General features: G+C 42.3%; 2 protein-coding genes across 3 annotated transcripts; both read left to right on the plus strand.

The window, feature by feature from the left end:
- The first annotated feature begins 48660 nt into the window (after window positions 1-48660).
- WLS (Wnt ligand secretion mediator) lies at window positions 48661-107921 on the plus strand. Of its 2 annotated transcripts, none has more exons than XM_054979631.1 (12): window positions 48661-48946; window positions 64390-64659; window positions 71978-72102; window positions 73041-73202; window positions 75745-75881; window positions 76562-76730; window positions 77410-77507; window positions 78392-78455; window positions 79703-79846; window positions 91648-91731; window positions 92120-92273; window positions 100660-107921. In XM_054979631.1, the coding sequence occupies exons 1-12, from the start codon at window positions 48841-48843 to the stop codon at window positions 100767-100769; spliced, it is 1623 nt and encodes a 540-aa protein (XP_054835606.1). In that variant the 5' UTR covers window positions 48661-48840; the 3' UTR covers window positions 100770-107921. The 2 variants fall into 2 exon arrangements, with proteins under 2 accessions (XP_054835606.1, XP_054835607.1); XM_054979632.1 differs by having other exon boundaries at window positions 101594-107921.
- A 15807-nt stretch (window positions 107922-123728) lies between these two features.
- DIRAS3 (DIRAS family GTPase 3) lies at window positions 123729-125033 on the plus strand. The gene has a single exon (XM_054981355.1). It carries the CDS (start codon window positions 123729-123731, stop codon window positions 124323-124325), a length of 597 nt encoding a protein of 198 aa, XP_054837330.1. The 3' UTR covers window positions 124326-125033.
- Window positions 125034-125878: the final 845 nt, after the last annotated feature.

Consider the following 125878-nt stretch of genomic DNA (forward strand, 5'->3'; position numbering starts at 1 on the left):
CATTCACGTTTGTTCATCTTAACATTCCTGTGCTCTAAATACACTGCAACGTTTATATACAACAATTTCAATAAAATATTTACTAAGGATACTCAGCCAGGTCCATAAATCATAAAAGATGCAAAACATCCTTGCTATATATTGCTGGTCTCAAAAGACCTCTCAGTCTATATTTCTTACCCCAGGGGCATAAACTTCAGTTGGCCAGTAAGGCTCAAGCCCCCTCTGAGATTTCCTGGTGGGGCACTGCCCCTAACCAGGTTTCCAGGTGGCATCATAAAGCTGCTCACGCTGTCAAGTTCAGCCAATCCTGTTTGTCTTTGTAGCAACTTAGCAAGTTCTTTGGAGGCACAGGGCTGGTTCTGTTTGTTTTTTAAAAGATAAACGGGGGAGGGGACCATCAGTGGGTAATACTGTCTTTGTGGAGAAAGAATAGACAGAGAGAAAGAGCCTGGAGGAGAGGGAAGGGAAAGATTAACACAACTGATGATCCATCAAGCAATCAGAAGGCCTCAGGGGTTGGACTGAAGAATGCATTCCTTTAGCCTGCTACACAAGCTGAGGTTTAAGTAATGGATCAAGAAAATTTTGGATTGCCTTCGCTGATGGTGTAGTAGTTGTAGGATTACTGTGTCCAGGTGGGGGCCTGCCTTCAACAAAAAAAAATGGTCCCATCTCCTTTTTATCTTTAGCTGTGGGGGGAGGAAGAAACCTGGTTCCCAAAAGATGGCAAGGTCATACTACTACCTAGGCTATCCTTTAAATAAATATTTCTTCTCTATTTCATATTTACCCTGATATGTTTGGGGGTGCACCCAGTGCAAAAGCCCTGAGTCCTAAATTTGGAAGTTATGTGAGGGGGGCAGAGTTTTTTTGGCTCAAATGGTGGACGGTAAGTTGATTTTGGTATTGGGGAGCCTGCTTTTGAGAAAAAAGGAATGGAGGAGATAAGAATATTTCTGTCTCTAGCCTTTTCTGTTTGTTTCTGTGCATCTGTACATGAGGGGAGAGATATAAAGCTGGTTCCTCAAATATGGAAATTGAGGTGATTCTGCTGTCCTGGACCTTTCTTCAATCAAACAAATGCTCACGAAGCTGAAGTTGGTTACTTATTCCCAGTTCCTTATTCGCACTTCCTTATTCCTTATTCATTATTCGCAAAGCCAAAGGAAAATATTGTGGGAAAACTGAAAAGCTCTACACTCCAAAATGAAGTTTGCAGGAGCACATATTATACACCTTTATATTCACAAGACTCAGCACTCCAAGTGGACCAATACTGGGTCATCCTACAAAACCCAGATCTTGAGTAAACAGCTTCAAAATAGGATGCCCCCAGAACAATTCAATAAGAAGAAAGGGGCAGCAGCTGCAGCAGGAAAAAACTTTGGATCACCCCATATCACACAGATCTGAACTCCAGAGACTGTCCCCCACAAGAGGCCATGAGCTGGTGCTGATCCAGTCTCTGGTTCTGGACCTAAGGCCTCGCATGTGGCCTGCCACCAAGCACCCAGTATTAGACATTTTTGGAATAAGGAAATGGTGAAAATATAAGCCCCTGCAAACCCAAATAATCTGACTGTCCCCCACAGGAGGACATGTGCTGGTGCTGATCCAGTCTCTGGTTCTGGACCTAAGGCCTCGCATGTGGCCTGCCACCAAGCACCCAGAATTAGACCTTTTTTTGAATAAGGAAATGGTGAAAATATAAGCCTCCTGCAACCCCAAATAATCTTTGGATCACCCCAAATCACACATCCCTGAACTCCAGAGACGGTCCCCCACAAGAGGACATGTGCTGGTGCTGATCCAGTCTCTGGTTCTGGAACAAAGGCCTCGAATGTGGCCTGCTTCCAAGCACCTTGTATTAAACATGGCTTTGAATAAGGAAGTGGTGAAGATATAAGCCCCCTGCAACCCCAAATAATCTTTGGATCACCCCAAATCACACAGATCTGAACTCCAGAGACTGTCCCCCACAAGTTGACATGTGCTGGTGCTAATCCAGTCTTTGGTTCTGGACCTAAGGCCTCGCATGTGGCCTGCCACCAAGCACCCAGTATTAGACCTTTTTTTGAATAAGGAAATGGTGAAAAATAAGCCCCCTGCAACCCCAAATAATCTTTCGATCACCCCAAATCACACACCCCTGAACTCCAGAGACGGTCCCCCACAAGAGGACATGTGCTGGTGCTGATCCAGTCTCTGGTTCTGGACCTGTGGCCTGCCACCAAGCACCCAGTATTAGACATTTTTTGAATAAGGAAATGGTGAAAATATAAGCCTCCTGCAACCCCAAATAATCTTTGGATCACCCCAAATCACACAGATCTGAACTCCAGAGCCTGTCTCCCACAAGTTGACATGTGCTGGTGCTGATCCAGTCTCTGGTTCTGGTCCTAAGGCCTGCTATGTGGCCTGCCTGAAAAAAAACTTGTATTAGACATTGCTGTGAATAAGGAAGTGGGGAACGATAAGCCCTCTGAAACCCAAAACAATCTTTGGATCACCCCAAATCACACACCCCTGAACTCCAGAGACTGTCCCCTACAAGAGGACATGTGCTGGTTCTGATCCAGTCTCTAGTTCCAGAGTTGAGACCTACTATTACACCTTTCTCTCAGAACCTTGTACTTTATATTGCTGTGAATAAGGAACTCAGAAATATAACAGCCCTCGGCACCCCCAAATAATCTTTGGATCACCAGAAATCATACAGACCTGGGTTCCAGAGACTGACCCTCACAACAGGACATGTGCTGGTGCTGATCCAGTCTCTGCTTCCGGAGCTGAGGCCTCCTATTTGGCCTGCCTCCCAGAACCTTCTATCAGACATTGCGGTAAATAAGGAACTGGGGAAAATGAAAGCCCTCTATGCATCAAAACAATCTTTGGATCACCCCATCTCACACAGACCCGAACTCCAGAGACTGCCCTCTGCAAGAAAACATGTGCTGGTTCTTATCCAGTCTCTACTTCTGGAGCTGAGGCCTACTATTTCACCTTTCTCCATGAACCTTATATTAGACATTGCTGTCAATAAGGAAGTGAGAAACATAAAAGCCCTCTGCATCCCCAAATAATCTTTGGATCACCCCAAATCTCACAGACGTGAACTCCAGAGACTGTCCCCTACAAGAAGACATACTGGTTCTGATCCAGTCTCTGGTTCTGGTCCTAAGGCCTCCTATGTGGCCTGCCTGGAAAAAAACTTGTATTAGATATTGCTTGGAATAAGAAAGTGGGGGAAAGTGGGGGAAATATAAGCGCTCTGCCCCCCAAAGTGGTTCTGGTGCTGTGAGCTCCCTTTTCAGCTGCCTCCAAGAAGCTTGTATTCGGAAAAGTTTCTCTCTCAAAGCAGCCCTGGTCTCGAGTCTGCTCAGATTTGGAGCCTGGACTAGAGTGTTGATTTTTATGCCCTTTCCTATTATTCCCATTCAGATATACTGTAATACCAGCACATGTCCTTTTGTAGGAGACAGTCTCTGGATTGCAGGGGTGTGTGATTTGGGGTGATCCAAAGATTGTTTGGGGTTTCAGAGGGCTTATAGTTCCCCACTTCCTTATTCACAGCAATGTCTAATACAAGTTTTTTCCAGGCAGGCCACTTAGGAGGCCTTAGGTCCAGAACCAGAGACTGGCTCAGCACCAGCATATGTCCTCCCGTAGGGGACAGTCTCTGAAGTTCAGGGGTGTGTGATTTGGGGTGATCCAAAGATTATTTGGGGTTGCAGGGGGCTTATATCTTCACCACTTCCTTATTCAAAGCCATGTTTAATACGTGGAAGCAGGCCACATTCAAGGCCTTAGGTCCATAACCAGAGACTGGATCAGCACCAGCACATGTCCTCTTGTAGGGGACAGTCTCTGGAGTTCAGGGGTGTGTGATTTGGGGTGATCCAAAGATTGTTTTGGGTTTCAGAGGGCTTATATTTTCACCACTTCCTTATTCAAAGCCATGTCTAATACAGGGTGCTTGGAAGCAGGCCACATTCGAGGCCTTAGGTCCAGAACCAGAGGCTGGATCAGCACCAGCACATGTCCTCTTGTAGGGGACAGCCTCTGGAGTTCAGGGGTGTATGATTTGGGGTGATCCAAAGATTGTTTTGGGTTTCAGAGGTGTACTGTAACCACAGCTTAGAAAGCCTCAGTATCTGTGTAGTCAGAACTATGTACTGTCCCTTTAACAAGTGGTACTCATGGGAATTGTAGTCCCCCCTTCAATATAGAAGTTTATTGTAGGCTTCCTGTGAAGGTGTTAAAAACTTGATTGTCCTCTTCCTCCCTTTGTTTGGGACGCTGCTCCTCAAGCAAGGATGCGACAGTTATAACGAATTTACCGCTTGTCTACAACAAATCTGGACCAATAAAGATGTACCTTGCTTATGTTTGAACCATGCCTCGTTCACTGGCTAAAACTGTGAGTAAGGCAGCGCGTTAGAGCTATCCGGAAGCTAGCATCTTTCCCAGCTGCTTCCAGAATAGTAAATTCGTTAAAAGACTCATCTTGCTCCTTCACAAAGTAATTTCAGTAAGAAGCATGTTCTGCTCCTTCATAACTACAGCATATTTGCTCTTGCAAAGATAAAAAATAACATGTGTGCATGTTTGCATGAAGACGGGAAACAAAAACAAAATCAGCTCCCTCTTCTCCTGGCTGCAAAGGTCCCCTTTGTCCTGTAAATGCTGATACTGGCGCCTTTCAGTTGCTAATTGACTGATCAGCCTGGGAGCCTACCTTCACTAACCGGAGAAGGAAACAAGCAACTTAAATAAGAATGTTTCAGCCGCCTGCATGCTTTATCCTCAAGCAGAGAAAATGTTTCATGCCTTCAACGTGTTGTTTGTGATTTGAATGCTTCTTAACTCAAAGTGGAGGAGAGCTCCAGTACGGATCACCTCTCTCACACAGCTTTGAATGTACCTCATGCCTTTGAATTGCAAAACAGCAATATTGCTCAGGGCTATGCTTCAGGCCAGCCTGCTGTTGTAATCCAGAACACTTTCGCCACAACCCCTAATTGCTGAGCGCACAAAGGGATTCAATCTATGATGAGCACACGCGTTTGAAAAGCAACCCCAAAACCTAAGCTGGGAAACAGTTGCTGAGCGCAAACGACTCCTCAATTCAGAATCCTGATTTGCAATAAGCTACCAAAGGGAACTTGCAAGCATCCAGAGAAGAGTAGGCACGGCTAGGGAGCACACCCACACCCCTAGCGGTCACTTAGAGCAACTACAACTGAATTATTATAAAGCTAATTCACTGCGTCCCCGGTGGCCAACCTAGGAAGTGCAGCCAACAATTCTGTTCAAGCTATACAGAAGTCACGTGCTTGCGCTACCACAACAGTGCCACCGCAATACCGCCACCCTAGTGGTCTAAAGTAGTAGTGCAGCTTCAAAAAAAAATATTTTTTTGCCACAATGGATACTTCTGTGGGACATCCGGCAGGTGAAGAGGATATCATAGATCCTGCCAACACACCCACTACTCCCTCCAATGGCAATGATGAAGCTGAGTCCAAACGTCCACCACGGAAAAGAACGCTGACTCGCAAGATGCGAGATTTGTTATCTGCCAAGAAAGCAGAAAGGCTCAAGGAGTCTGAAAAGCATTGGCTACGGATACAAGAGTGTCTGGGAAAACTGGATAAAGCAGCTGATGTAGACGATCTGCACGATCTGAGAAGACTTCTGACTAGTGAGTTTGTGCACTGGATGGCTCATATGGAACGCGTGCGTGACATCTTGGATCAGCTGGACACAGAGGAAGCATTGGCTGAACAGCGACACCTTCAAGAGGTGCACGACGCACAGGAAAAGCTCGTTGATAACACCATGCGTAATTTGGATAGGTGCATCAAGGAGGAGACTGACAAACTTCTTGATTCTGCCAGTGGTGAACCACGTTCTAAAGCCGGTTCTTCATGCAAGTCCAGACATCCGTCCTCCACTACTTCTTCGTCCAAGCACAGTAAGTCAGCCTCAAAACACAGTAGCTGTTCTCATCGTTCTCATATCTCCTTGCTTGCCTTGGAGGTGGCCAAAGCAAAAGCAGAAGCTGCTGCGGCAACCAAGAGGGCTGAATTTGCCAAGAAGGAAGAAGAACTGATGAAGGAAGCCGCCAACAGGGAAGCTCAGCTATGGAAGGAAGAGGCTCAGCTACGGAAGGAAGCTGCCATCAGGGAAGCTCAACTACGGAAGGAAGCTACCGACAGGGATGTTCAGCTACGGACACTCCAAAAGGAAGCAGAAGCAGCGGAGTTACACGCCAAGGCGAAGGCCCTAGAGGACGGCTTCCAGGATTCGGATTCAGATCACAACCTGCCACAGCTGGAGGAGCTGAATCCAACTCTACGGGTACTGACCTATGTAGAAGAACAAAGTGCCTTCACAAAAGGCCTCGCCGCACTAGCACTTGACCCCGCTGCTCCGGAATTCAAACCAGCGGCGCCTACCCAGCCTGTACCTTCCATGCCAGTCCAGACCTCGCTCGGGCTTGTGGAGCCTCTGGACACCCTGGATCCAGGCGTGTCGCCCCGGGCTCCAACTGCTATTGCTGCACCCCCGTCGCCTCAACCATCTGCTCCTGGCAGCCCAGCCTCAAAGACCACCGCTCCTGTTCTTATGCCTGTGTATGCACATCGGTGGACAAAGCGGGACCTTGCTGAAAGAGGCATGCAGAAGTTTTCAGACCACCCAGAGGACTACTTGCTCTGGAAATCGAAGTTCCATAATGCTACTAAAGACATGGGACTACAGGCAAATGAAGAACTCACACTTCTAGCTGCATGGCTGGGACCTGAGTCTGCAGCCCAGGTGGACCGCATTCATGAAGCTAATGTCGAGGATCCCGAAACAGCCTTGCTGCTAGCGTGGGACCGGCTCGACAAACGTTATGGCGACTCGTCGGAGCTTGAGTTCTCACTCATGAGGCGCCTGAACAAGTTTCCCAGAATACCCTACAATGAACCACGTAAACTTTGGGACTTGGCTGATCTTCTTACTGAGTTGCAGGCTGCTAAGAAGAATCCAGCACTACCAGGGTTAGCTTGCCTCGATCAGTACTACACACAGAGGAGCATCATAGAGAAACTGCCACGCCCGCCTCAAGATAAGTGGGGTGACACGGTGAGCTCCTACAAAAAAGTACATTGTGGAGCATACCCTCCTTTCTCAAACCTCGTGAGTTTCATCGCCTCGCTGGCGGAGACACGTAATGATTCCCAATGTGGATATTATGTGCACCCCAATGAGCCTCGTGATGAGAAGACTCATTCTCGGGACATCAGGACTGTGCCTTCACGGGATACCAGGCACAAGCCTCTACGGGACTCCAGAGCCAAGACAACTGCTTCGGTGCTAAAAACAGGGGTCTCCACGACGCCTGGCGAAGCCACCGTAAGTAAACCTTCAACATCGAAGTCGCCAGCGCAGCCATCAGCACAGAAGTCGACGGCACGGCCTACGTATTTCTGTCCACTCCACATGGACGGACACTCTGCGAACAGGTGCCCAACTTTCAGGAAACTGCCACTGACAGTGAGGAAGCTCACGATTTCAGAGCTCAAGATGTGTTCCCGTTGTTGCCAATCTTGAGAACATGCCTCAACTGATTGCAAGACATATATAAAATGCTGCGAGTGCGACAGCGACACACATGCAACTGCCATGCACACAGATGCCACGCCAACACAGCCAGTTGTGCCGGACAACCCTGCCTCCCAAGGAGAGAAGCCTGTTTCGGCCCACTGCACTCAAGTGTGCGGCGTTGGAAGCAACAACCGGTCCTGCCATCAGATATGTCTCGCCAAAGTCTTTCCTGCTGGCCAACCTGAACAGGCCATCAAGATGTACGTCATCCTAGATAGCCACAGTACCCGGTCTCTGGTCGACCCAATATTCTTTGAGCTCTTCAACATATCGGGGATGAACTGCCATACACCCAATAGCAGATCACCTTCCTGCCCTGGATCCAGATGCACAGATCTTGCTTCTGCTAGGGATAGATGCTACCGATCTGCTAGTTTGCCACGAGGTGATTGTTGGACCTCCTGGCACCCCACATGCCCAGAGGTATGACCTAGGATGGGTCATAGTGGGGAACGTGTGTGTAGATCGCTTACAGATGCCAAACCAGATGAGCGTCTTCGCCACAACCATTATGGATAATGGACGAGCCTCACACTTGAAGCCATGTCCAGAACACTTCACACTAACGGAAGAGGACTATGGCCTTGGAACCACAGTGTTCTGAACAACCAAAGATGATAACATGCTCGCCCCATCCATGGAAGACAAGCAATTCCTACAACTAATGGAAAAGGAACTTCAGCAAGATGACTCTGGAAGTTGGATTGCTCCACTCCCTTTCCGCACACCTAGGCAGCGATTGCCCAACAACCGTGAACAAGCCCTATCTCGACTCAACACCTTGCGCAGAACCCTGGCAAGGAAGCCCGAGATGAAGGCCCACTTTGTGGAATTTATGGACAAGATGCTGCAGAATAAGCATGCAGAACTTGCACCTCCACTGCAAGAGGGAGAAGAATGCTGGTACCTGCCATTCTTCGGGGTATACCACCCCCAAAAGCCCGGCCAGATCAGAGTGGTCTTCGATTCCAGTGCCCAGTTTCAAGGATTCTCATTGAACAAGACCCTCCTAACTGGACCGGACCTAACCAACAGCCTACTTGGTGTACTCCTCTGCTTTAGAAAGGAAGCCGTAGCCGTCATGGCGGACATCCAGCAGATGTTCTATTCCTTCCTCGTCAGAGATGATCACCGCAACTATCTACGCTTCTTATGGTTCAGTGATGAACTGCATAGCCAGAAGATTACCGAGTATCGCATGCGAGTCCACGTGTTCGGCAATGGACCGTCCGCAGCAATTGCCAACTATGGGTTGCATCAAACTGCCCGCATAGGAGAAGGGAAGTATGGCCTGGACGCAAGGCAATTTGTGGAACGGGACTTCTATGTGGACGATGGACTGAAGTCCTTACCCACTCCAGAAGAAGCCGTGGACCTGCTAAAGAGAACACAACAAATGCTGGCTGCAGCTAATCTTAGGCTGCACAAAATTGCATCCAACAGCACGAAGGTGTTGGAAGCATTTGCTCCAGAAGACCATGCCAAAGGACTTCAGGACCTAGACTTGGGTGGTGACACTCCCCTCCTCCAACGCAGCCTTGGACTGAGTTGGGACCTGAAGAGGGATACCTTCATCTTCCGAGCACCAGCCCAAGAGAAACAGTTCACACAATGAGGAGTCCTGTCAGCAGTGAACAGCTTGTTTGATCCCTTGGGGTTTGCTGCACCGGTGACTATCCAAGGAAAACACCTCCTATGCACTCTCTCCTTAGGCACCAAAGACTGGGATGAGCCTCTTCCTCCCGACCAAAGAAAGGAATGGGAGGCCTGGAGAGGTTCACTCAACTGCCTGCAAGCTATCCAGATCCCACGCACCTACGTACCAGTCTCACCTGCCGCCGCCTCCCGCAGAGAGCTACACATCTTCTCAGACGCATCAACAAAAGCGATTGCAGCCGTAGCATATCTGCAGGTCGTTGGCGGGGAGAACCAAGTCCACGTGGGCTTCATCCTGGGGAAAGCTAAGTTAGCCCCGCTACAGGGACACACCATCCCGCGTCTGGAACTATGCGGTGCTGTGCTTGCTGTGGAGCTTGCAGAGATAATAGAGAGAGAGATGGACCTTACCTTTGATGCCACTACCTTTTACACAGACAGCAAAGTAGTGCTTGGATACATACACAATCAAAGTCGTCGGTTATATGTGTATGTCAGCAACCGAGTGGAGCGTATTCGACGATCCACATGCCCTAGCCAGTGGCGACATGTTCCTATGGATCAGAATCCAGCAGACCACGCAACACGGTCTATCCCTGCCTCACAGCTGGCTGAGTCCTCCTGGTTGAAAGGACCCGACTTCCTCCTGCGCTCGGTCAATCCAGTACAGCACGAGGAGGAACACTACGAGCTCCTAGACCCAGACCAGGACAACGAAGTTCGGCCTCAAGTCACCTGCATGAAAGTGGGAATTGAGCCCGACCGCCATCTAGAAGCAAAGAGATTCGAACGATTCTCCAAATGGAAGCCACTGGTTCTAGGGATGGCACGACTCATCCACTTTGCTCGCCACCGGAATACAGAGCCAACCTCGTCAGAAGTACGACGCAGGGCAGAGCTCCTGATTTTCCAGAGAGTACAACACGAGTTCTATGTAGAAGAACTCAAAAACTCCAAGAAAGGGTTGCCTATACCCAAGAACAGTCCGCTACTTAAGCTGAACCCCTACCTCGATGATGATGGCTTACTTCGGGTAGGAGGACGTCTCAAGGCAGCTGATGTAGGCTCAACAGTAGTGAACCCTATCATCCTTCCAGCTCGACATCACGTGACTGTCCTCTTGGTGCGCCACCACCATGAGCGGGTTCATCATCAAGGACGTCACTTCACAGAAGGAGCCATCAGAGCAGCGGGCCTATGGATTGTGGGAGCGAAAAGATGCATTGCTGCAGTCCTACAGACCTGCATACAATGCCAGAAGCTCAAAGGTCCCCATCAGCAGCAGAAGATGGCTGACCTGCCACCTGATCGACTCAGCACTGAGCCCCCTTTCACTAATGTTGGACTTGATGTATTTGGCCCCTGGAATGTAGTGACACGCAAGACCAGGGGAGGACAAGCCAACAGCAAGAGATGGGCAGTGCTATTCACATGCCTGAGCATCCGAGCCGTACATATCGAAGTGATTGAATCCATGGATGCTTCCAGCTTCATAAATGCCCTCAGAAGATTCCTTGCCATACGGGGACCTGTCAAGCTACTGAGGTCTGACTGTGGCACGAACTTCGTTGGCGCCTGCAAGGAGCTGGGAATCAATGGAAGCACAGATCTTGATCCAACCCTCAGCAGCTACCTGAGCGAGCAGAATTGTAAATGGATCTTCAACCCTCCCCATGCCTCTCATATGGGAGGAGTGTGGGAACGCATGATTGGCATTGCATGCAGAATATTAGACTCTATGCTAGCAGGAAAACCTTCTCTCACTCATGAGACCTTGGCTACCCTCCTGGCAGAGGTGTCTGCTATCATCAATGCCAGACCTTTAGTTCCAGTATCATCTGATCCTGAGAACCCTACCATCTTAACACCAGCCACCTTGCTGACACAGAAGACGGGCGCCTGGCCTGCACCTCAGGGAGACTTCATCTCTAAGGATATGTTCAAGCAGCAATGGAGGCAAGTTCAACTCCTCGCTAACACCTTTTGGAAGCGATGGAAACAAGAGTACCTCCCAACTCTGCAAAGCCGACGCAAGTGGGAGAAGTCTGAGCCCAACCTACGAGAAGGTGATGTCGTCCTCCTGAAAGACAAGGATGCTCCTAGGAACTCGTGGCCCATGGGACTTATAGATCGAGTTCTACCCAGTGCGGACGGGTTGGTCCGCAAGATTGACGTTCGTGTAGCCAGACACGACGGCCCGAAGATTTTCACCAGACCAGTCACCGAAGTGATCCTGCTTGTTCGGAAGACTGATCTTGAAGACTGAAGCTCAAGCTTTGCATGCCATTTGTTGCTTATATGCTATATTGAGCCTTTATTGCCTAGTTATGAGAATAGTGTAGCATGACATATATGCTTAGACTTGTTAGGTTACTCCACTAGCTTGCATGTTGGGGTGGAATCCATAAGATCCCAGGCGGGGAGTGTACTGTAACCACAGCTTAGAAAGCCTCAGTATCTGTGTAGTCAGAACTATGTACTGTCCCTTTAACAATTGGTACTCATGGGAATTGTAGTCCCCCCTTCAATATTGAAGTTTATTGTAGGCTTCCTGTGAAGGTGTTAAAAACTTGATTGTCCTCTTCCTCCCTTTGTTTGGGACGCTGCTCCTCAAGCAAGGATGCGACAGTTATAACGAATTTACCGCTTGTCTACAACAAATCTGGACCAATAAAGATGTACCTTGCTTATGTTTGAACCATGCCTCGTTCACTGGCTAAAACTGTGAGTAAGGATCCCTTTTACGATCTGGGTTGAGAAAGGCAGCGCGTTAGAGCTATCTGGAAGCTAGCATCTTTCCCAGCTGCTTCCAGAATAAGAGGGCTTATATTTTCACCCTTATTCAAAGCCATGTCTAATACAGGATGCTTGGAAGCAGGCCACATTCGAGGCCTTAGGTCCAGAACCAGAGACTGGATCAGCACCAGCGCATGTCCTCTTGTAGGGGACAGTCTCTGGAGTTCAGGGGTGTGTGATTTGGGGTGATCCAAAGATTGTTTTGGGTTTCAGAGGGCTTATATTTTCATCACTTCCTTATTCAAAGCCATGTCTAATACAGTGTGCTTGGAAGCAGGCCACTTTCGAGGCCTTAGGTCCAGAACCAGAGACTGGATCAGCACCAGCACATGTCCTCTTGTAGGGGACAGTCTCCGGAGTTCAGGGGTGTGTGATTTGGGGTGATCCAAAGATTATTTGGGGTTGCAGGGGCTTATATTTTCACCACTTCCTTATTCAAAGCCATGTCTAATACAGGGTGCTTGGAAGCAGGCCACCTTCGAGGCTTTAGGTCCAGAACCAGAGTCTGGATCAGCACCAGCACATGTCCTCTTGTAGGGGACAGTCTCTGGAGTTCAGGGGTGTGTGATTTGGGGTGATCCAAAGATTGTTTTGGGTTTCAGAGGGCTTATATTTTCACCACTTCCTTATTCAAAGCCATGTCTAATTCAGGGTGCTTGGAAGCAGGCCACCTTCGAGGCCTTAGGTCCAGAACCAGAGACTGGATCAGCACCAGCACATGTCCTCTTGTAGGGGACAGTCTCTGGAGTTCAGGGGTGTGTGATTTGGGGTGATCCAAAGTATTTTTCTGCTGCAGCTGCTGCCCCTTTCTTCTTATTGAAATGTTCTGGGGGCATCCTATTTTGAAGCTGTTTACTCAAGATCTGGGTTTTGTAGGAATGACCCAGTATAGGTCCACTTAGAGTGCTGAGTCTTCTGAATATCGAGGTGTATAATATGTGCCCCTGCAAACTTCATTTTGGAGTTATAGCTTTTCAGTTTTCCCACAATATTTTTCTTTGGCTTTGCGAATAACGAATAAGGAATAAGGAACTGCGAATAAGGAACTGGGAAGTGGGAACCAACTTCAGCTTCGTCAAATGCTCCCATATTTTCTGGCCAGGGTATCTGAGAAGCCAGTATTTACTCTGGATTCTGATATTCTTGTGGAGATTCATACTGAGTATCTAGTATGTCTGTCAGGATCTGTATCCATTGTGACTCCATGTGTAGTAACGACACGAGACAGGATCTGGATGCAAAGTCTGACCCTCCAAAAATGGAGGCAAGAGTTTTATTAACTTGTATTCAGGAAGTCCCGGATGCCCAAATATGGTTATAGCAACAGTTACAAGTTACACATTCCATTCTCAGCCAACTAAGCAAAATATTGCTGTGTTCAGACGTTTGTCTTATCTAGGAAGCATAACAGAATGAAAGGTACATCATGAGCTTCTGAGCATAAAAGAATGTTACTTAGAGCGTATGGGAATGTTGTGCTCTGTGAATGGTGAGAGACTTATTGTTACACATTTAAACTACTCCCTGAGTCTTCCCGTGTGGCATGCCAACTGACCAGGAGATCAGGAATGTAGAAATGTAAAGAGCAATTAATGGAGGCTGTGTGGCATGCCTGCTCCGGCCTACACCATGTTGTATTCAGATGCTTTCTCATGCTGTAAGTTTCCAGTGCCTTTCTGTCCGCAGGTTGCAGATGACCAGCTGCATTCCCAGGGAAACGGGAAGGCACCTTATCTCCTAGTCTAAACAGCGTCCTTGGAGGAAGTTCTCCCTCGCGCTCCCATGCTTCAACTGTAGCGGGACAGTGTGTGTGTGTGGGGGGGGATTCTGAGGGACTGTGTGATATTGGGTATCTATCAAGTCATTCTCAACAAAGCTTCCCTGTCAGCCGGAAGCTTTGATACTTTTGGATTAATTATGGACACTTGTGCTATGAATGTAATCTTTCAATAAAGAACCTTTTGACTCAAGACCTTGGATTTCTTGCAGCAAGGGGTTGGGAGATGACTTCAGAGTAACTTGAATTCCATAAACTGACAATGTCAGTGGTTATTAAGATTATTAACTTAACTTTGACTATCTATCTGTAGCAGCTCTTTACAAATAGATGTTCTTGACAATAATTTAGCAGTAATTTATTGTCAAAGGCTTTCACAGCCAGAGAACGATGGTTGTTGCGGGTTTTCCGGGCTGTATAGCCGTGGTCTTGGCATTGTAGTTCCTGACGTTTCGCCAGCAGCTGTGGCTGGCATCTTCAGAGGTGTAGCACCAAAAGACAGAGATCTCTCAGTGTCACATTGTGGAAAAGATGTTGGCAGGTCATTTATATCTACTCAGGAGGGGGGTGGGGTTGAGCTGAGTCATCCTGTAAGAGTTTCCCAGGGTGTGGAATGCTAATGGAGGGAGGCTTCACTGTATCCTGAGGAGGTTCTTTTGCATATGGATTGGTGCTTGATGTGCTAATCTTCTCTGCAGGGCTATTGTCGGGTATAGCGTGTTTTGTTAGCCTGGTGTTTTTCAGGACTGGAAACCATGCTGTATTCATTCTTAAAGTCTCTTCTTTCCGTTGAAATTGTGCTTATGCTTATGAATTTCAATGGCTTCCCTGTCAGACTGCACCAGCTTCATCAAGCTTGCATTATATTTACTCAAATGAGGCTTGGTCAAGTTGATGAGGTGTTACCAATTGGTCGGGAGAAATCTAGCAAAGGAGATTTCTGTGTCACTCTCTTTTGGGTCACCTTTTATACCCTTTTCCCTTCTATTTTTGAGGCTTTATTTGGGCTGTTACCAAGACACACATGCCTATGTGAACCTTCCCAATTAGACATTACAATTGATTAGGGTTGCCAGGCCCCCTCAGTCTCCCGGCGGGGGACAGGGGCCTGGCACTTACCTTTAGGGAGAGGGGGATACGTGCGCGCAGAGCGCGCACGCACGCCCCCACAGGCACAATGACATCACTTCAGGGGTGACATCATCACGCAGCCAGGCGCTGCAGAACGTGCCCGAAACTGGCCATTCTGCCATGGATCGGGCCCAGTTTTGAGGTGCTGCTGAGCTCAGGAGCGTTCCTGCGCTCTGCAGTGCCTCAAAACGGGCCCGATCCACAGCATAATGGGCCCGTTTTGGGCACTGCGGAACACAGGAGCGTTCCTGTGCTCCGCAGCGCCACAAAAACGAGCCAAATCTGTGCCGAAACGGGCCCATTATGGGACTCTGCGGAGCACAGGAGTGCTCCTGCACCCTGCAGCTGCTGAAAACAGGCTGGTTTGCCATGGATCGGGCCCATTTTGAGCACTGTGGAGAGCAGGAGTGCTCCTGCGCTCCACAGGGGCCCAGAAGTGTGCCGCGGGGGAGCACGCAAGGAAGGTAAGTGGGGGCGGGGTGTAGGGAGAAAGGACGGGAGATCCCCCACCCCTACCAGGGGTCTGGGATCCCTACAATTGATGCATGTTCTCAGCACATTTGAATATTTTTACCAACACAATTTTCTGACACCTGGCATTGGTTACTCTGAGTTTTAGTACCCAGAAACTGTCTAACTTGGATAACTTCCCCTTTTGGCCTTTGATATTTTTCCATCCATGAACTTTATACTCCTTGACACCTTCTAAGGGCCTCAATCCTTGGTGGACTTCCCACTATCTGATTAACTACTCTGGACCTCCTGGTATATATTCTAGTACCCATGGCCATGCTTGTTTCCAAACCCTTTTCTCTTAACACAAGCCTAATTGTTTATTGATTAGAAAAGCCCCTTGCTCCTTTTGTTAATTCCAGTGATCTAGTAAACAAGCTAAATTTGATTTCAACAAGAAGTGCAGGAAATCTGTGGAAACTAGGCTTTCCAGATCCCTATACCCTCCTGGCAGGGCGAGGTGGGTGGGTGGGTGGCAGCAGGACCTGGTACTCACTAGGAGGATGATCAAAGTGCTTGCATGTCCCTGGCACCAAGACGCCAACTTCACTTCCAGAACTGATGTCATTGCGCCAGTGGGGCACACTCCTGCACTTTGTGCAGGGCCAGTTCAGCCCATTTGGGGGCAAAATTGGCTGCTGTGAAGTGTGGAAGCATGCCTCCCACCAGCGCACTGGTATCACTTCTGGAAGTGATGTTGTTGTGCCCCACGAGGGGCGCACCTGTTGCATACTTGCCTGCTTGACTGGAGTGGCATGCAATTGGCGGGTGATTTGCCACTTCCCACTGATTGCCAGCAATTGGTGAGCAATGGAGCAAACTGCCAGGAGATTGCCCACCACTGAAGAGCAACTGGGAACCCTAGTGGAAACCCCAGGATGTTCAGCCAGCTAGCTGCTGCTTATCAAAATAAAGAGTGTAGTTATGGCTGGGATAGGAACTTATATTTAAAAAAGGATTGAAATAAAATGGGAGTTCTGGGGAGTGGCCTCTAGGCTTATCAAAGGGTGGAGAGACCCAGAGAGCCAAATCCAGGCCTGTCATCGCTCCCCACTTTTCCTTTTGTGCTCTATTCCATTTTCTCCTGGTATTGTCATTCTAGACATCAGTCTTCTGAGTAATGGTTATCTTTTAAATATACTTTTGGGACAATGCCTAGTTGGTTTAGGTGTTTTATAAATAATAAATATTTTTATTATTATTTCAAGATGCTGGTTTCAACATTTAAAGCATATGGCAAAGTCATTTATGTGACTTTGTCATATGTGCTTGCTTGCTTGTCAAGATGTATATTTAGAGGTCCTATACCAGTACAGAGATCAAACGAGCAGTACATTCAGACAATGCTGTTTCATTGCTTGAAGCCCTGGCTATAAAATTGCCCTCCCTCAAACAAATTTGCACCTTGACTTGACTTTATCTAAATCCCATCTTACTATCTTTTTTATTTTCCAAGGCTTTTTTTGGCTGATTTATCAACATTTCATTTAGTTTTTCATTTGCTTCAAGTGTTCTTTTGATTGTTTAATTCAGTTTTATGGCCTCTGACTGCTTTTATTATCCTCTTGATGTTGATTTTATTGGATGCTGCTTTGTGCTCTTTTTAGACTTACGCATTTTCTAAATAATAAATAAGAGTCCTATGATCTCATCTGAGGAGAGAGGGAAAATGAAGCAGGCCTCTTAATTGCCATCAGAGCTGAAATTGTTGAAGCAATGTTGCTAGCACCGATCTTTCTACTCTGCTTTCCATTGAGATAAAAATTAAAATCTTGCTTTTTTACTTTTTTCCTATCCCTTTCTGCATGATCATATGTGAGTTCACCTCAAACTCCTCCTGGAACTGGGATCTTGCCTGCAAATTTCATGGCAGCTGAATGCTTCAGCCTATGTGTTAGACATGCTTGTGAGTCTACACTTTTTAAGCAGAATCTCATGCTGCCATGTTTTATTAAGAAAGATATTTTATTATGGCTATTGTCTGTCTTCTTTCAACATAGGCTTTCTATGCGTCTAACTGCTTCCCACTCATAAACCTGAGTCATTCAGCTTGCTGTTCAGAAATACTCCTGCAAAGGGGTTCCCTGGCCAACTGCTCCTCATCCTCAGTGACATACAAATCATTTTCCACTGCAGCCGCTTGTCCTCCTTTCAGACTACACGTTAAAATTTAAAACATTCTTGACTAGTGCACATCATAGCTAACTTTAAAACACCTGCATCATCTGATATTTTCTTTGAGTAAGCAACTGAAGGTGTACCAACAACCACTATGATAGACCTCACTTTAGTAGTATGATTTATATATACCATTGCAGAACCATGGTGCATGTACAACTGCATTTAAATGTACTTCATTTGAAGAATGACTTAGGAATTCCTGTGTTCTGATCTAAGGGTTTTCTTCTGCCTGTGTTAGCATAGAAAAAAGCAGGACACCATGGATATTAACTACATTTTACATTATTATTATTTATTATTTTATTACACTTCTAGACCACCCTCCCCGTCAGACAGGCTCAGGGCGGTGTAACAACATATGATTTTTACATAAAGATTAAAAACAATTAAAACATTATAAAAACATTAAAACATTATTCCATATACAATTAAAATTGGTGGATATAAATATTAAAATACAGCATTTTAGACACAGGGCTTGGCTCTTGCATCATGCCCTGCGTCACACTTATGAGCTCCTGCATGGGTGGTGGATAGTTTTCAGTGGTATGGCCAGAGAGAGGATAGCCTAGCCCCCACCAAATGCCTGGCGGAACATCTCCGTCTTGCAGGCCCGGCGGAAAGATAACAAATCCTGCCGGGCCCTAGTTTCCTCAGACAGAGAGTTCCACCAGGTCGGAGCCAGGACTGAAAAGGCCCTGGCTCTGGTAGAGGCCAGGCGGACCTCCCTGGGGCCAGGGACCATCAGCAAGTGCTTATTGGCTGATTGAAGCAACCTCTGGGGAACATATGGGGAGAGACGGTCCCGAAGCTATGCTGGGCCCAGTCTGTATAGGGCTTTATAGGTCAGCACCAGAACCTTGAACCGGACCCGGTACTCAACCAGTAACCAGTGCAGCTGATGGAGGATGGGTGTTTTATGTGCCATGATTGGAGCTCTGGCAACCACCCATGCAGCTGCACTCTGAACCAGCTGCAGTTTCCGTATCAAGCCCAAGGGAAGCCCTGCGTAGAGCGAGTTGCAATAGTCTAATCTGAAAGTGACCGTTGCCTGGATCACTGTTGTAAGGTCATGGGTCGATAAGTAAGGGACAAGTTGTTGAGCCTGTCTTAGATAGAAAAATGAGGATCGAACAACCGCTGCGACCTGTGCCTGTGCCTGTGCCTGTGCCATAGACAGGGAAGCATCCAGGACCACCCCCAGGCTCCCCACTCTCGACACCGGCTTAAGTGGCGCTCCATCAAGAGCGGGGAGCTGGAGTCCCGCACCCATGGACCCTAGACCCTCATGCAGGACCTCCACCTTCGAGGGATTCAATCTCAGCCGACTCTGCTTCAACCATCCAGTCACAGCTCCGAAGGCATGTTCCAGGACATCTGGGGCACAGTCGGGCCGGCCGCCCATCATCAAATACAATCGGGTGTCATCTGCATATTGATGGCACCCAAGTCCGAAACTCCATACCAGCTGGGCAAGGGGACGCATATATACGTTAAATAGCAGGGGGGAGAGTATTGCCCCTTGAGGGACACCACATACCAATGGGTGGCGGGATGACAACATAACATACATAATTTTGCCTTGACAGCAAATAACACACATAATTTCTAAGATTACCATCAGATTACTCATTTCTAGGCCTATAGATGATACTTGACTAGATGTTCAGTGTTTGTACTTCAGATTTGTCTTTTGTGATTTATATCCCATTCCAAATACCATTGTATTGTCTAATACAGAAAATTAAAAATTATGAGTTACGTTTACATGATTTCATACTGCCACATGTGGTAGGCAGTCTTGTAGCAAGCCTCAAGGAAAATGTTTTATATTATATTGATTATTAACTAATAAGTGTTATAATATTGTTCTGATTAACATTTAGAAAGATTAAATAAAATCCTTCAGAGTAAAATATAGCTGTCAAGTCAGCTAGATACTGTTGGAACAGGAAACTTGTAGCCTGAGAAAAGAAGAAGTATACAGCATTGTGTATCTCAGAATAGACTGCCTGAAAGATAAAACTGATGATTTAAGAGAATTTGTCTAGATTTATGCTGCACTAAGAAAAGTCATGTCTGGGTCAATTGATTCTGATGATGAAGCTAAAATATTGTAAGCTTGTAATCAACTATGTACCACATGCTATGTGATGTAAGCAAGCTTGACTATTTCAGCATCTGAACTCTCTCTATTCGGGGCTCAGAGATTTTGAAGTGATACGATATCACATCTGAGCCAGCCGGCTTAATAAATTTTCCTTCTTGAGATTCTGTTTGGTTTCAAGTCCTTGGGCAAATCCCTGGTCCTGCTACAGTCTAAGCTCATTTCCAGTATATAATCAGCCGCAATCAGTGGTGTGGTTAGGCTTTTATGTAAACATAGAGGGGCTGAATCATTACATTACAAATTTCATCTGGTTGTTGCATTAAACACTAATAAACTTTTAATCAGTCGCAGAACTGGACTTAATAATGTTGAACACAGTCCTACTTGCTAGACTGTAGCCAAGAAGCCTCCATTTTGGTCTTTCTCTCATCTCCATACCCACTCTCCACCCTCTTGATACCAGGTACCAGCTCTCCTCTGTGTGTTAAATGAGACCAAAAGCTAGTTTTTTACTATGAGTACAACAACAGGCCAAACAAGCAGTACTGCTCCTAACCCAGTCATCCTATGCCAAGTGAGATTGTCTTACCAAGTAACTGGCCATCAGATAATCATCAGGGCCTCTTGGTAATTAATCAATGTGCCTTTAGTTACAAAAGAAAACTGCTGTGTTTGCGTCTGCAAAAGAAAGAATGTCCCCAACATAATCATTTCCTACCAAAAAGTTCTTGCTTGTGACTGATCTTATTTATACAATTTAGAATTGCCCACTAAAGCTAGAAAGTCAGTTTGGTGTTGGAGTAGGATCTGGGACACCCATGTTTGAAATACGACAAAATGCTTAAACATTTGTCAGGATTGTCTGGTAAATCAAGCAACATGCTAATGAAATGTTCCCTAATACTTAGAATCTGACCCTTCCTTCTCCCTGCTCAATATTTAAATCAGTTTTATAGTTTCTAAATGATACCCCCCCCCCCCACACACACACAATGAGGGCAATTTGTACACAGATCACTAATTGAGAAGTACTCACAGAATTACAAAATTTGGACAAGTTGTCTTTACCTATCTAATTTTTTTCCTGCCCTTCCACCAAGGAGCTCAAGGTAATGTACACCAAGGTGTAAATTCTCTAGAAATGTTAAAGCCCTGGGGAAAAAGCACTTTCAGGGGAAAACTCAAAAATATATGAGCAATGCTTTAACAACATAAAAATGTACCTTTTGCAACTTCACATAGAAAAATGCACTAGCTTTTTACAGCCTTAGCCTTCTACCACCAAAGTTGCAAATATACCAATATTTTGAGAGAGCAAGAGAGCAGCAAACTACTGTACTCTCTGCTACTTTAGCATAGCTATCTTAATTTGAACTGTTTGAGAGGTAGGGAAAATTAAATATTGAAATTAGAAAACACTAGAAACACTGAATCCTTTAAATATGCATTATCAAAAACATTATAGCATATTAATTCTTGCTGAAATTATTCATATTTGTACAAGAACTATAACCTTGAAAATATGTTGTATATGTCTACATAGGGATTACTATTATCTAATGATGTAGTCTTTCATTAAATCGTTTAGGTTATACATTTTAAGTAAATAAAACCTTGTCTTGAAAAGCATTTTTCTAATTTTAAAAGAGAAAATATTTCATAGGAGTTTTTTTTCACAACAACCCTGTATGGTCATTGGGGTGAGAGAAAGTTATTGGCTCAAGGTCATTCAATGAACTTAATGGCAGAATGCAGACTTTAATCTGGGTCCCCAGGCTAAATCTGACACACTAATCACCACAGCTGTTTTAAGAAGGTCTTGCAACACTGTATCTGTTTGCAATTTGATAAATAACACTTCAGATTCCTTTGATGACTACTTTTGACTAAATGACTCAAGCTACTACAAACAGTCATTGAATCTCTAGTAGAGGCTGAGGAAATGTACGTACTTTCCATAAAGAGACAAATATCTACCAAGTATTCAGTTTAATATCTCTCTGCTTTCCCCGTTCAACTGTGAAGCACACCATTACTGATCTCAAGACAAGAAGTGACTGTCCTCTAATTCCCAAAGCTATAACCTTGCTTAAGATATGAAGAAATAAAAACATGACACTAATAGACTTTTCTTGTTCTAATTTCTTGGCATCTATGGCTTAGAAGCATCTAATTTTAGTTCCATTCGCTCTGGCCAGAGAGTTCATTGGTTTCTCTTTTTCCTTTAAAATAATCTTTTTCTAGACAGACTACTTAAGTGCCGATGATGCATACCGCACCCTCCCGACAAGCCCCTTTTGAGGGTCAGAAAAGTGGTTTGGGAGGCTGCAGCTCGAAGGGAAACCTGCAAAACTCATTTGTGTGGAAAGACACACTTTGTGCTTGGGAACCTTCTTTCTACTCATTCAAGGGCTGATGGGTGAGGGCATGATTACAAGCGAAGCCAATCCAAGGAACAACTGTATCACTTTACAATAGAGAGCACAGGATCCAATCAAAAGAACGCACAGGCCAATCAGAGTGAGAGTAATACACTCCCATTGGTGATGAATTGACAAGGCAAGATTAATGGTGTAAGTTAAAGAGAGACAATTATTCTGTAGTGAGCTTGTCATTCCCAGCCACTGCTGAGTCCAAGACTGACAGTGCCAAATCTGCATATGAATTCCAACAGCAGCTTCACGCTGTAGGTTCCCTTGGAAATGTTTTGCTAAAATGTAGTGACATTCAAGTCTTATAGAATGTCCATAGACACTGAAATGTTCTCCCAGTGGTTTAGGAGTGCTTCCATTTTTAATGTGTGCTTTGTGTCCATTTATTTTCTTCCTTAGAAAATTGGTTTGGCTGGTGTGAATTGCAGAAGAGCATTGCTGGCATGTGATAACATATACTGGTCACACTAGAGGATGGACAGGTGAATGAACTTTTGATAGAATGGTTAGTGTTGAAAATGGTTGGTGTTGTCATCTGATAAGTAGATATGGAGACAGAATTGGTGCCTGGGTTGATACAAGGGGCTAGTTCCTGTTTTTTTCACCATTGGGTGATCTTTTGTTGGTGGCAAGCTATTGCTTCAGTTATGTGTGTGCAAAGGGGCTAATTGTAAGTAATGGCAGGCCTTGGAGATAACATCTTCCATAATTATTATTTATGTCATTTATAGTCCGCTTTTCTCACTGAGACTCAAGGCAGATCACATAGTGTGAGATTAGTACAATCAGTATCAAGGTCATTTCCAAACTTTGTCAAGGACATATCCATAAACCTTGTCATAGGATTTAACAAAGACACAGCATTAGCCAGGATCCAATACAGAGCTGAAGAATTGCTGAAACAGAACATAATCAATTCTAGGACTGACATTAGATAACATGAAGTACAGGTAGTATATAGGAGTATATATTCAAAGCAACAGATAATATGCAAGGCAACATAGTAGTGAAGTCTGTGGTCCCTAACTCATCGGCGAAGCATCTGACATCCCCTCCCTACAATACTTCCCTCCTATCTGAGTAAAAAGCCTTTTTGAATCATTCGGTTTTGCATCGTTTGCAGAAAGCCAGGAGAGTGGGGGCTCTCCTGACCTCCTCAGGCAGGCAGTTCCACAGGATAGGGGCCACCACAGAAAGCCCATGTGCGGGCTGCTGTTGATTTCGCCCATGTGGAGGCTGGCCCCTGCAAGAGATCCTGTTCAGATGACTGAAGCTGCCATGGATGGACATAGGGAGAGAGGTGGTCCTATAGGTATGCTGGGCCAAGGCCATGAATAGACTATATAACTATGTTAGACTATAGACTGTATAACTGTGGTGATGTGTTAGAGAAGCTTTAACTGGAAACTATATCAGCGCTAATTTATTGTCTATGCTCAGCCTGCCTTTAGTAGATTGGGTCTGGGTTCTCATCTGGCCTGTTAATCTGTTTATTCTCATGTTTTTAGAACAATTGATGTAACTCCTACAGGTCTATGTGCATTATGTGCCATCAAGTCACCTGCAACCTATGACAGCCCTATGAATGAAAGACCTTCAAAACATCTTATCATTAACAGATTTGCTCAGATCCTGCAAACTGGACGACGTGGCTTCTTTTATTGAATCAAGACATCTCGTTTTAGGTCTTCCTCTTTTCCTAGCATTATTGACTTTTCCAGAGAATCTTGTCTTCTCAGGATGAGACCAAAGTACAATAGCTTCAGTTTTGTCATTTTAGCTTCTAGGGAAAATTCAGGCTTGATTTGACATAGAACCACTTATTTGTCTTTTTGGTCATTCATGGTATCCGCAAAACTCTCCTCCAGCACCACATTTCAAATGAATGCATTTTCTTCCTGTCAGCTTTCTTCACTGTCCAGCTTTCACATCCATACAAAGCAATGTGGAATACCATAGTTTAGATTATGTTGATCTTGGTTCCCAGAGAGACATCCTTATCTTTAAGGATCTTTTCTAGTTCCCTCACAGCTGCTCTTCCAAGTCTCAATCTTCTTCTGGTTGCAGTTTCCCTTTTGTCTGACGATTGAGCCAAAGAATGGAAAATTTTGAAGAATTTCAATTTCCTCATTGTCAATTCTAAAATTGTGTAATTCCTCAGTAATCGTTACTTTTGTCTTCTTGATGTGCAGCTGTAATCCTGCTTTGGTGCTTTCTCGTTTAACCTTCATCAGTAGTCATTTCAAGTCTTCAGTGTTTTCTGCTAGTAATGTGGTGTCATCTGCATATCTCAAATTGTTAAAGTTCCTTCCATCAGTTTTCATTCCACCTTCTTCTAGATCTAATCCATCCTTCCTTACGATATACTCTGCATAGAGGTTGAACTGGTAGGGAGATAATATGCATTTTTGTCTGACACCTTTGCCAGTTGGAAACCATTCTCTTTCCCCATATTCTGTCCTCTCAGTAGCCTCTTGTCCAGAGTACAGGTTGCGCATCAAAACAATCAGATGTTGTGGCACTCACATTTCTTTTAACACTATCCATAACTTTTCATGATCTACACAGTCAAAAGTGTTGCTGTAATCTATAAAACATAGGTTGATTTTCTTCTGAAATTCCCTGGTATGTTCTGTTAGCCAAGGCATTAGCCCCAACATGATCTCTAGTGCCTCTTCCTTTTCTGTATACAGCTTGAACATATGGCATTTCTCGTTCCATATATGGTAAGAGTCTTTGCTGTAGAATTTTGAGCATCACTTTGCTTGCATGGGAAATTAACGCAATAGTCCAATAGTTGCTACACTCTTTGGCATTTCCTAATGTTGGAATTGGAATGTAGACTCAGAGTTTCTAGTCTGTGGGCCATTGTTTTGTTTTCCATATTTGTTGACAGATTCTTGTTAAGATTTTGATTGTACAAATAGTCCTACAAGTGTTTGGCCCTATTCAAAGGACCAGAACAGATGTTATGGTTTGGCTGTAGTCAATGGCTTATGTGGTGTATTTGGGATAGTACCAGAAGCAAATGTAGCAATTGGTTGGTTTCCAGTGTAGAGTAGGGTATATATGTCCATGGTGGCAGAACAGCCCCTCTGACCCATAAACACTATCCTTCTTTTTATATTTTTTTATTTTTGAGGTTTTTGATTTTAACACCCAATACATTAACAACACAGATACCAAAGTTCAAAACAGTTTGCTATACTACCTAAAAGTACACAAATGAATCAACTTGTCTTGTCTAGAGGTAGCCAGTGGCAGCCCAAGTCTCCACCTGGCACATGCCACCGATATGGTGTCCCCCTCAAACCTCAAAGGGGTTTTCACTCCTTCTCTTATGCCTATTGCCACCACTTAGCCTTAGTGTGAATTGCTCATTGGGAGGACCAAGGCTCTCTATTCCCCTGTGCAAGCTTGTTACTCTGATTCTCCCTTGTGCCTAGTCTCCTGATACCCAGCACCTAGTTACTGCAGGGACTGTTCTCTGTACTTGTGCTCCACTGGGGGAATCAGACAATTGCCAACAGACCACCCCCTTCCCATGGCATGTTTTAGATAGCATGGTTGAGCAGTGGCAGTCCATGTGGTACAGATAACAGCAAGCAGCATTTAAGAATTTTAAAAAGCATTTATAAAAGAGAAAAAATGTTTATGCTCACACTTTTAAGCTCAGCACCAAAGCAAGCAAGGGAACTAAAAAAAAATTGGTAAAAATGCAATTCCTCTATCCTTCCTTCTGTACATGCCTAACTTAGATCTTCTGTTTAGGCAGGCTCTCTATCTTAGAAAATTCCAGCGTATTGAAATGTCCTCATATCTTTCATGGAGCAGGCCTCCAGCCTCCGCATGGTTAATGTCCGCCAGCTCTCAGCTACCAGCTCAAACCAGCCAAAGAAACCCTTCTCCCTGTGCCAGGAGATTTTATTCTTTCCCATTGCCCACACCCTGGGCAGGTCAAAGGGATAGGTCAGAGAGGCTTTTTCTGAGTGCTCCAGGGAGAAGATGCAGAGGAGTTAGCTGTGTTAGTCTGTAGTAGCAAAATCAAAAAGAGTCCAGTAGCACCTTTAAGACTAACCAACTTTATTGTAGCATAAGCTTTCGAGAATCACAGTTCTCTTCGTCAGATGCATGGAGGGCAAGAAGAAACTGGTCAGATATATAGGTGGAGAGGGGAGGGCAAGTAGATGCAAACAGTAGCTTCTGATATGGAGATCAGTTTGCTTCTGTTAAGGAAGTCAGTTACTTCTGATAATGAGATAACCATTCATAGTCTCTATTCAATCCCAGCTTGACTGAGTCAAATTTACATATGAATTCCAATTCAGCAGCTTCCTGCTGGATTTTGTTTTTGAAAGGTTTCTGTTGAACTACAGTGACCTTTAAGTCCTTGATGGAATGTCCTGGTAGATTGAAGTGTTCTCCCACTGGTTTCTGGATGTTGCCATTTTTAATGTCAGATTTGTGTCCATTTATTCTTTTCTCCAGGGAGAAAACTTTCGACACCTGGAAGGGTAAGTTTTCAGCACAAAATCGTCTGGCTACATCTGCATGGCTAAAGCCCAAGGCTGGGTGCAGCTTAGAAAGCATCTGGCTTTCCCTTCCTGCTCCTACTTGTTCTCAGCTAAGAGACACTGGGGAATGAACATTTTGACATAGTCCAAACCTACAAATAAAAACATTTCTCCATATCCATCAAATAGTTGCAAAGTAGTGGTGTGCCTGTTGCATGTACTGTTTCAAGCTCAGCTTGATAGGGGTAAGGAAGATGTCAAGATGAGCTTTCTTTCTTTGGTTCAAATGATGATGACATCGTCATTGTCTCTCAAGAGGAGGAGAGGGTAGACCTCTGATGCTGGAGTACACAGTTGCCTTCTAAAGTCTGTTCCCCTTTACCTTCTGCTACATTTCATCTATGAGATCAGCTGGGCATTCAGAAGGCCTGCGTTAGATACACAGCTCAGCTCAGACCACTGTTGCAGTAACATCTGTCTTGGCTGGGAACTATTCTTTGTTCTCCAGTATTTGGCTTTTACCTGCTCTCTGAATCCTGCTTCATGGTACATTTTTGTTGTTTTGCTTTTGCCCTCAGGTCACAACTGACTTATAGCAACCCCATATGGTTTTCAAAATGAGAGACTAACAGGAGTGGTTTGCCATTGCCTGCTTCTGTGTAGCAACCCTAGACTTCCTTAGTGATCTGTCCTCCAAGTGCTAACTGGGACTTACACTGCCTAGCTTCTGAAATCTGTGCTGTCCAGGTCAGGGCAAAGTGTTCTTTCGAGGTGCAACTGTCTCACGGCGACCCTATGAATTCCCACCTCATGAGGTTTTCAAGGCAAAAGATGAGTAGAGGTAGTTTGCTATTGCCTTCCTCTGCGCACCAGCCCCAATCTTCCTTGGTGGTCTCCCATCCAAGTATGGACCCGGCTTAGCTTACAAACGTTGACAAAAGCAGGTTAGTCAGGGCTATTAGGACTGTTGACTAGAACCTGTTACTTGCCCAAAAGCTGCTGACCAGTGCCAGATAACAAGCCTTGCTGTCAGTCCAGGTAGTATAGGACCCTTGCTACTGATTTGTCTACTTGCAGGAAATCCATATGCTGGCGCACTAAGGCTGTTTTATGTGTGTAACGTTTATAGTCTTTCCAGTCCTAGGATCATATGTAGTGGGACCATCCCAAAACGACAACCTTGAAGGGGATAAGCACTAGTTTCATTAGCTGCTGCTATGTACCAGAACTGAGACTAGGTTTCTTTAGTTGCCCACATCTTTTAACAACAGTAAAATGTGCTTTATCAAGTCTTTTTCCTTAGCTGCGTGTGATGGACAAGCTTGTGCATCACATGGATCATCTTCCCTCTGGTAAGCTTGACATAATGGAAGTGTAGTGAGGGAAGCATTTGTTCATCAGCAATTGCCTGAGGTAACTCTGCAGGGATCTTGCTGGTTGAAGTGGAATGTAATGGAACAAGAGAATTGCAAGAGCTATACAAGATGACTCTTAAACCACAGCTATTCCTTTTGTGTTCTGCATAAGATACACGTTACATCAAAATGTGCTTTTGAAATATTTTTGAACAAGGATCACCTGCAGTTTCCTTTGCCTGCGCTTAGAAATCTTTGTTCAGTAAAGTAGGTCACAAGGTTTCCACCAATTTAACATTAAAGTTTCTTCCTTTTCTGCCTGCCTTTGTGTATGGTTTTGTAATCTTTTGAGACATTAGCCTGCCCACTAGAACTCCTCCAGTTCAGTACAAGAATATTCTGAAAGTGTGAACAGACTGCTGTAATGAGACTGAATGAAATCATTAGTACAATTTTAAACTTTGCTCTTAACATTTGTGATACGGAACCCAGCAGTTTTAGGAACAGTCTTGTTCAGATATATCCAAATGGCCTGGGAACCCCCAGATTTTCAAATACTCAAAAGTCTGGAATAATGGAAGTTCCATAAATAAATTTTATTTTAACTTTTTTATCTTAGCACATGGCTCACTAGAGCCCTAGGATTGGCTCAGAACATTATTTAAATGTAGCAGCCAATAACAGAGACACAGACAAAATGCAGACCATCAGCTGTGGTGGGATGTTTGTGGTAGGGAACTCAGTGCTCCTTCTCCTCTAGTGTATTTCTTTGTGAAGAAATCTGAAATAATAAAGGTGTCAGTGGTCTTGGTTTCCCATTTGTTTGTGTGGTCTATTCTGATACTTAGTAAACAGTGACTCCTTTATTGAGCAAAGTTCTAACTACATCACAATGGAACAGAAATTCTAATGTTCTGTTAATGCTGGATCTCCAGCCCTGAGAAACAGACATAGCAATAGACAGAAGGGGAAAGAGTATAGTTTCCACACCACGGCAGCTCAGTGCTGAACAGAGCTGCACCTGTTATATTTCTGTCTGTTATGCAACATTGAAAGACACAGGAGCCCTGGAGGACAAAGATGGCTACCATTCAAGGGCAAAACTAAGTTATTACTGATCGCTGCTGTTGGAGCAGCCTTGGCCTTTAGTATGCTTATCACTGGGGTTGGGGAACAGTACATGTTGGATGGCTGCCTGGTTTTATTTATCTATTTGGAAACGTTTATCCTGCTTTTCTGCACTCAGTAAGGACTCAAAGCAGCTTCAAATATGAGAAAAAAACAAGATATCATCAAATAGAAACAGTCTACTTGTCATGCGCAGGAGAGAGGAGGAACAGAGCAAATGGGAAAAGGTGCCCTCATGGAAACGCTCTCTCCCCAAGCCTGGTTGCCTGTGAGGAGACAAGAGACATGGGGATAGTGAGGACTTATAACGTCTGTGACTAATTGTTTGTTATATACATTTCAGATGCTTAAATCCAGGGGTGGGGGTGGGTATGAGAGAGGGGAAGGGAGAGGGGGGTACCAACTGGTATTGAGTACTGGCACCTTTTTTCAGGGCTCTCCCAGATCCTGATCCTCATGTGCTGTGGTCTGTCCCAGTTGGCTAGAGAAAAAGATCGTGATCTCTCAGGAGCAGCCTAGTGGGGCTCTGCAGAGAGAGGGAAGAAGTGGTGGAAATTTGTAGAACCTTCTATATAAGTACTGACACTTTCTTAAAAAGCACTGCTTAAATCTTTCAGGCTAAAGGACTTTCAGTCTGAAATTGCCATAGGATCTAATGTTTGGTCAGCATGAGGCAAGCCATGGGCTGTGTTGAATTAACTGAATGAGTAAAATGGCAATTTGGTTGATGAGTTTCATTCCCTAGAAACCTGGACCACAGCCATCTTCTTGCTTTATGCTTACTGAGTGTGCAGGACATGAAATTACCCTGAAAGCAGCTTCATTTTTATTCATTTAAAACCAGTATATCATGCCTTTCAGCTTTAGATTTCAGAACAACAACAAAGAATTGATCAGACTTTTGTGAAAGTATAGTAAGAATAGCAAACAAAAAGTCTGTAGTTTATTTACAGATGTATGTGGGAGAGGCCAATTAAATGGTTTTGGACGTATTGCTGCCCTTGGATGGGAGACTTCTGAAACCCCAAGTGTGATCCCTGCATCTAATAGCTAAGACTGGCCCCCACACAAAGATGACCAGTCACAGCTATGATATACAGCTCTGCAAACCTGGTGGAGACAAGGGCAGGCAGGAAAGGGGAAAGCTAAGTTGGTGGTGGGGAGGGAGGCAGCCTGTGGAAGGCCAAAGCAAGGAGATGGGAATAGCAAGCCAGGAGTGGCAATGAGCAGGAGTCAAGTAAGAAGTGACAGTTGGGGGGGATGGTCTTTTCCCCCTCCTTTGATTCCTTAAGGTATCCCATTTGTAAACCCATGTTTTTAAAAATAAGTAATATTGTTGTTGCCCTGTCCTGAACGGCCCAGGCTAGCCGGATCTCATCAGATCTCAGAAGCTAAGCAGGGTTGGCCCTAGTTAGTACACCAAGGAAATTCAGGGTCACTGTGCAGAAGCAGGCAATGACAAACCACCTCTGCTTGTCTGTTCTTGCCTTGAAAGTCCCTCAGGGACACCATAAGTCACCTGTGCCTTGACAGCACTTCCCACCAAACCTACTAATATTGTTGTTATGCTGTAGTGTGGCATTTTTACAAAATAAAATAAAGAATGAATTCCTGTTCCGAAAAGCATAAAAGCAAAAATTAAGCAGTGAGAGAAAGAAGGGACAAGGGATGGCAAGCATTAAAGCAAAGTTTTGTGTGATTGGAAAGACAACGGGTTGTTGTCACAGCACAAGATTTCTTTAAAGGAGTTCCTGGTATTGGTACTACATTGGGAAATAAGAGGAAATAAGTGAGGTCCTTGGCATGGAGGGTGCCAGAGTCACAAAAGAAAAAGCAAATCCTGCCATTCTGCTGTTGGTCTTTCATTGCACTTTTGTTCCCTATGAGCCAAGCTGTGGCTGGAGCCAGCAAAAACATTAGTCTTGGGCTTTTTTGAATGATTGGTTCAGATGCAAGAGAATAAGTCATGGCTTGGTGCTATATGAATGAGCCAGACAGTGTAATCCCACACAGAGTTACACCCTTCTAAGCCCATTGGCTTCATGTGCTTAGAAGGGTGCTCAGGATGACATTGTAAGACTCCACCCCATACAGTCGGAATCCTGGCTTGTAGGAAAGAGAATAAACATTTTCTGATATAATACTGCAATATAATATAAGACCAGTTATAATGGCAATTTATTATAGGCCACATAAGCAGAATTCTAAGAAACATAAAGAGGGGAAGTAGAGGAAAAAATGTGTGGGCACAAGCACCCCTTCTCCTACTCACACACACAAGGACAAAACTTGCTTTGTTGTTATGTCTGAGTAATGCCTATGTCTTACGATGAAATGGGATCCTGTCACAAAATACTAAACCCCTTACTATATAGCAGTTTCACAGAGAAAAAGGTGCCTTGAGTTGTATATAGCATAGGTAGGACGAGTCTTTGTTTCCATATCCAAGTTTCCTGGTATGTAAAAAGTGCATGGGAATAATCTAGATTCTGCTACCAAGATCCATTACATCATTTTAACGCTGCATTCTTGTTCTTTGCTCTCTGTATCACTTCCCTCCATGAGGCTCAAAGAAATCAGAAAATCTGCTCCACGATATCCATCAATACTTGGCACTATTCATTCACACACAGCAGGAAAGCTGTGTTGTGAATTCTCAAGAGTTCTTTCATTCTGCTGCACAGCTGGTGGCAGGGATGTTGCTACATGAAAGCAGCTCTGTCAGTATCAATTCTCATTACTTGTGCTATTGCATTCCAGAGAATAAATTGCCCTGCCTCATCTGGCAGCTCCACCCATTCCTGTCTCCTGGGTTATACTTGGGTAGAATTCAAAACAGCCAATTCACACGTTATTATTGGAAGATATAAGATGTGTAAGCTAGTTATGAGAGACATCCATTTGCTCATAAATCCCCATTAAAGGTGAAGTGATTTATATCAAGGCAAATTAACTCATGAAGAAAAGATCAACTTAAGTCACTGAGTTAAATAAAATTCCCCATTTTAAAACATCAGTTTCCTCACTAAGAATAGATCTGTTTGCTACTTTTTAAAGAAAGCTTTGCAACTAGGTACAACCTTCACAATGCCTGTGAAACCTACATCATTGTAACACTGCATTCATCTTTACAGGCCAGCTCCCAGGAGGTTCTAAGAAATCAGCACATTTTCTGCATTGTAGCCACCAGTTTGCAGTGCATGTGGGTTGCATGGCCAGAACGATGGCTGTCTGTCTCAGATTTCTGTTTGTCTCTTGATGTATACCTGCATGGACACTAGGGTAGGATTATGATGAGTAAAATTGCATTCTCATGCAGGGGTGTAGACTTTTTAGTTACCCAGGGATAAATTATCCTCTCTGACCAGGCAGGTAGTTTTGTGTTTTGAGAGTCATTTTTACTCTTTCCTTAGAGAGGTCAGATACACTTTTTTTAAAAAAGTTATCTTTTATAGTTATAAACTCAAAAATATGGGTGATTTTCACAGAAGGGAAAGTAAAGGAGCCTTTTGATAATCTGAATTAAGATCTGGTTAGCATTAAATATAGTATAGTATTATATTTGCATCAGCACTTAACCATGATTAGCTATAACCATGGTTTGTCAAGCAGCTGTTGGTTATCCTAAATTCAAAGCTAGTCATGGACAGTGATTGTGCAGATGTAACACTGCTCCATATTTGATGATGACTATGAAAGGGAGGGTGACTTCACAGAGATGAGATAAGGAGGGAATGGAAAGGCATGCATGCAGGGCTTTTTTTCAGCCGGAACGGGGTGGAACGGAGTTCCGGCACCTCTTGAAAATGGTCACATGGCCAGTAGCCCCGCCCCCTGATCTCCAGATAGAGGGGAGTTTAGATCGCCCTCTGCACTGCAGCAGCAACACGGAGGGCGATCTAAACTCCCCTCTGTCTGGAGATCAGGGGTAAGGCCACCAGCCATGTAACCATTTTCACCGAGGGTGATTTAAACTTTAAAAAACTCCCCCCTTGTTCCAAATGACCCAAAGTGATGTCATTGCATGGTCCCAGGAACATGCACACACTATGCACATGCACGTGTGGTACCAGGGGCACCACCTCCTGCCAGGAATTGCCCCCCGTGCTGGCAACCCACTGAGTTCCACCACCTCTTTTCCCAGAAAAAAGCTCTGCATGCATGAAATTGCAGTACATTTCCAACTTTCTAACCACGGTTAGGAGATTGCTAGTGTTCCATGTATGATGGGCCATAGTAATTATTTTGCTCCAACTAGGTAGCAGATTAATTTCATGACCACAAACTAAATGCCAGCCTCAGTTTCATGACCACAGACTAAATGCATTTGAGTTGCTGCTCAGAAATTACGCAATGTATACAACAAGATGGCTTCTCCCGTAACAGACCAACAATACTAGTAAAGAGAAAACTCACGAGAAAAATGAAACAAACCTTATAACATATCGAAATTGTATCAAAGTTAATTGAAAGGTGCAAAATGCTACAATGTATCCCAATTAAGTATACAATATTTCATATACAAGTATATACACAGAATGACCCGAAAAGGAAAGCAATAAAGTCTAGAAATTTTTTTTCGATGTGTATCTTCTTTTCTGTTGACTTAACATGCGGTAGAAAACAGAACCTATCTGGGCATGGAACTGTACTCACTCAGAGCCAAAACACACGTTAAGAAATACCTAGGTTCAGCACGTGTTCTCTTACCTCAAGGTTTGCCGGGATCTGTAGGCGTCCTGGAAGCTTAAAGTAGGCGTCCTGGAAGCTTAAAGATCTGTAGGGGTCCTGGAAGCTTAATGTCCTGGAAGCTTAAAGGATCTGTAAGCGTCCTGGAAGCTTAAAGGCATCCTGGAAGCTTAAAGCTTAAAATACAGGAGCCTGTATTTCCCTTCCCCTTTTTGCTGCTCTGTAAATGCTAAACTTTAAGCTTCGAGGACTCCTACAGATCCCGGCAAACCTTGAGGTAAGAGAACACGTGCTGAACCTAGGTATTTCTTAACGTGTGTTTTGGCTCTCAGTTCCGTTTTCTACCGCACGTTAAGTCAACAGAAAAGAAGACACACATCAAATTTTTTTTCTGGACTTTATTGCTTTCCTTTTCGGGTCATTCTGTGTATATACTTGTATATGAAATATTGTATACTTAATTGGGATACATTGTAGCATTTTGCACCTTTGAATTAACTTTGATACAATTTCGATATGTTATAAGGTTTGTTTCATTTCTCCCGTGAGTTTTCTCTTTACTAGTATTGTCAGAAATTGCATAAAGCTGTCATTGATTGAAGGAATAGTGAGAAATGCTAATATTAAGCCTTGGGGGAAAGAGCTCTACTTTTGTTCTGTGGCTAACTTGTGCTTACCAGAACATGATAAGCACAAGTGGACTGCCCGATGAGATTAGGAGAGCCTCATGCTCGTGGCTTTCTACAAACTATGCAAAACTGAATTACTCAGGAGGGCTTTTTTACACATGTAAGAGGGCTGTATAAGGAAATGGTACAGAAACATGCTTTGGTAAAGGGATAGGGATTGTAGACTAGACTATACTACTGTGTACTATCCGTTGTAAGCATTCTCCTACTATGTAACTTCTGCATTGTTTAAGGGGTCATGTTTAAATATGCTTATGCTTAGTTTTTAGCTCTGTTTTCAGATTTCTGATATCCAAACCCTGTTGCATCGTTCATTGGATATTCCATCCATTTATCATATTTGTCTTACACTGTGTAATCCACTATGAGTCTCAGTGAGAAAGGCAGACAATACAATAATAACAGCAACAAATTAGTGTTTCAGCTGTTCTCTAACTCAGAACATAGTCAATATTATGTTGATATAGAAGTGATTCACCTTGGCTCTCATCTGTGATCAGCAAAAATGACCTCCAGCAAACAAGGCAGAGAAACTTCTGTAAAACGATAGAAAATTAGCTTCTTCCTCCCCCCTTTTCAGTTTCTAGTGTACTATAAATTACTATTTTATTATGTATTTACTTGTTTACTACATTTATACTCGGCTTATATCATTTTCCTTCTTTCCATTTTATCCTCACAACAACCTTGTGAGTAGATTAAGCTGAGAATATGGGACTGGCCCAAGGTCATCTGGCAAGCTTCCATGGGTAAGTATGGACCTTTGCAGGCTAGTTACTGAATCTTCCTTGGGCTATAGGCTTGACTGCTCTTACTCTCCCTCTCTCCTTCTTCCTCCAGGTCCAGTAAATGGATTTAGCTTCACTGCTCCTTACTGCTAGTCATTAACAATGCAAAAACTATGTTATCCTTGCTAGAAAGGAAGTCGCAGGGAGGGAAATATGTCTCCGGGCTGCTAATGAGTCACAAAGCTTTTTGGGATTTGTTTTCCTCCTTTATTGCTTGAGGCTGTGCAAGCAATGTGACCCTCCTCAGTCTGGTCAAATTCCCTATAAAACAAAAGGTATGAAACTTACCCATGTCAATAGCTTTTGTTTGGATGTATGTGATATAAGGAAGAACAGAAAATGTTGATTTTACTGACTTGTGAGAGAGTCGCTGTGAGGCTAATATTTTCCTTCTGCATCACTTTTCCAAGCATTAAAAACAATTATTTGGTTAAGACACTATGACCTTTCTTTTATTGGATGTGCTCTGTAAATCAGGTTGGTCTAAAGACAATCACTGCAATTAGGAAAGTGCAGTCAAGTCACAGGTGATTTATGGTGACCCCCCCCCTAAGGTTTTCAAGACAAGAGAGGAACAGGAGTGATTTGCTGTTGCCTGTCTCTGCCTAACAACCCTGGACTTCCTTGGTGGTCTATCAAAGTACTAACCAGGCCCAGCCTTGCTTAGTTTCCAAGGTCTGATGGGATTGGGCTAGCCTGGGCCATTCAGGTCAGGGCTCAGGCACCTTATAGAGGGCCTAGTTCAACAGGGTCAAGGGCTGAGCAAGAAACTAGTTTCAGATCTTCAGATTTGCAGTTTACCACCAAAACTGGCCACACATTATATTTTTACCTACAGGACTAAGAAGAATTATACGCTTGGCTCTTATAGGAAACTACTAGTAGTTAATAAAAGGGCAAGTAAGCAGTAAAAAAGTTGAATCAAGGTAACAGTAGTTTTCATTGAGAGATACTCTACCTTTTCTGGGGTTGGCCTCACAGTCTAGGAGTCTGTCTACACAAGACTTATGACACATGTTCTTCACATTTCAGGAGCCGTAATGTTAGCAGAGAAGGGTAGTTTTAAATGACAGAACCAGCAGAGATCATTCTGGAGGGGACGGGTTCTCTCACAGCCCGCCATCACCTCTGGCATTCTGGACTGTCTCCCCTTCTGGAATGTTTGCCCTGCCAAGGCTCGGTTAATTCAAAGTTTTAAGCAGTGAGGGCAGCCCCAGCAAAGGCTCCAGAAGGGAGACAGTTTGGCATGCCAGAGGATGTGAGAGAATCCATCCCCTCCAGAGTTATCTTCACCAGCTCTGTCCTCTAAAACTATGCTTCCCAGCTAACATTGCATCTCCTGCCACTTAACTAATACGCACCCAGACATCTTGTGTAGAGACACTCTCTGTATTGTTGTTACTTTTATCTCCTCACATTTTGAAAATATGTGTAGAGGAGAGGTCAGAATATATAAATCCCAGCTTTTCATACTCCCCCATCCATCTTTTTGACCCAACCAAAGGTTCAAACTTATGCTCTGTCTAGCTCCTGGTAATAATCAAGCTGCGTCATTCTGCACCAACTGGAGACTCCAAGGTGACTTTGAGGGGAGACTAATGTAGAGTGCATTACAGTAGTTTAGTTTCAATGTTACCATTGCATGGATCCAGGTAGTCAGACTGGCCATGTCAAAGTAGGGTGCCATCTTCCGGGCTAGTCTGAGTTGAAAGAAGACATTTTTTTCCAGCTGCATTAATTTGCTGATCTACCAGAAACACTAGATCCAGTGTAACCCCTAGGTTCTTAACTAAGTCAGGAAATGTCAACTGATCCCTATCAAAAACGGGCAGTACAGTGTTCTTCAATATCTGTGCCTTCCCAACCAACATCACTTCAGTCTTGTCTGGGTTCAATTTCTGTTTGCTCACTTTCAGCCATTTGACCACTGCTGTCAGGCAGTGACTTAAGGCCCCTTTACTGTACCACCAGGGGATATGGATAAAGTGATATACAGCTGGGTGTCATCTGAATATTTATGACACCCAGTTCCATAGCTACAAATGATTTCTCCTAAAGGTTTTACATAAAATTTGAAAAACATGAGGGAAAATATTACCCTCTGTGGAACCCTGCAGAATAATTCCCACACTGAATAGAGCTAGTCTCCAACAGAAACACTTGGAGTTCTTTTCAAGAAGAATGGTTTAAACAAGTGCAAGACACATTCTCTGATGATTACTTTTGCCTCCAAATGCCTGAACAGGATGGCATGAATTACCGTGTCAAAGGCTGCAGAATGATCTAGGAGGAGCAACAAAGAAGCATGGCCTTTGTCCACATTCAAACATCAACTAAAGCCAGCAGAGCCATCTCCTGCCCAGCCCGAGTACAGACTGAAAAGGACGCAAAGTACCAGAGTTATCCAAGAAGACCTGGACTTGGGGCAAATCCACATTACTCATTCTAAGTCGCATGTTCCCCGCATTCCCCATGCAATCCCAAGTGCCGGTCACATTACCTCATTAAACAGACGCATTTCATTCGCATTTCTCCCGAATATGTGGTCACAGGTTTTCAACGGGAGTTTCACGGTGGCCATGAACGGGCCAATGCGCAATTTACGCGGTTTTTTTAAAAACCACCCCCCTTCCTGTCTCTCCAGCCGTTCCGAGAGTTCCTATTGGCTGATTCAACTTGCAAGTGTTCCGTAGTCTGCAAAAGACTGTTTTTTACTTCATAGCATTGGATTTATTGATTATGCTGTTTCTGAATCAAATCTGGTAGTTTGAAAAATCATTTTGGGGTGAATCCATCCTCAGAATGGACTCGTGAAACTTCCTTTTCAACTGTTTTTTATTTTTTTTTATTTTATATTACTGTAATATCGAAATTACGAAATATTGAAATAATGACACTCCAAGGAAGTGAAACTTCAGTAAAATTCAGGCACTGAACTGTCCTGCATAGGAAATGCCCACGAAAGCTTCCCACATGCTTCCAAATTTCCAAAAAAGAAACGGGAGAGAGCCAGCAGTGCTGTCAGTGGGGGAAAGAGAGGCATCATTATCTTCAATGATGTTTCTTTATAAGGCAAGATCGAAATAATGGAAAAGTGAGCTCAAAAAATTTTTTAAAAATGGGTGGGGAAAAAAGGTCCCGCCCAAAAAAGCTGTTTTCGAGCGGCTGTGTGACCAGAGGGACGCGTGAGAAAGACGGATTGGAAGCAGGAATGTGAACAAAGAGGAAAAAATCACAGATTGGAGGCAAACGGAAGATATCCGATAAACATGCGGGTAATGGGTGAATGTGGATTTGACCTTGGTCTGTTACTGTTCTCTCAATCATTTTGCCTAGAAAGGGCAGATTAGAGACTGGGGGGATAATACTAACATACTTTGTAAACCACTCTGAGTGGACATTAAGTTGTCCAGAAGGGCGGTATATAAATCGAATGTTGTTATTTTTTTAGGGATGGTTTTTATAACTGCCTCTTTGAGTGGCTGGGGAAAGATGTCTTGAGTTAGACATCAAGGGTTCATTTATGTGGTTTTTACATGATTTTAGCAGCCAAGATGGGCAAGGATCCAGTGCACAAGTAGTGGCCTTCACTGATGCTAGGATCCTATCAATCTCCATCAGTGTGAGTGGGTCAAAATGATCTGTTAAGTAGACCAGACAATATATTAATTTCTTCCACCTTGACTGTATTATAGCTGGCATCTAGATCAGAGCATATGCGTGCTATTTTATCAACAAAACTTTGCAAAGGCATCAGAGCTAATTGTCTGTTCCTAAGACAGTACGGGTTCAAATGTAGGAGTCAGAAGATGTTGGGATGCTTTAAACAATTGGGATGGTTATGAACCTCTGAATGCATTGGTTGCAGAGAAATAAAGTTTCTTTACCACTATCATAGATAGAGGAGTTAGCTGAGTTAGTCTGTAGTTGCAAAATAGTAAGGAGTCCAGTAGCACCTTTAAGACTAACCAACTTTATTGTAGCATAAACTTTCGAGAACCACACCTCTCTTCATCAGATCCATGCATCTGATGAAGAGACTCTTTACTATTTGCCACTATCATTGCTGCTTCATAGGACTTCCAATAAAATTTATACTTGGGACATTGTTTATTGGAATGCCTCCTTTTTTCAAATATGAGAGAATTGTGGATTATTCCATCCCTATGTGGGATGTCAGGTGCATCATTGGGAGAAAAATTAGGGAGACCCGGCCAGGGTGGATCCAGATGTTACATCGGCTGTTGCAAAATTCTTTTCATACATTATAGCAAATAGAAAATGATTTGATGGTTTTTTTTAAAAATGTGGATTCTAGTGTGGCACTAATCAAAACCTTTAGGTTAAATGAGTAGAATCATTTAAGTAAGTTTTTAAAAACTACATCTTCCAATGGGAATGGGTAAGCACTGACATACATGGGAGGTCAGAGTCAATCAACCTCCGGGAACAGCATCAACATGAGAACAGCATATTCTAGATTCCCCTCCAACCATCATACCAGAGACATGTAAGGTATAGGCTGTGCAGACCTTCAATGACCAGAGCACATACCTGATCCAAGTGTAGTGTAATCCCTCGTGGAACATGAGTAGGTCTCTACTGTTGCAACTAGGTTGCAGCCTAGGGGGAAAGAGCACATACTGTGTGAGATGAGCTGTGCCCTTTTCTAGGAGGTGTTATTCCTACCAAACTCTGTCTTGAGGACCAAGATGATGGTATATAGGCCAATTGCATAATGGCTGGCCTCTCTACCATTCAAGGATCTTGGTTTGCTAATCCAAATTCCAGTTTCTGCCTATCTTAGGGAGGGGAGGAACCTCAGCAGTGTATAATGGCATGGAATCCACCCTCTAAAGCAGCTATTTTCTTCCAGGTGGTCTGGAGATCCATTTCTCTTGGTGGCCTGGAGATCAGCTGTAATTCCAGGAGATCTCCAGCTATGACCTGCAGGTTGGCAATCCTAGTCTGTCTTTTCAATAGACTCTTGGGAATTTGTATTTTCTGTTACTTCACAAACTGAGAAAGCCAAATGGTATTTTTGTTACCCACTTTGCAAAATGATGTAAAATGGTTATTTGAAGACTCAAGGTGCAGGAATCGTATGGTTGAATGGCTGGCTTTTAAAAATACCAAAATTGGAATACCATTGAATAGCTGTCTCATACTTCTCTTATCATTCTCAGAGAGTGATAGATTTATTACTGGGAAACTGAAAGAAAGAACAAAGTATATTCTTTTATCTTATGGTTAACAGTGTCCCCCCACCCCCTTCTGCTTCATAGATCCGTTAAGCGCCTGTTGCCAGTGGAGGCTGCAAAATCATTAGCCCCTTGTTAAACGAACTGAAAAATCAATAAATACGTCTAAGCTGAAACTCTATCTGAAAAAGCAGAAGACTGAGAAATAAAACTGTAGATGTGGCTCACCGTTGCTAATACGAAATATGATGACTAACCTTTTCATAGGTTCCTATAAGATAGTGAAAAGACATCAAGCAGTCCATATCTGCTGACTATCCAGCCCTGAAAGGCTCCTTTGTTTATTTCAAGTATCTCTATGCCAATTCCCCATATTTCAGTATCTTCAAAGTAGCTTACAAACAACATTGAGTATGACATCACATTCTCATTGAAAAAATAAAAATAAAATTTGAAACCAACAACTGGAAACCAACAATCACAAAACTGAAGCAGCAGTAACTGAATAAAATAAAATTAGTACATGCAGCATCAACTCAAGAATACAAAGAAAATTCTTTTCTTCAGAATGGCAATAGGATATGGTCTCTTGCTGGTAAAGTTAATTTGCATAGTTTTATCATAGCAAATTATTACGCATTTTCTGCAAAACAAATCTTAGGTTAAAGTTAGTTCAAAGATAGTAAGAAATTCCAGTTAATATTTTCAATACCTGAATAAATCTTTTCAAAAGGAGATATATCTTTTCAATTTGTATTTTATCATTTATTTTCTTAAATATTAAAAAAATAGAAAAAGTTATGTCTAGTGTGCTCACTGCTGTGCCGTCTGAAACAGCCTGTGAAGGCCACTTAACTTGTAGAAAACGCAGAGGGGTTTTTTGTTGTTGATGTCGTTGTTTTAAAAGCAAATTCCCGCACAAAGATGGCCCAAACTGTATCCCAAGAAGCCATGCATTGTTGTCGTTTGTACAAGTTATTAAAATTAACACATTTGCATATTTCCATATTTTGCATAATTTGTTCAGTTTCAACTAGTCTATACGGGTTTGTGGGCACTGTATCTAGTTTTGTTGAGCCCCTTCTCTGGTTCAAAGCTTTCACCAGACATGTTGCGCCCACAAAATGTACCTTTGCAGCAACAAGACTACTAAGACCTTAAAAAGAAGAGGCTGAGACTCTTAGGATGTTGAATTCAGCATCCCATACTATCCTACTATATATAAGGCAAGAGGTGACTCACTTTTTATCCTCCTACAGGCTCATTGCTGATGACTCTGGCCTCCAGACTGCTGTGAAGTGCCCGCTTGCCACTGGGAAGGGGCCAAATCAATAGCCTAAGCACTCCTCTCCACGCCTCCCCTCAGTGCCCTCCCGCTCTGGCCTCCAGACTGCTGTGAAGTACCCACTTGCCACTGGGAAAAGCCCACTGAATCAGTTTGCTAGAACCCATTGTATTTTTTCACACAATGGGCGTTGTTGCTAGTATTCTATATTTTTCTGCACTTAAGTAAAATTACAGAATATGACTCTGCCCTGTTCCACTAGCAGACTGCATACCAGATACAATGATAGCATTATCCTGCACATTGTCTATATGGAAAAAAGGGTACTATACACCTAGGATAACTTTTGGTTCTACCACTGATAGCTTGGGTATGCATAATTGAAGAAGTTTCAAGTAGAAAATGCTGGTTTAAGCGGAACAATCCAACTTAACTGAGTACATGAGTCTAACGGGCCTTATTCCAAAATAAGAGAGCATAACACTGAAGGCATGATTATTTGCTGTTTTACCAAGGAAACAATTCTACATGCATTTTTTAGTACATATACAAAGGGTGAAGCTGTTTGTATTTATTCAATTAAACCTCCTAAGGTTTTGTTTTCAGAACCCGTTGTAGGACAAGCTATTACTGAAAGACGCATACAGTTAGCAGCAAGCTTCTGCAATGCATTATGAACAGACTGCTCAGGCACTGATCCCTGATTAGAAGTTGGTGATGTGATTAACAACTTAAACCTAACGTTTGAAAAAGCAGAGATGTAAAATATTTTGGCATATTAAAGAGGGCATTTGGGAAAGAAGCAATTTTGGGGAACAAAATACATGTAGTTTTACTTATTGGACCTAAAATATTGACATAAAATGCATTACATCTGAGTCAGCACATGACACTGTACTGTTAGTAATGTTTGTAAAAAATTAAAAGAATAAATGCTATAGTTTTATTTATTTACTTACTGAGATGGTAAGTAATGGCAAGCTGATAAGTGTTTTTTTAATGAGGGTCATAAAGGCTTCCTGGGGGAGCTATCAAGACAGACTGGGTAGGACCCAGTGACCACATTCATTGAACACAGTCCCATATTGTTTCTGCTTTAGCAGCATTTGTCTACCAGAAAATTAAACAGGAGCCCAGTGACCTCTTTAACACTAATACAATTTATTTCAGCATAAGTTTTTGTGTGTCAGAGCTAACTTTATTAGATGCATCTCATGAAATAAGCTCTGACTCATGAAAATTGATGTTGAAATAAATTTTGTTGGTCCTGAAAGTACCACTGGACTCTTGTTTTATCTTATTTATATTGTCACCCATCTGTAATCATTTAACAGTTAATGTGTAATAACCTGATCGTCACTATGGTAAGAAGAGCTCTCTTTCCTGTGGTGGAAACTGCTCCTAGAAACACGGGAAGAGTGAATACATATGAGATCACCACTGGTCTTAACACAGACTGATGCTTCTTCAGTCTGCAATTGCATTTCCATTTGGTCAGGCTCAGTGGAAGCAGTGACACACTTAATTTGATGCTTGGGTGAGAGATAACTGTTTGCAGTTTAATTGAGGTAGATAAATGTTAGAGGAATCTGCTAGAAGAGGCAGAGAGCGAAATTCCTATTGGCAGCTCTGATGGAGTGAAATACATGAAGCAGGGGAATGGATTGTTCATATTCTTAGCAGCAGGGGGTATTCACATCATTATCCTTTTAGTCCACTTCTTTCTTCCCAGGGCATTTATTTCTGCCAGCAGAGAAAGGCATTTCAGCTGGCTGCACCTTCCCAAGCAACTGTGAAATCCTATAACACTTGCTGATGTGCATTCTCTGAGGTGATGTTTTTTATGAAATGTATCAATCCTGAAAAACTGCAGGAATCTGAAAGCTTCTTTCCATCTGTTTTACTGTACCAGGGTATTGAAAGGAACTGCAAGATTAAATTGCAATTAATTTTTGCACTGTGTTCCATGAAGGGAAATTGAGACGTGAGGTTTATTTCAGCTTTATCATCCAATGCAATACTAAGATGCAAATTTTCTGTAAAATTTAAACATAATAATATTCTTTTAATCTTTTCAAATGTGCCCAGAATGCTTCTTATGTCATCTTGTAAGCCTTACAGCAGCCCTTTAAGGGAGGTGAATATCGCTATCCTCATATTGCAGAAGGAGGCTGAAAGAGGGGCATGCCTAAAGGTAATGTTTGTTATAGAGGTGGAATTTTTGAACTGGGCATGTCCTGGTGAATGCCTCAGTCTCATAGGCTGCAATCCCAAGAACATTTTCTTGGGAGTAAGACCCACTCAATAAAATGGGACTTACTTCTGACTAGAGTTTCTTAGGATTACTCCCATTGGCAATACACCACACTAGCTCTCAAATTATAAGCTTTAATGAAGCCAGCACCTAGCTATTTCTTATGGGGATGCCTGATAGATTAGTTTCAGGCTGCAGTTTAAGTTGCTCTAGTCACGGTGGTATTTTAAAGAGATTTTTTTTAAATATGGGGCCTTATATTTAACTATATGGTCTTTAATTTCATCATGGGTTGAGTAGTGAGAACAGGAGGTGAAGAACTTCAAGAGCAGGTGTGCAGCTTATATCTTCTCTTATGGAATCACCCTTCTCTAAGGCATTGATGAAGCTATCATGCCCACCGGTTGGTACCTTTGTTTCTCTTCTAATAAAGCAAAGCACTTTTTTTCACAATCACACAGTAGATGGCAGAGAAGGGTAGCAAAGAAGTGCCACAGTAACTGCATCTCTTCTTGGTGCTTGTTTAAGGGGCTCGGGTAAAGATCTGGAAACCATACTTCTTTTGGATTTTTGAAAGTTGGCAGGTAAGTGAGACAAGATAATACCAGCAGTCAACTGACTGTTTGGATTTGATCTTATTTATCTTTAGGGAGGCTCAACAAGTTTATGTTGACATACAGAAATTTACCTTATAGCTGGAAATGTTCCTAACAAACTGTTGTGAAAACTGATGGTTGTTGTGGGTTTTCCGGGCTGTATTGCCGTGGTCTTGGCATTGCAGTTCCTGACGTTTCGCCAGCAGCTGTGGCTGGCATCTTCAGAGGTGTAGCACCAAAAGACAGAGATCTCTCAGTGAGATCTGTTGTGAAAACTGTTTGCTTAGGGAACAAATAATAGCACCAAGTATGGCAAGGACTCACCCATTTCCTGACTTCTGAGGTAAATTTCAGTGTTTCCAAAAGTAATAGTGAAACTAATAATGAAGAAGCCAAACATAATACATGTAACCAGAGTTCTTTCATTGGATCGGACTAAAAGTCCATGCACTGTAATAAGCAATGCTGCATGATGACATCCAGATTGCCCCCCCCTTCAAGACTGTTTTAATTTTCCCATCTCTGTTTTTTTCCCTTCTGTGACTCTACTGTTTTCAATCTTCTTGCCTACTAGAACATGCTCAGTCCTCATCAGATCATTTTGCAGTGTGTGCATCTTTTTTTTCTTTTGGATAATTTAGAAAGTAATTTTGTGTATATTTGAGGAATCCCCCTAAGTATAAAGAAAACCTCACCTTTTCTGCCAATGGCCAACTTTTGCCTCTTGTCTTTCATGAATGCTGAGAGAAATAATAATGTCGTGGCCATTCTCTGCTGTTTGTCCTCAGCATCTGACCACCTTAGCTTTAGGTTGCTTTTAAGCATGGAGTGCTGTCTGATACCTTGGGCAAGAGACTTTACCTCCATTAATTTTACTAATTTTGAGTCAAAGTTGTACTTTAAACATTGGCAAAAATGTGTAAGATTTTTACAGGACAAGGCCATTCTTTCATTTCCCATATCACCAGATTTCAAACACCATTGCTGAATGTAAATAAAGAACAGTCAGAGGATATCTGACCTAAAAATCTGTAGATTTAGTTCTAATATTTGTGTGTAACCTGATGCATGACTTAGAAAATGTTGGGAGACAGAAGTAGGGCTCCCATGCAGTTCTATAGCTGAGCCACTTATCTGGAATCCACTTCTAAAACTGGGAAGTCTCTGTTTATCCCTTTGTTGTATTCATGAAAGGGCCCCTTCAGATGTCAGTCTTGGTTCAAAATGTTTATCCCTGTTTTGCTCAGAATATTGTGCAGGTGATCCCTCTGAACAGCTCTTATGGTACAAAGGACATGACAGTTATTTGAATAACTGAGAGGCAGTAAATTGTAAAGGGCATTTACAAATTTTTATCAGTATAGTAATAATGTGTTTATAGATTGCTCTTCTAGACAGATTAGTGCCTCACCCAGAGCAGTGAACAAGTTAATGTTATCATTATCCCCCCAATACAACTGGGGAGCTGGGGCTGAGAAGAGTAGAAGGCCACCTACTGAACTCATTGAAGGAGTGGGATTCGAACCAATAGAGGGCTGATTCACAGCCGAACCACTTAACCACTGTGCTACAGCAGCTCTGTGCTACAGTATGAGATAGACTTGGCTTTTTTTTTTAACCAGCCCCATCCTCCTATGTCTTTTACAGCAGCTTGAGCTGCAAACATCACTACAGGAGTTCCCAACTTTGTTGAGCCTGTGGGACTTTGAAAAGGTAGTGGGCAGCACCACAATATAGCTGCGACAGGAGCAAGAGCCAATCAAGAATGTTGGAAGGTTCCAAGCCAAGCAGCCTCCTGCAATGGAGGTAGTTATTTCTGAATGGGTGCTGAGCTCTTCTGAAGCACCTTCTGTTCCAAGGAGGTGGAGAAAAGCTTTGGGGAAGAAGGATGTGGTCATCAGGAAACACATTGGCAGGGGCCATGTTGGGAGAACTGCATTAGCAAGTCATACTGCTTATATCTCCACTGCAAAGAGTTACACCTACTGATTTCTTTTTACTTCAAGCAGTAGGAGGGTGGGCTTTTCTTTTTGAGTCAGTTGACAACTTTATCATGAAAATTTGCATGGTTTTTAGTAGCAAACTAGTACTGAGAATCTTCAAACTAGAAGTCAATAAAAATGTTAAATTAATAGAGAAAATCTTAGACGGCAGAAATGGACACACTGACAGAATTAATAAAAGAAAAAAACGGACATGATGGAAAACAAAAATGGACCCTGTTTTATAGATGGGTTAAACGGAAGTATAAAATAGAGACATAACTATATGTCAGCAGAATACAATCAAATGAATGAGCAGAGTAAAAAAGTACTAGAATTAAAGAATGCACAGACATAGTGATAATAGCGTAGTGAAAATAGTATAATTATGATGGAATTGTAGAGAGGAAATGAAATGTATGATTTATAACATGTATCCAAAGAATGTAAGACTTTTGATTAATTTTGTTATCAGAATAAGATGGAACTAAAACAAATTAAAAAACCATTTTTTAAAAAAAGGTAGGATTTGAACCCAGTGGCACCTTAAAGACGAACAAGATTTTCAGAGTATAAGCTTTCAAAAGTCAAAACTCTGTTCTTCAGATCGGAAGAAGGGAGCTTTTATTCTCAAAAGTTCACAACCTGAAAATCTTGTTAGTCTTTTATGGTGCCACGGGACTCAAATCCTGCTGTTCTAACCGCAGACCAACGTAGGTACCTACTATGAAAGGCAGGACACCAACAGGGCAAATGAAATGGAAGGTGGACTTGCTACTGATACAGCTTGTTATTAAGTCCTGTTTTTATAGAGGGAGGTGTCTTGATATCCTTCCTCTTGGTAACTGACTATTCCAAAAGCAGGTCAAATGCCACTGCACACCAAAGGAAAAAGCTACATTATTAGAAGCACTACAAACATCTGTGGAAAATAGAATAATGTCCTCAAGAGAGCCGAGGGGCAGAAGATTCATTAGGTAGTGATACAGAATGAAAAAAGCTGACCTGATATTCTACCAAAGAGTTTGTGATTTGTTTTTGAGTTCTTTTTTCTGTATTGAAAAACTTTTGTAAATCAAGTTAAACAAGAAACAAAAAATCCCATAACGAAGACTGGTATGGTACTGGGATTACAAACCCTGGAACTAGTTGTTTAGCCTTGGCCTTTCTTCCATATCTGTAAAATGGGAATACTGCTAAATTGTTTTGTGCAGCTATGAAAATGTATATTGTTGAAAGTCTTATGGCATTTGAACTCTTAGTTTTGGATTTGTTAAAAGTTTGGAAATATCACTACAGCGTTACAATTCAGGCACATAATCTGAATTTAAACCAGTGTCATAATTTAGACTGGATCAGATTAATAGTTTCTGGACACGGTGTGATTTGAAATGCTTGTGAAAGTATTTTTGGGTGCAGCTCAACCTAAGTATAGTGACGCAGCCAAAAAAAATGCTTGTGGTAAATGGACGGGTGACAGATGTGTCCTAGCAGACGCTTTAGGGGGGGGGGGCTTTCTCCAGGGCGAAGTGTGAGCAAGCTTCTCACGGACATTGTGGTCTCCATCAGCTACAATGGAAGGAATCCCCTTTCGGGGCGGCAGCTCGAGGGCAAGGGCCCCTTTTCGAGATACCGTGACCGCAACGGGCACTTTCCTGGCCCGATCTTCCTTCGAGGCCCTCCCGTAACCTGGCGCCCCCCTGCGCCGTCGGTCCCGGGAGCCCGAGAAGCTCGCTTCAGTGTTGGGAAGCGGGCCCGGGGCTGCCGTCGCTCCCTCCGGGCGTCTCAATGAAAGCGAGCGCCCGTCGCCCGCCTCCCCCCCGCGGCTGGGCGCGATTGACACCAATTGCCGCTGAAAGGCTCCGGGCGGAGGGAGGGGCGGCGAGGCGAGGTGGGTCGGGTCACGTGACTGCTTCCCCGCTCCCGCAGGCGGCCGCATGCAGCTCAGCGCCGGCCACAATCACAGCTCCCGGCAGAGGGGGAGCCAGAGCCGGGCTTGCCTGGGCAATCAGTGCCGCCGCCGCCGCCGCCCTCCTCATCCCGCGTCGCCTTAAGTTTCGCAGCCGCCGTTGGAAGTGTGGGGGGAAGGCCGGGCGGTGGGAAGATGGCTGGGGCGATCATCGAGAACATGAGCACCAAGAAGCTCTGCATCGTCGGGGGGATCCTGCTGGCGTTCCAGGTCATCGCCTTCCTGGTGGGGGGCCTGATCGGTAAGTGCTCCGGGGGCAAACTTTCTCCCCTTTCCTGGGCTTCGGTACTTGGCTCGCTGAGCCCGGCGCTCGCCGTTAAGAAAGCGCCGCGCCGCGGGCCTCTTTGTGCCCACCGCGCTCGAGCGGGGGCCGAGAAAAGTTTTTTTGGCCTCGCTTCGGGATCGACTTCAAGAAGAGCCCGCAAGAGGCGAGCCTGGAAGCATGGCGACGCGCTGCGCGAGAAGGCTGGGACGCTAAGTTGCTGCCCGGCCCGAACTGCTGCCCCCCCCCGGGGGGGGGTGTATCTCGGCTTTCTCCGCGGCCGAATCGCTTTAAATGAATAAATCTGACTGACGAAGGAAGCGTCGTGTCTTGCGCCGCACTCGCCGCGCGCCGCCTCGAGAGCGGAGCGGGGTTTGCTTGGGCAGCCTCGCTTTGGATTGCAGCTCAAGCTTCGAAGGGAAGGGCGGAGAAGGGCTCGAGAGCGGAATGGGAGCTCCGTCGGGAGAGAGAAGGCGGGCGCCTCGGGCTTCCTTCGGGGGAGGGACGAAGAGTTTGCTCCGGCCCTGTCTTTTGTTCCGTGGGCTTCTCTTTCAAAGTCTTGAGCCTCTAAGGAAGCCTGAGGCGGGTTTGCCCTGGCCGTCCTTGAGGTGTTTTGTGGACAGGCGGCTTTCCCTCCGGGATGCTTTGTTCAGCCTTCTCTTCTCTCCCTCCCAGCCAAAAGCGTTAAGGCTCACCTGCAACCCGGTTCTGCCACTTTTCCTTCACTCCTCAGGCGGGGGAAGGCTGCCTTCAGCCCCCCCCCTCCCAACCCCCTCTAAATGGGGAAAGCTTGTACGGTTATTGGGTCGGACCAGAATAGTAATGGATATTTGTTTCTAAATCTTTTGCTAAAGGGACCTATCCACATTGTGTTTGCCTTTTCTTTCCAAATATCCCTTCCTCAGACATGAAGGTGTAGGTTAGCCTGTTGAAACCCGCTTGCGGCACTTCATAATTATCCACCTTTTCAGAATCTCTGCCCTGAGTCTTTCGACTTTCATTTTGTGTGCACTGTATACAAACAATTGGAATAAATAAGAGGACTGACTGAATAAAAGATCTTTTTTTGGATCTGGAGATATTCAAATCGGCACTTACCTTTGTTACTCTTATACTGTAGCCATTTGAGAAATTCACACATGAAGGAGAGGAAACCCTTTCCAAGGAACATCTACTTGTGTCTTAAAATAAATAAACAAACACAGCATTAACTGATCACATGCAAACAGGAAAGAGGAATAGATAACTGAAAAGTTAGCCCTGTTGAAGTGTGATGAGTTCTTGAAAATATTGCTCCAGTTAATTCCTTACAAATGGTATTATATGTGCACTCATACGTCTCAAAAACTTCTCCAACCATTCTGATTCTCAGAAATGCTTTAAATATCATGATGACCTTTGCCCCATGTAAAAAAAGGCTTTATGGCATAACCTTTACAGCTGTGTCCCTTCAGAGGCCCAGGTCCCATCCCAAACGCTTCAAGTTGTTCTCATTTTGAAGATATTTTTTATACTCATTAATACTTTGCCAGGCTTATCTGCTCTGGCCATGGGAAAACACCACTTTTATAAGCACATTGAAGATGCAAGTAACTAAAAACTTGCTCAGATTATTCCTAAGATTCTAGTCTGTTTGTTCTGTCTTATCTCAGCTAGTCACGAGTGGAGGCCCCTTAAGCTAGATTTAGGTTTTTGGAAGTAGGTTTACTGTGTTCTCATTCCCAGGTTTGGGTTGCTAAAATCTCTTTCACTTCCAACTTTGATAGGTTGTCTAATATTTAGTGTGCCTTGATGGATCCTTTAGACCAAAGGGCAGTGTAGCAGCTAAGTGTCTTGTATAGTTTGAACATAAGCTGTAGTTCCTGCTTCAGCATCTCTGATTCATTAGAAGTATATCTTCTAGCTGAAGCACAAGTTATTGGTTGGTTTAGATACTGATTTTTTAGAAGCTGAAATGGATATGTTTATAACATTTGCTTTCCACCTTTCTTCCTTCAGGGAACATAAGATGGCTTTACATAGAATTATTATCCAAGTACTGACAGTGGCCTAACCTGCTTAGCTTAGCATGCTTTCTTCCTTTTGTGCCATAAACCATATTCTGAGATCATAAGCATTCCGTGGGCATATTACGTTGTGTGTTGCTTTGAGTACTGTTGAGAGTGGTTGAATGAGTTTAAAGTACCAGATGTACACATACCTTCTGCTCTGTGAATGTTGAGTACTTTTGCAAAAATTTTCAGCAGAATTGTCTGTATTCACAAGTTTTTAAAATGTGCAGGAATACGTGCTCTTTTGTGCAGGAAGACCCATGCGAAGAGTCTTGTATAATAACTGTTGGGGAAAGACTTTGAGATGCTGGAGAGCCACTGCCCAAGTAGACAGTACTGAGCAATAGATAATTAATTTCAAATGCTAATTTTTTTCTACAGTGTTCTGGATCATTCCTTACAGGCTTGTACTAGCAATATAGAGTTGCTATCTGGAGAAGAAACAGCCACCTTCTCTTTTCATATATAGAAATACAGAGAAGATGTGAAGGGCATCCCCTCTTAAACATACTCATTTCACCTCTGTCTCTCTGAACAAGAAGAAAAGTTTATTGCTATTAAGCATTTTTAATATATTTAAGTAAGCTCTTTGCTGCCTGTGACTAAACTGTTTTTGAGACAGCTTTCAAAAATGCAGTAGCACAATAAAATACATGTAACCTACAATTAAAGTACAGCACTTGGTAGGTGATAAATTAAAAGCACTTATCTGTCCATGTGCAGAATTTTAAAAAGAAAAGATGATCAGTTTAAGGATTAAGCATGTTCTGTGAGAAAGGATTACTGAAAAATCCATTCATATAGCCACTACTTGTTCATCATCGTTGTGGAGATTTATTTATTCTTGCTACTGTCCTGTTGAAAAGACCTGTTGCTGCATTGCTTGCTTTTAGATCTGTCAATTATCACTCAGGTTACCGGTGTTTACTTCTATGATAAGGAGACATCATGGAGAGAGATGTGGATATTCCAAAACAAGGCTTTGAAATGAATGTTCCAGGGCAAGTTTTTTGTTGTCTTCAAATTGGGAATCTACTGGTTTTAGGCAAATATTGATGTCTGCTTCTGTTACCTTTTTAGTTCCAGTCTAAAATGAATAAACTCAGATGCTTGATGGTTATGACTTAATTTCATGTGTGCAGTTTTTTCATATATTTAATGTATACCTGGACCTTGCAAATGGATGCTAAGTAGAATTTACACTGCATCTTTGAAATACATTCACCCCACTTTGATGTTTTTCATCAGTTCTGGTGGTAGAAAATGCTATCAAGTCATAGCCAACATATGGTGACCATTGCTGTGGTTTTTCAAGGCAAGAGTCTAACAGAGGTAGTTTGCCATTGCCTGCCTCTGCAATCCTGTTCTTCTTTGTTCTCCCACCCAATTACTAACCAAGGCCGACCCTGCTTAGCTTACAAGATCTGATGAGATCAGGTGTGTTTGGGCTATCTAGGTCAGGGCTCATCAGTTCATAGGAGGCAGTCTTCTGGATATGTAGAAACTGGCTTGTGAAGCATTAGTAATACTCTTCAGTACTTGCACAAAAGGGAAGACCCTTCTAGCACCAACACTTCATAGAAGTTTTCTGCACTTAGTCATGTAGTCCTGTAATTTGATTTTTAATTAGGCTGCTAGAGAAATTTATGTGTACAGAATAATGGAATAAAAAGAGATTCTGCCTAACTGCCCAAACTACTTAGCACACACTAATATGCAGTAGTAGTATAACTATGTTACAAGTGTGTTGAGACTCAGTGGTTTGTCTACAAGACCACCTTGAGAGGTCATGCCTGAGATGAATTTAAAGTGGTGATGACTTGAAGTTCATTCTGTCTAGTGTAGTGCAATACCAGCTCAGTAACAAGAAAAGAGGAGGGACACACCAATCACAGTAGAATGAAAATAGGCCAAAACCAATAGTCTTTACTTCTAGTGGCTTTGGCCAATTTTCACTTACCAGCTCAACAACAACAAAATCTGGAAATCCCTGGAACTTGACATAAGTACATAGTGCAACAGTGTGGTTTTATCAGTAGTAATTGAGTGCTATTCCCTATTTCTGCTATTTTCATTAAGGACTTTAACTAAAGTTATTGCTAATACCAGTAAGTATTGTTTGATTTATTGTGTTACACAAGGTTCTAAAGACTCCCTGGCTATTGTATGGAGCCAGACTGTTATGATGAATAGGTACATGCTGTGTTCTAGGCATGAATACTGCTGGGTGTTCTTCTGTTTTGGAAGATTCCTTCGGCTTGCAATCTTGGCATACATTCTTGAGATGGAAAGTTCATGCCTGTGTACGTCATATCTTCTCAGTTCTTCTGAGAAGAGATGTAAAGTGCAAGAGAATGTATCAGGAAAATGAAATTTCTTAGACGCGGTTTGTGTGGCTAGGATTTGAGGAACATGCAGTAGCATCTAGGGTTCTCTGTGTAACTCCTTAGATCCCATTGATGTCACATTACTCCAAAGGTTTTCTTTTTTCCGTAAGGCTTTCAGTGCAGTCTTATGCATAGTTACTCACATCTAGGTCCATTGATTGTACTTCTTATTGCATAGTTTTATGGCATAATAACAGTGGTCTCTGTAGTCTTCTTTGTATGTGTTAAAGACTGATAAAATTGTTTCTGAACATGAAGCCAGCTGGCACAAGGCTAGGCAACCCTGGCTTGCAAACCAAAGGGCGGCACATGAGCCAATTCTCTACCCAAGGGACTGAGGCAAACTCCTGAGTTGCTGAGGCGTTGTGTTAATAGTGTTTTTAGTATAGCTGGCCAAATAGAGCCCTTGTATTTTTCTCCCACCCCCACCCCTTTTGCTAACTGACACAAACGTCTTCACAGGTAGAGCCTGTGGTTCTTCAACACTCAAGCCTGAAAGGATGCATATCCCTGAACTTTACTTCATAAATCTTGTGCAATGAAGAGGTTAGTGCATTTTTATTGGAATGCTGTGGGTCTAAATGTGTGAGGCCTGAACAATAAGCTTTAAACACCAATGAGGCTTAATTAATTTGATGTTACTTTTTAAGCACGACATGCCTCATAGAGATGGTTGTGAAGATAAAGGAGACTCTGACAGTGCGATCCTAAGAAGAGTTACTCCAGTCTGAGCCCATTGAAATCAGTAGGCTTAGACTGGGGTAACTCTGCTTAGGATTGCACAGTCGATCTGTAAAGAACTGGTACATTAGCATGTATGTTGGTAAATATAGAAGAACTAAAAAAAAGGCCATTCCCCAAAAATCTTGTTTTAAATTTTAAGGTTTTGCCTGGTTTAAAAATATTGGAGAGTTTTGAATGAGAAATGGATTTTCCCCTTGTAAAGAAAACTCAGTCTTGAAATGAAATTCTAACTCTTCTACAAGCCAAGAATGCTTCCCTTGAGGTAAAGAGGTGACGTGCACATTCCACAGTTGCTTTAGCACTCGTTCTGGCATGTGTGTGGTAGATGCATAAAAGGAAATGTTTGCTATCCAAATACACGCTTTTATGAGGTACTGGTAGTTGCTTGTTGATCAGATACTGTAAAATTGAAAAACTGCAACTTGAATGAGAGACTTTTTTTCTTTTCAGAGCTTTCCTCTGTGAATAATGTTGTATCTTCTCTGACATTGAGACCTGTATTGTGAGGGATTTAATAGCTTGGCTAGAGTAGCAGGAAGTTTGTTTTATCCCTAGTGAAAATCAACAAAAGAGAGGCTTGGACAAGGCTCAGATGTGTTTTGCTGCAATTAGCAAATGTTTCCCCATTTGTTTGAATTGAAGCTCAAATATAGCAGAACTGTACATAATTTAAACCACTGGTTTCTTTAATATTAGGTGGCTGTTACAGTTGGTATACAATAGTGCCTGGTTGTGGTCTGCTATTGAGTCTGAATGGTAACGCCTGACTTTGTCATTTTTTAAAATGCCATTTCTCCTCCAAGGTGCTTTGGGCAGGAGACACAGTTCTCCTCTTCCCATTTCTCCCTCCCTTTAGAGAGGCTAGGCTGACAGTGTCTCAAGGTTAGCCAGTGAGCTTCATTAGCAGTCTGAACCCTAGTTGTCTTAGCCCAGTGCTGTGCTACACCACATTGGATATACAGTGGGAGCAGTTTTTGTCTGCAAATGGACGTGAAAATGAGCTGGGCCAAATTTTTCTAGTTGTGCCATATTACCACCCCAGTGTTAAAAAATGAGCAGAAGTCTTAAACTATCATTACCAGTAGATGTAATGTGATGTAGCAAGTGAGTTACTAGGATCAAAAATATCTGGATTTCGTTGCCAGGTCTGGCACATATGCCCATCATAACCTTTGGGAGGTCACTTCATCTACCAGTGAAACTCCCCCCAAATTAAAGGAGTCCCTTTTGTTTCTTCTGAAGAAAGTCAAGCTTTCAGCATGGTTCCTCGAAGCACCTGACTTATGTCTGTATATGCCTGGTTAAACTGAAATTGAATTGATTTGCACATCAGTTCATCTTTCTGTTGTTGCTTGACTATACACTATAGGCTTAATTCCCGTCTAGTATCTGAGCTCACCTTTTGAGTCCCCAAACTCACAGCTTTACAAAGAGCTTTCTGTGTAAAACAAGATCCTTGTGTTTCTCCTCTTTGGTACATCTTTATTTTTGTAGGACAGGCTGTCTCAGAGTCTTCCTCTCCCCCCCCCCAAATAAATTAAAACTAGAGAGATATCCCACTTGTTGCATTTGGGGTTTCATTTTCTATTTAAAAAGATGATCTAGGCCATTATGAAAGCTACTCTGAACAAAACGTTTCTTCCTTGGGCAGTTTTATAAACCTTGAGGTAAGAGTGGTTGTTCTAAAGGAAACAATAGGAAGGATTGAATTATGATTGTTATGAACTAGACATGGGCACAAACTAAAAAAAACCTGAACCACGTTATTCATGGTTCATAGCATTCCACGGAACCTCGAACCACAAACTTCTGACCTTTTCCCAGTTCGTGGTTTGTTGTTCCATGGCATTTCAACTGCCCTGCACCAGCTGCTGAAGAGCTTGCTGCCCGGGCAGCAGGAGAACGGGGCTATCAGTTTCACAGACCCTGTGCCAGTTTCAGCTGATAGGCTAAACCCAGCGTGGGGTCTGTGAAACTGACAGCCTCTTTTCTTGCTGCCCGGGCTGTCAGTTTCATAGACTACGCGCTGGAACCAGTGTGGGGTCTGTAAAACTGACAGCCCAGGCAGCTAGAAAAGAGGCTGTCAGTTTTACAGACCCCTCGCCAGTTCCAGCGTGGGGTCTGTGAAACTGACAGCCTCTTTTCTTGCTGCCCGGGCTGTCAGTTTCATAGACCACGCGCTGGAACCAGTGTGGGGTCTGTAAAACTGACAGCCCAGGCAGCTAGAAAAGAGGCTGTCAGTTTTACAGACCCCTCGCCAGTTCCAGCGTGGGGTCTGTGAAACTGACAGCCCCTTTCTCCTGCCACTCTGGCAGCAGGAGAAAAGGGCTGTCGGTTTCACAGACCCTGTGTGGGGGCTGTAAAACTGACAGCCCCTTTCTCCTGCTACCCAGGCTGTCAGTTTTACAGACCCCGCACTGGTTCCAGCGCAGGGTCTGTGAAACTGATAGCCCGGGCAGTAGGAGAAAGGGGCTGTCAGTTTCGCAGACCCCGCGCTGGATTCAGCTGATGGGCTGAAACCGGTGTGGGGTCTGTGAAACTCCGAACCAGCCACGGAATGGCTGGAAAAATTCATTGGTTCTGGAAAAACACGTTCCCATGGAACGCGTGTTTTGGTGCAAATGAACCGGCCATTCTGTACATAATTTTGTTCCATGGTTCGTGCCCATCTCTGTTATGAACATTGTCATTTGTGCAAATGAGGAACTTTGTGCTGTTGACTCTACTGAGTAAAAGTATCTCTATTGGCATTAGCAAGAGACTTTTCTCCACAATGCCCACGAGAATGAAATATTAGGTTTATTCTAGCAAAAATTAGTACAATACAGGTTAAATTGATAGGGCCTTAATTTTGGATTCTACTTCTCAAAACATGTATAGGCTATTTTTTCATAAGCTCAAGCAGATACAGTGTCTTAGATGTGCTAAAATAACAATAACAAAACCACAGAAAAACCTCTCACTTTCAACTTGCTAGGTCTGCATTTCACCATGGTAATTTTTTTTTTCAAAAACGTGTGTGTGAGAGAGAAGCTTGAGATGTAGGCTAGTGATGAGACTGATAAATTGGCTTGTTTATTCCTATCCTGCTGTTAGTTAAGTTAATGAAGCAGAAGTCCATTGTATGTGCTCATTTGGTAGTGCTAGCTCTGCACAGAAGGGGGTAATTGGACAGAAAAGCAGAATGATCTTGGAGCATGGGAGTAGTTAACCTTGTGGAGTGTCACTAGGCTTCAGGTTTTAATTAGTGTAGACAAAGTGCAATTCATTTTCTCTAACGGACCTATTGGTGTGAGAAACAAGGGTCAGTAAGTAATCTGAAATATCATAAGAGCCATTAAAATGAGGGATAGGATGTCTCTATCCTTTTTAATCCCAGTATGATTTATAGGTTCAGCGGTTTGTCTTTAAATTCACCAGTGTCCTATATAGCCACTTAGCTTGTGTGTGAAAATGAAGCCTTTAGGGGAAACGTCAGTCTTGGTATGGCATGATTCTTGTACTGATGACGGAGAAGAGGCTGGGTGAGAAGAGTTAGTACCCACCTGCACAAGCTCCTTTCTGGGTTACAGAATTCAGAAGGGTGAAAGGAATGCTGAACTGCCACAGACCACTCTTAGGACTGTACTTAGGGTGGAGAGAGGACTGAGTCAGCCTTGGTTACTCGTACAAGCTGCCTGCGGGATAGTCTTGGCAGCTGGGTGTGGAATGCCAAGCATTTCAGTTCCAGTGCAGTCATACAAAAACATACATGGTAAATGAGTTTGAGAAACAGCTATTCCAGCAACTGCTTTTCAAAGACAACCGACTTCTTCAAGAGCCCATTGCCTAGAGGCTATATGAATCACTGCAGCAGAGCTTGGAAGAAGAAGACCCCCCCCCCCGGCAATGATTTAGGAGGAACTGCTTGAAATACCCAAATATGTTGTTACAGGACAAGCTTGTTCTTTAAAGTCACAGTCCATGCTGACTTTAATTTTAGGAAAGCACGGTAGGCATAATTGTTAGAACACAAGAATTCTGTTTATGAGAAAGACTGATAGCCCCTGTGAGTATTCCCATGATCAGGCAAGTAAAATGAATCTTGAATGTTACTTTTGTGTCTGAGCTTAATAGCAAACAGACTCAGTGGAAGAAGGTGCTGGAGAGGTTGACATTTTCTGGCTGGTTGTGCAGGTCTCTGGTACACTTGGCAATGGAATAGCCTAATATCAGAGGCTGCTTTTTGAAGCCTAGAAACAATTAGCAGTGTGATCAACAAAGGAAAATAGAAACCCTTAGATCAGTATTCAAAATAAAATCCTGCCATTTTTCAAGGCTAGCACTAATTAAATCCATTGTATGATTACAGTGATTAATTTCCAATTCACATATCCGACTGTGACATTGCTGATTAGTGTTGTTTTCCACTGTGAATCCATTTTTGAGAAAGGTAGATTAAAATTTAACAGTTCAAATAGATAAATACTTTAAAGTTAGCTTTTTGTGGAAAAGTAAAATAAGTAGCAGTTCTCTGATCCTGGACCCATTCAGCCATCATCTGTTCCTAGTGATTGAGCCTTACTGCCTTTTCTGTGCAAAGAGGTTTTATCTGCACATTGCCCCATATGACAAATTAGTTAATTGTTTAATCAAATGGTGGATTGAAAAACTGGTCTGAAATGCATGGTGATCAGCAGTGTGTTAATTTGACTGCCCCGTATAAATCAGATATGTGCTGAATGCGTCATCAATAGCCATACAGCTTTATTCTCTAGCATGTCAAGCACTGGATGCCAACATCAGTGGTGTTAGAGTAACGTCTGGCTTGTTCCCTTTTATGGCTCTTTCTTGAGGCACCAGTTGAAAAAAGGTAAATTTATCCTTCCTGAATCTATTCCCACATTGCCAGTCTTGATTTGAGTTTGGGATATCCCCCCCCCCCCAGTTTAAATTCACTGAGTTTGTATATGTTATTAATCATTATGCTGAGCTTTGGATGCTTCATGTTTTCAGCTGTTTATCTTAGATTGGGTCAGTCTTCAGGTTGCTATGTTACCACTGAGCTTTCAGCCATTATTTTAAAAGTGGAAAATGTCTCTTATATGTAGGCTGGAGAGGACTGGACTGTAAGTTGCAAGGACACTTTGGTGATATGGTACAGTATCTTATATTGCTCACAGGCATGCTTTGAATGTGCATATGTTCCAGTGTGGCTTTTCAGAGTGGGACGGCCCCTTTTATATCAGATTTTTGCCATAAGTGTATTCAAAAGTATTCATAAGTATTTAAAAGTAGCACTGGTTTCCGCAGGAAAGCAGATACTCTGTTATATAGCTGGATATAAATATACACATTTGAGGACATTTGGGTAGGGAGCTATATTTTTTCCTTGCCTCCAGTCCTCCCAATGTATGGGGAGGGGTTAGGTTCCCTTTTCAGAAGTTGCATCTCACAGTTTAGCCCACAGAATTAATTGGGGTATACCTAACAATTTTTTTAAAAAGTCTTTACCTGTTGGCTAAAGATAACAGTAGAATGGGACAGATGAATCTCCTTGGAGATGGAGTTCCAAAGTTTTGGTGCCACGACTGAGAAGGCCTTTTCTCAAGTTGCCACCCAAGTGGCCTCAGATGACAAAAAAATGAACATTCATCTTTGTCACAGCCAAAGTTCTGGGTTCCCTCTTTAAAAAGCATATAACCAAGCAATCTTCCATGTACCTACCCACCTCTAGAGCTTTGCAAGTAATAAATGCAACTGTGACCACATTTCTTCTAGGTAACAAACACTGAACGTTTAAATTGAAAATCCCAATAGGGGAAAGCAGCTTAGCCTAGACAAAACTGCCTAAATGGAATACACAAAATAACCTAGGAGTTAACCACGGTTAACAAGGAACTTGGTATGTGTAACTACCCCGGTGAATCAAAGAGTTAAAAAAATAGTTGATTCAGTATCAACTATCAAAGCTATCTATGTGTAGCTATGTTGAGCATTATTTAGAGCAACAAAACTACTCTAAACTTGTTTTTTAAATTAGTGTAATGTGTGCAACATTGAAATTAATTTAATGATATAAAATTATAATTTTAACAATATTAACATTTCTATAATTGTGAACAGTTTACTTTACAGCTCTTTTTGATTTTTATCTTGAAATGCTAGGGTGGGCCTACAGTTTTGAATCTAGAAAGATCATTAAAACAGAAGTAAAGAGAAGTAATAGCAGGTTATAAAGACAAAAACCTGTTTAGAGATAACTGCAGTTGTAGTAGGTAGAAGTTTTGTTATGCTACTAAGTTTGCCTTTGCTGGTTACAAGGCTAGAGGCCAACTAGCCCTTGCCAGCAAATAACTTTAGGAGTTTCGTTAGTATATCAAGTTATCACCTGCACACAACATTGTTGCCTTTATGGAATATTGGGTCTAATATTGGACTGTTTAACTGCAATCAATTAATTGGGGTACCTGCTCAGAATTGCTTGTTGTGTCTTGGAAGTTCAGGATCATTATACTTGAGAATTGTATGAGAATGAAATGGGAGAATGCACACGAGTCCAGTTAAGTGTTCTTGAAACTGTTCGAGTTGATTTCCTCTCCTTTCCCAGACCACAGACATTTGTGGAATGCTTAAAATTTCTGCCAGTTATTTGCTGCTTCTTTGTGAACAATAACTTGATAACTGGTGAACGCAGCACTTAAGACAAGGAAGAATTAAATGAAAGCTTGGGTTTTTGTTCTTATAGCCGTGCCAGGTATATCAATGAGAGCAAGCAAACTGAACTAAATAATGAGATAACCACGCGCTAAAGGGGCTTGGGCATTTGCCACCATCAGCTCCTCCAACCAAGCTCTGAAGACCAGGAGTCTAAAAGGCATGCACCAAAACACTTCCTAAGCAGCAGCACACCTCAGAAGTTTCAGGTAGTCTTTAAAGCACTAGGGGAAGAAAAGGCTACTCCACTAGCAGAATATAGTACAGTATGTAAGCATTCCCATGATGAGGCCTAACAAGCCTCAGCGAAAAAGCAGAAGAGGATAGGCAAGGAGGCATTGATGCAGCAGGCAAATGTGTGTTCACATGACAACTAAAAGACATTTCTAGACATGTTCAATGTTTGTGTCTCGTAGATCTGGTTCAAGTAGGTGTGGCCTTGGATTCATCCTGAGTGGTAATTGATCTGGTGTGGGAAGTAAAGGTGGTCAAATCTCTAGGGTACTGTGACTATAGGGCTATGAAATTCAACATGCACATGACCAATAAGTTGCTTGGAAAGTCTAACACAGCCACATTTAACTTCAAAAGAGGCAGTTTCTTCAAACATGAGGGGATTAATTAAAAAGGAATTGAAAGGAAGAGTCAGGAGGGTCAAATCTCTTCAGGGTGTTTGGAGATTATTTAAAATGCCTCCTCCTGGCCAAAGCCCATGTAATTTTGAATGTATTGTCATAATTGTAAACTGTGATTAGCTTGTGTCCCATGGTATCATTCCAGGCAAAGTTCCAGCTGTGAAGAACAGATGATTATATATTTTATTACTTGTCAGGAATTGGCATACTGGATAAGCATCACCAATTGGCTTTGATCCCATTCAATAGGGAAAAGAACCAAGACTGAGGGGTGGGGAGTGTTCTGTGAAACTGCAGGCCGAGTCACCTTGCAGGATTTCAAAATTCTACGTAAAACAGCAAGCTACAAGGGAGCTTGTCATTTACTGGTGTCAAGCACGATATAAACTCTTCTTTGCACATCATTTCCACATTGTTGTTACTGGGCATGTAATGAGAAAAGCATGAACATCCCATCCTCACAGTGTATTTGACTTACAAATAAGTACTCTGTAATTAAAGGCCTATCTATGATTTCATACAGGTGAAAGAGAGAAGGGGGGTATGAACTGGAAGCTAAATTTGTTTACATTTTCTAGTTCTTACTTTACTGATTTTTTAAAAAAATTACTGGACAGTCCTTCATACCCTTCAAATACATTTCTCTTTGGACCTAGCAAATGTGACTTGACACTTCTACTGTGGATTTTTTTTTGTAAAAAGTACAGGGAAAAAAACCTCAGGAGAAAAAGTTTTTGTTTTCCATTCTTGCATATTAGAAAATTTAGGGCAGAGACTCTGGCATGTCATGCACATATTCAGGAATTGGAGAACTTTGCCAGAATACTCCAATTTTGAAGTTGATTTATCTGTGACAAACTAGAGGTTGATAGTAGCCAGAAAACAATGACTGGTTACTGAGCCAAGCCAAATTTTGTGGACCCCTTGTTTGAGTAAACCTTTGTGTTTATCGTAAGTAATTTGACAACGTGTTCCAAATGGGATGATGGTTTAAGTTGCCTTCCACTTCTTTTGCTTTGTTCATGAAATGTATAGGATCTGATGAGAATAAACATGTATCGGGCTGGAGACACACAGGAAGACATTTTGGTTCATCAGAGTCAAGCTATTAATTGATGTTCAGGACTAGAGATGGGCATGAACCGGGAAAAAACTGAACCGAGTGGTTCGTGGTTCGTCATGTTTCACAAACCACGAACTTTCACAAACCTGCCCCAGTTTGTGAACCCGTTTGTTTGGTTCGTGAAAACATCACTTCTGTATCAGCAAATTGTCATTTCTGCACCAGCAGGTTATTTCCGGGTCAGCAGAAGGTCTGCAGAAAGCCCATCCCCCATTGCCTAGGAAACTCATTGATTGGCACCAGGCTGTCTGCAGTGATGAACCAAAAAATGAACCAAACAAACCGGCCTAAAGTTCGTGGTGGTTCGTCAGAAATGGACTGACGAACCGCTAGTTCGCAAACCATGAACCAGCCTGGTTCGTGCCGAACTTTGGTTCATATTTTGGTTCATGCCGATCTCTATTCAGGACTAGGTGACTCATAAGAATAGCTAATTGATCAGTGTTATTGATACAAGTATGTGTTCTGTGAGATGAAAGAAAAAAATGTGTGAAGTCTGTCATTGCCTGTGACATTTGATAACTGTATTCAAATATAGTAGAATCTCTTTTCCTACCTTTAATCCTGTTCTAACCATACTCTGACTGGAACTTATTTGTTTATAATATGCTTCATTTATATTCCATCTTTCTCTCCAGCGGGGCTCAGAGTGACACAACATTCTACTCTTCTCCAATTTATCTTTGCAATAATTTATCTTTGTATGACTAGCCTAGTGACCTTCTATGGCAGAGCTGGGATTCTGTCCCTTTCCCCGCTTGAAGATGGTTGGAGCAGAGAACAGAGCATTCTCAGGAGCTGCACCCACATCATGACTTCCATAGGCCCCGTTATGTCGCCTTCTCCATTTTTTCTTAATACTATTTTTTGGCAAGCATTTATGGGCTGATGACTGGTACTTATGTCTGCGGCTTCACAGCAGCTATTAAGCTCTTGTGCTGCTTTGTTTTTTAAAGATATTTTGCTTCACTATTTCTGTTTTAGGATAAATTTTTAATGTGTTGGTTTATGTTTCCTGTTATGTTGCTAGAGTATGGTGGGTTGTATTTTATAAATTCTTAAAATAGGGATGCTACTTGATTAATTTTTGTTTCTTAATTGTGTAGGTTTGGTGATATAAAAAATTCATGTGATTAAAACTACCTCAAAACAACGTTTTAGAATGATGCCACAGCAGGCACCATTTTAGAAGAGGTATTCCCTCCTCTGTATGTGTGTATGCGAGAAAGCAAGGGGTATGCTTCATCGCAGGCATGGCAAGTGCCACGATTAACATTCAGATAATGATTTTTTATTTTATTTTCCACACACCATGTAGATCAATCCAAGCATTGTATAAAACAAACTGAGTAACTTGCTGTTAACCAGTTAATAACTTATTCATACTGCTTTTGTGTGCACCATATCTCCTCCCCCCCCCCCCGCATTACCCTCATTTCCCTCTTTTTTTTTTAAGGAGCTCAGGACAGCATAAATGAATTTCCCCCTCTCATTTTATCCTAACATCAGCCTTGTGAGGTGATAGTTAAGCTATGAGTGGCTAATTCAAGGTCATGCTTCCCTTTTCCTTCCCTCTAAATAAAAAAGCCATTGAATTTATAGCCAGATATTGGTGATGCTCTGATCAGGGCCCCAGGAATATAGCCTCCACCCCTACTCTCTTGACAACCCTGCCTCTTTGAACAGAATAGCTTTTACCCACAGTTTTTGTAAGCCTATCAAAAGCCTGCATCACTTTTTCCCAATCACTGCTGATAACCTTGTATGTTGGTGTTTTTGTTCTTAGCTCCGAGTCCCACCTCAACTGTGTCTTATCTGGCAAACAAATGTGTAGATGTGAGGAAGAATCCCAAGAACAAATGGCATTTGCCGTGGGGGAACAATCCATGTGAAAAAATCAGAAACTTTGATGAAGCAGTAAGCAGACAGATAGAAGCCAATGACATTGTGTTCTCCATTCACGCACCTCATCCTCCCAATGAGATGAGCCCTTGGTTCCAGTTCATGCTCTACATTTTGCAAGTGGATGTCGCTTTCAAGTTGGACAACCAAATTAGTAAGTAACATGATAATTTTCCTATGTACTGTATTAAATGTAAGTAACCAAGAATGGAAATGAAAACCAAAACTTCCTGTTTTATGTTGTCTTGCTCAGGTAATGTCTACCATGCAGTTTGTGATTGTTGGAGGAATTCAGTATGCCATATCTTAAATATCTCTACTGGTGCCATAAGAGTTCAGGCTGATCTGTTGGTGGTTTTCAGCTGTGTAAAGATGTGGGAAGTTACTAGAAACACACTATTTAATTCAGTTGTAATTTATCAACCACGTATTCCTTCCAGTCAGAAATCCCATTCCATTCAACAAATATAGGATCAGTTGCAGTGCTTTTGAGAGACTTGCTTCTGGTGTTTGCAGGAAATGTGTGTAGGTTGGGGAGATTCATCCTTGGGGTCATTGGCTTTTAAAAAAAAATTATTTACCTTTATCTGACTTTACAAATCACAAACAGCCCTTTCTTTTTTGTCTTGAGAACAAAAAGAATACAAATGTGCTTTTCCCCCTGTGATCAAGGAGACATGTGAAGGCGAAAGACATTTTGAGATCATTCTTGGCTTGATTATCCTGCCTTAAATTGCACTCTGCCCTTTCTTTGCTATTTCTGGGCAGTGAACGAGAGTACAGACTGGCCCAACTCCAGGCAGAATTCATTCTGGCAGATTTCTCAATTTCTGTAGGCTTTGTTAAACATCCTAGTACTCTTTTTGTTTAATCTATAGCCCTTAGTTCAATTTGTAGTGGAATTAGGTAATAGTTGGCAGTTATTTTGTTTTGCTTGCATTCATGTGAATTTAGATCTCTATATCTGTTCCTCTTAGCCATTGAAATATACAACAGTTAACATCCAAAAATGGCCAAGGTTTTATTGATTGATTTTCAAAATATTTATACCTTACCTTTCCTCATGATTCAAGGTGTCTTACAGTTCATAATGAAATACATCTAAGTAAAAGTAATGCCCCCCCAACAACCTAATAACATTCTTGCAGTTTATGCTCCATTAGAATAAAATAGCCTTATAGAGCCTCCAGTTTTGATCAGCACTTGATCAACTAATGTTTTTTATATTTTCAGGGTGGGAGTGGGAGACTGGGGGGGGCTGACACTCTGCTGCCTTTTCCCAAAAGAACAAATGTGCAGCCCCCTCTGCCTAACATCAATTTATTCAAATATGTTTGGCTTTCTGCACCAAATGCAGAGAAGAAGATAAGAATCTGTAACATCCCCCTTCCCACATCTGTCTTGATGAAGAGCGCTGGAGAATTCAAAATGCAAAAGCATGCACACTGTTTTGTGGAATTCTGATTGGTCTTAATAAAAGGCATTGCATGGCTTTTGATTTAGGTAATACCTGGTTATTCGTGATTATTCATACCATGAATTCAGGACAGCATAAAGAGGTTGTCTTTTGGCCCCTCAAAAATCCTGTGAAGGAGGTGAAACTGAGACCTAGTGGATGAAGAGCCGCTTAAGTTAGAAGAAGGCTCTTTAGGCTAGAAGAAGGTTCCTTAGAAGACGGCTGGATCCACTCTAGTGACTCACCTAAAGCCACAACCACATGTGCAGTGGGGATTTGAGCCTGTTTGCATCCGAGTACACAAGACCAAAAGTATCAGCCCTTCAGTAAATATATCACTCTTGCTTCTTTGAGCGTTTACTAAGGCTTGTGTACATGTCTTTACTGTATCCTTTTGTGGCCCTGTATTTAAGGATTATGGAGTGGCTCTAGTACCTATATATGTTGTCTCTTAAACTGTTATGACATCTTACGCCAGTGAGCGAGCTGAAGATGAGATAGATGTGAGATTTGAATCGCTGTATTTGTAACTGCTCTGAAGAAGGGGATACCGGAAACGGGACCTCTTGCTAGCTGACCCGTTCAGTTACAATTCTCAATAATACCGATTCTAAATCAGCAGTTTATTTTTTGTTAAAAGGTGTTTTGAGCAAGATGGTTGTGCTTTGTACAAATTGATATCTGTATGAAATTGAAGAGAGGCTTTTTTAGCCCCATTCAAAGTGATTGTGCTTCTGCAAACAATAGGGGATTGGTTTGAAAGGGTTCCCCCCTCCCCTGGTTGTTTTCATTTGCGATACGATATATGCCTCAATACGGTTATTCAGTCAGAATTGTTTTGAATGCAAATTGAATGCTGTGCAAATAAATTTTGTAATTTTGCATATAACTGTTCTGAATACTCTTTGATGTTACATTAGTTAGTAAGTGACGGTTATTTTGGTGGATTTACAGCAGGAAGCCCAGGCTGGGATCAGGAGCAGAGCAGGAGGCAATGCCCACCCCCCTTTACCCAGCCGGGATCAGGCATGCAGCAGGAGGCAATGCCCGCCCTCCCTTCATCCATTTGGGATCAATCACAGAGGAGGAGGCAATGCCCACCTGCCTTCCCTCCCCTTTCTAGAGCCTGTTGAATTTTCTCCCACAACGGGCTTTGTTGCTAGTCTGTAATAATTTGCAGACTTCAGTTTAATTCCGGCATCTCCTGTATTTTCCTGGTCTTTGCACTTTGAGACCTATCATTTGAAACATTCATGTGTTTTTCCTCAGGAAAGATGTGGCAAGCCTAGTATGCAATCAGAAAGGTAGATTCCAGTTGTCTGCAGTAATTCTTCACTCCAGTTTTTCTTAGTGGCCAGAGTTATTTTGGTGTTTAACATTAGGAATCGGAGAAGGCGTGTGCAGGCAGATATAGCATACTTGGATTGGGGAACACCAGTAGAATAAAAATGGCCCTGGTGACTCATTGTTTGACTCAGGACAGTAGCTGCCTTTGACCAGTATCCCATGGTTGCTTGAATTGCTGCAATTGAGGCTTAAGTCACCATTTTACCACAATTTAATAATTGATTCTGTCTTTCACAGTGCAAAAACTTAGGAAACATTTTTCATCCTATATGTTCATTATCTAATGAGCAAAAGGTTTTCTGGTGGTAGAGTAAAAAAGGCTGTTCTTGTCAGAATGTCTCGGATAGATCTGTGTTGTGGGTTTTTTTTCAACTCCAAGGTAATACAGATTGATTATGATGCTCTAAAATGCATCTCGGAGCCTGCTGTGAGTGACCTTGAAGGGTGCTGTGCAGTTCTTTTTGAATGATATGTCTTAAGCATGCTTATGGAAAACAGGGCTTTCCACTGATTAAATTTTGTTTAGTTGATCAACTATTGCAGTAACCCTGCTGCATGTTGTCATATTTAAAAGTGTGAATATATTAGCTGAGTACAAGTGACAACCTGACATGAGGAAATAAATTTGTTGTTTGTAAAGTGTAGGTATGTTAGTTTAAGTGTTGAGATGTAACTCTTGGAAGTAGATTAATTTTTTTGCCCAACTGCTAAATAAAGTCTCCATGCACCCTTCATTTATCATGGAAAAAATGCAAAACTGCATAGTTTCCTAAATCAGAATTAATTAATTATGTGCCTATTCTGTTAATTTCAATAGGTCTTCAAGTTACAATGAATTGTATCTCTACGGGTCAGAATCAGCTGCAGACAGTATGGCCTCTGCTGGTCTCATCCATACTAATGTAATTATGTGGATGTAACTAGGATCTGTGAGACCTAGGTTCAAATCCTCACTCTGCCATAAATCTCACTAGGCAATCTTGGGGCCAGTTGCATGTGCACGCCCCTCTCTCCTGCCTCACAATGTTGTTGAGAGAATAAAATGGAGAAGTAGGGAATGATAGACACCATGCTGGGCTCCTGTGAGGGATGATGGGATAAAAATTTACTAAATAAGTAGCTTGCAGGACTCTCTTCTGGGTCACTGGAGTGCATCCAAGTACATCCAGAATATGTTCAGGGAGAAGGAACAGGACTGTGCCAAAGCAGTTTTGACCATGTGAATTAACTCCAAAGTCTACAGTAGTTAGTTAGCTGAGGGGAAAAAACCCTCCATGAAATCTTGTCATGGAGGAACTGGGGCACTCTGGAGTCCAGAAAGCAGCTCTAACTGCATTACAATGCTTTTAAGGGATAGGGTGAATGTGATGAGCTGCTTGCTGACCCTTGGGCTTAGACTGGAGCAACTCTGCTTAGGATTTCACTGTAACTGTATGAGGGAAAATATTGGCATGTTTTGTTAGAGGATGGTGTATAGATTTGCTATCAGCACGGAGCATGGTTTTTGCAAGGGATCCCCCAGATGCTAAACCACATTAAATATCCATCTGATCAAAAGGGAAAGATGTTACTCTTCAAGTGACTCGTTTTAGCGCTTTACTACCAGAAAATGTACAGGTGATTCTGTGCTAAGAAAAATTTCAATTCTTAATAAGACATTATTTTGCAGTCAGTCCTGAAAATAATGTAGAGGTATCTATTATCAGGACTCACCGCTAAGGAATAAAGTTTATTGGGAAATATATCTATAATAATGCTGCAGTTAACAAACAGAAGCAATAATGTGGCATCACTTTGAAGTGGCTGGCACTACATCTGCTTCTTACTAGTGAGATCTGACAAATATTTTCTGCAGTGGATTCCTTTTTGTCTCTAAACTAATCTCAAATTTTGTCCTGATGTAGCAAGTCTTGTTCTACACAAGCCTCATAAAAGAAATGTTCTGTGTAGATAATATTGACTCTCTTCCAGCAATAACACAGCTGTTGAAAGAGTGTAGTCACCCAGGCAATGGAATATTTGTGTGCAGCAACTTGACATTTGGCTGGAAGGGACTCTAAAGCAGAACTGAAGGGAAGTGTGTGTGATCATCATTGCCAACCAGAAGAGAACTCTTATTTGGGGCTTAGCACAAAAGCCTTATGCTGAAATGAGGAAGGACACTGTAGTGTTGTGGAAGCAGGCTTATTCTTCTAAATGAATCAGAACTCCAAAACAAATTTTCCCTCTCATTCAGTGTTTCATTCCTTTCTTCCTTATGCTTTCTCTCATTATAAGTGGCTCAGGAATTTAACACTTACTCCAGGAAACAGCTTACTACTTAATTTAGCATGGTCATAGTCTTGTTCCTGTGGGACTTCAGGGTGCTAGACACACTGAATCAGTATGGCTGACACCCATGGACTCCTTTATTTGGACGCATCCTTGGTTTACTTTCCCTGTTTGCTTTTGCATGTTTATGGGGGAGCTGTGGGTTCCATGCAGGTGTTTAAGTGTTCTTAAATGTAGTAGAGGCATAATCACATTTTCAACTAATACTGCATTTTGATCTCATAAGTTCGAAAAAGAGTAGGACAGCAGAACAATGGGAAGGGGAGAGAGGGAAAGTTTGTTTCAGAGTTCTGACTTGTTGAGACTCATCACCCCCCCATACACACCCGTGACCAGTTCGCTGTTTTCCAGAACATCTAACCTAGCGGTAATATCACACAGAGGTCTAGCTTGCCTCTGCCTGAGTGCTGGGATAAGAATGCAGAGAAATGAAGAGGGTTGTTGGCAGGAGGCCCACAGCTTGGAGAGCCTTGCAAGTTTATCTGTCCTCTCAGCCCTCTGGCAGCAGCTGTTACCAAGGGAGGAACCACCTGTCACTCATAGGCCATACTGGACCTTGGCTGGTACATAGGGCAGATTGGGGAATGGAAGAGCCATAGGTGACATGCCTCCTCTTATACTGTCCAGCTTGCCAGTTAAGACTTGCCCCTGACGTCCTGCTTTCTGTAACCCTTCCGTCAGTGGTGAGACAGGTAACCACTACAGACAAGACCTTTCCTGTGGTGGCGTATCACCTTTAGAACACCCTCCCCCTTGAGGTTCGCCTGGTGCCTACTTTGCTTTCTTTTAGGTGCCCGGTGAAAACACCAAGACTTTTAATTAGGATTATTAACTTACTGGCTTTTAAATGGTCAGCTTGAGTTTTAATGGCTTAATATTGTCTTTTTAAATTGTAAACTGCCTCAAGCTGGCTTCTGGAAAGATGACCTAAAAATATTCTAAATAAATATATATACAGCTTGAGTTTTAATGCTTTGTGTTTTAATACTGTCTTTTTAAATTATAAGCTGCCTCAAGCGGGACTCTGAAGAGGTAGTCTAGAAATATTCTATATAAAAACATAAGGAGACACATGTGGTTCCCGAGCCACTGAGTATTTAGCTGCTAAGTTTGAGTTGCAATATTGGTTCTGTGGGGCTGGAATAGAATAGTATTCCATACACTTAAAAAAAAACTCCCACAGACAAATCAGAGCTAGAAAAAAACTTGTTGCTGTGTTCATTCAAATGAAGGCAAACTCTTTTTTTGTTATTGTACTACCAGATTTAAGATTCACACATGTGTGTGTGTTTTAAATTGGCTTCAAACTGTATGTAGAGTTTTGTTTTAATTCATTAGAGCTACTGTTGTTGTAAGAACCTAAACAGTGAGCCACAGCTTCTCTATTTAGCTCTGTAACAAGCAAATACAATTGTGATGATCTTCATTAGAGACATTTTAAATCTGGGATGTGTAGGTTGTACCTACTGGGAAAGGGGGAGGAGCTGAGAAACTGAAAAAGTTGTTGCACCCACACAGAATAGAAACACCTCCCAAGCAATATATAAATAGAAGGGCTGAACCACAAAGTCCTTCCACACCCCTTCCCAGCACTCTGGATGAGTGTCCCTCCACATAGTTCCAAATAAAATTAGAACTTTGAAACCGGCAACAGATGTGTAGGTCAGCAGAGCTTCGAAGATGTTGTCTTGCTCAGCTGCAGGCTGGGAACATACACTGTCCCCAGCATTGACCAGCACTGGGATCAGAATCTCAATGGACTTCAACTTGTTGCGCTGTAGAGCTTCTTTGATAACATGTAGCAACCCTGAACCGGTAGATGGGGTTACGTTTAGTCAACAGGTAAATAGCATTCCTGGTTTCGTATAAAAACTGCAGCCAAGACTGTAATTAACAAGCTGTAATTAAAGCCAGGCACAGGAGGTCATGAACATAATTTATTTGCAGTCCAGTATTCCTGAAAAAAAATGTAAAGAATGAGGGTTTCATCTCCAATGATGATTTTTCTGTCTTGTTTGGAGAGATGGGGAATATGTAGGGGATGGTACATCAATACTGTGGACTTAACAGAAAGGTTCTAAGGGCTTAACACTGCAATCCTAAAAAGACTTACTCCAGTCTAAGTCCATTGTAATGAATGGGCTTAGACTGGAGTAACTCTAGTTAGGATTGCACTGCAGCCTGGATTTTTCCCTTCCACTTTTAATAGTTAAGCTGCATGCATAGGCTAAACTTCTGGATAAACTAATGCACAGGGCTCAATAAATTGTCAAGGTTTTTGCTGCTTTTTCAGACTCCTAGTTATTTCTATAAAATGTTTGATGCTTTGCTTCTACAGAAAACAATGCAGAAATTACATTTAACGTGTCCTTGGGATACCGTGACGACATGGTCAGTGAGTGGCAAGGAATGGCATATGCAGAGGAGACTCGGAAGCTCAAATGTGTCTTTAACTACCCAAAAGTAGGTTACTTGCAGTTCTTGCTCAGATAATATTGCCAGGACCCTTTCCCCACTTCACATCAATAAATGTATGCTTTTAGGCTGCTTTTGTTTTCTAATATATACCTTTCTATACTGGCTATTCTAATGAAAAACATTAGCAAATCTATATTTCTACACAATCACTGAATCTGTTATGTGGCAGGAGATCTTTATTTGAACCTAGGGAAATGTTGGGGAGGAAGGTGCTTCCTTGAGATCAAGATGTGGAAATAATGATTTGGTAATTTGGACATTTCTCTTTATAAGAGGTTAAAGATAAAATATTTCTAGGAAATGGTATTTAGGCTTTTCAGTAAGATTAGTAGGTATCCCATCTGTAATATGGGCTTGGATTAAGTCATGTGAGCAAAGGAAATCTGAGTCAGTTGGCAAGAGTCTGGTCTCAGACTTTATATTTCAGTTTTGAATTGTGTTCTTATATGAGATGTTTGAGGCTGTTGACCATTAAACAAATGTGAAATATATGGCCTCTGCCGCTAGATGCAGAACTTTGTCCATCTGCACACCGTGTGTTCTGCAGCCTTTGGCTCCCAGGTTACTTCTGATGTGACTATGCATTCCCATTGTTTTAATGTATTGTTTCCCCAGACAGTCATGAATGTCTTCCCCATATGGAGAATGCCATTGTGTGGTCTTAATTGTCGTTCCTGCTGGCTAAAGTATCGAACAGAAAGCATTCAATGAGTGCGTCCTGGATTATTTGTTTTCGCTTTATGTTCCACACTTCTTGTGATTGAACTAGTTTGTGATATAAGAGATTCAGCGAAACACAGTCTTAAGCCTGATGTGCAAAAGAGCCAGAGTAGTGAAGGGGTTAAAGTGTCTGACTAGAGTCTTGGAAACCACAAAGATAACTGATAATGACTATATCTTTCCCTTCCTTGATGTTTTAATAGACTAAAGATAATGAAGGCAGTTACTATGAATGTGATGTACTTCCATTCATGGAGATTGGAACTGTTGCCCACAAATTCTACCTTATCAATATTCGGCTCCCTGTGCATGAAAAGAAAGGTATCAATGTAGGAATTGGAGATATAAGAGATATTCGTCTAGTGGTAAGTGTGCTGTCATTTAACCTATCTGTTGATTGTCCTCCTTAGGTAAGCTGGCATGCATTGCAGTTGCTAATACCACCAAGTGAGTGAACAGGTTTATTCCATACTGGATAGTCCTTGGAATATGGGGTGACTTAATGACTAGAATTTCATAAGATAAGCATGGGTGTAAATTTGTTGACCTCTAGAGCATGCATGCATGCATGTGCATACATTGACAGTATACTCCCAAGTATGTTGTGTTGGTAGTTTTAAAACTTAACCATGCACTCTGCCCTATTCCTGTTATCTTGTGGTAGGTACTCTAAAAGTTATTAAAAAGTTTAGAAGTTATTTTATTTAAAATAAGGTGGTTTTTTTAACATCACATAAAATAAAACACATGCTGACTTTATAGTGTTTTCTGTGGCAATAAACTCCCTAGTAAATGCAAACTACTATTTCTAAATGTTTGACTCGGACTTCATAGAAGTATATTGGGCATCTTCAGGAACCTGAAACTTGTTTGAAGATGCAAGCCAAGAAATGATTTTAATTAGTCAACACTCAGTTGACCAAGAATAGCATGGGATTGAAATTTCCATGGTTGTTTTAACTTTTGTGTTGATTTCAAGGGTGGGTAGGTAGGGGTGTGCACCCAAAAAAAAGATTTGGGTTTCCTGCTTCAGGTTTACTCGAAGCTGGGAAAAAATTCGGGAAAACTCGAATCCCAAGTTCAGCTTCAGATATTTAAGCTGCTTTGGGATTATTAGGTAAGACTTGGCCATTGTTTCTAATGGGAAACACCGTTCCCAGATATCTGGGGGCTGGGGACAGAAACCACCCCCAGCCACCTAGAAAGCCCCCCTAGTTTTCCCTTGCAGCATTTTAAAAAAAAAACACTCTTCTCCAAGAGAATCCCCATGGAAGGAGAGCTGATGCAGCAGGGATTGGCCACTCTCTTACAACTCCCTCCATCCCTGATCCCCTCTCTCCTCCCCTTCCTGTCTCTCATTCCAACCCCCTCATCCCTTCTCCCATTGGCCAAAAAAAGGCACGAACGCTGGCAGCACTTTTTTCCTCTTGCTGTTCCTTAAGGAATGGGAAAGTTCCTTAAGGAATGGTAAGAGGAAAAAGTGCTGCCACGCTACTCGAAGCTTACCAGAGCTTTGGGTAAGCTTTGCTTCAGCATTCCTGAATCGTTTCAGCAATGCTGAGGCTGATTTGGGAATGCCAAAACATCCCAAATTGAGCCCGATCCAGGTTAAAAACCCAGATCCTGAACCTGAAGTGCACATCCCTAGTGGTAGCACCAGTTAGAGATGGTACTTTAATTGCACTTGGGTGTGTAGTTCCTCTGATGCTTTATCTGGTTTACAGTATCTTTAAACTGGCTGCACTTTATTGGGAGCAGAGGAAAACAAAATGGGGGTATAGATGGCTGGATCTTGTCTTGGCTTTGAAAAGTAAATTGATTACCAAAAAGGAATGTGCCTATAAGAAACTGGAATGCTTCCACAGACATTTAAGAGTTCCTTAGAAAACCATACCCTAGTCACCAGTCTGTTAGTGATGTGGAATGTTGCCCCGTGGAGAGCCTCCACATTCCCTATAGATTTTTTCCCTTTGAGATACCTTTGGTGGTATTCTATCCTTCCCTTCCCCTCACCTGCTACATTAACTAGCTTTTCACTTGCCCTGCTGGTAATCACTTCCTTGACTTCCTCCAAAGCAAGCAGTTTTATTCCTTCCTGACCACCAGCACTTGTCTGTCACCAACTGTCTGTTTTTGGAATTAAACTTTGTGAAGTCAGATGGAAAATGAGAAGTGGATTTTAAGATACAGTGATTTTTACTGAGACAGAAACATTTTTGTCTGGATTATAAGGTTTAGAGGTTTTTGGTTCCCATATTACTTAGAAGCAGACAGAGCAGATCTTAAGTGACCAGTTTACAGCACCATCTCATTAAAAGTCAGTAATTTTCTTAACTGAAGTAACTGATTGCTTTACACAAGTATTCCTCGTCTAAAGTGCTGTATGACACTAGCTGGTGAGTATAACTTCACCTGTAATGCTGGTAAACTGTTCATTCCTGATGGTTGACATAGTTGGAAAATGTACATTTGTGCAGAAACGGTAAACTATGGCTTGATCAGGTTGGATTTTGCTTATGTTCAGAACTTTGTAAAACCCTCAGTTCCTTGGCTCATTGTGTAAATAAGAATTTCTTTGTATTAAGATTCTTTCATGGTTAAATCACTATGTAAAGACATTCTTCATTGCCCTGGATAGCTCAGGCGAGCCCAATTTCATCAGATCTCAGAAGCTAAGCAACTTAGGCCTTGGTTAGTAATTGGATGGGAGACCACCGTAGAAGACCAGGGTTAAGTAACTATGTAAGGATATCATTCATTTACTACAATATGCTTATTTGGGGGAAGGGAGAAGTGGCTATGAGGCTTAAGTAGTTATGTTAGCATCTTGTATTATAGAAAATATAGAATGGATTTTAAGATGGGAAAGCAGAGAAATGCAGTTGTGAAACTTGATCTTTTCTCCAGGGCATCCATCAAAATGGAGGCTTTACAAAGGTGTGGTTTGCGATGAAAACCTTCCTTACACCTAGCATCTTTATCATCATGGTGTGGTACTGGAGACGGATCACAATGATGACACGGGCACCTGTCTTACTGGAAAAGTGCGTACAGATAACCTTGGGAGTCTTATAAAGCAGCAAAAACCATGAGTGTTATTGAAAAGTGCTTTTACAACCTTTGCATCAGTTAGCTGGTTATGGGTTGGCCAGACTCAGCCAAGCGCTGCGCTAGTTTTGATTGGCTTGCAGTAGCAGTCCATTCTGCTGTTGGCACTCTCTTTGTATAAACTACTTTTTTTGTATAAAGAACTTTTCTATACAGAGAGCTTCATTCACTGAATTTGGCTCTAATACACAGAGATGTTCATTGGAATGCTTCAGTAGGTCTTAGAGATGGGACCAACACCTAGCTTATTCTATCTGTGGAATGGTCTGAATACAAAACAGCTAGTACAAATATGCTAAGAAGGCATTGGTCTTTAATTGACGTTAAGATCAGTGCTTTCTTTTGAATGTGGACCTCATTGTCTAGTCTTGAATTGAACCTCCGTTAGCTTTTAGGGAAAAAAACCTAGTAAAGACTGCCATAAGATAGTACGTTTTAACATGTAGAATGGAAATGAAATTTTAATTTAACTGGGTTCAGCTAACCTTAGTTATTTTCTAAAATCACTGAATGAACATGTCCATCTCAGTTTCTCTTGTAATTTTATTGGCATTATTGGGAGTGGTTCTTTCTCTTAAAGGGGAAAGGGGTTTTGAATGTGTTACTCCTTTTTCAGAGTTATCTTTGCTCTCGGGATCTCCATGACATTCATAAACATCCCAGTAGAATGGTTTTCTATTGGGTTTGACTGGACCTGGATGTTGCTTTTTGGAGACATTCGCCAAGGAATCTTCTATGCAATGCTTCTGTCATTCTGGATCATCTTTTGCGGAGAGCATATGATGGTGTGTATGAACTTTTGGTGCATGTCTGAAAGAAATTGGGTTCAATCTGACTAGGCTTTGTTCTGTTGCAAGATCCTTCCCATTCCAGGATATGGCAGGAATTGTGGGACCCTTGTAGATGAGGCAAGGAAAGGAATTAAACATTACCAGCTTCCCTGCCCCTTTCACCAGCAAAAAAGCTGGTAAGACACTCCTATTGTGACTTTCGACAGGGGTAGACATGTAGGGAAACCAGGGTCTGTATAGAAATTACCAGTCCGTTTTATGGATGGAGGTGGGTTCTCTCTAAAGAACAGTGCCTTCCTATGCTTAGGATGGGTCCAGATCTCACTAGCCCTCTGCTTTTATGACTTCTGGTGGTGGTGAAGAGATACAACGAAATTTAACTGCTTACTGTATAGAAATTGCTGATTTCCAGTGAATGTGTGTGTGGGGGGGGGGTTGAAAGGTCCATTTACTTTAAATTCATTACTGAATCTGTGTAGTTGCATTGATTTACTAGGCTGAGATATATTTGTGTGTGATGGAAGTAACGTTTTTCTCGAAGTCTGATTCATTAATGTTCCCATTTGCATTGTGAGTTTGTTCTTGATGGTCATTTTAATTCAGGTGAAATCATTAGCCTTTTTGGGTCTTTCATTCATCATTTGTAAATCATTCTTTCTCTATTTTTCATTAGGACCAGAATGAACGAAATCATTTCTCTAGCTACTGGAAACAAGTTGGGCCAATTGTTGTTGGCTCCTTCTGTCTGTTTGTCTTTGACATGTGTGAGAGGTAATGGAGAGATTATTCTGTTAGTTTTTTAAATGTTATTGCAGTAACGTCCTCCTAATATCTAATAGCCAAAGGTAGTTTAAAGCTACAAAACAGGGTCATCCCTGGCTACAGTTAAGAGTTCTATAACTGGGGGAAGCCCTGGGTTTGCAGAAAAATACAGTTTCAAAATATCAGTTGGAAGCCCAAGATATACCTCCCCATTTTTATTTTTAAAAACATGATTTTGTGCCAGGGGAACAAATTCTTTAAAGCTTCCATTGTTTGTATTGTGGGTAGCTTTAAAAGGAGATTAAGCAAATTCATGGAGGCTAGGTCCATGGTGGCTATTAGCCACAGTGACTCAGTGGAACATCCATATTCAGAGACAATGATTCTTTGAATACTCGTGTTTATGGGGCAATAACAGGGGGAGGCTTTGGCGTCCATGCCCTGCTTGTATGCCACCTTAGGGTTTAGAGTTTGGCAACAGTGAGAAACAGGATAGTTAACTAGGAGACCATTGATCTGATTCAGCTGCATGGCTGCTGTTATGTTCTAACAAGGTTCTAGACTACATTGCAGTGAAAAAGACAAGTGTTATTTTCAAGTTCTGTCCTGGACTTTAATATTATGTTCTGGCTCACTGCTACATTTGGTGCACAGTATCCCTATAAACAATCCTTGACCTATTCTTGACCTGTTTTTCCAAATATTTTGGCATTGGCAGGCCTATAGTGAGATTTGAAACACTTTTAAGTCATTTTAAGTGAATATGTAGCCCACTAGTGCCTCTAAATAATTTTTTTTGGCCCTTCCAAATTGCAAGGGAAAATGTTGCTTTATTTTGTGCTTTATTGTGTCTAATTTGTTCCTTGTGATACATGATTTTCTTCCATTTCCAGGGGAGTGCAATTAAAAAATCCATTCTATAGTATCTGGACCACAGATGTTGGCACAGAGCTGGCCGTATCCTTTTCTTTCCATATCAACAATGGCAATGCATATGGCAAGGAAAATGAAGATTTGAAATGGAAACTACATTTTCCTTGGAGGGGTTGCTTAACCTGCAGAAAATCTTGTTAACTCTGGGAATGTGCCACTGATAAACTGGTAGGGGGGCTTTTCAGTTAAATGTTATGGCACATCTCGGTATCCTTTGAAGAGATTGAAAACTCATAATACTTTCCTGCAAATTTCATGTGCAGAGCTGCCTTTAGACCAAGAAATGACAATTTGTTTGTTTTTCCTCAGAAAGCTGGTATGCATATTGATATAAACGATGTTTTCATTAAATGTATAAGGATGATAAAACTTGGGTGTCATTGCAGGGCTCAGATTCTGCTAGCTTACAGTTGAAAGATACCTCCTTTATGTACATTCTGCTTTAGAGTAAGGCAGCATATTCACCAGAGCAGTGCTTTGTATTTTTTATACCCTGGCAGAGGCTCCTAAAATTAGTGTTCGTGTTGAATTTTCTTCCATTCTTTCTTTTGTTTTTAAAAAGCCTGCTCATGCTGGGAGCATTTTCTGGCTGCTGTTAATTTTTAGTATGGAGTGAGATAAGCTAATAGGTTTAGTTCAACCCCCTCATCATAAACATCTGGCAAGCCACACCCTAAGATTTCATGCTGGTGGCTGTTTCCCAGCTTCCTCATATGCGTTAGTAGAGCAGAAGTGAAAGGTTCCACTGAGGTTTTCTAGCCTGCTAGCATTTTGGTAATTTATCCCACATTAAATGCCAGTTATTGTAGCAACATGGTTAAGTGGTTGGGCTACGAGTCAGCACTCTGCTGGTTCGACTCTTATGACTGCCATGAGCTCAGCAGGTGACCTTGGGTAAGCCACTCCTCTCGGCCCAGTTCCCCAGCTGTATTGAGAGGATAATAACACTGACTTTGTTCACTGCTCTGTGTGTGGTATATAATCTGTCTAGAAGGATGGTATATAAGGACACTGTTGTTGTTGTTGTTACTCAAGCCTGTGGGAACAGCTACAGGACATCAGGTCTGGAACTGACTTTTATGTGCTCATCAAGCCACACTCAGTTTATATTTTCTGTGAGGATAACACAAGGCACTCTCCCTCTAAACTTCCAGGTAAGCACAGAACTGTGGTGATGATACTTAAACAAAGTGAAATAAATTACCCATTGCTATCTGAGTCTCTGTTGACTGTGTGTGTCAAGAGGCTGCTCCCTTAACTTTACTGCTCAGATGGCATTTATTATCGTTGCTGGGATCTGCCTCTGCCTCTACTTCTTGTTCCTGTGTTTTATGGTGTTTCAAGTGTTCCGAAACATCAGTGGCAAGCAATCGAGCCTCCCAGCAATGAGCAAAGCGCGCAGACTTCATTATGAGGTAAGGGATTGGAGTGCAGAACATCTGATCTAAAAAAACGTGCAAACCCAACAACACTCTGCTTTGGTATCCCAGTCAGTTCTAGAGTATTTTTTTTTAAAAAAAATTTTATTGGTGAGTTTATATTTCATGTTTAATACATACATTCCCATCATATCTGATTTACTCTAACCCCCACCCTTTCCTCCCCCCTCCTTATCGACTTCCAACAGCTTTCCAACCCTTAACCCTTCTTATTACTTAACTTAACTTCACTTATATTCTTCTATAACACATATATTGTAATATCTCTTACTCTAAGCATATTCAAATTGTTTTATATATATACTATATTAAAATCACTAATCCACCAATGTATCCATTTTACTCTTCCTTGATTAAACTCTATATTCTAAGTAAGATTTGCTTAAACATAATACTAGCTTAGATTATAATAATTAAATTCCCCCTTAATGGTAAAGTCGCTTATCTCTTCTATTTACAACATCACATTTTAATAGTTCTCGAACTGCCACAGTTCTCCCTTCACATCCCATTTTTTTTCTAAATAGTGTTTCAATTTCCCCCAATCAGCAATAAATTGTCCTGGATCAAGATCTTTAAGTTTTCTTGTCATTTTGTCCATCTCCGCCATGTACAGCAATTTATAAATCCAATCTTCTATAGTTGGTATTTCTTGTATTTTCCATTTCTGCGTGTACAAAAGTCTTGCCGCTGTGGTCATATAAAATAACAATGTTCTGTACTGCACTGGAACACCTTCCATTCCCAAGTTCAGTAGCAACAATTCTGGGTTCTTATTTATTTGGATTTGTAAAATTTCATTAATTGCTTCAATTATATCTCCCCAGTATTGCTTAGCTACCTCACAAGTCCACCACATATGATACAGTGACCCTTCGTGCGTTTTACATTTCCAACATTTGTCTGACATGTTAGTATTTCCTAACACAATCTTCTTTGGTGTTAGATACCATCTATAGATCATTTTGTATACATTCTTTTTAATGTTCGTACAAGTTGAAATCTTCAATGTGTTTTTCCACAGGTGCTCCCACGCCTCCATTGTTATTTCTTTATTGAAATTTACTGCCCACTTCACCATCTGGACTTTTACTATTTCATCCTCCGTATGCCATTTTAGAAGTACTTTATAAATCTTTGAAATTTCTTTTTTTCCTTCTTGTAATATCACTTCTTCTAATTCTGAGTTTTCCATTCTTATTCCTCCTTTTAAACAGTCCGAATTGAAAAGATCTCTGATCTGTCTATATTGAAACCGTCCATAACAAGGAGACAGCTCTTCTTCTGTCTTTATTCTTATTGTTGAATATTGTATTTGTGTTATCTCCTTGTAGGTCAAACGTTGCTGTTCATTGTCGACAGTTCTTGGATCTATTACTTCATACGGAACCACCCATTGTTACTGGAACTGCTCTATTAATAGGATGGGGAGTTAGCTTAGCAGTCCAGAACTAAAACAGCGCGGATCTAGCCAGCTATACCAAGGTCCATTTTCAGAAATCCCCGTGACAAAGAGGCAGACTACAGATGTTCAATCAATAACGTGTATTTTCTAATAGTGTGACATATGCCTGAAATTACACACACATCCAAGATTACATACAAGATCTAAGAAATACAGAGTATGAACATTAGAGACCTGAGCAGGAACCCCACGATGACAAAGGGCATACTCACAAGCAGTAGGCATGTCAGAGATATAGACGTGACATGATCCAGCGCCCGCACTGGAATCACGGAGAGACAGCAAGGAAGTGTGATGGGGCTGGCGCGCGCGCACCCTCAGGTTTGAGGGGCTAGCTTATATACTTTCAAAGCACCCAGGGGCTGGCGCCCCTGTCAGTGGTTCTCACGACTTAAATCAAAGAAATTGAGCCCATCGGGACTGCCTTGATTGGACCATGTTTGAAGTCTGATTAATTTATAAATGACACTTTTGGGGAGAGGGGAGGGGAGGAGGAAGGGGAACCGGGCCGTTTGCTCGTTCCCAGACTCATCCCAGTGCCTTCAAGTCCGGAGTGCAAAGGTTGCTTTGATGTGCGCTTGTTGATTGCCCTGGCTGACTGATGATCAATCTCCATTCTGGATAGGTGTTAAGAAATGCGGAGGAGAGTGGGATTCTCTTGCAGCGTACGTGATCTGCTCGTTTCTTCGAAATGGCTTCCCAAAGCAGGCTGTTCCCCTCGGCTTCTTGGCTGTTGGCTAGGACTTACCAGCAGATTGTCTGGCAGTGAGGACAATCAGCCCACGGGAGGCTCCCGGCAGGAGCTGGCCAGGGAGCGCCTGGCCACCCTCGCAGAAGGTTTCCCCTGGCTGGCATCTGGCTGCTGGCAGCGTAGCTAGAGCCCAGAGTGAGGCAAGCTCTCATGGCAGGCAAGGGAGCAGCGTTTAAGACACAGTCCATGGTTGGCAACAGGGCAGCATCACACAGGAGAGTCCAGATATAAGCTTGAGCAGGGCAGTGCCACGTAAGAGTTTTGAGAGCAATTGTCCAGGAACTGTCAGTCTGTTGCAGCATCAGATATGAAACTGACACGTGTATTAGAGGAACACAGGCACTGCAGTCTTTTGGTGTAGAGCTCAGACCCAGTTCATGGCTGGCCTCTGGAGGGAGGGGGGCTGCTCAGTAACAATTCCCCCCCTCGGGGACCACCCGACTCAGGAGGGTCGGTCCCCGAACATGTCTTCACTGTTGAGCAAGAGTGGCACGTCTGGTGGTCGAGCATCCAGGGGGTGGGAGAGGGAAGGGGGAGGAAGGGGAGGTGTCATTTGCAAATTTGGTATGGAGAACCACACAGCCAGATTACAAAATTTAGATCAGCCAATGGGCTGCACATCTCTGTGTCCACCTCAGGAAAACTACCCATATAGGTATGCATAAACACATGTACATAAACACATACACACATATTTCCAAGATGCACCCGTTAGCACAAGCAGGAATACACAGTTTCATAATATGCAAGATAACTCATATGCACATACTTAAGGGCAGAGACATTTCACAGAATGATCAGCGGTTATAAAAACACAAGGCAATTCATTCAGGTAAAAGCGGGAAGCAGATCATACATGGTTTGAAACAATTCATCTCTCATTTCCGGGTGAGGGGTACATAGCAACTCATAAGCCCAGACACAGGTGTAAAGCAATTCATGAATGCATAGTAATTCATGGGTACAGAGCAATTCATAAAAGAGCAATTCATAAACACAAACCAATTCATTCATAGACCTATCCACTCATAGAGGGTGGAAGTAATCATACAAGACTAGACGTCGCATCACAATTCATGAATAAACATCATTCCCATGTGGCTAGACTCAGAGGTGGCTTACAGTGGTACAGATGCATACATAAGAACCATGGTTATTTCATATATGGCCAAAATCAAAAGCAAAGCAGAGACATGGGTACTGGTGGTATGGCCATAGGCTAAGCTGAGGACATTTTATAACGAAATAAAATATGCATAGACTCAAAACATAATGTGGTTCATAGTACAAACAAACACAAGGATAATGACAATAATACCTAAAAGCACTATAGTTGAGGAAAACGGATTTGAGAGAACAATTCATAAGGCATACAACTTGGGGAACTAAATTCATAGGACTACACTTCCTAGAAGGCAAGTCGTTGGAATAAGTCCATAGGGACCGGGGGAGGAAAAAGATCACAGATGGCGCAGTCCACAGCACAGCTATGAGACTGGGTTGCATATATACAAGAGACAAGCAAACTTAGTCCATGTGTCTGTGCACTCCCCTAGACATCTGCGTTGAACTGCAGCGCTGGAGCGTGGGCTGGTAGACAAGACGTCAGGCACACAGTTTCTAGTCCTCATGGAGGTGGAGCCACAGGTGGCCGTCTGGAGGCAGATCGTGGGTCGAGAGGTAGAGAGGAACGCTCCCTCCCCTAGTCCACAAGAGGTCCTCAGAGCGGTGTCCGGCAGGCAAAGTGTCCATGGGACCGGTTCAGTCCGTACGCATAAATGTACACACAACTATCCTGGTTCATAACAACAAGGGCAATAAAACAAGCAAGGGATGGACGGAGAGCACCAAGACCTGGAAGACCAACATAACAACAATTGGGTGCATGGTCAGATTGGATATTCCCATAGCGGTGGGGCTCCAGCAGAGGAGGGCTAAACCGTAATATTCAGTATTACATTAATAATTAAAGGTAGTAACCAATAAGCAGTAATCAATTATAGCGGGTCAATAAGCAATGAGCGACCAGTAGGAATCAGCAGGCATAGTATACACCATCAGTAGGCCATAGTCACATGCAATCAATAATAACGGGTAGATGCAAGCATACAGTATTCACAGAGGCACAGTTTACAGTATAGCTGTCAAACGGGGTTACGCATATATATACAGAAACAAGCTCATTCAGCCTATGAATACATGAAACAAGAACACACTTCCACTCCGCTGTCACTTCGCAGTGCAGGGTCGGTGGGGATCAAGGAGGAGTTCTAGGCACACAGCTTCTGGTCAATTGGCTGGGTCTCCGCTTGGTGGAGCTTGGAGGTGGATGGAGTCATCTCCATTCCCTGTGGTCTGAGCATGCAGTAGCTAGGCTGGTAGGGGTGAGGCGCCCTAATAAAAGAGACCTCCCCCCCTAGTACCCAAGGGGGCTATACATCAGAGCGGCTTAAGGTAGGAGCTGCTGGGTGGGCAGACAACCTCATTGAGCATCATCATAGGCATCTTACATTCATATAAATCATGCATGCTTTTATACACATAGTACTAGTAAGCCATAACAATATGTATACACATACAGGGTGAAATGCAGTGAGGTAACACAGGCATTAAGGCAGCATAATCAATGCGAGAGTCCAATGGAAATCCAATAGTGTCAGTGAAAAGCAAACAATCAGAATGAAAGGCAGTGCTCCACAAAAACATACAAGCATAGAATAAATGAGGGCATTATGTCAAAATAGCACATATAAAAAACAACTGATAAAAATAAAGCATATCAAAATTAATTCAACCAGTATAGTGATGGAATTCCATCTTCCATATAAACCTTATACTTCTTCCAGATTGTGAAGAGGCTTCTTCGAATATAGTGGTGCAAAAACATAGAGTCTGCTTTAACTTTATCGTACCACAAATAGGCATGCCATCCAAACAACTTTTTGTGTCCCTCCAAAGCCAGCAATTTACGGTTTTTTAATGTTATCCAGTCTTTTAACCATGCCAGACAAATTGCTTCATAGTATAGTCTTATATAGTCTTATATTGGGCAGTTGGAAACCACCTCTTTCCTTCGCATCCTGTAATACTTTCATTTTCACACGTGGTTTTTTTGCCTGCCCACACAAAGTCTGAAATTTTCCTTTGCCATTTGTCAAATTGTTTAGAGTCTCGGATAATTGGGATTGTTTGCAACAAGAACATCACACGCAGTAGAACATTCATCTTTACTGCTGCTATTCTTCCCAACCATGATAAATTCAGTTTGTTCCATTTTATCAAGTCTCTCTCTATTTGTATCCACAATTTCTCATAGTTATTTTTAAATAGATCTATGTTTTTCGCAGTCAGTTCAATACCAAGATATTTTACTTTATTAGTTACCTCACAATCCGTTATCTCTATTAGTTGTTGTTGCTTCTGCTTGGTCATGTTTTTACATAGTATCTTCGACTTCTTTTTATTCACATAAAATCCAGCCAAATCTCCAAATTCCTTTATTTTATCTATTATTTTAGGCATATTCTCAATTGGATCGTCTACTATTAACATTATATCATCCGCAAATGGTCTGACCTTGTAGGAAAATTCCTTTATTTTTATGCCTCGGATTGTATCATCCTCTCGTATTTGAATCATCAGTATTTCCAAGATCAAAATGAACAACAACGGAGACAGAGGGTAGCCCTGTCTTGTACCTTTGCTTATTTTCAACTTTTTAGTTAAGTCGTCATTCACTACAATCGCTGCACTTTGGTCTCTATAAATTTCTTTAACTGCTTTTATGAACTTTGCTCCCATTTGCAGCTTTTCCATAGTGGCAAACATAAAATCCCAGTTCAGATTGTCAAATGCTTTTTCTGCGTCCACGAAAAAGAAACCAACCTCCCTATCACAGTGCTTATCATAGTATTCAATAGCGTTTATTACTGTCCTTAAATTGTCTTTAATTTGTCTATTAGGTAAAAATCCAGCCTGCTCTTCTGCAATAAATTCCAACAGCCATCCCTTTATCCTTTCCGCCTAAACTTTTGCAAATATTTTATAGTCATTGTTCAGCAACGAAATTGGTCGATAATTTTTAACATTGGTCAAATCCTGTCCATCTTTCGGAATCAGTGATATATTAGCTTCGTTCCATGAATCGGGAATCTTATGGCCTTGCATAACTTCATTCATTACCTCTCTCAAAAAAGGTGCCAATTCGCTAGCCATCATTTTGTAGAACTTTGCCGTCAGTCCATCCGGTCCCGGTACTTTCCCTAATTTCGTTGATTGGATGGCCTCTTTTATTTCTTCCTCTGTCACTTCCCTATTTAATTTTTCTTTCCATTCCTCTGACATCGTTGGAAGTTTCATTCTTTCCAAATACTCCGCTATTGAATCTCTATTCACTTCTTTTTTCTGGTACAGTTTTGCATAAAATTTATAAAAAGCTTTACTAATAGCTGGTTGGTCCAATAATGTTCTGTCTTCCTCTCGTATTTTAATTATGGTTTTCTTCTCTTTTTTCTTTTTTAATTGCCAAGCTAAATATTTGCCAGGTTTACTTGCACCTTCAAATGTTTTTTGATTCATTTTTTTCAAGTTCCACTCCAACTCTTTGTTATTCATTGCTGTCAATTGCTCCTGCAATATTTTTATATCCTGGTATATACGTTTCTTCCCTGGTCTTTTCTTAAGTTGTATCTCTTTGGCTTTAATTTTTTCAGTTATTTCCCTTCTTTTTTCTTCTTTTCTCCTTCTGTCCCTTGCATTCAAGTCCATCAATATTCCCCTTATTACAGCTTTGTAAGTGTCCCATACCTTATAAGTTGACACATCCTTATTTAAATTGTATTGTATAAAGAACTTGGTCTCCTTTCATAGCAACGCCATATTATCTTCTATCTGTAGCAAGTCTTCATTTATTCTCCATCCTCTTCTTTTAGTATTTTTTCCAAATCTCCACATGATAGGATTGTGATCTGAGCCTACCTTAGGCATTATCTCCACGTCTCTAGTCCACAGCATTAGTTCTTTGGAAGCCCAGATCATATCAATTCTTGATAGAGTAGCATGCCTCGCAGAATAAAAGGTATATTGTCTGTTTTTTGGATTTTGTCTCCTCCATACATCTTCCAGACTTTCCTGTTCCTTAATTGCAAAAAACGACTTTGGCAAAAGTCCTCTTTTTTTTGTGCAATTTTAGATTTCTTATCTTCTTCCAAGTTTGTAACTCCATTGAAGTCGCCTGCCAGAATTATTTGATCATAGGTCAGCTCATCGAGTTGTTTTTGTAAATCCTTGAAAAAGTTTTCTTTTGCACCATTGGGTGCATAAATTCCAATCACCAAGGTCTTCTTCAAGTTCCAAATTATTTCCACTGCTAAATATCTAGCTTCTGCATCACTTAAAATTAATTTTGGCTGCAGTTCCTCCTTTATGTACAACGCAACTCCTCTCTTCTTCTTTTTGGAGGCTGCTGCAAATTCATTTCCAAGCTTTACAAATTTCAAATACTTTAAATCCTGCTTTCTGATATGTGTCTCTTGGAGACATACTATATTACATTTTTGTTTTAAAAGCCAGTGGAAAATAGCCTTACGCTTACAAGGTGAGTTTAGTCCATTTACATTCCAAGATATTATTTTACACTCCATGATCACATTCTTGTACTTTTTGGTAAGTCCTTTTCATTGTCCCTAATAAAGTTTTCCATCTCGTGACCCAACCTGATATTTCTCCTTACTCCACCAAATTCAAATGCCAGTCCTTCTGGTATTTCCCATCTGTACCTAATTTTCAAATCCTTTAACATCTGGACCAGCTCTCTGTATTTTTTCCACTCCAACAACACCGCTCTGGGCAGTTCTTTCATGACTCTCACCACCTTCCCGTCGACTTCTAATGGTTCCTGAAACGGTTTGCTTACAATTGACTCTCTTATGTTTCTAGTCGTAAATTGCACGATCATATCCCTTGGTAGCTTCTTCTGAGCTGCAAATTTTGAGTTAATTCTGTATGTCACGTCCAGAAGAGCTGCAACCTCCTCTTCTTCTTTCCCCAGGTAGCCCGCCAAAGTTTCTGTAATCTGCTCTTGGGCTGTTTTTTCCACAATCTCTGGAATCCCACGAAATCTGAGTTGCTTTTCCATTTGTTTACATTCAGCTACGGCCAGTCTTCCCTTCATTCCTCGCATCTCCGTTCTCTGCACGTCTGTTAAGGTGTCAACTGCGTTCTCTACTACATTAACTCTCTGCTGTGTAGCTTGCAAGTCATTTTGTACTTGGTACATTTTTTTTGTGAGTTCTGCCATCTCCGATTTTAGAGCCTCTTTAAAGTCCTTAAAATTCTCCTGCATCATTTCTTTAAGCTCTTTATTTCCTTCTGAAACTTTTTTATCCAAATTCTCCAGTGCGGTTTGCCACTCCTTCTTCGACATCGTGGGGCTAGCTCTACTTCGCTCCCACATGTCCACTCTTTTCCTCAACTCTGTGGCGCTAATTTATTACTTTCTGTTATTTTTAAAAGTCCAGATTCAGTTTATTTTTTAGAAAGAAGAGTTTGCGTAGTCCAAAGTGTCGGGCGTTTTTTCTCTATGGTTTTATATTGAAGCAATCGCCCTTACCTTCACCAAAGATGGCCTACTTCCTTTTTCCTTGAAGTCACAGCTTTGCCCTGTTTCAAAATGGCGACCTTCCGCTTCCGTTGTTAACAAGCCGCTTCTTGCCAGTCTCTCTATGATTCTGACGCACTTCCTGTTCCTCTTCTTTTCACAGCAGTTCTCACGATATTAAAACTTTCTCACAGTCTGCTATCTCTTCCCAGCCGCAGGTATGTAAACAATAGTCAATTTTTCGCGTTAACTTCTCTTTACAATGTCACTTTTTAAAATTTAATTTGCCGGAACCTCCTCCTTTACATAACAAGTCTCTTGCAGTTTTTAGATTCTCTTTATCACTTTATTCCTTTTTATAATCTGTCCCGTATTAAGAGATAGCAATCTTTACCTTCTTAGACGTTTCTCTTGGGTTGTAATCGCTGCTTCAAGTATCCAATTAGTTCTTATTCCCTTTTCGGTTTACTGAAGCTTGGGTATGTAGGTCTTATGCCAGAAACTGACTCCAGAGTCGCTGCAGAGATTTTAGCAACCTTTCTTCGGGTGGGACCTCAAGAGTGGACGGGGGCTCGTTGTGTAGAACCCCCCTCACACCCGAGATCAACGTGCCCTCAGGTTCTTAAGTGTACTTGCCTGTTCTCCGCCTGATAACAGGGGGCTGCGGGCAGTTGGCGCCCCTCCAGCCTCCACAAACAGCAGCACGGACAGCCCAGCTCCCTGAGCTGCGTTAGACCTCCATGAATCCCAAACCAGAAGACCCCAATCAGTTCTAGTGTATTGAATGCAAGAACCAAAAGTATTTTGTCGCTAACATGGTTTTTGTGAAGAATAGTTGTGTAAGGAACAAGTAACACACACAATACAATCTCACTTATCTGGAAGGTCCAAGGGATGTGTAAAGTGTTAATTATAATCAAGTATCTCTAGAGAAACAATTGGTTTACACATTTACAATGATACAAAACCACTCCCTGATCTGATACCTACTGACTTGAAAGTAAACAGAATTCCACGTGACTTCCTCCCAAGATGTATGGAGCTACAGCTTTTTTGACACATTGACTACAGAGTTCAGATAACAAAAAATGGCTTGAAGAAAACAGTTTAATTTATTTCAGATCGATATGTAAATTTCAGTCGCCTTCACTTCTACAGCTCTAGAACATGCCAGGCTCTTCCTCTGGCTCAGTCCTTTTTTCATGATCTGTTCCCTGTCTTCTGCCTTAGACCCAGCTCAGCCTTAGCAGACAGAAGTCTAGATATAACAGCCTGAGATCTCAGTCACTGCCTGAGATGTCATTACTGCCATTTCTGTCACAATTATTTGAGTGCCTTAAAATATAGATTTTCATAGTGGCAGTTTTGCAATGTTTTATGCACACATGCCTACAAACACCAAGTCCAGTTTGTTTTATATGGCCATCTCTTGGTAAGAACAACTGAAACTGTTTCAGACTTCTATCTCTTCTTTTAGAAAGTGTTTCTTGCCCTTGCCCTTATCTCTTCACACTGATATCTCAATATGTTTCTCCTGGTGACATCTCAAGACCTCATTCAACTCTGCCTTTTCTTTCCTGTCTGGATTTGCCTTACAGAACACCTGCAGAATTCCTTCTTGTCTTTCAAATCTCTCCTCAAAACCCATCTGCTCCATGAAGTCCCTGTCCCCTGCTGAAACTAAGCCTAAACACATGCAAATAAAACACTTTGTCTTTAGGGGTGTGCTCCAAGACAATTTCTGTTTCACTTCTGTGGGAATGTGGGAAGGATATATATATATTTGGGAAGGACACACACACCACACACACACACACACACACACACACACACACAAAATGATGGAATGAAGGATAGGTGCTGCAGCAACATATGGCAAATCTGTGAATGAGGTTTTTCAACTACAAGTCTTTCCTTGGTGTAACTATTTTTGTACAGCTTCACAGTTGAGCTGACTAGACTGCCTTTTTTAGCCCAGCCTCTGGATTATTGAAAAAAAATGTCCGTGTCCTGATTTATTATCATAAATAAGTCTTTTGTTGGTTGTTGTGGGTTTTCCGGGCTGTATTGCCGTGGTCTTGGCATTGTAGTTCCTGACGTTTCGCCAGCAGCTGTGGCTGGCATCTTCAGAGGTGTAGCACCAAAAGACAGAGATCTCTCAGAGATCTCTCACTGAGAGATCTCTGTCTTTTGGTGCTACACCTCTGAAGATGCCAGCCACAGCTGCTGGCGAAACGTCAGGAACTACAATGCCAAGACCACGGCAATACAGCCCGGAAAACCCACAACAACCATCGTTCTCCGGCCGTGAAAGCCTTCGACAAGTCTTTTGTTATTTACATGTCTGACCCTTTCTTTGAAAGGGTCAAAGAATCTGTTTGTCTTCAAGCTACTTCCATGTAGCTGATGGGGTGGGGTTCCATCCCAGACAGTCCATTTAGTTGGTAAGGCCAAGACTCCCCACAAAATACCACCTTTTAACTTTCATCTGATGTTTTACATACTCTCATAGGTCAGGATAGATAATATCATTATTGAAAGGTTAGCTGAAGTTGTGAGCCAGCTTTTAAAACGTGAATTAGGGGAAAGAATCTTGGTTTTTATGATCAGATGCAGAAGGGTCTGAGAGCAGCCTTGGGTAAAGGCAGAGCCATCTCCAAGGATGTGTGTTTGTCCAAGTCGTAAGCTGGAAGATAAGGAGACATCAGCTGAGATGCCTAGTTGGAAAGGAACTCTTCCTTCTTCCTCATGTCTCCCTGCAAGAGAAGACTAGTCATGGAAAAGAAAGAATCCCCTCGTGCTGGATTCACTGCGTTCTAGGGGTTCAACCTGCTCTCCTTTCAGCCTTCCTCCAGCAAAGAACAATGTAATTTTGTTTAGTTCCCATCTTACAGAAACTCTGGGTTAAAGTATTTTGAGTTTTTAAATAGAATGACAAGTGTTACATTGTTGTCTCTCCATAGGGGCTGATTTTTAGATTCAAGTTCTTGATGCTGATCACGTTGGCTTGTGCTGCCATGACTGTAATATTTTTCATTATCAGTCAGGTGAGTGTGTAAATGGACTTTATCTAGGATTGTGACATATATTACAAAAACATCTTAGATAAATTTGGGGCTTTGGAAAACACATTTTGTCTATAGTGACCTGTTGTTCCTAGAGGACAACCTTTATGAACCTCTGGGGCTTTCAACCCTTTTCCAAGAGAGAGTGGTATGCACTTTTTAATGTGAACACTTCAGCATTCGTTAAAACTAGGAGATGGGCTTGGCTGTAGTCTCTTTAAACATTTACGCCAAGGCTGCTTTACTTCTTTCCTTGTGGTCATTATAGGGGAGAGAGCAGCCCTTTAACTTCTGTTGGGCTTGGGATTCTCAGTTCTGTATGTGTTTGAGCTCCTGCCTCACTTGATTATACCTTTCCCCCCTGTCTTAGGTGACTGAGGGCCATTGGAAATGGGGCGGCTACACGGTTGAATTGAACAGTGCCTTTTTCACGGGGATTTATGGAATGTGGAACCTTTATGTCTTTGCCCTCATGTTTCTGTATGCACCTTCACACAAAAACTATGGTGAAGATCAGTCAAATGGTAAGATGAGATTTGGTTCACCTGCAAGCAGGCTGAAGTTCTATAACCAATAATTAGTTGACTGGTGCAGCTTATGTGTTTTAGGAGAGCCCTATGATTGCCAGCCAGAGTGTATTAAACATGGAATCATGAAATCCCTGTGTTTGAAAGTAAGGCAGACAGATTATGTTGTGTATAGGTACCATATAGCTGGGATAAAGAGAAGATCTATAGTTCTGATTAGAAGTATTGGCCTGTTTGCCACTCTAATCATGCATCAGTATAACCCAGCTGTAGTACTTGGATAGATAATCTTGTATAGAACTAGTATGTGTAAATCTCCTATTTGAATTGCACATATATTTTGTCTCATGGATTGATCCATTAGGGATAGTTCTGGTATGGGCACCTTTCTTTGCCATCCTGACTACCTTCAAATTTGAATGCAGCATTCTTTAGAAACTTTCCACACACAAAAAACACTAAGCATAACAGAACAAATCCAATCAGTAAATTTCAACAATATCCATAAGCAAGGTGGAAAGTATTTATATATGTAGCTATGCAAAGCTATGTACTAAGTTCTACTTCTCTTAGGCTACCAAAGCAAAATTTTCAAAGAGAAAACCCCTCTTATCTATACACATTCATAAAAAATTGCAAAGTTATAAAAGTTCAACTGCAAATCCTGAGTCCAGGACAGGGTTTCCATCATCTAGTGAAATTAGGTTTTAATATTATTCTGTCCTTTAATCATATTAATTCTGTGAGTCTGGTGTTACAGTCTTCCAGAGTTTATTAAGTTACACTTCATTGTTGTGTCTTCTGTGTAGTCCCATATGTGATCTGTGCATGTACAGGCCAGCCACGGATGTTCGAAACCTCCTAAAGGCACGAGTTGCTCTCCTAGCTTTTTTGCACGCTTTTCCCTAGGCAGACCTATACAAGATGGGGTGAGTGGCTCCTTCCCTCTGTTCTTCTTTAGCCATTGCTAAAGGAGGATGTGTTCTTCACTTTGGTCCTCGATTCCAGCAGGAGATGTGATTTCAGGCATTCAACTCCATGGCTTCGAAGGCTCTTTTCAAGAAGTGTCCACGTTGTGGAACCAAGATAGCCCATTTGGATGGGCACAACAAATGCCTGCTATGTCTGGGTGAGGGCCATGACACCTTGTAGTGTGTGGTCTGTAAACAGTTTATGCCCCAGGTGTGCCATGAAAAGGTGTCACAATTGAAAGCAGCTCTGTGGGAGTCAGCCCTGAAGGGCACTACAGACTCCAAGAATATTAATGCTACAGATAAAGGACTGCAACACCCAGATCGGGTCACCTCGGTTCTGTCAGCATGTTCAGTACCTGCTGAAAAGGACCAGTTGGTTCCAGTCACTCCCTCGATAGTTCCACCCCAGTGTCAGTCAGAGCCGCCTTCAAACGATACTAAACACAAAGTGAAGCATGCTGACAAATGATTGACTTTGAAGTCACAGAAGAGTAAAAAGTCCACCTCTTCAGCTCTAACTACATCTAGTCCACCTAGGATTCTGAGAACTCTTTCTGCAAATGCCATATGGCGTTCTGCTTCAGCACCATCCCTCTCAGAGGACAAGATACCAGAGACTGTAGAATTTTCGACAGCCATTTCCCCATTGCCGCCTTCCCCTATGAGGCCTGTGGAAAGACAGAAGACTTCTTTGGATCCATCTGAGAATAACAGTTGTTTGGAACTGGTTCTACACCATAGATGCCATCGGTTCCATCACTCTCTTATATAGTTCCCTGTACTATTACTATGCTTATGGGTTTGAAGAGTCACCGGGCCTGCACCCACCTACTCAGTACTTCTGAAACAAGGATGTTCATGTCCCCGTTCTTTCGGGACCAAGAAGTAGGAAGGCCAGAGCTACATTGGTTCCAGTCACAGTTCCTGATGACAACAATGTTCCAAAACCAGCCCTGAACCCCACTACACACTTGGATGGTGACTCTGATGTTGGTTCGGATATTGCTTCAGAGCCTTCTCCACCAATTTCTAATGGAGGACTCTGCTCTGTCCCCAAGTGAGGATTTCTGCTTCTATACCAAACAGTTAGTCAAGATGGCAAGATACCCTTGGAGATTGAGGTGAGCTGCTCTGCTCCGACCTCTTCAGATTCATCCTTCAAGGTCCTCCACTCAGAAGTGGCTGTACTGGTGGCATTCCCAATAATGCAAGGCATGCTTGATGTACGAAAAATGTATGGTCCAAGTTGGCCTTGACTCCAGCAATGTCTAAGAAGCTGGATGATATGTATAAGATGAAACAGGAAGGATCAGGTTTTTTGTTTACTCATCTTTCCACCAAATCCTCCAAAAAAGCACAAGCTGTTCGGCTCCAATGGATGAAGAGGGCAGGAAGCTCAGTATACTGGACAGAAAGGTTTATGCTACCACAGTCTTAAACTTTAGAATTGGCAATTATGAGGGAATTATAGCCCAATATCAGCTTTTCTTATGGGAAAAAATCAGCCCATACTTGAGCTTAATCCCAGCTGATAAACAAAGACTGGCAAAAATTCTGCAAGGAGAAGCTTTAAGGCTCTCCAAACAACAAATTATTACAGCCAGCCATATTAGGGACTGCTCTTCCAGGGCTATGGCCTTTGCGATTGTAATTCATAGACAGGCGTAGCTCAGAACCACCACGTTAGCTCTTCACCATAGGATGAGGGTAGAAGACCTTCCTTTTGAGAGGACAGACCTATTTTTGTCCACTATGGATGACGCACTCAAAAGATAAGATGACACCTCAGTCTTTGGGTATTATCCCCCTCTAGACAAAGATTTCCTCCAAGGCCATATGTGCCTTATAATGCTAAATACAACTGATGCATATGCTGCCCAGAGGCTCTAAGTGGCCTTCTTCTTTGGCCTCTGTTCAACCTCAGAGGAGGTATTTCTGAGCTAAGTCAAAAGATTAGGGGTATGCACCCCCCAAAAAATTAGGTTTCCTGCTTGGAGTTTACCTGAAGCAGGAAAAAAATCCAGAATTACCAGAATCCCAAAGTGGCAAGCTGCTTCGGGATTCTGGTATTTAGCTCGCTTTGGTATGCTCTGTAAAGATTAGGTGTATATTGAAGTGAGGGGGAGCAAATCCCCCAGCCCCCCTGGGCCAAACCCACCACCCCACTTATCTGGCCAGCAGGGAAAAGGGAGGCTGATCAGCTGGGTGGCAGGGAAGCCCGGAGCCAGCTCCTGCGGGGCACACACTGCCTCTTCTCCTGCCTTAGCAGCCAGCTGGAAGGCAGGAAAGCCCGGAGCTGGCTCCTTTGGGGCCTGCACCACCACCTCCACTGCCGCAGAGGTCAGCTGGTTGGCAGGAAGCCCTGAACCGGCTCCTGCGGGGCCCGCGCCACCTCCTCTGCTGCCTAAGCGGGCAGTGGAGAAGCCCGGAGCCAGCTCCAGCGGGGCCCTCGCCGCTTCCGCAGCGGCCAGCAGGGCAGTGGGGAAGGCCCAGATCAGCTGCTTGGTGGGGATCTCCCTGCTAAACAGCTGATCTGCGGGTTTAAATGCCCCTTTCCGTGCAACATCACAGCAGCAGGGAAAGGGGCGTTTAAACCCCTTGACCTGAAGCTTCTTGAAGCAATATGAATCGCTTCAGGAGGCTTTGATTCGTGGTTTCTGAATCATTGCAAATCGGGTATGATTCGGGTACTTTATCCAAATCTGAAACCCGAATTGCACACCCCTATTCTCCATTACCAAAGGATCAGTCTGGGTTTAACAAACAGGGCTTTTGATGCTAAGCCGTCTTGTGCCATGACTGTCAATAACTCATTTCCTCCACAGGCCTGGGAGTCAATCACCCTGGAGGCTTGTGTGTTGTCCATAATCGAACAAGGTTGCTGCCTGGATTTTAAGGTAACTCCATGCAACATTCCCTCTCTGCTCAAACCTCCACCCCACCTTATTTTTAGAGGAAGTGCAGTTATTGCTACTGAAACAGACCATAGAACCAGTTACATCCAGCTGTGTTGTGTGTGTTATGTGCCATCAAGTCACCTCATCATCCTATCATTAACAGACTTGCTCAGATCCTGCAAACTGGAGGATGTGGCTTCTTTTATTGAGTCAAGCCATCTTGTTTTAGGTCTTCCTCTTTTCTTACTGCCTTCCACTTTTCCTGTCATTACTGACTTTTCCAAGGAATCTTGTCTTTTCATGATGTGACCAAAGTACAATAGTCTTAGTCTTGTCATTTTAGCTTCTAAGGAGAATTCAAGCTTGGTTTGATCTAGTACCCACTTATTTGTCTTTTTGGCTGTCCATGGTATCCACAAAACTCTCCTCCAGCACCACATTTCAAATGAATACATTTTCTTCCAGTCAGCTTTCTTCACTGTCCTACTTTCATATCCATATATGGCAGTGGGGAATACCATAGTTTGGATTATCTTGATCTTGATTCACAGAGAGACATCTTTATCTTTAAGGATTTTATCTAGCTCCCTCACAGCTGCTCTTCCAAGTCTCAATCTTCTTCTCAGTCTTTCTTCATTGCAGTCTCCCTTCTGGTTGATGATTAAGCCAATAGAAAATCTTGAACAATTTCCTCATTGTCAACTTTAAAATTATGTAATTCCTTAGTGATTACTTTTGTCTTCTTGATGTTCAGCTGTAATCGTGCTTTGGCGCTTTCTCCTTGAACCATCAGTTGTCATTTCAAGTCTTCAGTGTTTTCTGCTAGTAATGTGGTGTCATCTGCATATCTCAAATTGTTAATGTTCTTTCCACCAGTTTTCACTCCACCTTCTTCTAGATCTAATCCAGCTTTCCTTGTGATATACTCTGCATAGGGGTTGAACAGGTAGGGAGATAATATGCATCCTTGTCTGACACCCTTGCCAATTGGAAACTATTCTCCTTTCTGTCCTGACAATAGCCTCTTGTCCAGAGTACAGGTTGCGCATCAAAACAATCAGATGTTGTGGCACTCCCATTTCTTTTAACACTCTCCATAGCTTTTCATGATCCACAAGTCCAAAGCTTTGCTGTAATCTATAAAACACAGGTTGATTTTCTTCTGAAATTCCCTGGTATGTTCCATTAGCCATCGTAAATTTGCAGTGTGATCTCTAGTGCCTCTTCCTTTTCTGAATCCAGCTTGAACATTGGCATTTCTCATTCCATATATGGTAAGTCTTTGCTGTAGAATTTTGAGCATCGCTTTGCTTGTATGGGAAATTAACGTGATTGTCCGATAGTTACTGCACTCCTTAAAAAGGTGCAAGCACCAAGTCATTACTGACCCATGGGGGGACGTCGCATCACAATGTTTTCTTGGCAGACTTTTGTTACGGGGTGGTTTGTCATTGCCTTCCCCAGTCATCTACACTTTGCCCCCAAGAATCTGGGTACTCATGTTACCCGACCTCAGAAGGATGGAAGGCCAAGTCAACCTTGAGCTGGCTACCTGAACCCAGCTTCCACCAGGATTGAACTCAGGTCGTGAGCAGAGCTTGGTCTGCAGTACTGCAGCTTACCACTCTGTGCTACGTGGCTGCACTCCTTAGCATACCCTTTTTTTGGAATTGGAATTTAGACTGGGCATTTCCAGTCCACCAATGGGATATTTTCCCACTACTTTATTGTGGACAAAAAGTTGCAGTCACCTGGTCTTTGCCACCCCCATTCATCAAGCATTATGCCATTGATGTAGACTCCAGAAGGGACGCAGCTGTCAACAAGGCAGTCCTGAAGAGTCTTTTCCACTGAAGAGATACTCACTTGCCTCCTGGGTAAATTAGCTTGCTAATATCCCATGTGGGACTGCACAGAAGATACGACGATGAAAACAGTGTTGCACTTACCTATAACTTTTGTTTATCAAGCGTTCTTCTGTGCAGGCACACATCCCTCTCTCTTTCCCTGCTGTTTCTCTTTATTATTGTTAATTTTCCTTCTACACCGTCCGCTTAGAGAACTGCGGGAGAGAGCTGCTCACCACGCCTGGGGAAAAGTGCATGAAAAGGCTCGGCAAGTTTCTCATGCCTTTAGGAGCTTCAGAATATCCACAGCTGGCCTGCTCATGCGCACTTCCCGTGTGTGCCTGCACAGAAGAACACTCGATGAGCAATAGTTACAGGTAAGTGCAACCTTGTTTTTTGTATTTCAGTATCTTAAGCTCTACCGGCTCTTGGCTATGATAATCTTAGCAACTGTGAACATATTTAAAATCATTGCTCTGTACTTTGAAGGAATAGAATCTGGTTAGACAAACCAGGCCTACTTTTAGGTCTTCTGGAAAATCCAGTTCAATCAGTCAGAATATATTTATCACAAATTTTTGCAAGAAAATTTTTATACAAGTTCACATGACAGGTACATGTGCCTATAATTAGCATCTAAGGCTCCCCATTTCCAACACACACATTTTTGTGTGTCTGTAATCTTAATCAGTTTGTGGAGCTAACACTTTATAAAATTTTCCTTTCATGGTAACACATATGGTTGAAGCTAACTCCATCAGAAAAATAGCCTTGCTATTTATCTTTAGAAATTGAAGATTTAAGTATATTCTTCCAGTTTAAGAAAAATTGGCTAATATGTAGGAATCATTTATAAAAGACACAAATAATAGATACCAGACCTTTAGTTTCTTTCCTATAGAAAATTAAATTTTCAAAGTTAATACTGTACAAATATGTGACACTGGTCTCACGTTTCTGAAATACCAAACCTGAAAATGTAACCAATAAACTCTTAATATTCCTTCCTAAGTTCTTATATGAACTACATTGACTACCAGACATTACATCCATAAGCCCAGGACAATTGCCATTTAACTAATTGGAGCAAGGTATAGAAAACTGGAACTCCTTATTACAAACAAATAAAAGAACTCAATGTTGAACACAGGACTGCTTACTTTATCTCATACCTCTATATCACCTTTATTTCATGCCTTGAAAGCATCTTAAATTAAAGAATTTTGATACATTTATGATTCTTTCTCATACTTGAGATATACCATGGTAAGTATAGCAAGAGGATATTTGCATTCACTTGCTCTAAAAAAAAATGGCACTTTTTTTTCTCTGTGGAACTATCGATGCCAAGTTTTTAGTTTTAACTGATATTTCATTATACCAATATTTTGACATTGTATACCTTCTTTTTTCCAGAATAGACAAGGCAATTCTTCTTTTCTTACTTGCCTAAATAAACTTAGTTATTTTTGCCAATTTTCAAAAAGATAAGAAGGTAAAATAATCATTTTTACAGATTCTGTTTTTCTGAACCTGAATGTTTGTAATAAAGATAATGTAGTCAGATACTTTCTAATCTGGGCACAAACTCTTACATAGTTATTCTCAAATATATTTGCAGGGTATCTGCCTCTTATACCCCACAATTGCGCAGAGCGTTTGCACTTGCCAGGTGCAATGCTATCCCTTCTGCAGTCACCTATGGCAGATATAATAAGATCACATATTCTGCAAGACTTTGTGCTTGTAATTCAAATTCAGTTGAGTCGGTTCCTCATATTTTACTTCATTGTTCCCAGTATGCTGATATTCGCTCTAATCTCTTAGACCCAATTTTACTTAATATGCTGGGTCATTTGGAGGCCTTAATGGTGTACCATCTTCTGAATGATTCATCATCCTAAATAACTGAAAAGGTAGCCTTATTTTTAAGTCTGGTAATCAAGGATCGATTGAAAATCGTCTAACTGTTTATACTCAAATTACCCTTGTTACCTTTATATTTGTGTACTGTATTGATAACCTAAGATATGCCAATAAAGGCTTTGTTGTTGTTGTTGTTGTACATTAGCAGGGTTGGAAGATAGCCAAATTCCTAAACTATGAGCAGGAGAGGTAGACCAAGTAAATTCAGACTCTTATGAGAATTCATCCTTCATCTGCATATTCAAATTTAATGCCAATAATTTTTTCCCCTTTTGTTGACTTAACAATATGATGATTTGTCAGGTCAGAGCGGTGGTGGTAGAGAGAACCTTCAAATCATAGCTGACTTATGGTGACCCCTTGATGGGGTTTTCATGGCAAGACACTAACAGAGGTAGTTTATCTTTGCCTGCCTCAACAACCCTGGTTTTCATTGGAGGTCTCTCATCCAGTTACTGACCAAGGTTGATCCTGCTTAGCTTACAAGATCAGTCTTGCCTGGGCTATCCAGGGCAGGGCATGTCAAAGCAGTACATTACTGTTAAAAAAACTTTATTTTTACCCTCTTGATACTTTGATTTTGTCTCCGCATTTCTGCTCTAGGTTCAGTACCTATGGCAAAAAGCAATGCAGATAAAGAATACCCTTGCCCTGCACCTATTTCCTTTTTATATGTGTGTGGGTGTAGGTCAGTTCTCCAAGGGTGTGTATTTATCGGAAACATGGCTTTAATTCCCAGGTGACCTGGGTGTAAGCAGTGGAGAAGAACTTCAGCTTACAACAACTATCACCCACGTAGATGGACCAACAGAGGTTTACAAATTGGCTCGCAAGGAGGCCCAGGAGTAACCAGTAAAGCGCAGCTCGTCAAGCACAAATGGATAATAACAGATGGAATGATAGCAGTATTTTCCTGTGAGGGTGCATGTCTGAAATCATCCTTAAAGTACTTGTGTACTTTCACAGAATGGTGGCAAGATCACTGGGATATGCTTCTTGATAATAATGTGTCTTAGGGAGAAGGGAATGGCATCAGTTTTGACCCCCCCCCCCACAATTATACTCCTAGTTTTGCTTTGGGCGTTAATCCCAGGGCAAAAAGAAGAGGAGGAGTGGCTTAGTGAAATGACAGGTGCCCATTTCCTGGGTCTGACCTTTAGGTCACTCTCAGATTAACATATCTGCTGCTCTCTCTGCTATAGAAAATGTTGAGAAACAGATCAATACTCTGTTTCCTAATTCAAGGTTTTGTTCTGTATTCCCCATGCCTACATTTAGAACCATTTTTGTTCTTTATTTATATTGCATGTAGCCAGGTCTGTTAAATATTTATGTACTTTGGTAAACTCATCGTGACTTTTTATAGTCTAGTGTAATACTCACTGCCTTTTGTAAAGTTTTGGTACAAAAAGGCTTTTCTGCTTGAAAGCTGAATCTCATTTGCCTGTGTGTATGTGTGCCTTGAGCACTAATAATTCTTTATGGTGTAGATATCTTTTTTATATGCTCTCACTAAGTATGCTTGTATAATGCATAATCCATGGAATTGGAATAGAGAGTGGGGAGGTGGGGTTCAGGCCATGTTTTTAATGCTACAAGTAGTCTTAGGAATACTGTCATTTTTTTGTACTATGAATAAAATGTACAATATTGTTGCCTTTTCTCCTTTGCAGGAAAGCATGTAGCTGTAGTTCAACCTGTTTTCTTAATCTATTTAAAGTGAATGTGCTGGAGAACACTGACCCCTGATGGCAATCCAAAGAATTCTCTTGGGCTATTGTCGCCACAGTTTAACCACTGTAAACCTACTTTAGGCAAAAGAATGATACACATTCAGAAGAAAGACTCACACACACGTCTTAATAAAGATTCTGCCCACCTGTTAAATATTATATGCCTAGGCTCCTTTTCCCAGTGCTAGAGAGCAAGAAGATTTCAACACATTGTTAAATATTATGCATTACCTATGCTTTGTGCCATTGTGCTTGGGAGAACTTGGGGTTTTCTGGGTAGGTATTATTTAGCAGTGACAGATTTGCTTACTCTAACCAAAGTCCTTGTGGCACAAACGTCCCGTGTTGTACATTATTAGAGGCTTTTGGCCATGAAATTAACAATGATCTTCTTTGAGCAACAAGAAGTTAGGTGTGTAAATTCTGTCAGGTGACTTATACAAACAATCCAACCCAGGAGCTATTTTTTAAAAAGTATTTGGATTGATATAATTAAAGGGGCAGCTTCTCCATTTTCCATGCTGGTGCTGCTTTTGCTACAGTAGTAAGGGAAAAGTGAAAACTGGGTTGAAAGCATAGTCTCAAGATGGATGCCATGCTGTTGGGCATCCATCTTGAGAGTGCTGAGGGCTGTTTCTTCCAAGTTCTGCTTGCTAAGGAGCTTTTATTCCTTTTCTTTGGTTAAAATACAATGACTCTCATTCCTTCTTTTGTAATGTGCTATAATCTATGCTGCCACTGAAGCATCAGTTGGAAGTTCTCACAGAGCACTGTCTTAATTCATGTCATGTGTAGCGCTCATTCTTAAAGCACATTTTCCTTTTTTGCATGGCCTCTGTAAGATTCCAAAGCAGTAGCTGTGTTAGTCTGTTGTAGCAAACAAAAACAGAAGGCCAGTAGCACCTTAAAGACATTTATTCCAGCGTGAGGTTCTGTGAGTCAGCATCTGAAGAAGTGAGCTCTGACTCATTAAAATTCATGCGGGAATTGCTAATCTTGCTGCTGGATTGTATAGAATTGACAATTCTGATTAAATGTTTTGTTCCTGCTGTGCTGTTGCTCTTGGTCACCTGCAGAGATTATGCATTACTGGTGCCTTGGCCAGTGGATTCACTTTCAGATATAGTTTACAGCTGTCCCAGATGACCTACGGAGAGTGCTTTAGAAAAGGTTGACCAGCTGCAGTTAATAACCCACCTGCCACCTCCTCTGGCTTGCCAGAGTGACTGGTCCTTAAGGGGTATTGTGGTATCCTTTTCAGTATAATATTTATGCCCTGCCTTTCTCTTACAATTCCAAAAATCAAAACCCAAAAATGCAGTAAAACCTCATTTACATCCCCATTCCTCTGCAAGGCAATGCTTACAGCATAAACCCCATTAAAGGCCTTCATAAACAAAAAACGCTCTTATGTGACTTTCTAAAAAGTCTTTCCTCATTTCCTTAGGGAACTCATTCCTGAAGTTAGAAGCCACTACAGGCTCTAGTCAATTCTAAATGGGATACCTTGGGGGGGGGGTCACCTAGAGGGTGGCAGCCATCAGACTGTAGTTAGTGCATGGGATTGTATGGAGGGAGAGAGTCCTTCAGATATCATGAAAATCTGTAGCCTGCAAAGACTTTTCTTCCAGGCATTTAAGAATGTTTGGGTCCTCTAGAGAGGTGGTCAAGTAGCATTGCCACTTTTTGTTTTTGATAGGCTCTGCTGTTGCATGACAACATGGTATATAGATGTAAAGGAGGCAGAGTTTGCCCTGGCATGGACACCTGCTAAATTTCTTTAATGAAGCTGCTGAGACACAAGAGCAGTGCCAATTAAAGTGACAACTGGCTTTCAAGTTCTTTATAATTAAGTGGGAAGTGTCTACTTTTCGAGGAGCTTATAAAGCCAGGCATTATTAAAATGCAAATACAACTGTCTTCTGCATCCAATGAATTTCCAGTCTACTGTGTAATGTGGTTAATTTAAAAGATGGTTAGAGTTAGGTGTGTGAGATGGAGAATGGGGGTGCTGAGGGGTAGAGCGGGGGGTTTGTCCTGGACCTCATACTTGAAGGATGCTATTATCAGCCAGTTTTATGAAACAGATCTTTCTGTCAAAATGAATAATGATAAAACACCAAATATCAATAAAGCACAGCAAAGGAGAAATCTAGAGAGCCGGTGTGGTGTATTGGCTGGTGTTGTGTTGAATTAGAATCTGGAAGAACCAGCTTCAAGCCCCTGCTTTGCCAAGGTCTTGGGCCAAACACATTCTCAGCCAAACCTACCTCACAGTGTTGTGAGTAGGGTTGCCAGTACCCTGGTGGGGGCGGGAAATCCCCCCTCCCAGCTGCCACCACTCACCTGGGATCTGGCAACCCTAGTGAGGATAAAATGGAGGAGAGCAGAACGGTATAAAAGCAAAGCATAAATGGAGTATGTAAATAATCAGTATGAAAAGCCCCTTTCGTTGTTCATCAGAATCTGAAAGATATCCTCAATACCTTTTATCCTTTATTAAGTCTCTGGCCAAGGTCGTCCAGAATTTGGAAGTGGCTTGTCACTGATATGCTGGTGACACATTTTTTAAAAATGAGAAGAATCAAAATCTACAATGTTCTTTTGCAATGAATTAACTGATTTGAAAACAAGTTATAGTTGGTGGCTGGCCTGTTGTCCCTCGGACTTCATGTTTTGGCAGTAAAGTCAGCTACTCCTGTATCTTAGTAGCAACAACAGTATTACTCATCCCCCCCTCCAATTTCCCATCTGTTTTCTGAGTATGGCCAAGTGTCTTGGATAAATGATCATTCAACAATCAACTCTGGCATGTTGTTACTGACTGATTTTGATCCTTAGTTGGATTTTATCGGTCAGAAGTTTCTTCTGGAAAGTGTTGTTCCCAAACTCAGAAACCCCATTGAAAATAAAATCTGCTGGCAACTGTGGGGGGCGGGGGGCGGGGGGAGCGGGATCTTTCTTCCAGTTTTCTTCATTTAGAAAAGTATAGCCTATCAAGTATATTGAAGCTATTTGCTGCCCTCCATGGGTAGCAAGGGGAAGTAATCGGGTTTAAAATTAAATCACAATAAATGTTTGGATTGAACTTTTGTTATATTCACTAAATAGGCTGTGGCTGTGTGAGAGAAGGGAGTATGTTCTGTTTTGTTTCTCTATTTGTTCCACAGGAAGGCTTAACAGTGCATTTCAAGTTTAAACTAAGAATAGAACTCCTCTGGACAAAACCCAGCACTGTCCTGCACAACTGTGCTCATGTAATCCCCATGAACTAGTCGGTTTAGCCCAGTAGGGGAGAGTCAATGTCTGGGAGCTGAGCAGCCAAAGAGAAGGCTAGTTGCAGAGGAGCTTGATAAAATTTTGTGTGCTCTTATCACCTTGGATAAGGGCTGTAATTCCCAGGCTGAAGACGGAAGCTTGGGTTCCACTTTGTTCCATAATCAAGAGGACTGTAGCAAAGAACTCTGGCATTTGGTGAGACCCGAAAAGTTGGATCTTGCTTATCCTGAAATGGTTTCAAAAGGTAACCAATTACTTGGCTGAACTTAAAGATGTTATTGGCCAGTCACCTTTTCTCAGCCTAACCTACCTCACAGGAATGTAATGAGGATAAAAAAGTGATATGATGTAGGCCACTGGGGAGAAAAATGGATATAAATGAAGTAAGTAAAGCTTTGTGGCTGAACAGAGATTTGAACCTGAGTCTCAATCACATTTAGTTCAATCACGCCAGAAGACATTTTAGCTCAGAGGAAATTACGGAGAGTTGAGTTGTGAGCATGGTTTTGAGGCTGCCTATATATACATGTTTTATTATTTTCAGGATCTGTCCTAGAGTTTCTATTTTGTGACCCAATAATTGACTCAGTTTCTTTAAGTTCCAGACTCATCAGTTGTGGTTTCTCCAACCCATTCTTCTCCTTTATACTATTTGATGACCACTCTCTTTTCCTATTGCTGTTTTCTATACCCAAAGTCCTGTCCTAAGTGAAGGAGACTGGTTGGCAGGACCACCCAGAAAGTACACAGGAGAAGCTGTGGCTACTGCAGCGTGTATCCCACCACTCTGCTCAGCAGTGTTTGAATCCTCTTTCCAACATAAGGAGTCTTCCTCCAACTTAAGTGGCTCTTCCTTTGTTAGAAGAGCTACTTAAGTTGGAGGAATGCTCCAGGTTTTGCTGAATGGAGTGGCTGGATACATGGCTGAACTTGCTGTTTCATCTAGACATTTATAAGTAAAGCACCAGTCTCCAGATTGCAACCTAGCAACCCAATCCAAGGAAATAAGCAGTGGGTGCAGAAGCAGAGTTTACTGACAAACCAAATTCATTTAAAAATTAATTCTCAGGCCATTTTCCAACTACGCAACTATGATGCAATTATATGAAAGGCCTTAGTACTAGAACTGATGCAGATTAGTTTTCTTGGCAGCAATCCAACCATCATCATACAGAACGGGCATAGTTAATTGATGATGTCTCAGGATTTTACTGTTCTCTGATTGGAAAGAGGGGAGATCTATTGCTACCTTGTCTGAGTTTCTTATAGTTTCATACAGAAAGGCAGAAATTGTGTGGAGGAAAAGAGTTAATCGCCATCTCAGTAAGGGAGGGGATGTTGATGCATGTGAGTGTGCATCAAAAGGTTGGAATTAGCTTGCAGCCCCCTGCCAATGAATGGAAAAGAACTCTGTTCAAAGGGCAGGCGAAAAAGGCTTTCAGTCACCATGGTTATGCACTCCTGTTCTCGGGAGAAAGCCAGCGGAAGCATTAATCAGCATTGGTCGTGACCAGACTTACAGAGCCCACACACTTCTTACGCCAACTGATTGTAGGCTTTCAATCCCAGTCAAAAGAATGGTGGGAGCTGAATGTGAGTTGAGAATAGGTTCAGACCACAGGCAAGTTTGGGAATTGGCCTAGGCCTAACATGTATGCTGTCAAGTTGCTTTTGACTTACGGGTGATCCTAGGAATTAATGACCTCCAAAATACCCTATAGTTACCCATTTATTTCCTTTGGACTCTTAAATAAAAATTCAAAGATTAAAAGTAACAACAGAATCAACAAAAATAAAACCAGCTGTAAGTGGTCACACTTGCCCTCATGATATTAAGAAGGCTTACAAATATGGTAATATAAGCCCCTTTCATGTGTTTAAAACACAGACAAACTGCCTGGTTAGGCAGGAGATTGAAAAGTACTGAAATGTGAGGTGAAGTAAGACTAACTCAGCCCCACACCCTGGAGTTGTGCATAGCCATAGAAAAATTAAGGTCTCCAGAAGTGCTTGAATGAATCCATCCAGACACCCTGCCAATTCTACTCCACTCCTACAACAGGGCCTTTTTCTGGGGAAAGGGGTGGGGGAACTCTCACCTAGGGCAACTTCTGGCAGGAGGGAAGTGACATCATGAATGGCACTGCAGTGCCCCCCCGAGAAAGAAGGAAAGACATGGGAGGAAGGAAGGGAAAGAAAGAAAAAGGAGGAAGGAAGGAAAAGAAGGAAATACATAGAAAAAAAGGAGAGGGAGGAAGGAAATGGGGAGGGAAGGAAGAGAAAGAAAGACACGGAAAGAAGGAAGGAAGGCTTCAGGTGGGAGGGGGGAATCCCCCTCCTCTCAGCTGAAGTTTAAAGCCTGTTGGGGGCTTCCCCAGCTTCAGCTGGCCACAGGGAAGTCTTGGGCTGCAAGGAGAGGTGCCAGAATGCCATTCCACCATGCTTCAGCTGAAAAAAAGCCCTGCTCCTACCATGGCCTCACCCATCCAGCCATTGTGGATCAACAAATAATCTGTTTACACATATAGTTCCTCTCAGGAAGACCTAATCAAACCTTCCTAGTTCATTGTCCCACCTGGACACCTTTTGCCAGCTCTTCGTCTTGCCCCAGGGACAGCTTTTCAATTCTTTGTCCCACCTTGAGAACAACCATTAAGGCATTGTTTTAGGGGAGATTCTCACTTCTGCCTCAGGACATGTTTCACAGTATATCTGTCCTGCCATGTGCTCAAGTGTGTGTGTGCTCTGGACCTTCCACACGCCCTCAGTCTGAGGCAAGTCTGAGCCTCTCTCTTCTTGCCACGAAGTGCTGGTCACAGAAGCTGCTCTCCCTTGGACACCCGCTATCTTCTGAACCTGGTAACTATAAGCCCAACTCTGCAACTCTCCAATTTTCCTCCTTGTTTTTCTAGTTAGCTGTGTGTGTGTGTGTGCTGTGTTTTGTATACAATTGACCTGTAGTATTTTAAATAAAAACTTTTTCATTGAACGTCTGCCTGCTTATTGAAAGGGTTCTTTAGAGGAAGGTATCCTCATATACATAGGCGCAAAAGATCCCAGTTACCCCCCTCTTGCAAGCTTCTTGTTGCTAATTCCCCCCAACTCACAAGGAGACCTGCTCACTGGGTAACACAGCAGCATAAAATCAATCATTGGTCTGATTAACATACACAGTCAATTTAAACTAAATAGTCTTTTAAAGAGTACAATTTTCAACATATTTATTTACCATGTGGATGTGTCAGAATAATGTTGATCCTCCTAAATTTCTCCTAAGTACAGAGTTGTTAATGTATGACATCCAATCAGATTTATGAAATATGTTGCAACAATGCACTTACACACTTCAATTTGCTATATCAGCGAGCCCTAGTGTGGTGCCAGTGGGCACTATGGTACTCACCAATGTGTATGCTGGTGCCCCTTCCTAATTTCTCAAATCTTTCCCCATAGCAAAGAGGCAGTCCTGATTTTCCTCCTCCTCACTGAAGCCGGAGGTGCTTCAGAAGAGCTCAGGAGGAATTATCTTTGTGTCTGTAGGGAACACCAATTTGGAATCAGCTACCTCCATCATAGAAGGCAGTTGGCTTGGAACCTCTTGACACAGCTTGGCGGAATGTTGGACAAGTGACAGTTGAAAAGTCCATTGGACAGCAGTCAGAGAGCGAAGCTGCGAGACCAGGATGCCTACATTTCCCATCAAAACTTGAGGGAAGCAGACAAGTGTCCAATCTGTGCCTTTTGTCACTTGTGGTTCTGCTCATAGTGACTGGCCCCATGGCAGCCATTTTGTGGTGGTGCCCACTCAATTGTAAAAAGTACTCACAGGCTTAATATGGTTAGAGACTCCTCTATACCAACCAATGCATAAATGCTGCGTTATACAACTATTTTACAAATAAGCATTTTTCTTTATATGAAAAAAGAGTAAACTAAATGCAGGACCACCAAGTGGATAAGGAAACACTTCAGAGACAAAGCTTTGGGGGCCTGGAAGCTGGACAAATTACTAGTTTAGTTGTTCAATAAAATAGTCCCTTTACTGAGCCAGTTTGGTGTAGTGGTTAAGAGTGTGGGACTCTAATCTGGAGAACTGGGTTTGATTCCCCACTCCTCCACTTGAAGCCAGCTGGGTGACCTTGGATCCGTCGCAGCTTCTAGGAGTTCTCAGCCCCATCCACCTCACAGGGTGTTTTGTTGTGGGGATAATAGCATACGTTGTAAACCACTCTGAGTGGGCATAAAGTTGTCCTGAAGGGCAGTATGTGAATTGAATATTATTGAAGAGGAGAAGGTATGACCTTAAGAAAACCACAAAATCTGTCAGCCTAACTTACTTCACAGGATATTTATTTATTTATAGTCCTTGCTGAGACTCAAGGCGGATTACATAGTGTGAGATTAGTACAATCAGTATCAAAGACATTTCCATACAGTGTCAAGGCCTTTTCTATACAGTGTCAAGGACGTTTCCATAGACAATGCCATAGGATAAATAAATACAGTTTACTAAGACATAGCATTAGCAAGGATCCAATACAGAGTTGAAGAATTGCTGAAACAAAACAATCAATTATAGGACATATTAGACAGCATGAAGCACAGGTAGCATATAGGAGTACATATTTAAAGCAACAGATAATACATAAAGCAACATAGTGGTGAAGTCTATTGTCCCTAATTCATTAGCAAATCATCTGAGACCCCCCTCCTTGCAATACTTCCTCCTAGTTAAGTAAAAAGCCTTTTTGAATCATTCGGTTTTGCATTGTTTGTGGAAAGCCAGGAGAGTGGCGGTTCTCTTGACCTCCTCAGGCAAGTCATTCCACAGGGTAGGGGCCACCACAGAGAAAGCCCATGTACAGGATGCTGTTGATTTCGCCCATGTGCCGGCTGGCACCTCCAGGACGCCCTGTTCAGATGAGCGAAGTTGTCGTGGAGGGACATAGGAAGGGAGGCGGTCCCATAGATATGCCGGACCAAGGCCGAGAAGAGCTTTGGGGATAAAACGGGAGCAGAGTATATATACACTGCCCTGAGCTCTTTAGAGGAAGGGTGGGGTATTAAATAGAATAAAGATTTATAGTGTACCTAGTGAATAGGGTAGATTGATTCAGTTGGGCCATGAACTCGAGCTTCCTGCAGCCGCCTCCTGCCTGCCTTCACCAGACAATCTAGAGCATTTAACTTGGCTCCAGAAGCAAGCAATACTTTCCCAACTAGCATTGCCAACTTCCAGGTAAGGCCTGGAATTCTGGAATTACAACTGCTCTCCAGACCACAAAAGTCAGAGACGGGCAGCTTGAGGAAGAACTCTATCACATTATATTCCCCCTAAGCTCCCTCTTCTCTCCAAATTCCACTGTCCTCAGGCACCACCCCCAACCCTGCACGAACTTCCAAATGCTAAGATGGCAAAGCTTAACATTCCCCCACTAGTGGTTGGGAATTCCCCACTGCCAGTGGGTGTTTCTTGCCACCCCTCAATTGGTTGGTGGGGGGAATGGTGGGGAGGGGGCATCAGCAGCATCCCATGCACACAGAGAGTGACATCACCAAAGTAATGACATTGCCAGTGAGCGGCCCCCCCACCACAACTTGATAAGTCCATCATCACCATCAGTCCTTGATTGGTCAATGGATTCATAAGACATCATTGACCATGCCTGTCAAACCTTCTTTCCCCATTAGGTGGGAGAAGAAGAAAAAACTCGCCAATTAGCACCTGTCTCAGATTAAGACATTTTATGGTAACTAATTTATCATAAATTAACTGGATACTGACTCTTTACAGCTTTAATTTCCTCCTGTAAGGAAATTGCTAACCTGAGACGTCTTTATAAGAAAATAGCTGAACATAGGTTCAGAACTTAAGTATTGTCAAGTTGTGACTGCAGAGCTGATTAGTAACATCCAGGGCTTTTGTCTGCTGGAACGCAGTGGAATGTAGTTCCAGCACCTCACGGAGCCGAGAGCTGGAAGAGGTGGCAGCAGCAGGTGGGCGCCCACGTGGCCTCTCTGCTGGGCCTGCCGAGCAGCCTCTCTGTCCTGGTGCTGGGAGTTGGAAGCGGCGGCAACGGTGGGCAGGCACCCATGTGGCCTCTCTGCTGGGCCCACCGAGCAGCCTCTCTGTCCAGGCGCTGGGAGCTATAGGAGGCAGCTGCGGTGGGTGGCCGGCCGAGTGGCCTCTCAGCTGTGGCTATGGGAGCCGGAAGAGGCAGTGGCGATGGGCAGGTGGCCTAGTGTGGGTGAGCAGTCAGCTATCTCCGAAAAAGACAAAAAGAAAGAAGGATTGTGAATAATCAACACAGACTGTGATAATATTTACTACTTATAGTTCTCTTCATGTAGAATTTCTTTACCATTTGGACTCTTGGATCTTATGTGGTGGTCTATAATTGATTGATGTGTATATATATATTTGTATGATATTTATTGTTATTTATTTATTTTTATTTAGAGCACTTCAGCACAGTGCACTTTCTATATAAATGGATAAATTAAAAATTATAAATAATTAAATATATTTATGAATGTAAATACTTTTGCTGCACCTTTGGTTGTTTTCCCTTTTGGGGTTGGTGGGTAGTGTTCTTATTCCCAGAGGAACCTTTCTGTTGTTAATTGAAAGAAAAGCTGCAGCTTTCCCATTCCTCCAAATAATAACTTTCTTTCCCAAAGAAAACTAGACCTTCTTAATGCCCTGTCCTATAAATGTTTCCTGAGTGTGAATTATAGTAGCGCCTTCTAGCAACTTTATCTGATATGTCAACTACATCAATTCCTTGAAAAATATGTGTTTAGAGAGCCCCCAAACCTCTGAATTTTGGGCACTGATCACAGCCACCCCAACAATTAGGCATGTGGGACATGCTATCCTTTTAGTTTTGAGACCGAAAGAAAGAGAATTCACAATGCAATTGTCTGCTGGGGAGAAGAGCGGTGAGGAGGACTTTCTCTCCCTTGGAAAAAAGCCGCCTTGAATTTCCTGCCTCCTGTTACATCCCCTAGCTCCCAGAGGAAAACCCGAGCCAAGGCTTTTTGAAAGAGAAAGAATCCCTCCCATCGCTCTTCCCCTGGCAGCGAATCACATCAAGCAGCTGTTCTTTGTAAGACTACCACTACACAGGGAACCTTGCAGGACCTGACATGTGAAGAACATGTGTCTGCCATCTTGTGTAGTCTGGCTGTGAGACAGTCTCTCAAGGTTGACTCACTTGGGAACTCTGATTTGCAAGTGGTGTTGATTAGTTAAAGAAACAATGGCTGCACCAGAAAGCAGAAAAAAGAAAAACCAGGTGCAAGGTAAAAGGATTTATTAAGGGTTTTTTTATCCTTATGCATTCCCCTTTAAGCTTCGTCAGGGAGTATTTCAAGCTTCACCTCAAGCAATGAAATGAATGGTAGCTCTACTTCTTGCATAGGGATTTTAAAAAACCTCAATAAATCACCTTACAACCTGGTTGATTAGCTTAGCTAGCACATTTTAGGATAGGCCAGTGCCTGTAATTACTCACAACACTGAACCAAAGTTCAGCCATTCTTCTAGAACCCTGGCCTTAACTGGCAACTTCCATACATTCAACTTGCATGCCTAATAGCTTCTAAACATATAGATGTAATTAAGGTTAGCAGCATTAATCATATAAAAGCAGGATTACATAGACATTGGCTAAAATCTCAGAATACACATCATAGTCTTAATGGACATCATCAAATGACAGATCTTGCAAAGACAGAGCATATTCATGGTAACGGAAAGTCATGTGACTTCCCTCCCATACTGTGTTTGGATTGAGTCCAGGTGGAGTGAGGAGCCCCAGAGGGAATCTTTGAGTGCTTACAGTGGCTCTTGGCAGTCTAAGGAAAAGTTTTTTTAAGATGGTACCAAGTGATAGTCACTAGAGCCACACAAAATGAAACAGTTAGAAATATGCCTGGAATTCTCTGCTTTATTAAAGTGGCTTCCAGAATGGTGAACCAAATCCAGGAAGTCAAGTTAGAGTGGCATCCTCCCACTGAAAAGCTCATGTGTATCATTTTGGTTCTTACTGCACAGTGGCAGCTGCAGACAGGCAGGTACTGGGCCAGCAGCATCTTGTTTTCCTAAATGACATTTTACCAATTGGATCCCAAGTGGAGAGAGTCCTTATGTTACACCTCCTAATTAACTCTGTTGGAGTGTAGGGAGAATGTGCACATGAGAGTATCTTTTCTTTTTTGCAACACTACCTTGGCAGGTTTGTCTTCCCCACTCTCATCAGGGCACTTGCACAGTTGGTCACTGTGAGGAAAAGTGCTGAGGGGCAGGGTGCAAATGGTCTGTTCAATCAATCAAACTTGATAAAAGTCCTGGAAAACTTCAATCACAGGCTGCAATCCTAAAGACACTTACCTGGGAATAAGTCTTTCATGTACTCTCTTTCTCTAAGCCAAATAGCAAACGTGTTCCCCAATGTCATTTCAGCTCCATCACAGTTCCCCATTCTAGTTTTCTCTTTAGGTTTCTCATCCTACTGCAACGCTCCCCTCCCCCCAGCATCCACCCAAATGTTATTTTAAAAAATCCTCAATATCAAGCTTAAGCCCCCTGAGATCCATTGGGCTACTCAACCCTTTCAGAAACAATCCTGCCTGTTCCCAAAGCAAGAAGAAAACTTATGGGAAAAACATAGGTCTATTTGGGTAGGGGGGAGGGATTCAGACAGTCTGCCTGCCTGCCTGCCTGCCTGCTTGTCTGCACTTGGGCGATGGAGAAGATTTGTGAAGATTAATGTGAGAACACCCCATTTTGCAGCAGAGTGCTGCGCATCAAAAGGAAGAAATTAGATTCACCCCACATCATGGGAACAAAACTGCAAAGCACAAGGAAACGGATTCACCCCACATGGGAACAAAACTACAAAGCACAAGGAAACATGGCAGCAACAGGCAACAGCAGGATGCAAAGGTAACAATTTATTGGAGCTATAACAAAAAAAACCCGAATGGATTAGATGCAAATTGGCAACGCTCTACCCAGAAAAAACCAATAACAGTACATGGTTCTTTTGGAAACCCCTGATTTTATCAGTGCAGGCCCCTAATAGTTACCAGTTTTGTTAATGGTAATCAATACCTATAGTAATAAACAGGCTGGATCCTGTGCAGGTTATGAAAGCAGTACATGGGGCCATCCACAGCCAAAGTAAGGGTTTTCACATGCTTAGGGGACTCTCCGGGTGTGCCAAAAATATGACTACATAGGCTTGGCTCTAATAGGGCCTGAAAATGGACCAGAGGTAAGAGTTTGAATATACTTATCCCCCAGTAAAAACAATACAGTTTGGATAGACCATATCCTCATCCACTTGTGCATCTGATACATGCTGGCAGTTCCCACTCCTGCAAGTTGTTTGCACTCTGTCTTTAGCTGGATCATGCAGTTGTGTGCCTGCTTGATTCCCCTATGTGAAAGTATCCTCCTTGGCTTGGAAGCTGACTTGCAAGTATACATGATCCTTGATCTCATAACTGAGATAGGAAGGTTACACAGTCTCCTCTTTCCATCTCACTTTACTCTAGTTTCTTTGAGAACAGGGTTTAAAAGGCATTAAGGACTTTGAGATGATTCATTTTGTGTATGAGTGTTGTTCTTAGGTTATTAGGCAGTCCAACAGGTTGCCTAGTACAGTGTCTCAACATCATTCTGAGCAGATGCTCCGTCCTGACCAAACTTTGCAAGGCCATTTACAAATGTAATCTTCAGTATAAAACATGACCTTGAAGTTTGTTTCTCCTTAATGTCTGTTTCATTGACAATACTATCAGCAGGCTGCTGAACTCATTAATGTCAGCGTTATAGCAATTGACATTCTATCTGACTAAAAAGGAGAGAGAAGCTGGGTGTTGAATGCTTCTGAGAAATAGCCAAGGAAAGGAGACTGTGGGAGAAGGTTATTGGAGAGATTTAATACATGTGCAGATGTGTAGCTTACCCAAGCAGGCTATTCCATCAGGCTCATGCATACAAATAGGAGTTACAACATCAGTGGAAATATCATGGCATAAATCTTCAGAGTAGATGGGGCGGCAAAGAGAAGCAGGCACAGACTCTAGGGGTCATGCTTCTGTGGGCCCATTGAGTTAACAGAGGCTTATTTTCCATTGTAGGATTCAGCCTGCAAATACACAGGGGCGTAAAAATGCACCCCTGTCGCAGCAGCAGTAGCAAGTGTGCAGGAGGAATGCAGAGCTAAGCCCTGCCCCCTCCTCAAAGCAACTACAGGTGAAGCATCCACATAGATATTCCACCTGCAGTCTCCCCTGTGAACCAGATAAAAAGGTGTCCCCCCACCCCCCGGTTTGGTCTGGTTTAATGGTGAAAGTCCTGACGTTTGGGGGTTTCCTGCATTCTATTCTGGACGAAATCCCCATGAGGAAACAGCCTTGATATGGCTGCCTGATGATATGAATTGGGGATTGGATTGCCACCTTTTATAGCATCAGAGAAATCTCTGCCTGTTAAAGACTTCTAAAGGCGTTCTCTTGCATGATGGCACTGGCTACCCTATGTTTACCTAGGTTCATTCAATCTTCAAAGCTTGAAAGCAGTGCTGCCAAACGGCCAGAAAAAATAAACCCTGCCTGCTAATATGCTTTGCAGCAGTTTGATCTGCTGAAACCATCATGATTAATTTTTTTTCATTGTCTGGAGATACATTTTATCACCTGCTAATATCTGCCAAACAAGCCACTATTAAAGGAGTAAAAGCTGCATTTGAAAAGTATGAATGGCTCGCTCTCTTTTGAAAGAACAAAAAGCAGGCATGTAAATTATGGTACATTGTAATTGGTTTTTCTCTGACCAAGAAAAAAAATTGTTTGCAGGATGGAAACCTGATCCCATTAACAGAGTGAAAATTAGTTTATTCTTAATTATTCCATGTGCATATTGTCATTCTTCAAATGATACTTCTAGAAATGCCACACTTTCCTGGAGATAAATTTGCAGGTTATCAAACCACCGATTTCCCGTTGCAAGCAAGAATATCACATCAATTTTAAAACTATATGGTGATGTTGAATCACCTATTACAACACCAAAAGGCTACTAATTTTGCCCACTACCCCTGAAAGAAAAGGTCAGTACACTTTTGAGACATTAACTGACTTCCTGATTGCCTAATAGACAGAGAATGTTCATCTGTTCTGGACACAATTCAAAGTGCTGGTTCTTAGCTTTAAGGCTCTAAATGGCTTGGTGCCAGGGTACCCAAAAGGTACCAGAAAGACCATCTCCTCCTATACTACCAGCTGCCAGTTAAGATCTGTCTCTCCAGCCCTCTGCTTCTGCCTTCAGAAGTGAGGTGGGTGGTGACCATAGTAGGGTTACTAGCATCCCCGGTGGGGGTGGGGGAATCCTCCACTCCCAGCCTCTGCCCCCTGCCCCGGCTAGCTGGGGTGCGATGGGAAAAAGGCTGGAAATGAACACACTCTGGAATGCTCCCAGATCACACTGGGAATGATGTCATTCCTTGCATGATGCAGTAATGTTCTGAAACGTGTGCATGCTGTGCAAGCACATGAGGTAAGGCCCCTCCCGTGCAACCCCCATCCCCTGCTTTCAGCCCCCGGGGATCTGGCAACCCTAGACTAAAGACAGGGCATTTTCTGTGGTGCCCCCCCCCCTTTGAAATGCCCTCTTCCTTAAGGCTCATCTGATGCCTACTTTACTTTCATTTAGGCACCAAACACATATTTGTACTCGGGCTTTTAATCACAGGTTTTATCTTACCAGTTTTTAAATGATGTACTTCTAATGCTGTTTATTTCCAATGGTTTGTTTTTAATGGCTTGCTTTTATTTGTTGTGTAATTTTAATTGTAAGCCTCCTTAAGAAGGACTCTGAAGAGGCGGCATAGAAATAGCCTAAATAAATAAATGACAACATAGTGCCAGTTATGAATGTGAGGAAAGCTCACATTCTGCAGAAAACCTACAAGCTGTAGCTTTCAGTCTTGAGTCAGACGCTGACATTCTATGAAGACAAGGATGTGTCTGTTGTTCTTCAGTGAATCACTTGCTCTTTTCACTTATCATGAGCCCATTTCAATCTGCCAACCTCTCTTTTAATGTTCCCTCAGTAGTATGGTCTTTGGTAAACAAAATCTCTTGCAAATACCTTCATCTCATCCATCCATCCATACTATCATGTTCCCCCCTCTGCTTTTGGCTACAGCAATACTTGATCAGCTATGGGTTTTTATGTTTTCAACTGGAGATTTGCTTTTCTTTCTTTTTCTTCCCTCTATGCTATCTCAAGCCCACCCAGCACCATCTAACCTATTCAAGCATGTATGTATGGAGGAGGTAAGAGGCCTTAAGGTAAGAGCCTGAAATAATCTGTTTTTCTCCCTATCCTGCTTTAAAAACAAAACATCCAGCCTAATAAACAGTTCTGGAAAACCTGAATACTTGCATACTGTTTTGTATTCTTTTGGTCTTCCCTAATAAAAGGTCAGACAACTTTTATTTTTGGATCCATCTATCCATCTTATAGCTGCTTTGGACTTCCTGCTAAGAATTCTTTTTAAATTTTCACTTGTCATTTATTTACAAAATTTGTACTTATTTCATGAACAGTGCATTCTTAAGTCCTAATTTTAACTCATGCTACTCATATTTCTCACAAGATTAATCTTTAAAATAAGTTTACCTTTAAATTAATTCTCCGTGACCTGTCATGGCTAACTTGGGGGGCAGAATCCTATTCAGTAAAAAGAGAAAAAAACAGCTTTGAGAGAGAACTTTTTCATGGGTTTCTCTCCAGTATATTGCCAGGGAGTTCTTCACCTGGTCTGTATGGGATTTCTGCTTGTTTTCAAACTTCTTCAATATATATCCTACTTTATTGGATATCCCAACTTATACTGTGGGCCTCAGTGAGAACGGTAGACTATAAATAACATAAATAAATAAAATAAAAATGTGCTGCTATTAGAGGTCCAGAAGGTCCAATATGAAACATAGCAACCCCAGCTACCAATGAATGCTGGTATCTGGTTTGAAAATACGGTCACAGATGCATCTTTTCCTTTTTTAAAAAAATGTCCTAGATTTTGACAGGCCCTTTTAATACACAAATGGCTTCATTTGAAAGTATAGGCAAACATGCCTTACTTTATTTTATCTCTGTGATGGGGGTAAGAGGTGTTTTTTTATTCAAGTCCTCTCTGAGGAAAGCATAACTAAAATCGCTGTTTTTTAAAAAATGCAGCTGCTTGAAACAATAACTGCTGGAAAACATTTGAACATAAAGCCAAAGTCTGTAATTAATTTGTCTGCTTTTTAGATGCAAATAAATAATCATGAGTCAAAGGGAAATAAGCTGTTTGACAATCACACTGGACTCCCACAAGTTTGAGAGTCATTTTTTCCCTCTGGCTTTTATTTGTAAAAACAAATGAACAGAACTGCAGTCTTCTGCCTTGAAAAAAATGTGGATGCCTTTAACAGCTACACGGCAAGTAGAAATTCCACAGGTGCTGTTTTCATCCTCATGCCAAGAAAAGCTAAATCTTGAATGTCCACTTGTCAGTTAGCTGTTTAAAAGATACAGTTGTCTTCCTGAGAAAAGATGACAACGTTAAATGTTATATAGAAGGTAGCATCTCCTTGTCTTTCATCACCTCTGCGGCAGGGGAGAATCTGCCCTCTGCACCCGCGTTGATGATGGGAATGTATGCTGGGGTGGGGAGGAATGCTTCTATTAGCCTACCGATGAAAGCTCTTGATTTGCAGCAGGATGAGTCATGCATCCAGATGGGACTAGTTCGATGTAAATATGTGCGCACTCCAGCCTACTGCAGTACTGAGGCTATGATATGAACGAAAGAAGTTTTTTTTTTAAAGTTTGTGTTTGCTGTAGAATACATCAGCATATTCCTCTCTGTTGGCTTTTCACTGCAGTTGTGTTTGCAGGATTTTTTTTTTACCAGTATGCAATTATTTTAAAACTGTTTATAGAAGCTGCTTTTAAAATTACCAATAATCGGCAATTTAGGACAAGGTCTGAATTCAAGGCTGCCACCTTTTCTCCTGATAGCAGCTTTGCCCTTTGATATCAACATGTTACGGCTGAAGTTCCACAGATGCAGCCTACCTAAGCAGGGGGACGGGGCACGATACTACCGTGCTGAGACGTCTGTGTTGCTCGAAATCGGAGAGCACGCTTTTGTTTCCCTAAATGCAGCAGTAGCGCTGTTTTGCTTTTGCTCAGGCTCAAGACCCCCTGAGGGTGGGGGGAACAGGCGGGCCAAAGCGGATGGGAAACAAGGCAACAGTCCTTCCTCCCGGCTCCTTTAGACGTTATCGTTATTATTCCAGACCAGTTGCGCGGGTGGGATGTTCCACTCCTGGGAGAAACTGAAGGCGAGGCGGCTGGCGCCCTGCGCCGGGGCTTCACCACCTTGCCTGCCGGCCCGGCGAGGAGCTGGCGAGAGCGAAGGCGGAGCCGGTCTCCTGCGAGCTGCCCGGCTGCCTTGCACTCGTGCGGCGGCGATGGTGCCTCCCTGCCCAGCCGAGGCTCGGGGGGACACGTTTTCAGGGAGTGCCGCGCCCGTTCACAGCTGGCAGGCAGCGGCCAGCGAGGCTCGCCTCCCAACACGCGGCTGGAAGAGCCCGCGAGTGAGGTGAGCGAGCGCCATTCATCGCCGGAGGGGCGGGGAGCGGGGGGAGAGGGTTTGGGCCCCAGACGAAGATCCGGGCCCCGGGGGGGGGGGGGACTGGCTGGCTCTCCGGTCGCAAGGCCTGTGCGGCTGAACAGGGGCAAGAACGGAGCACTTGTTGATTGCAGGGTTGGGCACCCGCAGTCAGGAGGCGACTTCTCGGGTCCTGGAGCTCCTTGCACTAGCCGGGCTAGGACTAGTACAGAGACAGCCTCTCCTACCTCAGCGAAGGGAGGTGAAGTCGACTCCCCCCGCCCCATTATTAGCTGTGTGCGCGTGTTTACAAGGCACTTCTGCAGCCCTCTTCTAAATGCATGTGCCTGTCCTACTTGTTTCAGTTAAATGTACTGCTCCATAAGAGGGTTATGACAGGGGTCTTTAATTTTCAAATTGCTTTGCAATTTTCTTTTGTGTTCAACAGGACAACATGAGGAGAAGTCAAGAGTGCATGGCTTGTCCCGCGATGGGGCCCAATACATTCTTCCCAAGCTGAGATTTTAACCCTCATTTTGTGCATCCAGATTCAGAATCTTCTTTCTACTGGATTTTGTTAAAGCTGGGTTTCATGTCTGTACCATCCATACCATTGTTCTCTGTGTGGAGCCATTGCTACTGCTGTACCTTGATTTCATTTTGCAGATGCTCTAACTATCACTTTAGTTTCTCTCACAGCTTGGGAACACAGCTGTCTTATCTCTTTTCTTTGAAGCTCACAGAAGTGACCTTGTACTGTCTGAAATGTTACAGTTTACTCTCATGTATTCCCAGACCCTTTCCCGTGCAAACCAGTGGTCTAACTGGGTGGGGGAAATGAGTGGGTATTTAGAGTTGTACTTTCCTCAAGTCTCTATTCCTATCAAGGAAACGTGTACTGCTTAGATGCTTTCTTGCCTCTGAGTAATTCTATGGACATATATATGGAAATGATTGGATTTCTCAATATAACCATTTAACCAAGAGCTTAGATTTCTTGTTGCAATGGTACAGAGACCTGTCTACCATATCCCTGTCATCCATAGCCTGACACTGGGTGAGGAAGTTCCCAGGAGAAAGTACTTGGAGCAATGTAACACCAGGAAATGCTTTTGTGTTCAGGACAGGGTAGGATCACATTGTAGGCTCCAGTTCTTTTTTATGTGGGGCTCTTGGGCCTTCTACAGTTGCATGAGGAGGAGGAAATGCAGTAGGTGAAGTTTGCCCTCACAGCATCCACTTGATAGGAGAAGCTTAATTGGCTGAATTGCCTCATGTTGTGCAATTGTTTGGGAAAAGAACCCTTCTGGAAAAGTGTTGGTTGGTCTGCCCTTCTATTTAATTTCCAATACTGTATGCATCATTACTTTCCAAAATAATGTGTTCTAGTGACAGTATCATGTGAACAGTATTTATTTAAAAGATGGACCCTTCTGCTCTCTATGACAGATGGATAAACTGGTTTATAAGATCTGTGTCCAGTAGACCTTAAATACCAACAAGATTTTTAGGGTACAAGCTTTCGAGAGTCAAAGCTCCCTTCTAAGCTCATACCCTGGAAATCTTGTTGGTCTTTAAGGTACTACTGGACCTGAATCTTGTTCTTCTACTACAGACCAGCATGGCTGCTCACCCGAGACAATACTTGGTATCTAATGAATAGAGTTTTGATTCTCGAAAGCTTATACCCTGAAAATCTTGTTGGTCTAAGGTGCTACTGGACATGAATTTTGCTGTTCTACTGCAGACCAATGGGGCTACCCACTTGAAACATTTCTAACTTTGTTAATGCTGTAACTTATCCTCATCTCTGCCTCCGCCCAATAACTTAGTGCTGTGATCCTCAACACTGTACCCACTGATGATGTTTCTGGAGGCCCATTTGCACCTTGCCCCAAACAAAGAGCCAGTCTTGACTCTCATCCATTTCAGTGGAGTATTAGATACCTCAAAAGAGCCCCGGGAACATGATTTCAGTGGCTGCAGGGAATACCCATTTTTAAACAACTCTGACCATTTTTGGAGGATGCCTAGCTTGGAATTTCCTAACATTTTTAACTCTTAACATTCTTTAATTGGCAGCCATTTTTGTTTTGGTGCCGCTTACCTGTTCTCAAAATTCAGCCGGTGCCTTCAGATCCAACTATGTAGTAGCTAGGTTCTAGCTCTTATTATGTCTTAATACAAAAACAAAGACCTTTGAAGTGACTGGAATAACAGTAAAGCTAATAAATCCATTATTAAAACTATTTTAATAATGTTAGGAAAGTACTGTTCCAATTAGAGAAGGGAGCATTGCTTTCCTAATAATAGAAACAATAGTTTCCCCTAAAATTACTCACCATGTAGACCTGACATGAGCCCCATGGCACAGAGCCATAAGCTGCAGTACTGCAGCCCAAACTTTGCTCATGACCTGAGTTCGATCTTGGCAGAAGCCGAGTTCAAGTAGCCGGCTCAAGGTTCACTCAGCCTTCCATTCTTCCAAGGTCAGTAAAATGAGTACCCAGTTTCCTGGGGGTAAAGTGTAGATGACTGGGGAAGGCAATGGCAAACCACCCTATAAAAAGTCTGCCAAGAAACTGTTGTGATGCGATGTCCCCCCCATGGGTCAGTAATGACTCTGTGCTTGCACAGGGGACTACCTTTACCTTTTAGACCTGACAATTTGTGTAGAATGTCCTTTTGTGTTTTGATAATTGTTTGGCTAGTAGCATCAGGTCTGGAAAAATCCTAGATGCCTAAATAGCCTGACATCAAGGAACTAAACATATTTTTCCAGCCCTGGGAACAGCTGGATGCTATCTTCTTGACAAGTAATATAGCTAATATTGACTCCCCAGCAAGTTTCATCCTTAGTGTAGGATGAAAGATGGAGTTCACATGTATGTCTTTAAAAGCATATTTGAAGAAGGTCTATTGAATCCATGTCTACTTACTATGGAGCTCTGAGGTATGCACAATCCAAGTCTTTGAGCTTTCTTAGAAGTCTCAGTGAGTTCAATGAAGTTTCCTCTCAAATAGCATTTAGGATTGCTCCTTAAAGGTGGTTTGTGAGGGGCTAGGAATATTGCCTCCAGGCAGCTACTCCCAGAAGATGTTCTCATGAGGAAACTAACTATTCAGATGGCTTCAGAATTCCTTGTAATGGTTTCTAGGAGAGTTACGTATCAGCAATTTCTTATTTTTAATCATCTTAAAATCCAGACTGCTTTCTGTGTCCAGAGTACTGCAAGTATTTGTTGCACAGGAGAGCAAAGCCCTTTGAGACATTGCTGCCTATGTGCCTTCTACACGCAGTACAATATGGGCAGCTGGCATAGAGGAACAAGGAAGAAATCATAGTAAAAATGCATGGTTTCCCAAGCCAGTGGTCACAACTGTACAATACGAAGACCTGTGCCAATGTTTTCTTTCCTGAAGGAGGCCAGATGTGTGTTACTTCAAGGCAGTTCTGTTTGCAGTTCTGGCTCCCTTGCCTGCCTGCTGACAGCTGTGATTATGCCAGTGGGTGACATGCTGGGCATGGATGTATTACTCTGCACCCATCATTCTGAATGATGCAGCCACACTGCTATACCTAATGCTTCTTGAGATCCAATGTGGGCATGATCGTAAATTGGGGAAGGTGCTTGAAGCTCTGAACCCTGGGAATTAGCAGCCAATCCATCTCCCTGCCTTGAATGCCAGAGGCAGGAAACAAAAAAAGTTTATTTGTGGGGAGGGTGATCCTCTGCAGTGTTTTCATACAGGCGACAACAAGCTTTTGCACCAGCTGCAGGATGTTCTGTTGGTTGGGGACAGAAGAGCATTAATGAGGCAGGCGGGCTGATCTCCACTCTGATGGGTAATTATAATCTTATTTCTCCTGTTGGAATCACTTTGTGGCTGCTGGAAACTTGATATTTCACTTTTAACACAACTGTTTCCTACAAAGTGTGAAATAAAAGGTCTGGCTTGACCATACTTAGATTTGGGGGAGAGAGATTTGAAATGTTTGTTTATATATTGGAAGCTCTAAGTTACTGTGAATTCTCTTTCCTTGACAGGCCTGTTCCCCTCAGGGTTATGTAAGCACAAAGGACTTCGTTGTGGTTCCTAACTGAACAAGCAACATGCCAGAACAAAGTAATGATTATAGAGTGGTTGTGTTTGGAGCAGCAGGTGTTGGTAAAAGTTCTTTGGTTCTTCGTTTTGTGAGGGGAACCTTCAGGGAAACATACATCCCGACTGTTGAAGACACTTACCGCCAAGTGATCAGCTGTGACAAGAATATCTGCACTCTTCAGATCACAGACACCACTGGAAGCCACCAGTTCCCTGCCATGCAAAGACTCTCTATTTCCAAAGGCCATGCATTCATGTTGGTGTACTCGGTCACCAGTCGGCAATCGCTAGAAGAGTTGGAGCAGATCTATGAGCAGATCTGTCAAATCAAAGGAGACATCCAAAAGGTACCTATCATGTTGGTAGGAAATAAGAGTGACGATACCCAGAGAGAGGTGGATGCCAGTGAAGGTGAAGTCCTTGCAGGCAAGTGGAAATGTTCCTTCATGGAGACGTCGGCAAAAATGAACTACAATGTGCAGGAGCTTTTCCAAGAGCTCTTGAATTTGGAGAAGAGAAGAAGTGTAAGTCTTCAGGTTGAGGGTAAGAAATCCAAACGGCAGCACAAGAAAGATAAACTGAAAGGCAAGTGCTCCGTCATGTGAACAGCTGTGGTCTGAGCCTTCTGGATGATCAAAGAAAGCCGAGACTGAACCTTGCGGAGCATTCTCATACGCAGTGGAACATGCCTGGGCCTTGGAGCCTTTCAGAGAAGAATGGCCGTAGGATGGTTTTATAGTAGAGCTCATGGGCATTTGAATATTTACTTGGTGAAAGTTTTGCATGTTCCATTTCAACCAAACAAACTTCTTGGGAAGCAAATTCCATCACTGTCATCAAAGCCCCTCCCATACAGCAACATCTCTCGACTACATACAGTAAGATAAGCAGTTATAGTCAAGTGTATGATAAAGAGCAACAGAAATATCTTATGTCTGCATGTAGTAATGCTTTTACAATATCTCTGAAATGTCATAGAGCCTATTATGGAACTGTGTAAAGGAACAAATGATTCTAAGCTTGTATCAGAAGAGGGCTATAGTCCTTAAGCCCAATACAGTATTTTTGTTTGCATTTTATATGTATGTCAAATAGACAAACAAAAAGCCTTCAGACATATGCAATCAGGTTAAGTTTGATCATTTACTACTATCAGTGAAAAGTTCTTATCATTTGCATTAGTTGTTTGAATGTGTGAACAGGAAGGGAAGAAGAAACCGCGATCCTTACCAAAGACATGCTACTTGTTTCATGTTCAGTGTTAAAATTCCTTGTGTGGTATGCTGACAATGATTTTATGTGAATGATTAAAGTGAATGGAGTACTTGCTATGTACCTAGTGATTCATCCTTCTTTTTTTTTTAAAAAAAAAAATTAAAATCCCAAGTTCTTCTTTCCCTAACTATTTTCTGCGCCTTTAAGATGCATGGTAAGTGAGCCTGGTATTTTAGCATCTTGAATTACTTTGTAGTATAAATGGGAGTAATTCAATAAGCTGTAGTTAATCTTGAACATGCCTCATCTTAATGAGTGGAAAGAGTGCTGGAGCTGTGCTTGGGTGGTTGTGGAATAATGATCTTGCCTAGAATAAATTGTTAACTTCAATCCAAGAGCAGCTCTGTTTTCAAAATTGCAAGTTGCCTTGTTGGACCATTAGGAAAAAAAATCTGAAAGTTTCAGTAAGGTAACACATTTATTAAGGCCAACTAAAAGTTACAAAGAAATGAGTGAGCTTTTATCAATTTCAAATTAGACTGGACTTTTTTTTAAAAAGTGAGTGGAAGAGAACACCCAGGATTTTCTGTTCCTGCAGCTTTGAGTTCAACTTGAATCTTTTTGCACTGAGCATGGCTGTAACCTAATTTTTAAAAGCTGTACAGCTTATATTGGTCCAAAATTAGGGAAATCTGTGTAATACACTTTGTTCGGACCAATCAAATTGACACAAAACATTGTGCAAGCTTTCAAACTCATCAAAAATTTTCATCAGACTGTATGCTAACAAGATTTTAAAAGATAGACGGATAAAAATTGTAGATTTTTCAGGTGGTGACGCACAACACTTCTGTGCAACACTTTGTGCAGATTAGGGTACTCTCGGTACTCTCAGAAATAAGTTCTCTCCCCAGCACTTATTAATACAAGTAAGTCCCTTGAA

The sequence above is a fragment of the Eublepharis macularius genome, chromosome 5, assembly GCF_028583425.1.
Source record: "Eublepharis macularius isolate TG4126 chromosome 5, MPM_Emac_v1.0, whole genome shotgun sequence".
Lineage (NCBI taxonomy): Eukaryota > Metazoa > Chordata > Lepidosauria > Squamata > Eublepharidae > Eublepharis > Eublepharis macularius.

What these genes read in the sequence shown, in the direction of transcription:
- WLS (XM_054979631.1), top strand. Translation starts at nt 48,841, where the DNA reads ATGGCTGGGGCGATCATCGAGAACATGAGCACCAAGAAGCTCTGCATC. An exon ending in GTGTCTTTAACTACCCAAAA is followed by an intron (nt 72,103 to 73,040) that starts GTAGGTTACTTG and finishes ATGTTTTAATAG; the next exon opens with ACTAAAGATAATGAAGGCAG. An exon ending in TTTGCGGAGAGCATATGATG is followed by an intron (nt 76,731 to 77,409) that starts GTGTGTATGAAC and finishes ATTTTTCATTAG; the next exon opens with GACCAGAATGAACGAAATCA.
- DIRAS3 (XM_054981355.1), top strand. Translation starts at nt 123,729, where the DNA reads ATGCCAGAACAAAGTAATGATTATAGAGTGGTTGTGTTTGGAGCAGCA.